Source organism: Neovison vison, chromosome 11, assembly GCF_020171115.1.
Source record: "Neovison vison isolate M4711 chromosome 11, ASM_NN_V1, whole genome shotgun sequence".
NCBI lineage: Eukaryota > Metazoa > Chordata > Mammalia > Carnivora > Mustelidae > Neogale > Neogale vison.
The window spans coordinates 198,072,466-198,216,644 of record NC_058101.1 but is presented as its reverse complement, the minus strand read 5'-3'; the positions used below and the strand labels follow the sequence as shown (position 1 = coordinate 198,216,644).

The following is a 144,179-nucleotide window of genomic DNA, read 5'->3' as shown; positions in this document are numbered from 1 at the left end:
AGTCTGGTCTTGACCCGTAAGGCAACAGGGACCCACTGCGTACCTTAGCTGTGAACTAGCATAAGCAGACTCACGTTTTGGAAAAACCTCTGGCCATGTAGCAAGTGAATTAGGGAAGAGCGAAGGGTGAGAGTTGACCAACCGAGTCAGGGAAGCCAATCTGAAGTCAACTGTTGTCACTTGTGCAAGAAATGATGGTCGTCCAAGGTTGGAAACAGTGACACGGAAGGAGAGGCACATAGATTTGGAAGACATTTGGGAGGTAGAGCTGAGCGGGCTGGTGGATGGACTAGCTGGTGGGTGGGGAAGGAAATGGCAGAGCTGAGTCTGGGCAAGCTGCTGGCCTGGGCCACTGAGTGGACAGAAGGGAACCCCCTGGGCTGGATGCTGGTCTGTTGTTTGGACTTTCCTTGAGCAAATACACAAGGACACAGATGTGCACATATGAAGAGAAGGGTCATCTCCCAGTAGAGAACACAGAGAGAGGGACAAAGCTCAAGATGGAAATGACCAGCCCATCATAAGACTTGCCTCACCAAAAACAGGAAAGCTGCTGATATGATACTGTTCAGAATGGAAGCACCTGGAAAAAGAGTATTTGCCGCTTCTCTCCCCTGGACTCCAGGAGATAGGAACTTCCTGAAAGTGAGAGGCCAGATGATAAAATCAATGTTGGTACATGGAAGATTTTTCTTCAATTTCTTAGACCTAATATCTTAAGGTCTTCATTCATACTTTAAGATCTTCATTAATTTAAGATATTGGTAAATGTAACATATTTGAGAAATTAAAGATCTTCAATACACCTTTGTTCCTTTATACTCCTGTTCCTCCCAGAACGTTTGCCTTCAGCATTCACTGTCTTCTCTCCTTGAGGATTTCGTTGCCTTCCTCACCATCTCAGCCTTTGGCTGGCCTCCTACTGCCCTTTACCATGTGTCTCATACAGTCCTTTCCAAGGGGACATATTTGCTTGGCTTTTGGAAACTCAAATCCCCAGGTTTACTTAGTTTACTCATCTTGGTTTTGCATACTGTTTCCTTAATTGCATCTTAATAACTTTCTTTACTCCTCATGGCTTAATGAATTCTGCACATCTTTCGCCACCCCTCCCCACTGAGCCCATCTTGCAAGGCTGTGGTTTTCAGGCTATGGTTTTATCTGTGTCCCCTCCCCAGCATTCCAAATACTAATTCTGAGATTAGTATCTCCGCAGGCTTCAAGGATTAGCTTTTCAGCCACTCTGGTATATGTAGTTTTAAGTGTCAAGAAACAAAAATAATAATTAGATTCCATTTCTTTAACTCTTCCTCGTGGATGGCTCTGAAATTTCCTGATTTCCTCAAACCTTTCAGCCCCACACCTCCTTTCTTCCCCTCAGCTTTAAGTAAATTGAAGTCATCTGCCAAGACGTCTCTCAACTTGCTCTGAATTAACAACCTGGCACCGAATGGAGTCTCTCGTGCTTTCTGTTGCCTAGGAGGTGTGCTTCCTTCCTGACCTGCGGACCCCACCCCTACCCCTTCTCCAATGATCCCTTTGCTCTTCTGTGGCTTCTACGTCCCGCTTTCAACTGGATTCTTTCCATGACATGCTTGCCCATCTTACAGCACAACCAGACAAAAAACTACACCTTGACCAACGCTCCCTCCAACAACCACCATGTTTCTCTTCTCCCCTTTATAACCAAATTTTGATACGTGTGCATAGATTTATGCATTCTCTTTCCTCATCTCTCATTGTGCAGCCTGCCCCCAGCACATCTGGGGAGGTCTCCAGTGCCCTTGGGATCATTCCATGCTTGTTTTACCTGATCGTTGAGCACAGTAGCAATTAATTTCCTTCTTGAAACTTTCATCCTTTGGCCTCTAAATATCAGGATTCTTTAGTGCTTTGTCCTAAACTCTGTTCCTCTTCTATACCCTCCTTGGTAAACCTCTGCTCTGCCCACAGCTCGTCACTATCTGTACTAATGGCTCCGAGGTTGACATCCCCAAACTTCTCCTCTCCATTCTAGATCTTCCCTACTTGACTTCTTCACTTGAATGTCTCAAAAATTTCACAAGCTCAACATGTCCAAGACTGAATGTATTGTCTTCTTGCTCAAAGCTGGCCCTGTTCCATTGTTCCTTGGCTCACTGACTGGAGCCACCATGCCAGTACACAAGTGGGAACCAAGGTATCAACCCCAGTCTATTGCTTTTCCTCATCTTCCAAATTTAACACAATTCTGCTGACTTAACCTCCTAAGTAGGTTTTGATTTTTCCTCCACTTTCACATGCTAAACAAATTTTTTTTAAGATTTTATTTATTTATTTGAGATAGAGAGAGAGAGAGAGCATAGGCCAGGGGACAGAGGGAGAGGGAGAAGCAGATTCCCCACTGAGCAGGGAGCCCCACTCGGGGCTTGATCCCAGAACCCTGGGATCATGACCTGAGCTGAAGGTAGACACCAAACCAACTGAACCGCTCAAGCACCCTTAGTCTAAACTAATTCTAGGGACTTCAGTGAAACCAGGGTAGTGTAAAGGTTTTCTGAGGTCTCCTTCTCTGGAAACTATGCTGCTACCCTCATATTTAGCCAGTACAAGTACCAACAGTCAGGGGTTTCCACAGCATCTAATAATGAGCCACGGGATAACAGTAAAATAAGTGCCTAATGACTTTACATTATAAGCAAAATGAATATTTATAAAACTACAATACCTAATTCTGGCATTATTCATTGGTTAGGTTTTACTTGAATTGTATTCTGAATAAGGCTGACATTTCAAGAAGTCATTGTGTAATCGACAGCAGTTAATTATGTAGTGGCAGAGATGAGGACGGTAAAAGATTAAAAGATTAAAATAGACTGAAAATTGTACACAGAGCAGGTTGTTAAAAAGGGAATGCACCAATAAACCAAGCATGAATGCACAATCCTATCTTACTTATTTTAATTTAAAGCTAAGAGAAAAGTAAACAGTAGACCTAATACAAAGGGGGAAAACGTAATGCAAAGCAGGTCCTCAAATGAAGAAATATGTTTTATCAAAGGGGTCTCATCAAGCAATGCAGTCACAAAACCCAAGTAACACATAACGTTGAATACTCTTTTCATAGCTTAAAGGGCTCTCTTGGAGAGAGGTCATCAAGTGAGTAGGAGTGGTTTTAACATGAAAAAAACTCTCTCCCAGCAGTAAGGCCTGGGCAGCCAAAAACCCTTCCTTATCACAATGAATGCCCAACCATGAGTAACCATGACAACAGCCTGTACAATGGTTAGCACTATGCCTATTAGGAAAAGATAGAGTTCAAGGTCAAACTCTACATTTGTGAAGAAGCCATACACTGTTTCTCTGAACAAACTTGTCGTTGAACAGTAGCCATGGTTTGAGGCTCCCTGAACTTTGAGTGTTGGTCAAATAGCCCTGCTGGCTTCCCACCTGTGGGTCCTGTCGGGACTTCCTGTTTCTGTCCTTTCTATCCTGGACCATTGGGGTGCCTCCATTTCCTGGGAAGCCCTCTGTTGGGGCCAGCGTTGGGATGGCGGCCATGAAATCCACTCACTTAATCTCTGCATCATTGAGCCCATTGTGCCTGGTGGCTCCTGGTGTGGACCTCAGCTGGAAACAAGGCTTTGATTGGATCCCCTATCCCCAGAGCTGGGATCATACCTACTAGGCACTGAGGAGGAGTGACACCCTGGGATCCTTCCAGTTCATCTTCTATATCCGTGGTCCCTAAATGTGTTGGACTGCACAGCCCTCTCAGTAAGCATTTGTGGGCATGTACCGCCAGTATAAAGATGAAGTGTGAGAGACTATGGACTCTGAAAAACAGTCTGAGGGGTTTGAAGTGGCGGGGGGGTGGGAGGTTGGGGTACCAGGTGGTGGGTATTATAGAGGGCACGGCTTGCATGGAGCACTGGGTGTGGTGAAAAAAAAATGAATACTGTTTTTCTGAAAATAAATAAATTGGGGAAAAAAAAAAAAAAAGATGAAGTGCACATTCCCTGACATGGGTTTGAAAACCAGACCGGCTCTGAGCTCACCATTTTACCATTCCGTAATTTAGAATCCTAGTACTTGCCTTCTTGCTATCCCATACATCTCCCTTTGGGGACTTTGCACACGCTTTCTTTCTCTGTTGAAATCCTTTCTCCCCGTACAGCCATCCCCACTGCGATTTCCAGAAATTTCCAGGGATCCGTGCCTTTATGTAATTCCCACCTCATCAGGATTTGGAACCCGTCGCTGCATCTTCAGCGTGACAGGTTTTATTCGACCTACATTGTAGGCTGTTGCATTTATGACCTTGCTAGTGAGCTTGGTAAAGGTTGAGATAGGTTTTTAACTAAAAGGTATGGGGTTAGCCAGGTAAAATCGGTGCAGAATCTCTTAGTTGGAGGTGCTGCTTCACACCAGCTCAGGGCTGATGTTGAAAGATGACTCCATCCTCATTCTTCACCAAACAAGTACTAGCTCCGGCCCCTAAATTGAGGGGAAAACAAGATGTTCCTCTTCCTCTTCTCTTTGCCTTTTTCATTTCCATTGTGTTGGACCACACTGTGGCTAGCAGCAGAGTTTCTTAGATTTTGTGATTCATGGTTAGAAATTCATTTTATAGGAGACTTAGTGCACATATACAGACACACAGAGGCCTAAGTATGCACTTAAATATGCACACGTATTATTTATTCACCACTTCCTCAAGGATACCTATTTCCCGCATTTACAATTGAAATTAACCCCCCACCTTGAACCTCCTATGCCACTCCACTTTTCCTTTTTCTATCGAACCTTGGGACATACTAAATAATTGCTTTTATTATGTTTATTTTTATGGTCTGACTCTTTCCACTAGACTGTATGCTCCTAGAACACAGGATCTTTCTTTTGTTCACTTATGGACCGCAAATGTCCAAAATGGTGCCCGATACACTGTAGGTCTTTGATAAATATTTAGGTGAGTGAAGAAAGAATTGAAAGAAATATTTCATGAATCTTATCCTGACATGTGAAATACATGTATGTATTTTCTTATCTCATCTATTTTTAAAAAACTGGCCAAGATCCCCCAATGGGTCAAAAGTTGAAGTTTTGAAACTGTTAGAAGAGTTGTGTCAGGAGACCCTCATATGGCTGGAGGGAAATTTTTTTCTTTTTCTTTCCTTTTCTTTCTTTTTTTTTTTTTTTAAATTAATGTATAATCTATTATTTGTCTTAGGGGTACAGGTGTGTGATTCATCAGTCTTATGTATCACAGTGAACTTTTGCGGCAGGAACCACTTGGAGGAGATGCTGCAGAACTTCTCAGGAGAGGGTGGGTATGTGAGAGAGTCAGGAGCAGCCCCCGAAGAGGAGTAGAGCCAACACATGTTGTATTGGTTTCAAAATATATCCTTCGAGGGGCACCTGGGTGGCTCAGTGGGTTAGAGCCTCTGCCTTCAGTTCAGGTCATGATCTCAGGGTCCTGGGATTGAGCCCTGCTCCCACCCCGTCCCCCCACTACCTGCCTCTCTGCCTACTTGTGATCTTTCTGTCAAATAAAGAAATAAAATTAAAAAAAATATATATATATCCTTTGATTCTTTAATACTTCTTCTTCCTTCAAGAGGTGGAGTCTAATTTTCCTCTCCTTGAGTGTGGAATGGGGCCAGACTTAATGACTCATTTCTCATGAATAGAGTGTGGTAAAACTGACCATGTGGGGTTTCCAAGAGTAGATTTAAAAAGGCATTGTGGTTTTCTCCTTGCTGTCTTTTGGATCCCTGGGTATGGGGGAAGCCAACAGCCACGTCATGGAAGCACCCAAGCTTCCTGAAGGAGAGTGGCATTAGTCTGTGTAGTCTTCATAGCTGTAATCTTCCTAGGCTGTGGTCATCAGAGTGTTATTGCTAGAAGCTTGGGTAGATTGAATTTAATTGGCACACATACTTTCTTGACTTCAGGTTGGAATTGTGGGGTCTTTCCATATTCTCAGGCACTGGTCTGACGTGGTGCCCCAGTCTTCCTGCAAGAGAGGTGAATGTTTTTCCTCCATCTCAGTGAACAGGAATCCAGGCACACAACGCAGCATGTAAAACAAGATCGTTGGAAACTAATGGTGTACACATACGTGGTACATAAGTGGTGGGGGGTGGGCAACAGGAGAAAGAAAGGTTTGTGAATTTAATATAACTAAAAGAGATGAACCGACTTCTATGAGGGTACATCTGCATATTGTAACTTTCCAGGTAGAGCTTGGTTCTTACCCAGAGTGTGGGATTTGTAACATTATTATTATTATTATTATTATCATCATCATTAAGTAATCTCCACACCCAGCATGGAGCCCAGTGTGGGACTGGAACTCATGATCCTGAGATCAAGACCTGAGCTGAGATCAAGAGTCCCACGTGCAACCAACTGAGCAACCCAGGAGCCCCTTGTAATGTTATTAAACTGTGCAACTTGGGGAATTGTTTTGGTTTGGTTCTCTTTTAAAAATTGTCAGGCTGCGACCTGGGAGACCACAGAAGGAGCTATGCAAGCGATGGTGGGTGTTGCTTGGGGAGGGAGACTAAAGCACCATGTGGTCGGGGTTGTGACAAGTAGAGGGCTGCTCAAATGGCTCCATGTGCACCAACATGACCCTATCTGGGGAGGAGTGGCAGCCATGGAGGTCAAAGCACCCCCCCAGGCCAGCCGGGACTAGTGAACCACAGCCTCAATGGACAAAGAAGAAAAAATCACCCCCAGGATATCAACATGAAGACCTTGGAGATGAGAGCTAAATCTCTCACCCTTCCCACCAGAAATTTCTCAGCCAGAACCAGGAGGACCCAAGGTCATTTCGGGGTCTTTGGAAAAAGCATTGCCTCTTTTCACTCTCCCCAGATTCCTCTTTCATGATGGCCTTGTGTGAGCTGCCTAAGAGGCACATGTGGAGAGGCAGAGGGTGGAGGAGGAAGAGAAGGGGCTCCTTAGCCCTCAGCTCTAGTGTTCTCACTGAGATGTGTGTGAGGAGAGTAGGAATGGGGACAGGCCATAAAAAGGGGTCCGTGAGCATGGAAACAGGACAATTTGGGGACGGGACCCTGGGAGCTTACTTGAACAAAGACAACAAGAAGCCAGCGTCCGTGATGGTCCTATCCCGAGCGATACTCCAACTTCCCGTTTCTGACAAAAATGGGGATTCCCGTAGAGCTAGCAGAGGAGGTAAGGGTTCTAGTGTCAGCCTTGTCACTGCCTGTGTGTCCACGTGGTCAAGTCACTTTCTGCCAGGTTTGGCTCTGCTTCCTTTGCCGGACTATATTCTTAATAAAGTGAAGACCAAACCTTAAGGAAAACAAAACAATTGTCTAGTGATTACTAGTTCTTTTTCTGCTTATACATCACATATTTGCCATGACTCCCATTTCCAAGCCCGTATGAACATGTTTCATCATTCCTGAGGGCACTTGGACTCAAGGCGCAGTCCTCAGACCGAAGAGAAGAAACCTTTGCTTGCTTCTAGAGGCTGCCAATTCATCTCACTATCCACAAGACAAAGATATTCACTTTTATTTATGTAAAAATTTAATATCAAACATTTTCCTCTCCTAATTAAAATATTTCATTTGTGCTTGCGTACTGCTGAAGGCTCTCTAGTTAATATCCATACAGTTCCACCATCCATCCTCTAGAACTGCACTGTCCAATATGGTAGCCAGTAGCATCACGGGGCTGTTGAGCAGTTGTAATGTGGCTGGTCCAGACTGGGAGATGTGCCGAGAAGTATAAACACACATCAGATTTTGAAGATCCCTAGTATTAAAAAAAAAAAAAAAAAGTTAAATACCTCAGTATTCGGTTTTTTATATTGATTCCATGAAGCGGTGATAATATTTTGGATATATTGGATTAAATAAAAAATATTGTAAATTTACTTATTTCTTTTAATTTTTTCAAATGTGACTCCTAGAAAATTTTAAGTGACATTTGTGGCTCCCATGTATTTATGAGACTGCACTGATCTAGAAGGCTGGCTTAGAGTCACTTAGCACTAATTCTGCGCCCAGTTGCTTCAATTAGCACACTTGATCTCATCCGCACTTGTGTGAGTTCTTCCACGTGGCGTCACCAGCTCCCTTAAGCAGTGTCCAAGCAAGCAATAGGGTGTTAGTAGGGATTAGTAGGGCTGGCTTCTGATTACAGCCTACCCTGGCTTGGGAAGTCAGCTCCAAGGAGGTTATTGGACTTACTGCAAGTTATTTGCTCCCTACCAGGGGAACGGAATTAAATTCCAGGGCCTAAGCATGTCGGAGGTCAAGGCCATAGACTCTACTCAACTGAAATTATAACTCCTGTCTTGAGCAGAAAATTGTCCTTGTCTGAAGTAGCAGGAAAAAATAAATCACCTAAAAACATTTAATTTTCTGATTCCAGGGTTAAATTATATTTCCCTTGTCCCCATTTGGCTATGCAGTTGGTGTTGACTGGGATCTCAGTTACGACTTCTTTTTCCTGGCTAGATACCTGGGAGTTTCCCTATATGTTCCCTTCCATTTAATCAGAGGGAATTTTATTTTACTTCATTCTTTTGGTGACTTGTAGAGTCATGAGTTCCTATCTTCTTTGAATCTGTCTGTTAGCCTCAGACTATCTCCCAAAGCAATGCAAAAGAATGTATAAGGAAATTTATGCTATTCCCTCCGCATTCACTTTTTTCCCCTAACAAGCCATGTACTTTCAAATTCTAATCTATCTCTAGTTCCAAGGAAGAAAGCTTTATTTTTTTATTATTATTTAACTTATTTATTATGGAAATTTTCAAACATATGCAACAGAAAGGAGAATAATATAACGAGTCCACATCTATCCATCATGCAGTTTCAACAATTGTCAAAATAATCCCGATCTTATGTCATTTATCTCCCCCAAATATTTCTTTCCTTATCTTTTCTTGAGCATTTTGAAGCAGATCTCAGATAGCATGTCTCATAAACACTTCAGTGTGGATGTTTGAGTGATAATTATTAAGGACTTTTAAAAAACATAACCACTCTGACCTTTATCACTTGAGAAGATTAATAACCACTTCTTAGAGGGAAAAAATTCCATAACTAAGTGTGGTAACAGATGTTAATAGACTTAATGCGCCGATCACTTTGCAATATGTACAAGTATTGAGTTAATGTGTTGCACACCTGAAACTACATAAGGTTGTATGCTGATTATACCTCCATTAAAAACCTATTCCTTAACGTAATCTAATATCCAGAGCATATTTGAAATATCCCACTTTATCTTAAAAATGTCTTTCTTGCAGGTTATTTGTTTGAATCAGGATCCAAACAAGTATCACAAATCACCTTGGGTTGCCATGACTCTTAAATATTCTTTATTCTCGAACAATCCCTTTTCTACATGTGACCATATGTCAAAGAAAATGAGTCCATTGTCTGTAGACTTTCCCACATCTGTATTGCTGATTGTGTTCTTGTGGTATTCTTTCTTTCTTTCTTTCTTTTTCTTTCTTCCTTCCTTCCATCCTCCCTCCTCCTCCTCCTCTTTCTTTCTTTCTTCCTTTCTTTCTAACTGCCTATCTGTCTTTCTTGTAATTTGATAGACCTAGAGATCTAAATGATAAGCTTAGGTTCACTTTTAAGGTCAGGAATCTGTCCCATGCGGGGCTGTGTACTATCACATCACGTGATACCAAATGGCTCATTTATATATAAATTTATATATAATATATATATAAATATATATATAATTATATTATTATTATATAATATATTATATAATATATATATAATATATATATATATATATATGTCCCATGCGGGGCTGTGTACTATCACATCACGTGATACCAAATGGCTCATTTATATATAAATTTATATATATATATATAATTATATTATTATTATATAATATATTATATAATATATATATAATATATATAATATATATATTATATATTATATTATTATTATTATATTACAAAGTCTAGATTGATCAGTATGTGTCACACTGGTGGGCCGATGCCTCCATTACCAAGTTTCCTGCCAACATTTCATCTATTGGTTTTGGTCTTCATCAGAGAAAGATTATGTCATACTCAGGCTTTGAGGACAAACAGGGCCTCGAGTTGCGGCGCAAAGCTACTTGAAGAAGTATAAAGGTGGTTACCGGAACATTCTTCACTCAAACTCAGACAACATCCCTTTCTCCATCGCACTGTTCATTCATCCACCTCCAGAAGAGTATGCCTGGCAGAGAAGGCCACTTGCCTGTGAGAGTATCAGCGTTATTCCCGTGTAAGTCCTCTCCAGCGGTCTCAGGATTTTCAATAAGGACAACTATCGTAGTACATGTGTGTGTTGTTGGGTGTGCAGGTAAAATGGGAAAAGACTATCTTTTAGCCTGAAACAGGTCTTCTACTGTTTTGAGGGTTAAATATTCTTTATTTGATGAAGTGATATTTATTGCAGGTGATAACTGGCCAATACAAACTTAGCAACTGTATTTTCATGCTCTTTAAAATCAGAAACCTTCAGATAATTGGTTAAGATGATTCTCATCCCAGGAGGTATATGAGAACTTCAGGATATCATGAGCTTTCAATATTTCTCCAAGTGAAACATAGGTTAGGGGAAAAAAAGGATTGAGAAATGTTCATCTTAAAAGACGGTAGAATCAGCACAGAAAACATCAAGTCTATCAGATGACAAAGGTAACCATAATAGACAAAGTCCTCCTTTTTACTAACGGTCCACTTACTTTCAACAATCCATTAGAAACAGATGCAATCAGACACCGCCTCATACTTACTACGATGCCTATCATAAAAAAGACGTAGTAACAAGTGCTGGAAAAGATGGAGAAACTAGAGCCCTCCTACAACTACTGGAGGGAATGGAAAATGGCGCAGCCACCTGGACGCAGTCTGGCAAGTTCTCAAAGGATAAACAGAAAGTTACCTTATGACCCAGCAATTCCCCTGTAAGGTAAGGTAGTGCCCTCTTTTCCAGTTTCGGTTACCCAAAGTCCATAGTGGTCTAGAAGGACAGGATCCACCTTCTGACCAAGCGTCAGTATGTGACTATTACCCAGCACTAGGTCACAACGTTGACATCATTCACCTCTCTTCATCTTGTCACGCACCCATTTTGTCATCTCAGGTCATCGCGAGAAAAAGAAGGGTGAGTACAGGATAAGATATTTTGAAGGCATGCATGAGAGACTACCTTCACATAACTTTTATTACAGTATATTGCTGTAATTGTTCTATTTTATTATTAGTTGTGGTGAATCTCTTACTGTGCCAAATTTATAGAGTAAGTGTTATCATACGTATGTATGTGCAGGAAGAAAGAGCATATATAGGGTTTGGTGCTACCCATGGTTTCAGGCCTCCACTGGGGTCTTGGAATGGATCTTGGGTGGGAAAGGGGGGACTACTGTGTATACCCAAGAGACTCGTACAAATGTTCGTAGCAGCATTACAATAATAGCCCAAAAGTTTGAATAACCCGATGTCTGGTGATGGGATTAATAAAACATGGTATGTCCATATAGTAGAATCTTATTCAGGAACAAAAAGAAATAAAGTACTGACACATGAATGAACCTTGAAAACATTAGGCTCAGTGAAAGAAGTCCATCACAAAAGATCACATATTAAATTATTCCATTTAAGTGAAATGTTCAGAATAGTCAAATCCACTGACACACCAAGTAGATTCATGTCTGGAGCTGGGGGTGGGGGAGTCCTAGGGGATAGGGAATGGAGAATGATGGCTAATGTATGTGGGGTTTCTTTTGGGGTGATGAAATGTTCAAAAATTATTTAGTGATGGTTGTACAACTCTGTGTGTATTTGAAAAACCACTAAGTCATATACTTTAAATGGGTGAATTACAAGGATTATGAAATATATTTTAATTATTATAAAAAACAAAAACCAGCCTTTCGAATAAGGGTTGCTTTAAGAACATGAAACATCCCACTCACCTCCTCTATAGAATTTTAGGGAACTAGAGAATATCCAAGTCAGAATTGATTTTTTTTTTTTTTGGTCATCTGGTCTTTTTATCTCATTATTGTCCTTCTCATCTTCTTTATCCATTTCCCAAATTTTAATTAAAACTAACAAGACAGCCCATTTATTAACTAACAAGGAAAAATAAATCTACAAATGTACCTGGTATAAATAGATCCACCAAAAAGATTAAAAAATTAGATTAGAAGGTTGTTTAATGAGTCAAGGTTTAGAATAAATGGTGTTAGATCAACTCATTTCCTGAATTAAGAATAGAGAACATAAAATCTCCTAGGGCGTAGAACAATGAAGTTATATTTTTAATTTTATGACCAGTTAAAAAGAAAAAAAGAGTCAGAGGATGAGAAGGTGAGGCCGTGGACAGGAGGAACCAGAGAGACCCAGAGAAGTCTGGGGTCCTTTGAATCTTGGAGATCCAGTGTTCCTTGGGCTGAAAACATTCCTTAAAATATGCCCAAGTCAGGGTAGAAGGAACACAAATTTGTGAGGAACAGCTCTCTGGGATTTCTAGTTGGGGGTAGTATGTAAAGATGGGAGACTGTCTCACCAAATGACTCCATCTAGTGATTGATCACTGGGGACCATGAGCATTTTAAACTACAGAAGGTGAGAATTTGAAATACAGAATATCGAATACTAAGACCTATGTCATGAATTCAAAATGCAGAGGGATTGCATGGGTAAAAATAGACCTTAGGTCATTATTCAAAATACCTGCTGCTCCAGAGGGGAAAAGAAGCAGGCAGAAGGTTCCACGAAGGCCCTTCCTGATTTAGGCAGTGCTGGTGTTCCTGTGACGCTTGAGCGTCCTGAGGGGAAGTAGGAGGATGAGGCACAGAGTCATTCTAAAGCGAGAACAGAAGTCGTCCCAAAAGTGAACCAAAAACAAACAAACAAAAAAGAGGGGAAGATGTTGGCTCTTCCCTAATCTTTATTTTTTTCTTAAATATTTTATTTATTTATTTGACAGAGATCACAAGAAGGCAGAGAGGCAGGCAGAGAGAGAGGAGGAAGCAGGCTCCCCGCTGAGCAGAGAGCCCAATGCGGGGACCCTGAGATCATGACCTCAGCTGAAGGCAAAGGCTTAACCCTCTGAGCCACCCAGGCGCCTCACACCTTCCCTAATCTTGAGTGGTTCATCACATAGAGGGCTCTCACCTTATTTACCTCCAATCAGGAGTCAAACAGTTCTGGGGAAATGGAGATTCCTGAAGGACGTTTGGCGCTCCAGCTGCTTCAAATGCTGAAATTTCCATTAGAGAAACACAAGAAAAAAACTAGAACTATTGAGAAAGATATTCACTGGAAATATTCTTTTTTTTTTTTTTTACAGTGCTATTACCATACCATTGACTATATTCCCTATGCTGTTACTTTTATTCCCATAACTTATTCATTTCATAACTGGAAGCCTGTATCTCCCACTCCCCTTCACTCACTAGCAATATTCTTTAAAAAAAAATTTTTTTTTAAATTTATTTCAGAGAGAGAGAGAGAGCAAGCGGGAGAGGGGAGGGGCAGAAGGAGAGGCAGAGAGAAATAATCTGAGGCAGACTCCCCACTTAGTGTGGAGCCCGACACGGGGCTCGATCTCATGATCCTGAGATGACGACGTGAGCCAAAATCAAGGGTCAGAAACTCAACCGACCCAGCTACCCACACACCCCACTAGCAATATTCTTTATTTGTTACCTTTTAAGATTATGCTGAAAAGATGTAAAAGGATTTCATAATTAAAAGATGTAAAGATGTAATCAGGATTTCATAATTAAAGGCTTATGATGCTTTGTACATGCCCTAGAGGCTTCAATGATGTTAAATTTCAGCCCCCAAATTCCCACCCCTTTCTTATGGGCTCCATGAGCTCATTTGTTCAGATCTCTTCCTTTGTTTTGGCTGAAGGCACGTGCTGGGGAACCTCTTTCTCGTCTCTTCTGCAAGCTGGCGGGAGACCATTTTGTACAGCCTCTGAAAGGCCTCTGTCAAGTCACGGGAGACGCCATTTAAACTTAACACGCTGCAATGAATTCTCCCAAAAGATTGTGCCTGGCAGTTTAAACGGTGTTATGTAAGAAGGTGGTGCTCAGCTTGGTGTTGTATCAATTTACAGTTGAGTTCGCGTTATTTTCTCAGGAGCCATAAATCTCGTGGATCGCCAGCTTTCAGCTGGATTTCTAAGCTTGTTTCCAGGCACCCGGCCCACCATCCAAGCTTCGCCTTTCCCTGGGGCTCTAAAAGCTTTCCTCGGAACCCCGCTTCAGAATTGGACAACGTGTCGGGCCACAGCAGTTAAAGTTAGAGAGCAGGAGGAGAGCAGAGAAGCTAGCTATTTATAACCTTGCCCTTCTTAACTGTCCCGTTCAGGACTGCGAGCCTGGTCCTAACCCCAAGTTATTGATCTAAATGACCCAGTTCTGAAGTGAGAGTCTTCTACTTTTTAGGGTGACATTATAATCTGTAAGAAGTCTATAATGCTTTATGCATTATAATCTTTATGCATTATATGCATAAATATATGCATATAATACATTATAATGCTTTATGCATTATAATCTGTAAGAAGCCATGAATGCTTTAAACCCCAAATACTAAAAACTTCTCTGACTCTCCTGATATGACTCGCATATCGTACAATCCATCCATTTAAAATCTATGATTCAACGTGAACATCATAAGTTCACCAGGTTGTACGACCATCACCATAATCTGACTTTGGAATGTTCCCGTCCTTTTTTTTTTTTTTTCCTTTTTTAAAAGATTTTATTTATTTATTTGACAGAGATCACAAGTAGGCAGAGAGGCAGGCAGAGTGAGATGGGGAAGCAGGTTCCCCACTAAGCAGAGACCCTGATGTGGGGCTCAATTGGGATCATGACCTGTGCCGAAGGCAGAGGCTTTAACCCACTGAGCCACCCAGGCACCCCTGTTTCTGTCCTTTTTAAAGGGAAGCTTGTACTCATTTGATGTTTCTCCCTGTTCCCTCCCTCAACCCACCCCCACTCCCAGACTCAAGGCCCCAGTGACCATAAATCTATTTTCTGTCTATACAGATTTGCCCATTTTGGACATTTCATAGAAATGGAATCACACAATCTGTGATCCCTTGTGACTGACTTCTTGCCCTGAACATGATGTTTTCAAGGTTTTACCCACCTTGTAGCACAAATCAGTATTTCATTCATCTTTATGGCCAAATAGATACCATTTCGTTGTGTGAATAGACACATTTTGTTTATGCATTCGCCAGCTGGCGGACCCACAATACAGGTCATTTCTAGACGATAAAGGTCACGGCTCCTACATATCGGTGGGAATTTATCCTGGTTGTCTGCTCCACGTGTTCTGCAAGAATTTCTAAATTCTAGTGGCAGCGCAATTTACCTGGAAGCCTGGCTATGAATTATGACTCAGAGGACGAATTATAGAATGGGCAGTGTTTTATTCAGACCTTTCTGGATTAGTAAAGCCTTCTGTCTGACGTTTGCACACCACACTTCTGACAGTCTCCGGTCTGACTTTCTACACTGGGTGAATTTGTCCTACAGAGCACCGCCATGGTGTTGACAAGCGTGTTGGTGATTCTTCAGCGAAGTCTGAGCAATTTTTAACCTGGTGGGGCCTCAGTGTTCTAAGTTGCCAGAAACTTCGAGAGTATGCCCAACAAAATCCATTCTCTAGACTCAGGTCATTTGGACGGCTGCGCAGCTGTGAGACTGATGAGGGGAGATTTGCATGGAGTCTCAGGCTGCAGAGAGACACGGGGTCTGACTTGGGCCCTTCCAGAAGCAATGACTCACAGTCTATAAAGGACACTGTGGGGCTCATTTGCAAACATAACCTCAACCGATTTTTGCAGGGCCGCGTAGCTTCCCTGCCAATAATCATTTTCACAAATGATGCTATTTCATCGCCCGAAGATGAGTACTTAGGCTACTAGCTGTCGTGGCAACGGGAGCAAGGAAATAGCCACTATTCTAATCCCCAGGTGAATGGCATTGGCTGTTGCATGAAAGGAACGGCACCCTCCAAGCAGGGAGAGGCTGCCTGGACTAATTTGAGGGACTTATGAATAAAATATAATAGCCTAGGAGACAGAGGCAAGGGAGGGGGCAGCGCGTGCCCTGGAAACTCAAGTGTTCTGTGTTGCTCGCTCTGTTAATGACATGGTGACAGCAAGCTGTCATGTCTGTTGACTCCCCTGCAAATGCAGATGGAGTGAGCATCATCAGCGTGGCGGACCGAAGTAATGTGTGTAAGAGCGCCTGAAATCTGGCAGGCATTCCACAAACCATTCACAGGATCGGAAAAGAGCTCCCTGAATCCAATCTGGCTCACACCGAACACCCGTAGAGCGTTCTCTATTTTACAAAATAATGTCTAAGGCTTGCTGATGGCACAAGTTTTCGACAGAACAATTTCTGCACAACATATCCTATAGAGAGATCCATGAACGTCACTAGATGTTGGTACATATAGGATGGTCCATTCAAATCAGTGGGGTACTAGGGATACAGAGAAAACAATGCAGACACGATTCCTTTTCTCTAGAAACTTCTAGTCTCATGGGAGTTCAGCATTACCCCTACCAAGTATGAGGTGTGGGCAAATGTGTTTTTTTGCAAGTCCCTTGCCTACATAAACAATTTGATGGAAAGAATGTCTCACAAAATTTAGGGACCCACCTGAGGTCCAGCGATCTGTTAATAGGAAATTCGAATCCTGGCTAGAGAGGAGACGTTGAGGAACGTGTTCGCTGTCCAGTCAATGCCTGTGAAGATTCGTCGGTGTTCGAGTACCATCTCTTCTCGTTCTTGCTCAGGGATCGTCTCTTCGTGTTCTTTATCGTCAACGCCCTGTTCCTGACTACAAGTTCCTGACTACACCAACGTCTGGCATCATGAGAAAAGGCAACAGTGATGTTAACAGGTGTAGTGCCAGGGCTGGTCAGAACTTGTACGTATTGAAACAACGTAGCTCTTGTCTCTGCAGTTCCCCACGTCCTTTATACAATCCTGGCTGCTTCCTTATTTAGGATGCTGGATCATTCTCCCAGCTGCCCACCAACCCCGGCTTCCAGGGACTCAAAAGTTGGTACCATGCTTCCTTGATGATGACCGCAAATGTGAGTCTGATGTAAATAGACTATGCAGAAAAACGCGAACAATAATTTCTTTTCTGGTGGGGTCAGCTTTTCTATTTGGAATGTTGTGACTTAAACACCCAATAACACATCATTCAAATAGGTCTTCTTTTCATTCTTTAGACTGCAATTTCTGCACTGTTAGAACGTGATCTCTTTGAACGTTGCCTGCACCCCTACCTTCCAGAAGCTGCCCCCAGCAGGGAGCATAGAGGGTATGTGTAGGAAGAGGAGAGTGGTCCAATTCATACATGGAATGCCACTCCTTTATCTGGCGAAACAGGGTGCCTATTGTTGGGAAGCATGAGAGGACTTTGATCAGAAAGGTCTATGGGATTGGAAGGGCCCCTTGGCATTGCAGAGTCATAATTCTGAAAGCCTGTGGAGGAGAGAGGCACCGCCATTTCTGGGGGGAGGTCCGCCTGACATGTGTCAGGCAGGAGCCTATGGAGAAGGAGGGGTGACTGCCCCAAGTGACAACCGGGGTGAGGGGCGGAGGGGAGGTACACTGGGCCGAGGATGACTACACCACCCCAGTGGCCCTTGGCTGCTGTTGATGGGATGTGGCGCCCCACTGGGACATGGGCAAGGACAAGTGAAGTCTAGGGCTGGCTCCCCAAGCATGTGACTTGGTTTCATAGAAGTGAAATCACATGACAAGTGGTCTTCCGTGACCGGTTTCTTTCACGTAGCACGGGTGGTTTCACACTCTGCTTGTCTCCATCTTGAAAGTCTTCATAATTTTATTTGTGAATTTGTGTCTTGTCAGTGAAGCCCCATGGGACACTGGAGTATGTCTGTGAACAGCTTCGATACACCAGGGTCCAGGTGCTGAGTTTTGACGGGATGGCCAGGTGCACACATGCGTATGCCTTGGGGACAGTCGGGGTGCCGTGGGGGCTCGTGAGGGGGCCAGGTCCTGGGCCTTGATTGGTGGTGATAATACGCACCCCTCCCCCGCCATGGTGCAGGCCGTGGTAGCAGCTGAAGTTAGGGGAGAAGAGAGGCTCCGTGGGGGGATGGCACCAGGACTTGGGGTGGGAGGCCACCCGCTGTCCCCAGAGCCCATCCCTGCGATGTGTGCACAAATGTTAACTCTCCAGCCTGAGACCAGGACAGGAACTGCGGGCGCTCGGGCTGTAAAGCCTGTCGGTAAATTACTACCAAAGAAAAGCGTAAACATGGGAGTTGCAATAAAGCCTATCAGGAAGCTATTAGAATTCTCGGAGAGTTTCGAATCTCCCATTTTAAAAAACTACTAGAACACCGCAAAGCAGAGCAAATATCCACAGGCTTGAAAATTAAATTTAAAGGTCATTGCTTTCAACCGAGAACACTACTTTCCTAAGAAGCTTCAGATGAACCAGTTATTAATGAGGAAGAAAATTTTTAAATTAAATTTTCCTTTTAACTGAAGATACAATTAAAGAGTGCATAAACAAGCGTTTTAAGTTGTATAAAAAAAAATCAGGAAGCCAATTTCAGACACCTCCACAAGTTAGAGGAAATGTCAAAGAAAACCTTTAAATGCCAGTGTGTAAATTTAATATTTAAAACGGAATGCAGATTTATACAAAATTGATTTGTGTGAAGAGTTAAGTCTTTTTTAGAAAAAAATTTTCCGTGAGAGTCTTCTCAAGGGGTGCCTGGGTGGCTCAGTCTGTTAAGCGGCTGCCTTCGGCTCAGGTCATGGTTCCAGGGTCCTGGGATCGTGTCCCACATTGGGCTCCTTGCTCAGCAGGGAGCCTGCTTCTCTCTCTGCCTCTGTTTGCCTCTCTGCCTGCTTGTTCTCTCTCTCTCTCTCTGACAAATAAATAAATGAAAATCTTTGAAGAAAAAAAAAGAGTTCTTAAAATTAGAAAATTATTTCTGATCTTGCGTTTGCCAAGAGCGCCTGATGCTGCTTTTTTATTATATTGATTGGAAATAAAATTGCTAGAAGTATCATTTCTAGTGATTCAATCAGAGGATGCGCAGAACAGCAAGTGAGAAAAATCTTACGTTAAGTCAAGGTTTGGCGTGTTACATAAAATTACATCAGATAATGTGATGTAATTTAGCACCAAAAATAAATAAGCCATTAAGCCATGAAATGACGTGGAGGAAACTTAAATGCGTATTTACTACGTGAAAGAGGCCGATCTGAAAGTCTGCATACATCCTGTGAACCTGAAACTGCCTAAAAAATAAAGAGGGGAAAAGGGGAAGTGGCACCTGGTTGGCTCAGTGGGTTAAAGCCTCTGCCTTCGGCTCAGGTCATGATCTCAGGGTCCTGGGATCGAGCCTCACATTGGACTCCCTGATTTGCGGGGGGTCTGCTTCTCCCTCTCCCTCTGTCCCTGCCCCCGGCTCATTCTCCCTCTATAATAAATAAATAAAATAATCTTTTAAAAAAAATGGAAGAGGGAAAAATGGGCAAGCGATCTGAATGCTGCATAGAAGACCTACAGATGGCAAATAAGCCTATGAAAAGATATTCCTCATCAGGGAACCTGCCTCATCAGGGAGATGCAAAATAAAACGGTGGTGAGAGGCCAGTGCACGCCCTTCAGAACGGTGACAGCCCAGAACACTGGCAAAACCAGAGGCCAGCAGGGACATGGGGCACCAGGATGCTGGTTCGGGTGCCGAATGACGTAACCATTCAGAGGCAGTCTGGAGGTTTCTCGTAGACCCAGCACTCTCCTACCCCAGGACCCAGTGGTCGGTTTCCTTGGGATATACCCCAAGGACCTGAAGACGTCCGTCCGCCCACAGATTTGCCCTCGGATGTCTTTGCAGCTTTATTCCTAATCATTCAGAGTCACCTGTGGTCCTCTAGGTTTTCTCTCATAGTATCTTCTAGAAGTTTTATAGTTGTAAGGTTCACATGGAGCTCTGTGCTCCATATTGAATTCATTTTTGTTGCAGGAGGAAGGTCTGTGTCTGAAATTGCTTTTTTGGCATGTGGATGTCTCCTTGTTCCCTCACTGTTTGTTGAAAGATATTCTGACAATTTCCACTAGTTGTCTCATTGCTTTTATAAAAGAAATCATTTTCAGAGGGCTCACTTTGTTGTTTTTCTGAGGTTGACCCCCAATAAAGAAGCACTGCTTTAGACATCATCATATTCTATGTCTAAATCATATTTATGGTTTAGATGTTGATGATGTTGATGAATATGATGTTTATGTCAAATGGTTTTAACATTTTGCATGAAGACCGTTCTGCTTTCCAGAAGTTTCCAATGAGACTTTGAGCCCTGTGCCTCTGGCAAGCAGCTCAGCACACTTGCCACACTTGCCACACGCATCTGTGAGCAAGCTCTTCGGGTTTCTTTCAGAATCAGAGTTCTAAGGGCCGTAAAAGCATCTTGGGGACAGCAGTCTGTCTTTAAGGGACCAAAACAAATCAATAAAAAGCAAAATGATCTCTCAGCAGCTTTAATTAATTTTGTTTCATTAGTTCTGCACTGTTCATGCTCCTTCCTGTCACGTAATTATTTGTAAATTATAGTCATAACTGCTTCTTAATTTGTAGTAATTTTATCACTCTGAGGATAATTGTTAATTATTTTCCCTGTGATTATCATGGAAGAAAAACAAGACTTCTGAAAACTGTGAAATTAAGTTGGATGAGAATTTGAAACAGGCACGTTCCCCTTTGCTCTGACATCCCAGATGGTGTCTGTGGTTTGTATTCATAGTTATGCAAAATGACAGATGTCAGGAGCAAATATTTTCAGCATATTAATAAGTGCAATGCACTATCCCCCTTCTGTATTCGCAGGTACAGCATTGATGAGGAATGCAGAAGGGGACCTGGCTGGCTCCGTTGGTTAAGCATCTGACTCAGTCTCAACTCAGGTCTTGATCTCAACGTCATGAATTCAAGGCCCGCACTGGGCTTCATGCTGGGCATGAAACCTACTAAGAAAAAAAAAAAAGAAAGAAAGAAAGAAATGAAAAGAAAAAGACTGTGGAGAACTCTCAGATACAACAGGGGAAAAAGGCTCATGTGCCATCTTTAATTAACTCAGTGTCTGGATCAGGAAATGGACAATCAAAAAATTGAGGCAATGACCTCTATTCCCCAAAGATTTCTGTTTGACTGACTATGTTTCTTTTGAAATGAGAGAGGGTTTTGAATTAATAAGGGGACCAGTAAGACTAATAATAAGGAGACAGTAATGACTTGTTGTTACATTCAGCAGTATAATCAGGGAATGAGATAGTACACGTACTTTTCCAAATAACTAAAATTTATTTCTTTAAGTTCTGAAATGTTGATTGTATCAATTTTTAAGGAAATCCTAGGAAGGCTTATGGTTCAGGTGAAATCTGAAAGCAGTTTGCTGAATAATTCTCTTTTACTCAGGAGAGAGTTGATCTTTTTGTTCTATTCAGGTCTTCAAGTGATTAGATGAGGCCCACCTACATTGCAGAGGGCAATCTGCTTTATTCTACTAATTCAAATGTTACTCTCATCTGGAAACATCCTTGCAGAAGCACCCAGAATAATGTTTGACCCAATGGGTACCCCATGGCCAAGTCAATTGACACATAAAATTAACCATCACAAAAATATGTGAAACAGATGGGACAAATAGAAAGGTAGATTTAACCCCCAGTGTATCAGGAATTACACTGCCCATATATGGACTCTATATTGTAGTGAAAGGAAATCCAGGTGGCCTGGAACTCCCTTCCTCACCTGACCACTTCCAAGGAGACCTGCAAATGTTGGAGGCATGCACAGAGGTCTCCAGCCCGCGTCTCCCCCAGGATGAGACGCAGTAGGAAGGGTCGTAGTGCTGCTCCTGCAGGTACTTTCCAGAATGTGCTGTTGTATGAGTTAGGCTCTCTCAACACACAAAAGCAAAGCTTCAGCTCCAGGACCTTGTTTTAACTACTGTGGCCCTCCTGCTCCCTGTTTCTGGTGGAATGGAAAATTGGCATGATTGGTTTTCACGTATTTTGTGCTTTGAAAGCATCGGACTGTAGCATCAATCTCAGTTTGTTCATTTTAGCTCCCTCTGCTGTTTCAGCAACACAGATCATTTTAAAAAAAGAAAACAAACACACACACACACACACACACACACACACACACACACACGCATACACAAAAACCTAAGAACTCACCAGATGCCCAGAATGGCCAGAACCATGATCTTGGACTTCTAGCCCCCAGAACTATGAGAAAGTGAATTTCCATTGTCTATAAGCCCCTCACCCTACTGGATTTTTTTTTTAATAGCCATCCAGACAGATGAAGACAGGGATGGTCAGGAACATCCCCTATATTTAGATTTTTTTTTAATTTTTAAAAAAGATTTTATTTATTTACTTGAGAGACAGAGAGAGAGAGAGCATGAGAGGGGAGCGGGTCAGAGGGAGAAGCAGACTCCCTGCTGAGCAGGGAGTCCGATGTGGGACTCTATCCCGGGACTCCAGGATCATGACCTGAGCTGAAGGCAGACGCTTAACCCACTGAACCATCTGGGCAACCATATTTAGATTTTTATAAAGAAGCAATCTTCATATGAAAAAGTAAACAAGAAGTTACAGAATGTACTTTTTAAAAATAGCTACTTTTTTCTCTCACTACGTCTTCCTTTTCATCAGGACTAAAAATTGTGTTAGCAATCAATATTGCCAATTTGATCATCATAATCTGTGGCTTGGAGTAATTTATTCTTCGACAAATGTCACTGAAATTCCCTTTAGCCATGGGGTGCTGGCTGCTGAGGATATACTGGTGAGGAAGAGAGTTGTTTGTATCATGCTCTTTTATCTTCTAAATCTTCAAGGCTTTGTTCCTAATGCCTCTCATTTTCATACCTATTCCCTAGATAATACAGGGATTCATTAATGAATATTAATGTCATTTACCACAGATTTAGTTTTAAAATTAAAATTCTTGTTTAAAAGTCTTGTCACTAGGGCGCCTGGGTGGCTCAGTGGGTTAAAGCCTCTGCCTTCAGCTCAGGTCATGATCCCAGTGTCCTGGGATCGAGCCCTGCATCGGGCTCTCTGCTCAGTGGGGAGCCTGCTTCCCCCTCTTTCTCTGTCTACCTCTCTGCCTACTTGTGATCTCTCTCTCTGTCAAATAAATAAATAAAATCTTAAAAAAAGAAATAAAAAAATAAAAGTCTTGTCACCGTTTGATCTTCAAACCCATCATTATGGGCAGTAGTGAGCAGCTTAAGAGCCCAGTTTCGGGCAAGGGACTTAAACTTTCTGTGCCTCAGTTTCCCCCCAGTATAATTGAGATGATAAGAACACCACTTCAAATAGGATTATTGGAAATAATAAATGATTCTATACACATAAAGTGCTTAGCATTGTGCCTGGTGTATAGAAAACACAAAATAAATGTGAGCTATTGTTTTCATTTGTGTGTGAATTACCTGGGCACCAACCGTGTCTTTGCTTTCCCTATGAGCAAACATACACACAAATGTTTTATACTTTGCTAATAACTTATTGTTTCCATCCTGTAGGAGTGCTGGCCATACTGATTCCATCTTTGGCCGGCCATCGTGTTCTTGTCTACAAGATGATGCCCCTCAGGGCTGCTGTGTGTTGCATGTCCCTTGGGAGTTAATGCGTGCCCCGACTGCGGGAAGGCCTGTTCTCATCTTTGCTAAAGTTGTTTAGATAACGAATAGAGATAAAACCATTTCCTCCCCCCTCCTCCCTGGGGCACCCATGGCTCCGGGAGGTCTGTTAAATATTAGACCCTCTTTCCTCACCACAGTGACCTCTGCTCATCCCCTCACTCCATAAAATCTGTGGACTAAGGTCCAGCTTTGTTTTTTGGTCTCAAAATACTTTCTCAATTTGGAGGATACTTTCCTGCTGTTCCTCTTCTACCTTTTAACACTATATTCCTTTCTCATTCTTTTCAACAACGAACGCTGGAAAGACAAGTCTTCCCATCATTGCCTCATCGCTGTCTCTGTTCCGTCACTGCTGGTCACACCCAAATCCTCTGCTTTGTGGATCTTGACTCTGGTTCTCCTCAGGAGTTTGTACTTCTGAAAGTCGCTAATATCCCCAAAGTCTAGTAAAAAGTTTCCATGGAGCTTCTTTTTCTTGAAGTCTTGGAGGCATCTGGCCCCTGCTGTGTGTTGTTCCCATGATTTTTCTGACCCTGTGGCACAGATTTCTCCAATCTCTCTGAACTTTTCTCTGTCTCCTTCATGCTTTGTTTGGTCCCAAGTATGGAGATTCTTCAAAGTTCTGTACTCAACTAACTTCTCTTCTTCTTTCTCTATCGCTTCCTTGGGAGATGTCAGCCATTTTCCCAGGATCAGCCATGGCTGCCGGAAGACGGGTAACAGAAGCTGAGAGCACCAACAACCCATTCTCTAGACACCAACCTGGGGTCCAACAATTCAATTCAAGCTGGACACTAACTACCTGGAGTTAGCATCAGATTCCACAGATTTAAGGATTCCGTCCCACAAGACCGCTCTTATCTCAGTTGCCAGGCATAGCTCCTGGCTACCCATACTTCTGACCAACCACTATAAACCAGGGATTCCTATGACCGCCTTTTTGGGATCAACAATTTGTTACAACAGTCCACAGAACTCAGAAAAACACTTTACTTAGGTCTACTGCTTTATTATAAGGGATACAACTCAGAACAGCAGATGAAAGACATGCAGAAGACAAGGTGTGGGGGTGGGGGCCTCTTCCAGGCCACCTTCCAGCACCAACCAGGAAGTGTAGCAAACCTTGTTATTTATGAGTTTTTATAGAGCTTAATCTCTAGCCACCCTTCCCTTCCTGGAGAGGTGGTGGAGGGGATCCAAAGTACCAACTTTCTCTTATGTTGGTTGTTCTGGTGATCAGCCCACCTAAGGCTCTGTAGGGGCTCTACCCAAAGTTGCCTCATTAACATAAACTCATGTGGTCAAAAGGGGATCATGATAAGTAACAAAAGGCATCTCTATCACTCAGGAAGTTCCAAGGGTTTTAGGAGCTCTGTGCCAGGAACCAGGGACAAAAGCCAAATATATTTCTTATGACACCACATCTTCAGAGCCAGACTGCCTGGGTTGAACCCAGGCACCATGATTTGTGAGCTTTTTGACTTGGAGACATTAAGTAATCTCCACATACTCCACTTTGTTCATCTGTTCTATGAGAATATTCATAATAGGACCTTGCTCGTGGATTCGTTGTGAGGTTTAATTGAATTAGCAAAAGCACTTAGAACAGTAGCTGATGTTCAGGAAGCAATCTGAAAGTGTTCAACCACTATTCATTCCTAGGCTCACCCCATGGTAAGATCAAATTCTAAGTCCTCTGTTACCTGCAGGTTAGATTCCAAAGGACATTCAAGGCAACCTCTTCTATAAAACCATCAGTGCCGTATTATTCACAGCACATAATTTAGTAAGTGTTAGACAGCAGTGAGTTTGGTTAGCAATGTCCTTTATTCTAAATGGGGACATTGGGGAAGTGTTGGCTCTGTGTGTGTGTGTGTGTGTGTTATGCAAGTGCGTGAGTGACATTTAGAGAACTCCCTCCCCTTGCAATGCAAATATTTAGAAAAATATTTACACATATCAGCTAAGTTTCAAACCGTTGCTCTTGATAAGAATGAAGCCAAAATGTCTTTCCAAAGCAGAAAGTGAGGAGCGATTTTTGGATAAGATATTTTTAAAAATTATGACAGAATGTCAGTTATTTCCATTATAAACTACAGGGTGACATTCACCGTGTTGCATTAAAACCTTTGAATTCAAGGGTGCACAATGTCCCCATTCGTCCCAGGGATATTAAAAACAATTTTCATTGAAACATAAATGAAACGGGTTGATTCACTAAACCAATCATGAAATGACAGCATACAATAAATTCAATGACAAACCTAAGGCAAAGTCAGGTTGCAAAGACAACTTTTCTCACTATTTATCTTTCCTTTGCAGCTATTTCTGGGTACACACTGCAGTTTAATCTATGAGGACTCACAGAATCTTTAAAAATCAGCTTGGAATTCACTCTTTTGAGCCAACATAATCCTGTTTGCTCCAAGACCCAGTTCCAGTCACACCTATGACAAGTCTTCTCCAACAACTTTATTTAGCATGGTCTCACTATTCCTACTAGTTCATCACCATGATCACCTAATGACTCTTTTTGGAAAAAAAAGAAAAAAAATCCCCAGGCCATAATTGTTGAGATTCCAATCAGGTAAATTTGGGGTGGGACCCAGCAATCTGCAATTTTATACATTTCCTAGGGGATTATGGTGATCAGACAGAATTAGAAGCTATGGGTCTATCTCAATGATCTGCTACTTGACTGAAGTGAAGTAGATGAGGTGTGGAATATCCAGGCTCCCTGAGACTGCCCTTTTCTGAGAACATACCCTCTCCCCACAAGGGGTGGGTCTGGACAGTGCCGGACTTTCTCCCAGGCCACCGTGATTTGAAAAAGGGAAGGCATCTGGCATCAACTGGCCCGATAGTTCTTCTCTCACTTTATTTCAACTGAGAGACACTGCGACTGCCAGAGATGAGGCTACAGGACACAGAGGAGCAGGACACCAAAGGTCTACAAACTTGCAGCCGGGTATCTGAGGCGTCCCTAGTTCCCACCTTTCCGGAGGCCTCCAGTGTTCATTCAACTTCTTGAATTCTGCAGAACCCTCTGAGTTAGTTTCCTGGGACTGCCACCATTAACCACCACCAACTGGGAGGCTTTGAACAAAAGAAATCTATTCTCTGTGTTCTGAAATCCAGAAGTCGGAAATCAGGTGCCAGCAGGGTTGGTGTCTTCTGGAGGCTCTGAGAGAGAAACCATCCCCACGTCTCTTCGCTTCTGGTGGCTGCCAGCTATCCCTGGTGCTCCCTGGCACATAGGTGCGTTGCTCCGATGTCTGCCTCCATCCTGACCCTGCCTTCTTCTCCATGTCTCTGTGTCTTCTCTTCCTATTAGGACACTGGCCACTGGATTTGGGGCCCCTTGGATTTAGGGAGGGTCTTAAATCCAAGGGGATTTCATTTCAAGATTTTTAACCAGTTATACCTTCAAAGACCCTATTTCCATTCAAGGTTGCATTCTGAGGTTCTGGGGGACATGAATTTGTGGGTAGAGGGGACACCATTCAACTCACGACACACTCATTTGCTAAGAAGCAAACGACAATATACTCACAGTCCCAAAGAAGAGAGAGGACCTCTCTTTCTTAGCATTTATGTGTCAGCACCACAGAAATGCTCAGGAGTCAGCTCAGGTCACGTGACCTCTCCTGGGCAAGCCACTGGGTCAAGGAAAGTGGGCATTCTGATTGGCCCTCCTGGGCCACACTCCTGCCTGTACTGGAGAAAGAGGGTCCACGTGACTGACAGCCTCACACTCGGGTGGAGTCCACACACTTGCAACGAAGGAAAGGTCCCGACAGGGAGAAATGCTGGATAGATCACATATCTGTCATGTAACTCCAACCTCGCAACATCACTACTGTTCTTTCTGGTTCCAAATTTGAAAAAAATATATTAAAATCAACATTTCCATGGTTCATAAAATTTATAGCCAAGTGACTTCAAGGGCTATCTCTTTCCAGAGGCTTAGCAAGTTTTACTGAGAGTTTCTACTACATGTTAATTTGAGATAAAAATTATCAGGTACGAGTTGTAAACCTTAGTTTCCCAAGTGCAATATTATTTTATTCATAAGAAACTGTCTCTATGCAAAGAAATGATAGTTATTCACATTTACATGGTGCTTTGCACATTTATATATATTATCAAAATCAATAAGCATAGTCACTGTGGGAGGTAGGCAAGTATTATTAACTCTTTCTCGAGGATTTGGAAAACTGAGGGGCAGAATGTTGAAGTAATTTTCCTGAGGTCACATGATCAGTTAGTGGGAGAACTAGAATTAGAATCCAGATCCAGTGGTTTCTTTACTTATTATAAGGGCCCGGTTCTGGTGTTCTCTTGAAAGCTAGGACAGTGCTCTGGCAAACAATACACCTTCCTTTCAACCAGCCTTTCCATGATATAAAATTTCTTGTCTGCTGGGATGCTCTCTATCGCACACTTGGAAGCTTACAAATGCATTTTTTTTTCTTCCCCATGGGTACGTATTTTCATTCAGAAGAAACATAAAGCTCAGAAGTTGTTGGAGAGATCAATCTTTGCTCTCTCCTAGGAAAAAGGAAAAATAGAAAGTTTTGATGTTCTTCTTTTTTGAAAAAGATTTATTTATTTGAGAGAGAGAGCAGGGGGAAGGGCAGAGGGAGAGAGAGAATCTCAAGCAGACTCCCTGCTTAGCACGAAACCTAATGCGGGGCTCGAACTCACGACCCTGAGGCCATGACCTGAACTGAAATCAAAAGTCAGATGCTTAACTGACTGAGCCACCCAGGCTCCCCTCTTTTCTTCTTATAATAAGAACAACAACAACAACAAAATAAAGAATGGCCCCTTTCTCCTTTGAAAGTGTGAGAACTGAGGTTTGAGGGCGACAGAGGGATTTGTCAGGAATCTAAACAGCGTCTGAGTGTAGACTGCCCTACCGGGCATATTCATGGTATATGGCATGAGGTACTAACTCTAATTTTTTTACAATCTGCTGGGTTCCCAGTGCTTATTCTAATGGAAGTTTTCCTCAGACACAAGCAGTAATGACTGAAACCAAATGGCATTTCTTCAATGCCTTTGGAACCAAAGGAAATCCAGCCCTCCCCATCATCCCAGACCTCCTGACCAGTTGAAGAACTCAGAAGAAAACTGGATGTGAAGGTTGGCTCTATGTGTCAACTTTGGTAGGCCACAGTATCTAGATTTTCGGTCAAACAGTAGTCTAGATGTTACTGTGCAGGTGAGACATTTAGATGACATTAACATTTAACTCAGTAGGGGCTCCTGAGTGGTTCAGTTGTTTAAGTGCCCAACTCTTGATCTCAGTTCGGCTCTTGATCCCAGGGTCTCGAGAGCATGCACTGAGCTCCACACTGGGGGTGACTCCTACTTAAAAGCAAACAAAACGAAAAAACATTTAACTCCGTAGATTTTGAGTAAAGCACATGAGGTGGTGGGCCACATCCAATCAGTTGAAGGATTTAAGTGTAAACAGAATGAGATCCCTTGAAGAAGAAACAATTCTGCCAACAGTCTACCTACCTCTGGACTGGAGCTGTGACATCAGCTCTACTCTGGGTCTCCAGACTGTTGGCCTACTCTGCAGGCTTGGACTTGCCGGCCTCCGCAGTAGGGTGAATCAAGTCCTTGAAGTAAATATCTTTGTATGTATATCTATGCTCATGCCCTTGGTTCTATTTCCATGGGAAGCCTGACTAATGCAGTGAGGGTTGGGAGGTCTTGGTTTCCTACGCAGGCACTTGCACACATTTTCCTGGCCCCTCTCCAACCCCGTCATTCATGGCCACTTCTGCTTTGGTTTCTCCCTTCCCCACCCTATCCCCACAGATGCATGGAGCCCACAATGCTTCTCCATCCCCATGTAGGCTGGGCCTGCGGGATATACAGGTCACTCTTACATGTCTCTCTGTCCTCTGCTCTGACATGCTCTGTCCCTGGACCCGTGTCCCTTGTCCCAAACACCACCCAGCAGTGCTGACTTACCCTAATCTTCTAGGGACTTTGGCATCTTAGCCCCAGCAGGGCTCCCAGCTCCTCTTCCAGGGCTTTGGAAACATTTCTAGGGGAAGCTGTTGTTTCTAACTGCTTTCAGAGGTATCGGAAAGATCTTTTTGGGAAAAAAAAAGTGTATTTATATATTCAAATAAATTCCCTAAGATGCAGAAATGAAGACTCCATTGTGTAAATTCTTCTCAAGTCATCTCCTGAACACCTGCACAGACTTTCAGGCATGTGCCTTCGTTTTAATTTTTGATATTCTAATCCTGATGTCAAATTCAACATCATTTGTATATTTAAGCAGTGAATCCTCTATCAGCAGCCCAGGGATGTTCGCATTTAATTAAAACCGACTGGGGAAGACATTTCTTTAATAACTTATTAGTCTATTATTAGCCACTGAAACATAGGGGAGCTCTAGCCTTCAGGAATAAATGACTTTTATCTTCCCTCTTTTCTGAAAAATCCACAAATTTTCATTAGCTCTTGGTATTTGAACTACTTTCCTTTGGTGGAGGGGGGGGGGTGGATAGAGGGTAGAGGACGTTCTATTCTTTTACTCCTCGACTTGAAAGCTTACCCTTGACAATGACCCCAGAGACTGGTGGGAAATGCAGGATGAGCTTCCTCCGCAGAGGACACAGTTACTACTTGTCTTTAACTCCCCTCCCTATGTCGTAAAATCCAACTGAAATGATATACAATGTATTTCTTAAAAGAATAAATCTCTAACCTAGCTGGAAAAGAAGAAAGGTGTTATCCATGAATCAGAATTTTTAGTAGGGGGTGGCAGATTCTGGAATATTGAAAGCAAAGGACGTCAGATTTAGGAAGAAGGTAGAGATACAACACTCAACACAGGACAATGAGAGGACTGTTGGGAAGGATGCTGTTCGTGAAAGGGAGCCCCAGAGAAACTCCAAGACTTGGATCCATGGTAGCAAATGCAGACCTTAGCTTAAAGACTGTGTAGGATAGAAAGACTGTCTCTCTGCTGCTTAACACATAAAACCTCCTACGCAGGGGCACCTGGGTGGCTCAGTCAGTTAAGCGTCTGCCTTCGGCTCAGGTCAGGATCCCAAGGTCCTGTGAACGAGGCCCGTGCCAGGCTCCCTGCTCATCGGGGAGCCTGATTCTCCCTCTCCCTTTGCCCCTCCCCCCTGCTCATGGTCTCTCTCAAATACGTAAGTAAATAAAATCTTAAAAAAAAAAAAACAAACCCACCTCTTGCATATCAACAGGAAGAGGATACAAATCAAGTAAAAAATATGTGCAAAGGATACTAGTAGTCAAAAGAAATACAAATGGCCTTGATGTACATGAGAGGTGTTAAGTTCACCGGGAATCTGGAAAATGCAGACTCATGTAAAATTACTCATTTAAAAGCTGACCCTATTCTGCTTATGTAAGTGAACGGGCTCTGAACTCTGTTGGAAGGACTTGGAAGGTACCGTCTTGGCATAGCAATTTGCCAGCATTTAACAAAATGCCCCCCCCCCACACAGAGCACAGCAACTCCTCTGCTAGGGCTCTTTTATGGAAATACTGTCACACACCCGAAGACATACTATGAGATTATACCAGACAGCATCACTGGCCAGGGCTAATAATGAGAAACGATCAATAGAGGAGCGGATCAGTTGTGGTTATTCATAATCTGAGATCTGTGTTTACCAGAACCGACATGGAAAGATCCTTAAGATAGATTATTAAATAAAACTTTAAAAAAGCAATATGCAGGGGCATCTGGGTGGCTCAGTGAGTTAAAGCCTCTGCCTTCAGCTCAGGTCATGATCCAGGGTCCTGGAATCGAGCCCCGTATCCGGCTCTCTGTTCAGCAGGGAACCTGCTTCCTCTTCTCTCTCTGCCTGCCTCTCTGCCTACTTGTAATCTCTGTCCGTCAAATAAATAAATAAAATCTTAAAAAAAAAAGCAATATGCAGACCAATATGCATACTCTGGTCCATTTATATTTTTAAAACCCAAGTGTGTATATAAAACATATATAAATGCGTAGGAATGCTTTGCCTGCAGATAACTAGAAATGTGGCCACCAAGGCTGAAACAGAAAGGGGCTTTCAGTGCTGATGCAGCAAGTGCACAGAGGCAGGTGGCCCAGAGCTGGTGGGGCAGTCCAGTGGGGCCAACGTGGAGGAACCCATAACTCTCTCCTCTGTGGCTCTTAGAGTGTTGGCTTTTCTCCTTATTCGTGTTGCCTTCACATCACAAGATGAAGGCTACTGTACCAACCTAATTTCCACCTCTCAGGCTGGAAGAAAGGTAAGGGTAACAGTTGGAGGAGAAAACAAAAATTTTCCCACAAACCCTCAGCTTCCATCTTGTTGCCCAGAACCAAGTCCCCCCCCACCCGCTGCGAAGGAGCCTGGGGTACGTAAACACAGCCCGGGTCCTGTTGGGAAGGAGAGAGGGAAACGAACCTGGCAGAAACATGGCTCCTGTAGGTGTGTAACCAGCGAAAGTGTTATCTCAGGGAAGGGGGTCCATTGCCCTCTTATTTGACATACTTATTTTGTGGTTGGTTTTGAAATAATTTCAAACATATGGAAGCATTTCAAGATGAGTAGAAGAAACTGTCCTGAACCATTTGAGAGTAAGTTGCTGATATAACGCTCCATCATCCCTGAATTCTTTAGTTTGTAATTCCTACACACGAGGACATTCTCCTGCCTAAGCCAAACGAGCACCATCAAAATCAGGAAATTAACAATGAAATCTTACCATGTAATCCACAGAATTCAAAAGTGCATTCTTTTTTTATGATAATTTATTGAGTTCTCATGGATGATTTTCCTTGATGTCAGCTATTTGGGAAAACATATAGATTGTTTTTATGAAAACTGTGTCATTTGAAGAGCTTGAGCAAACAGCGCTGAGAGCCAGGGCAGGCCAGTAACGAAGAGCAGAGGCTGAAAAGACATACGGTGTCTGATCTCAGCACTGTGTGGATGGACACTCGGGGGGAGGCAGCCGGGGCTCATGCGGATCTGGACTCCAAAAGGACTCAAGTCCCCCACCCCCACTCAGTTGCTTTCCCTTTTTAAAGAGTAAGCATGACAGTGGCCTTGCCAACTGGGACATGATGTCTGCTTGGGCAGCGGGCAGTCTGAGGTTGGGCAGCAGCTGTGCGGGGCGTCACTTGCCCGGAGCGCCTGTTGCTAGCACCTGTTGGCCTTGCAGGAAGTTGCATTTTGGGCACAGCCCCTCCTGCTGGGAGAGGGGAGGCTCTGGGCTCATCAGATTGTTGCCAGGCAACTGAAGTCTTCAGGGTCAGACAACCCTGTTTGTCTTTCCACAAAGTATATAAGCAATTCTTAAACAAAGCATACGTCAGGGAAATTTAGATCGTGGAGGAAACATAAGGCTTTTTTTTTTTTTTTTTGCCTCCCTCCTTCCATCACTACCCCCAGATATTGCTGATTTGAAATAACTGTTTGATGATGTGTATACATGCTCCCTATATGAAAAAACACAGGGACAAATGTCCCATAGGCTGATGTTTTAATGATTTGTCACAAATTAGGAGTTGCCTCAGTGGAGAGCAGTGATTTTACAATCTACAATTTAAATAAGGCATAAGTACGACTGTTCTCAAGGTCTGAGTTCAATATCGCCAGAAAATTCTTTAATTGTTTAATCATGTAAGCTGTGTTTTTATCATTCTCCTCTGGTATATGTGTGTGTGTGTGCGTGTGTGTGTAGTTTAAAGATTTTATTTATTTATGTGAGGCAAAGACAGGAGTGCAAGCATGAGCGGGAATGGGGGAGAAGTGGGGAGAGGAACGGGGCAGAGGCAGAAGCAGACTCCCCACTGAGCAGGGACCCCCGCCCCCCCGCCCCCGATGCAGGGCTCGATCCCAGGACTCCAGGATCCTGACCTGAGCTGAAGGCAGACAGACACTTAACTGACTGAGCCCCCCAGGTACCTCTCTCCTCTAGTATATTTAAATCCATCCTCTATCAATGCCGTAGGAAACCTTCCCTCTAGATTTGTGTCCAGTATGGCAGCCACTAGCTACATGTGGTTAAATAAAATTACAATGAACTGATTTTTTTATTTAAAAAACTTCATTTATTTTACTTTTTATTTGATTTTGTATGTTATGTGTACTTTATTTTTTTAATTTTTATTTTTTTTCTTTAAATTCAATTAACATATAATGTGTTATTGGTTTCAGAGGTAGAGATCATTGATTCATCAGTTGCATATAATACCCAGTGCTCATTCCATCACGTGCGCTCCTTCAAGTCCATCACCCAGTTATCCCAACCTCCCACTCCCCTCCAGCAGCCCTCAGTTTGTTTCCTATGATTAAGAGTCTCTTATGTCTCTCTCTCTCTCTCTCTGATTTCGTCTTTTTTTTCCCTCTCTTCCCCTATGATCCTCTGTTTTGTTTCTTAAATTCCACATATGGGTGAGCTCCTATGATAATTGTCTTTCCCTGATTGACTTACTTTGCTAGCATAATACTCTCTAGTTCCATCCATCATTGCAAATGGTAAGATGTCATTTTTGATGGCTGTGTAGTATTCCATTGTATATAGATACCACATCTTCTTTATCCATTCATCTGTCGATGGACATCCAGGCTTTTTCCATAGTTTGGCTATTATGGACATACAATGAACAGATTTAAATGGAGAATTTAGCTTCTCGCTCCCACTAGCCACATTTCTAGCGCTCAATAGTCACACATGGCTAGTGGCTACCTTCTTGGATAATGCAGATTTGGAACATTTCCATCACTGCAGAAAGTTATACTGGACAGGGCTGCTGACCTTTGCCAGGAACCAAAATCTTGGATTATCTGATCCGAGTCTTATCAAAAGTCCATTTAGAAGCAGTATTTCGAGGACATCAGTGAAGGAGTGCCCATTCCTGTGGTTTCTTTGAGTTTTAGCCTTGAATCAAGCAAGACCATCAAGAGTGTTTTTGGATCCCAGTAGCGTGGCTCTCTACAGAACTGCTTTCATTGAACCACATCTCGGGATTTTGTCCAAGAATTCATTAAGAAATAACCTCGTGCACATCGCTGTGCCAGAAAATGAGAAATTGCTGGATAATAATGGGGACCCGTCACAAGGAGACTGGTGCAAGTTTGGTGGGCTGTTCCCTGGCTAAATCTGAGAGTAACTGAGCGACACCATAAATAATGATAAAATGGATTACAGAATAAATCCAGCATGGAAATATGTTCGTGCTGATGTGAGTTAATGTGTGGAGGAGAGCACTGGGCTGTTAGAATGCCAACACAGAAATGCAGAAGGCGTGATAGAACTAGACCATCGCCACTGCGCCCTCCCTCCTGGCAGCCGGGCCAAGCAAGGATCAGCAGTGGGGTCTATGGGTAAAAGCTGGATATGGAACAAAACACTTGCATAATATCAAAGTATCTCTTACAAAATATTTGTGAATTATAAAGGTAAAAAGTCATAACCTCCCAGTGGAGAAACCTGGCAGACACTACCTTTGCCTAGTGTTCAAAGTTGACATCACCAGGCATGGGAAGAGCCGCTATCATGTGCCTCCTGATGGGACACACTGAGGACGTGATATAACTTCTGAGACATTCTTGCTAAAAATACATGACCTGGGGCTAATCATGAGGAAACACTGGACAACCCCAAATTGAGGGACACTGTATACAAATATCTGTCAATGTCTCTAAAGGCAAAAAAAAAAAAAAAAAGGCTACAGAAGTGTTCCAGGTTAAAGAGCAATGAGACATGATTAAAAAAAAAAATGTGCAACCGTAATTCTAGACTGGATCCTGGAAGAGAAAAAGGTTTTTTGTGTTTTGTTTTGTTTTGTTTTTACTTTAAAGGACATTTGAGGAAAATGCTAAAATCTGAAAGGGGACTAATTCACAGGTAGAAATATATAATAAGAAAGGGAGAATTTTAATTCAGCAAAATAAAGGATATTTCCCTTAAAAAATGTTTTAAGATTTTATTTATTTATTTGATAGAGGGAGAGAGAGAAAACACAAGAGAATGGGGGGGGGGCTGTGGCACTGAGGGAGAGGGAGAAGCAGGCTCCCCACTGAGCAGGGAGGTCCATATGGGGCTGGATCCCAGGACCCTGAGATCATGACCTGAGCCAAAGGCAGACACTTAACCGAATGAACCATCCAGATGCCCCTCCCCTGAAATGTTGATATAAATAGTTTAAATCAATTACATTCATTGATAATACTTTCCTTTAGGATGTTGGAGAAGGCCTAGAAGGCTAGAAAAAGTTGCTAGAGAGTCACAAATATGGCAACACACGTCACCAAGGGAGAATGTAGTCTGAAATTTTTAGCCCTTACTGTTGTTTGGGGTGGGGGCAGAGAAGCCCAATGACTTAAAACTATCTCTCTGTAAGGTGAGAGGCGGCTAAGGAGAGAAGGGTGGTCTTTGGGCCAACCATTTGTATCTACCAATGATAGTTGAAAAAGCAGATGTATTTACTAGCCCCAGGCGAGCCTAGGGAAGAAGCTGGCTTCCCAGAGCAGGGATGGGTGGGTGAGCCAAGGGCTGCCTAAGGCACCTGGTTCTCTCTTCCTGGAATACAGTTTCCCCACCCCTGTCACCAAAGACGAGTGGGTCCTCCACGGTCAACCTATTTCATAAAACCCTGTTTTTTTTCCCCTTCATAATATTTACTGTAAAAGGACTTCAATGTACCTTTCAATGTAAAAGTTGCAAAGATGTAAACAAAGTTATGCTCAGAACCCCAGAAAATAACATTATGAGCAGAGCCTGGGCACTGTCACTTAGAAGGCCATGAACGTGTGAATGTTCCGGTTCTGTCACTGAAGGGCAGGCGCCGGGAGGCCCTGCGGCAGCTTTACCAAGGCGCTGGTCATCTCTGCCGCTTGTCCCCTGCTGATACATTCCGACCCTTCATGCAAATTAGGAAAGGGGTGCCCTTCCTTTAGGCAGACTACGCGGGAAAGGGTTTGCCTTCTTCCCAATGAGGCTGTCTCCAGGCTGGGTGTGCAGCTTGGGGATTTGTGTGTGATGCGGATTTTTAGTCTACACTCGAGGACCCTATGCAAGGCGCAAACACACATGACGGCCCTCCTTTGCTGAGATCACAAACTCATGACCCAGGGGCCTAGTCCACAGCTAGGGTTATTTGGCCTTATTTATTGTTTTTTTGTTTTTTAAGATTTTATTTATTAAAAAAAAAAGATTTTATTTATCTATTAGATTGAGAGAGAGAAAGAGAGAGTGAGCTCAAGCAGGGGGAAAGGCAGGCAGAGGGAGAAGCAGGCTTCCTGCTGAGCAGAGAGCCTGATGTGGGACTCGATCCCAGGACCCTGGGATCATGACCTGAGCTGGTGTCCCATATTTGGCCTGTGGGTGGCTCAGTGGGTTAAGCCGCTGCCTTCGGCTCGGGTCATGGTCTCGGGTCCTGGGATCGAGTCCCGCATCGGGCTCTCTGCTCGGCAGGGAGCCTGCTTCCTCCTCTCTCTCTGCCTGCCTCTCTGCCTGCTTGTGATCTCTCTCTGTCAAATAAATAAATAAAATCTTTAAAAAAAAAAATGTTTTCTTGGGGTGCCTGGGTGGCTCAGTTGGTTAAGCGTCTGCTTGCAGCTCAGGTCAAGGTCTCTGCCCTTACCCCCTGCTCTCTCTCTCTAATAAATATCCCGAACCCTAAAAAATATATTTTAAAGATTTTATTTTTAAATTACCAATGTTTAAAGTTCAGGGAGTCTACATAAAAGTACAGGCTTTGGCTTTTCTTTGTAGCTTCTGTCTCACCTTCCTCCTTCCATGGCAATGGGCTGGAGTCCCGTGGTGTGGCTAGCTTGGCTCTCCGCGGACCTCTGCGCTCCCCATCACCCCAATAATCCTGGACTCTGAGGCTACGGTAGAACTTGTCCTTCTTTCACGCTCTGTGTGGTTTTCCCTAAATCCCACCTGCTTGACTCGCTTTGGGGACTACCTAAGCCTGTAGGCTTGTAAGCACCCAGTTCCTCCCACAGTTTGTCTGTACTTTGATGACAAGGGGACACGGAGCGGGAAAGCTCACCCCTAGCAGCCTCTCGGCTTGAAGCAGAAAAGGGAGAGCAGCTTTCGGAGCCTGACCGGATCTCACTGCCTCCTGCTGTGTCCTCGGAGGCCCATGTGAATGCCACCTATTTGGGCCACCGTTTATCTGCCATCTCCCATTGTTCGTGTGGTTTGAAGGAAAGATAACAGATTTATGCTGGGTTTAGATTTGGGGGAGGGGGAGGCTTCTGGGAGGGCATTGTCCTCATGTTGTATTTTGGGGGAAGGTGAGCAAACATGTGGGGGAGCTGATGGAAACTGCAGATGGCAGGGAGGGGACGAGGGAGAATGAACTATGGGGAAGGGGGAGAAGGACCTGCCGAAACATGCCTTGACTTCTCTGGCTTCATCTTTCTTTTCTTTCTTTTTAAAAAATATTTTATATATTTATTTGACAAAGAGAGAGATCACAAGTAGACAGAGAGACAGGCAGGGGTGGGGAGGAAGCAGGCTCCCTGCTGAGCAGAAAGCCCAGCTTGATCATAAGATTTACTGTAAAAGTACTTCTCGGTGTCCCAGGACACCGAGATCATGACCTGAGCCGAAGACAGAGGTTTAACCCACTGAGGCACCCGGGCACCCCACGGTTTTGTCTTTCTCCCCCTTTCTATAGAGCCCGAGCTATTTGTGATGTGCCTCTTTTCTAAGCCATCAGCCAGAAACACTTGCTGGAAGAAAGGCCATCTGTCCTAGAGGCTGAATGCCAAGTTGTGGGGATCTCTTGAGGAATAGAAAACAAAAAATGAACTTATTGCAGAGAAGGAAGATCTGACTTTGACCCTGCTGGGGCGATGGCGCCCCTTGGGCTTCGGTGAGCTCGCAGAAGCCGGGGAGGGCAGGGCTCCTCCATGCTATTCCGACCATCCCAGTGGAGCCCAGCTGTCCAGTCAGGGGCACACTGGCCCTACCGTGTCCGCTCATGGGTCTCTTGTGAGTGGAAGAAGCCCTCTGCTTGGGAGCACTGTGCACCGAGCACCAGGGAAGTTCGAGGGTAGACGTTCAGAGGTACTGAAAGATCCTGGAGTCGCACCCAAGAATCAGACAGCACGCCTCCACTGGATGCAAATTGCAAGAGGTTTATTGGTTACACAGGCGCCTGCGGACGCATCAGCCTTTGTGGGCTGAGCGTGCCGGGCTAAGTTGGGGAGCAGATTATATAGGGCAAGGTTGGGGTGGCGGGAAGCGAGTTTACAGAAGCAGATGCTTGGTTACAGGGATCTGATTGGTTAACCTAAATCAAGCATTGTTAGGCACTGTAACGGTTTGTTCTGGCGGGAAGCGGTGGCGGGAAGCGATCCTACAGAAGCAGATATGCATGGTTACAGGAGTCTAATTAATCAATTTGATTCAGGCATGATTGGGCGTTGGGGTCAGGGCGTTCTGGTGGTTCCTTGGCACAGCACTCTGGAAAGTTCCGGTACATTTCATTTCTCATTTGTCTCTCCTTTGACAGACCGGGTGACCACAGACAATGTGTTGCCATCAGGCTATGGGGACAATAGGTTGCTAAAACAAACCTTACCAAGGAGGAAGGGGGTCTTTCAGTACCACGATGGCACCCGTTTGCAATGCTGGAAGACACGCGGGCTGGCCGGGCCAGTGAGAGGAAACCTGGAACAGACGGATCCACTGTGACGTGGGAAGGATGAAGGCTCCTATCCCGGGCAGAGGTGGACCGAGCTGGCGCTCACGGAGCACTGAGCGAAGCTCGGTTACTGCGGAGAAGCCGCGACGTGCAGGTATGGAGAGGATGGGGGGAGATCGTTGCCGTTGCGGGGAGATCAAGGAAAAGTTTATGTTCCTCTCGTTTGACAGGAGATACGAGAGCCTATTGGGTGGCTGAAGGGGAGGCTGTAGGAGACAGTCACGGATGGCACGACGGGGAGGGGTCACCGCAGAGTCCTTGAGACCCTTGAAAGCAATAGGACTTAGAACTCCAGGGAAGAGGTGGGCCTGAAGGCAAAAGAGGATTTTCTCAGTGCCTCTGGCGAGAGAGGCTTCCCACTGAGCAGCGAGCCCGACACCCTGAGATCATGACCGGAGGCAAAGGCGGATGCTGAACCGACTGAACCCCCCAGGTGCCCCTGAAAAGAGGCATTTAATCGGAGGCAAGAGCATGAATTTTCACGGGGACTGGGGCGTGAATCTTGGATGTGATCGAGTGGGCTACTGGGGAAGAGGATGGTGGCCAGGACGTGGCCACTTTGGGATTTCACGACAGCATATGGACTCCGTGGCTGTGAAACGGAAGAGAGGGGATAAGGAGAGGCGACCTCCAGCAGAGAGGCGGGAAATGCGGTGCTCACTTCGGTGGCCTCCCTTGGGCTGCCCATGGCAGTGCTCTACGTTTTCAGCTAATGAAGGTTCACCAGAATCTTTTGCCTAAATGCCAGCAGATTGCCTCTTCCTGATAGAAATTAGAAATCCTTGCAGCTACCAAATTCTCTCAAGTCAATTGATGAAAATCCAAAAAGTGTAGTGCTCCCAAGAAGACACCCAGATGGCCAACAGGTACATGAAAAGGTGCTGAAGATCACTCATTATCAGGGAAATGCAAGTTAAAACCACAAGGAGCTGCCTGTCACCTCACTCCAGGAGCGTGGCTGTTCATCAAGATGACAAGAGGTAAGAGTCACGGAACATGTGGCAAAGGGAAGCCTGTGCAACTATGGACGAGAATGTCAGTTGATGGTGCTACTGTGGGAAACGGTACAAAGGCTCCTAAGAAATTAAAAAATTACACTACCATAAGATCCAGCAATCCCGCTTCTAAGTATATATCCAAAGGAAATTAAAATAGGATATCAAGGGCGCCTGGGTGGCTCAGTGGGTTAAGCCGCTGCCTTCGGCTCAGGTCATGATCTCAGGGTCCTGGGATCGAGTCCCGCATCGGGCTCTCTGCTCAGCAGGGAGCCTGCTTCCTCCTCTCTCTCTCTGCCTGCCTCTCTGCCTACTTGTGATCTCTCTCTGTCAAATAAATAAATAAAATCTTTAAAAAAAAATAGGATATCAAAAGTAGAACACCTGTGCTCCCATGTCTATTATAGCATTTTTCACAATAGCCAGGACATGGAAACAATGTAAATGTTGGTCAGTGGGTGAGTGGATGAAGAAGATGGTGTGCGTAGGGGTGTGTGTGTGTGTCTGTGTGTGTGTGTTTATATATATATATATATATATATATATATATATATATGAAGATGAGTATTAGTCAGCCATGAGAAAGGAGGGGATTGATCCTGCCGTTGTGACAACATGGATGGATATTAAGGACATCAGGCTTAGTGAGATAAGCCAGACAGCGAAAAACAAATAGCGTATGGTATTCCTTACATGCGGAATCTAAAAAAGCCAAACTGGTAGAAACAGAGTAGAACATGGTTACCAGGGGCTGGGGAAATGGGGAGATGCTGTTAAAGTTGTAAACTTGCAACTATAAAATAAATGCGTCTTGGAAATTTAACACACGGCACAGTGGTTATAGTCAACAATACTGCCTCCCGTACTTCAAAACTGCTAAGAGACTAGACCTTAATTGTTCTCACAAAACAAGGGGCTCCATCGGTTAAGCTTCTGCCTTCGGCTCAGGTCATGATCCCGGGATCCTGGGATCAGGTCCCGAGTCGGGCTGTCTGCTCAGCGGGGAGCCTGCTTCTCCCTCTGCTGCTCCCCCTGTTTGTGCTCTCTGGCTCTCTCTCTCTCTCTCAAATAAATAAAATCTTAAAAAGAGAGAGAGAGAAATGATCATTGCATGGCATGATGGAGGGATTAGCTGACACCATGGTGGTAATCATTCCCATTTATAAATTTGTCGAATCAACACCTCAAAACCTGCTCCGTGTTCTATGTATCAATTACATCTCAATAAACATTTTTTAAAGCTCAAATAATTTTTTAAGAAGAAAAAAAAAAAAAGGTAGAGGACTCACCAAGGAGAGCAGTAAAGAAATTGCTAGGGAAGGTGCCTTGGCCCAATGACCTTGGTGGGGGGGCGGGGAGTTGGAGCACAGAAGTCTGTGGAGCTGGTGCTGACGCAGGTTCAAGCGCTTACTCTCCGGCCAGACCTGGGCTCTCCATCTGCGTGGAGATGCCTGACAGGTCCTTCCTCCTTGGACACTGTCACTCGGCATTTCTTCCAATAATAAGTAAAACCACTGAATAAGGAACAGGGAAATTACGTAAGGGTGAAATGGAGAAACATGGAGAAAGAACTTTTAAGCTGATGATAGTCAATCACTCCAGAAGAATAGTCTCCTTGTGCCAGAAGAATCACAACGTGGGTGTCAAACCTGGAGTATTTCCCCGATTTAAATCACTGACTCAGCACAGTGGTAAAGCAGAAGTCCTGGCATAAAGCGTGGTGCGTTAGCATGACTCACAGGTACAGCTCAGGTGGGAAATAAATTAGTTCTGTGGCTTATAAAAAAAAAAAAACGGGAGGTTTAAGGAAAATGCATGATTTTACTCTAAATTCGAATAAACTATAATTTTAAAGCTAGGATCCATTGGCTGACAATAAAATGTGTAGCTTTTGTTTCTTGCAATCCCTCCAAGTGAACTCGGGAGGGCTCTGTTGGATCGCTTGGTGTCTGGAAGAACCCGGTCTGGGCTCTCACCAGTGGGTGGGGTTTTAGAATTCACGCCTACTGACTTTCTGCCATTTCTCGTCCCTTCGAAGGGCTTGTTCTGGTTAAATACAAGATCATTTGTTCTGATTCCACGGAAACCCTCGCAAATGTTCTCAGCCAAGCAGCAATTTAGAATTGAGAAAAGGAGTTTTCAATTTTCTAACAAGTAGAGCACATAGTCTGTTTGATACCTCACCTGCATATGTAAACACAGTGGTTCTAACAAACAAGCTCAAGACTTTTCACAGGATGAGATCTACTCTGGAACTTATATTGTATTCTGATCTCTTTTATTCTACTCTGTTCAGTTTTTTTTTTTTTTAATGCTGCTAAAAGCCCACTGAATTGAATCGATATCCATTAATAGGTTATGAACCAGTTTGAAAAACAGAGGTTTGAAAAATGTATTTTTGTTGACTTCAGTGATTTATAGTGGAATGATAGATAGCCAGGATTATAAACCAAAAACCATTTGCTCTTTCATATTCAGGGATATCTGATTTGAGGAACCAAGGTGACGAAGATATTTATTAAAAAAAAAAATAATCACTATCACTTACTTCCTGCTCTGTAGCCATTATTGCATCAGGCTCTTCACAAACACATCCTCCCATTTTCCTAACAACCTGGTGATTTGAGGTACTATTAGTACTATTAGTCTTTAAAAAAAAAAATATATATATATTTTAATATAAATATATATTTATATTTATATAAATATATATTTATATTAAAATATATATATATATATATTTTTTTTTTTTTAGAGAAAGAGCGAGTGCAATGCAGGGAGGGACAGAAGCAGAGGGAGAGAATCGCAAGTCAACTCCGCACTGAGTGCTGAACCTCAACACGGGGTCGATCTCACGACCCTGAGATCATGACTTGAGCTGAAATTAACAGTCAGACGCTTCACTGACTGAGCCACCCAGAAGCCCCTCGAGGTATTGTTGTCCTTGTGAAGGGAAGAGCCCCAAGCTCCCAGAGGATGGCGGGAAGTAACAACGCCCTGTTAAGAGGTGACCACACTAGAGGGCTAGTCAACCTGCCGGCCTCTAATGTTGCAGGAAGTAAGGAAGGCGGAAGGAAATGGGCCAGAGTCCCCGTCTCATGGCATGGGCTGGACAGCCGCTGAGCGCATGCTGGGTTGTGTAGTCACTGATGAATCCGGGCCACGGCCTCAGCACCCTTCACAGCAGGAGTCCTCCTCTGGGTGCACAACAGAGTTTAAGTTTTTTTTTTTTTTTAATATTTTTTATTTATTTATTTGACAGAGAGAGAGATCACAAATAGGCAGAGAGGCAGGCAGAGAGAGAGAGGAGGAAGCAGGCTCCCTGCTGAGCAGGGAGCCCGATGCGGGACTCGATCCCAGGACCCCGAGATCATGACTGAGCCGAAGGCAGTGGCTTAACCCACTGAGCCACCCAGGCGCCCCAGAGTTTAAGTTTTGACTTTTCTTAAATTCATGCAAATGCAGAAGGGTGTACATTCTAACACATTTGCCCAATTCTGATACAGATGCTGTTGTCCCTGTCCCACACAGCCTCTAACTGAACCCAGACCCGTTGCCTCACTCTCCAGGTACCTCTAAAGCTACTGATCCTGACTGGGGGCCAGTGATAATACAGGACATTATCCCTGCACACGGGTCCTTTTGCACACAGAGAAGTCTAGAAGTGGGAACAACTTGTAGAAGTGGAATTTCTGGACCAAAGGCTTTTGTGATTTTGATAGATACTGCTAGTTGTCTTCGTAAAGATTGTATCAGTTTACTCAAAAAACGTTGGAAAAGAGAAACTGTTTCCTCACACCTTCAGAAACAGTGTTACTGAACTTTTTGGTCTCTGACAACCTCACAGAAGAATAGAATCTCACTGTAGTTTTCATGTCTCTTATTCTAGAGTTCACATCTTTTTCACAGTCACTGATATTTCCGCTTCTCAAACTGCCACATTCTTTGCTCATTTTTCTATTATTTTTCTTCTTGATAACTTCTTTTTTTTTTAAGATTTTATTTATTTATTTGACGGAGATCACAAGCAAGCAGAGAAGCAGGTAGAGAGAGAGAGAGGGAAGCAGGCTCTCCTCTGAGCAGAGAGCCCGATGCGGGGCTCGATCCCAAGACCCTGAGATCATGACCCGAGCTGAAGGCAGAGACTTTAACCCACTGAGCCACCCAGGCGCCCCTTCTTGATAACTTCTAATAGCTTTTGGTACATATGTATGTGTATTGGAAGTAAGATCTCTTTCGAAAATTAAACTTTCTTTCAAAAGAAAGGTTATATTCTTTTTGTAAAAAAAAATATTTTATTTATTTATTTGACAGAGAGAGCACAAGCAGGGGGACTGCGGGCAGAGGGAGAGGGAGAAGCAGACTCCTCAATGAGCAGGGAACCCAATGTGGGGCTTGATCACAGGACCCTGGGATCATGACCTGAGCCAAAAGCAGACACTTAACCGACTGAGCCCCCCAGGTGCCCCAAAGTTAGTTATCTATTTATGGGAACTTCTCCATGCAGAATATTTTCACTTTTATGTTATCACTTAGCATTTCCTTATGACTTTGGAGTTTTGTGTCCTACTTAATTAAGGAAGGTCATCTCATCCTGAAATGATACATTCAAGAATCTGCAACATTTTCTTTTCTCTTGGTGTATCTGGAAGTTACTAAGATGTGAAATGTGAGATAGGAATGCTTTTCCTTTTCTTCCCTGTTTGTTGGTTGTCTAGTTGTCCTCATTTCATCTACTGAAGAAATTACATTTTCTACAGACCTATCATATATTCAATTCTTCTACATATGTAGGTCTGTTTCTGGAATCTGTTTTATGTCACTGAGAGGAGCAGATACCAACTCCTTACCACTTTAATTCTTGTTGCTTGAAAGATGTTTTGCAAACTGGTAGAACTCATCTCACCTTATTACCCTTCTTTTTCAGTATTTCTTCTGGCTATTTTAGAATGTTAGCTTTCCATAAGGACTTCCAAATAAACGTGTTTCTTTCTTTTAAAAATAAGTTGTGATATCACTGAGATCATCTTAAATTTACAGAATAAAATAAGGAGAATTAATATCTGTTCCAATGGATTGTTTTGCAGTTACTTAGGCCAGAAACTTAGAGACTTGTGTATGATGCACAACTGTCTCTCCTACATCCTTCATTGATCTATCAGCAAACCCTAGCAGCAGTTCCTTCAATATCTATCCAGAAACTGACCACTTCTCACCTGCCCCCCATTCATAACCCCACCATTTTCCACCCACATTTCTGTGATAGTTTCCAAACTGGTCTCCCCTGCCTTTCCTCTTGCTTCAGTCTATTCTCAACCCAGAAGCTAGAACAAACCATTCAAACCTAAGTCCGATCACCCCACTCCTCTGTTCCAAACCCCTCTGCACAATGGAATACTATTCAGCCACAAAAAAGGAGGTCCTGCCATTTGGGACAACATGGATTGACCCAGAGGGCATGATGCTAAGTGAGGGAAGTCAGAAAAAGAAAAGCAAGTACTGTATGATCTCACTTGAACGCAGAATCTGAGAAAGCTGACCTCACAGAAACAGGAAGTAGATTGGTGGTTGCTGGGGGCTGGGGGTGGGGTTTGAGGGGATGCAGGGGCGTTGGCCAAAGGGTACAAACTTCCGGCTATAAGATGAGTAGGTTCTGAGGATCTGAGGTACAGCCTGGTTAACTATGGTTAACAATACCGCATGTTGTACTTGAAAGTTGCTGAGTGAGTAAATTCTAAATGTTCTCACCAAACACACACACACATAATGATGTGTGTTGGTGGAGGTGTTAAGTGACCATATGAGGTAATCATTTTGCAATAGATAAGTGTCTCAGATCATCGTGTTGTGCCTTAAAACTTCCACCATGTTGTAGGCCAATTATATCTCAGTAAAGCTGGGGCAGGTGGGGAGGCAGGGACTTCTAGAGGCTTCCTACTTTGCTCAAAGCCGAAAAACAGACTTGGAGCACAGATCTGAAGGTGAATGAGCTGATCGTGTGACTATTTGAGGGAAAGAGTCCCAGGCAGAGGCAAGAGCCAGAGGAGAGCCTTGAAGACAAGGAACATGGCGGCCAGTCTTGGCAGTTACAGACAGCAGGAGACCACAGACCCGGGTCCCGTGGGCCAGTGCGAGCTAAAAATTGTTGAAAGCAGTTACTTACACGGAGTGGGAATAGGGATAGCAGGGGTGTGGTAAGGGAGGATTACCTTTTACGTCGAAAGCCTTGTGGAACTATCTGACTTCTCAAAGTATATGTACGACTTTGATAAAAATGAAAAATTAATCAAGAACTTTAAACCACTGACATCCAAAGGAAAAATATAGAAACTAAGGGAAAATCTTAACAGATGGCTTTTGTTAGCATGCAGTGGGAGTTATGCTTTTCTTTTAGCAGATGGATGGACGTTCTTATAACCAAACTCCGTGATTTCTCAGTTATCATGATTCTAAATAACACCCATCGATTTAAATTTCTATCTTTGAGCAGCGCCTGGAAGGTAAGGAATATTTAGTTCTGTGTATTCAGCATTCAGCCAGTGAAACAGCAAACTGACGAAGTCTAGATTTTGTGATCTTCAGAGACACAGAGATGAGAAAGGAAAGAAAGGTTTCAACAGCATTTTGTTTCTTGCACTTTCATGTTTAAAAAAATCATTATTAAAAAAATCATTATTAGGTAGAATTGGAAACAAGTGTGATTTTTTTAAAGATTTTTTTTTTTTTTGAGAGAGAGTGATTGTGAGCGAGAGAGCAGAAGCAGAAGGAATAGCAGAGGGAGAGGAAGAAGCAGGCTCCCTGCCCGGCAGACAGCCCGATGCAGGACTTGATCCCAGGATCCTCAGATCATGACCTGAGCAGAAGGTAGATGCTTAATAACCACTGAGCCACCCGGGTGTCCCAAGTGTGATTTTTAAGAACAGAAAACATATCGTGAAACGAATGTAGGAATGGATGAAGTGTTCGCTTCCACTGAAACCTTAGTGGGATTCACATACTGCAGGACCCCGAGTCCAAGCCTGAAGATGTGCCTTTACAAAGAAGGTGGGTCGTCAGGTGACTCAGACGAGCATGGCCCTTGGGAGAAGGACAGAGTCTCCCCTTGCACGGAAGCAGGAGAAACACAGTATGGGAGCACCCAGGACGGAAATCTGCATGGTCAGACCGGTCTTCCTGCAATTTCAGGTATTAAATGCAAACCTTTCTCCTCACCATTCTGTGCTTGAGAAACTGTCATCTCAGGACAATGTTCAAGGTTCATTTCCAGCCCCTCAACGGTGAAGCAAGAAACATTTTCATGTGCGTTTTTCCCCCTGTGTGAAGTTTCCCTTTCTAAATTATAATCTCCTTTGTTAAGGAAAGGGCAAAATGGGACACGGAGATGGCTTGTTGTGTAAAATACCAAAAATAATGTCCCAACAGGCCAAAGCTTTGTGGGGGCCACGGAAAAGGAATGCTCCAGAAGGCCGCAGGGAGCACCTGCAGGTGCCCGCAGCCACGAATGGGGAGGAACAGGCGAGGGGGGGCATTTCCTGTCTGTTTTCTCACCCCCATCAGCTGCTGACAACAATTTATTTTAGAGACTAGATTTATACGGGAAGCCCAGGAAGAAAATGATTCTTTCTCGAGGAACGGGAGAATAGGATGTATTTTCTTATGTTTGGTTCTGTCGGTCGGAAGTTAAAGCTGTTGCAGTTGTTACTGACTGAGGCGTTAGCCCCTGCAGTTCCTTGTTCTAAGGCTGTCATGTGGACGGTAAAGCCCGCACAGCGCACACGATGATCGCCATGCTGTACGCCCGAAAAGAATGTCACATTGTGTGTCACTGGATGCAAAGTTTTAAAAAATTATTAAAAATTTCCTAAAATTTTTTTAGAAGATTTTATTTATTTGAGAGAGAATGAGAGAGGAAGAGAGAGAGAGAGAGGGAGAACAGAGGGAGAGTGAGAGGGAGACAGTAGACTCCCCACGGAGCAGGGAGCCCCATGTGGGGCTTGATCCCAGGACCCTGGGATCATGACCTGAGCCGAAGGCATATGCTCTCATCAGTGCTTTTCATACTTTTTTTTTTGCCATGAGTATCTTTAAGAAATAAATTTTATACAGTACTGCACATACATACCCCAAACCAAAAACAACGGTCACATGCACGCAAAGACCCTTACGACAGGTGATATGCACTGGTATTTTCTGTTGAATTTTGTTCTCTTCCATTCCATCAGGAAAATTTCTGTTAAAGACCTTCAGTGAGGGGTGCCTGGGTGGCTCAGTCGTGAAGCATCTGGCTTCGGCTCAGGTCATGATCGCAGGGTCCTGGGAACGAGCCCCACATGAGGCTCCCTGCTCAGTGGGAAGGCTGCTCCTCCCTCACCCACTCCCCCTGCTTGTGTTCCCTCTCTCTCTGTCAAATATATAAAAGCTTAGGAAAAAAAAAAAGACCCTCAGTGAGTTTCTTCACTAATGGATCCCACACACAAAAAATCTTCAGATCATTGACCAATTCCTTATTATTTTGTCACATAATTGGAAACACTGAATTTAGAATCCCAGATTACCAGATAATCCCTACCAGATAATGCCTCTTGTTATATTTTTATTCTACGGACTAACCAATGACAAAACAAATCTGTTATTATGTAGCATGATTTCTGAATTTATTCTTTTTAAAGCGATCTCAGATTAACCTCTGGAACACCAGCCACATCTTTGTCCTAACTGGTCTCTTCTGAAACAAGGTCTGGGAAGGCACACGAACAGTTATCAAGCAGAACTTCTGGAAAGCTCAAATCACCCAGCCGACCTGAAATGGTGGGGCCTGTGAAGAAATAATGCAGAAAGATTCCAAGGTTGGGACGCCTGGGTGACTCGGCCGGTTGAGTGTCTGCCTTCGGCTCAGGTCCTGACCCCAGGGTCTTGGGATGGGATGGAGTCCCACATGGGGCTCCCTGCTCAGTGAGGAGTCTGCTTCTCCCTCTGCTTCCCCAAGCTTGTGCTCATGGTCTCTCTCAAATAAATCAATCCAAAAAAATATTCAAAAAAAAGTTTTTTTAAGACTGGGTATCCCTTAGCTTCTTGTCAACTCATGAAACAATTCTTTCTCAATCCAACATTTTGAACAGTTTCTAGCAGGAGGGTGCACCTTACACCGTAAGTCTGTGCAAATTTGTAAAACCAACAATTCTCTATCAACTTGAAATAAAACACAGAGAAGCCACTGTATATAATTCTGGTTTTATTGCTCATTATTTATGCCATTCCATACAATTTTAGGTAGACAGACTCGGAGAAAATATACTGGGAGTGTTGAATAGACAGTGGTAAAACAGATGAGAATGTTCCAGTGCTTTGTAGAAGGTGGTCAGAGGCCCCGCTGCCACCATCACCCCCCAAATTTGTACATTTCATATAAAAAAGAGTAAAAATAGTTCATTGGCATTTAACTAGCATTATTCTTTGTCATCTTTGAACCACAGTAAGCCTGAACAACTTCAGAATCTTCAGAGCAAAACACAATTTGTTCCACGAGCAGATCTGTAGTTTGTTTCTTTATAAACAAGCAAACAAATCAACACAACAAAAACCACGTACACAACCCCAAAAACGAAAGTTGGCGTATTCCGGTAGTCTTGAATTATAATGCTTCTATTAGTTCAAGATATAAAATGTGATTTAGCTTTTGAAAACCAGATTACACTTCTTTACCATAATTGTACTTACTGTGTAATTCCAACCATTTAACTGAGCCTAATATTTGCCCGGTAAAAGCCATGCATACAATTTAAACTGTTCTGATGCTAAGGACATGTCTTTAGAAGTTCATTATTCTTTGAAAAGTCAGACCCGAGCTGCACAGGTGTAACTGGAGGAACCAACAGTCTACCCTTCTAGAACCAGCAGCAGTTTTCAGGGTTCTCCAGCCAGGGAGTAAATGTAGTCATTGTAAGTCACACAACACATCTGTGACTTCCTGGTTACATGGCACTAACAGTTACCCTACTCGTGATTAAAAAAAAAAATAATCAAGCTTGTACTACGATTCAGCATTTGAAACACTTCTACGTTTATTACTATGAAAACAGATGTTCAGCCTGAGAAATGCACATGGCTACTTGAAAAGAAACAAGACCTGAAAGGTGGTTTTATGTTAAACCATTTAGAAGACCAGTTGCGAGAGAACCAAAAACACACAGTGGCAGAGAAACAGGAATTTATTAAAACCACTGTCTCCCCAAAATACAAAAATTAAATATTAAGGCATCTTTTACTCCCATCTTGGTATATGCAGCAAAGAGAAATGTTTTCAGTGGGAACCAGCACTTCTACTCAAACGCTTCTGAATGTATTTGGCAGATTTACTTTATATTCCCCTATTCCGCATACGGCCGAAAACTCTCATGGTCAAACATCATGACCCGAAAGAAGAGAAGAGTATGAACAGATACTCATTTACTAAAAATAAGAAAGAAGTGGTTCACCCTTGAAAAATAAAAAGGAACTACGAAGAATATTATGTAGTAAGTTCAAATATTAGTATTTAAATTTCTCTGGAGCAATTTATGCTTCAGTAATTAAGAGAATGGAGAGATGAAGACTTTATTAAGACGAGAAGTCTATTAAAATGGATCACGCCACAGAGCAACTGTTTACTCAGTATTCTGATCCACTGGGATGAGAGTTTCCAAAGGGCTTCCCACTCCTTTAAAAAATAGCCAATCCACTGGAATAAGATCATTTAAATTCACATTGATTATTTATTTTTTCCCATTTTGTCCATTTACAAAGATCAACCATCTTCATAACGTATACTAAACGGTAACATTTCACCTTTTATTAAGGCAAGTTTGTGAAAATAATTTAATACAACCAGATCTTTTCATGAACTTTCAGCTTAAAACATTTGTTTTTTTTTTTTACATAAGAAACATACAAAAAAATTGTTTTATAAAAAGCCACCTCAATACCAGAAAAGAGTAATAATGAAGGATTTTGAACCCAGCTTCCCTCTTAAAGGATGTTCTTCCCTTGTCTTCAATTCCAAGAACTATTCGTCTTCTTTAGAGCCAGTTTTGCTTAACTATAAAAAAGAGAAAAAAGACACCATCAACAAGATTAAGCTATCATGTTATTTGAATTCACTGTTTCCACTTACTAGGACAAATATTTACAGTTGATAGAGCGACAGGCAACAAGGTTCGTGTGACTTAACACCATTCACTGCATTCAGTATATTTAACTTGTCAGCTTTAGGTTCAGCTACTTTAAAAAGGATTCTTTAAAAACACAACCTCGGGGTGCCTGGGTAGCTCAGTGGGTAAAGCCTCTGCCTTCAGATCAGGTCATGATCTCAGTCAGGGGCCTGGTATCGAGCTCCACATCTAGCCCCACATTGGGCTCTCTATTCAGCAGGGAGCCGGCTTCCCCCTCTCTCTCTGCCTGCCTCTCTGCCTACTTGTGAGCTCTGTCTGTCAAATAAATAAATAAAATCTTAACAACAACAACAAAAAACCCAAAACAGAAAAACCCCACAACCTCAATAGAACAAGGAGGAGAAAAAAATCCCTCAAAGCTTTCCAAGAAATAAATTGGAACCAAGAATACACAAAAGGTGCCATTTACAAAATGAATGACATTCTTCTATTATTTTCACAAATAAAGTCTTCAAAAATTTAAAAAATTGTGGTTAAAAAAACCCACATAATTTAAATACAGTTTAAAAAATGCGATCAAAATCTTAAATTGCAAGTCTTCTCTGATAAAAATCTACAGAATTTAGCAAATGGGGCGAGGAGAGTTCCCAAAGAATACACAGACAATTCTGACCAGAATAAAGACCGAGCCACCAAAAAATCCCCATTGAACCCAAGCCCTGAGAACCCCAGAGAATGTGGGAAGCTGTGAAAAGTAGAAACTGCTAAGTTTCTAGCAGTTCTAACATTCTGGCCTCAGCTCCTCTTCCCACTTCGAGGATCTTAAAGAGCTTCCTTTTAAGTGTATGTTATACCTGCAGTGATTGAAATTAAAACTGAAGAATTTAATTCATGTAAAAATAAAAATAACAGTAAACCCATTCTGTAATCACTGAACAACATTTCTTTCTTTCTTTTTTTTTTTTTTTTTAAAGATTTTGTTTATTTATTTGAGAGAGAGACAGTGAGAGAGAGCATGAACGAGGAGAAGGTCAGAGAGAGAAGCAGACTCCCCGTGGAGCTGGGAGCCCGATGCGGGACTCGATCCGGGGACTCCAGGATCATGACCTGAGCCGAAGGCAGTTGTCCAACCAACTGAGCCACCCAGGTGTCCCTGAACAACATTTCTTAAACGAAAAGCTGTGTTTTCTAAAACAAACTAATAGGACTTAATGCAAAGAATAGTATTCTTTTACATTTTTGCAAACTTCTTTATCACTGAGCTCAACAGGAGACCGCTGGGTTTTCACAAATCTGCTTCTATAGTAAGGCAGGTATAACAGGAAACAGCCAACAAAAACACAGTACCAGTACTAAGAACAAACTGAGTTAATATAAAAATGCACATACTTAAGATTCTAAACCTACTCATTATCTTAGAAAATTCTGGAAAACACAGTATAAAAGCACGCATTCTATCAATGCTCTAAGAGAAGAGTATTAGTGATGACGTCATCACTTTTCATGGGGCTTCTGGTAAACACCACAATTCACTTGTGAGAATGAGGAAAAAAAGGCCAACAATATCTTAACATTGTGATGTAAATAGTTTTGACCTTGTTGACACCCAGAGGGCCCCAGGACCTCCCAGGGATCCCAAGATCACACTTGGAAACTACTAGTTTAGGGTAACAGACTCTGACTCCAGGCCACACCTACGTGATAACTTCCCTCTTAAAAATATCTTCGTCTATTTCTCGAGATTACTGGATTATTTAAATCTTTATTTCATTTATATTTCTTGAAATTCTAATTTATATTAACAAAGACTCTATGAAAAACAAATGAGAAACTAAATTTCTGGAGCTAGAGGAGGAGGAGCACTAACACCTGTGGATTAATCAGAATATTTTTGAGCCCAATTTCTGCGGCAGGCTACTTCATGGAAAGGATGCACTCCCATTCTGAAGTTTGAAGCATTCTTTTTTTTTAAGATTTTATTTATTTATTTGACAGGGAAAGACACGTCAAGAGAGGGAACAGAAGCAGAGTGAGTGGGATGGGAGAAGAGGTCTTCCCGCTGAGCAGGGAGCCTGATGCGGGGCTCCATCCCAGGACCATGGGATCACGGCCTAAGCAGAAGGCAGAGGCTTAAGGACTAAGCCATGCAGGCGCCCCTGAAGCCTGAAGCATTTTAAGGAGTGAAACGACTTGGCTGGTGAGGTAAATACAAGCACACCTGGGACAACATGAAGTGTCCATCGGGCATCCATGGAGGCGGGACCTGGGTAAATGAGAGCCGGCGGGAGAAGCCGCACCCACACAGACATCTCATGTGCGCTCGGCCCCTTGCCCAGGAGGCAGACCAGAAATACTGCTTCTTTATTCCGACCGCAGCTCACCCCAACCAATTCCCAGGTAATATTTTTGTACTAGACACAAAGATTATTTTAAGCAGTTTCTACAGCAAAGGTACCCCATGACCCTAACAGCGGACTTTCAAATGAACCCTGGGAATATACTGCTTATTATTACTCATATTTCTAGGTCCCCACAAAAATCCTAATCTTTAACTACCCTTGGATCACATCTTCTCACAGCAGTAGTGGCACTAGTTGGCATGCAAAACTCATCTCAGGAAGTCCTACGAAGAGGATTAACTAGAACATCACTTTAATATACTGGAAGTTACAAATAAGAAAGATATCAAGAGAAGTGGGCAAAAAAAACTTCAACGTGAAACAGAAACAATTCTAAATAGGAAAAACAGAAAATCCTTCTTGACAATGATGGGAAGCTCCATCTAGGGTTTGCCCTTAAAAAAAAAAAAAAAAACGGGGGCGCCTGGGTGGCTCAATGGGTTAAAGCCTCTGCCTTTGGCTCAGGTCATGATCTCAGGGTCCTGGGATCAAGCCCCGCATTGGGCTCTCTACTCAGCAGGGAGCCTGCTTCCCCCACCCCCCGCCTGCTTCTCTGCCTACTTATGATCTCTGTGAAATAAATAAATAAAATCTTTAAAAAAAAATATGAATTTCTACTAAGAAATCAAAGCATTTCTTTCGATGCCTTGCTTCTTGTTTCCACACTACCGCCAATCCACAGAGTTAGGTGTGTTTGTTCTTCACATGTACTTAGAGAAACAGTCAGAGTTTATGGTACTTATAGCTTAGTTCTACAGATTTTTCCGTTATTCAGAAAAAAAAAATCTAGGGGCACCTGGGTGGCTCAGTGGGTTAAGCGTCTGCTTTTGGCTCAAGTCATGATCCCAGAGTCCTGGGATGGAGCCCTGCGTTGGGCTCTGCTCAGCAGTGAGCCTGCTTCCCCCTCTCACTCTCTCTGCCTACTTGTGATCTCTGTCAAATAAATAAATACAATCTTTTAAAAAATAAATAAAAAGAAAAAAAGAAAATCTAAAACTGAAGGTGTAGGAAAGAAAAGAACGTGAAAGATACTTCAAAAATACTTACATGCTGAAGCACAAAAGGAAACAGCCATCCCAGTAAAATTCAAAGGTTGAGGGGGAAGAAAAAAATGAAAGATATAAATTTCATTATTTGATGGTAGACCGATAACAATGTTTCAAAGCCCAGAATGCAAGTATTATATACCTTCACCACATCCACCCAGTTCCATCCTCGAGGAAGTTCTCCTTTGTGATCTACAGGACAAAAAGAGTAACTTTATTTCTAAGACCAGGCAGCAATTTTTAAAGCAATGAATAACAGAGGAGCTTTTATATATCACTCTACACAACAAACAGACTAAAATTTTAAATCACGTATTATTAGGCTGGGAAACTAGTTTATCATCATTGTGAACTGAAAGCACCATTCTCAGGATACCTGCAAAGTAATTTAGACGTACTCCCTTCTCACATTTATCCCATTTCCGTTCAAGACAAAACTGTGATATTAAGATAAAAACACGGAGGTGAGTTGGAAATGCCAGGAAGAGGAGCTCATCAACTTACCAGTTTCATGCACTTGTACAATGGTACCCGTGTAATAAGGTCACGGCTGATCTAAGTGAGTTGTGTTACTTTACTGCTTCGTGAGGGTTTTTAAACTCCGAAGCTAGGCTCAAGACAAGAGTCCTTATAAACCAATGTCTGGCTTCCAGACAAAGAGGAGGCCTAGTCAACTTACTTATTAACTTTTGTAGTCTGATAAAAAATTCATTATTTAACCTAACATTGTTTAATCTGACAGGTCTTTAATCTGCTGGGAGTGCTTGAAAACAAGCTGAAACTTTACATAAAAAATTCACAGTTTACAAAGTGATTTTGTTCTTGTAATAGAATATTCAAACTTAAAGAATAGTTTAATAAATATTAAGTGTTTTAGTTTAAAAAGACGTGATTTCCTTTATGCTTGATATTGCTATATACATCTCATTTTATGAAATCATCAAAGTTTGCATTCAAAACAAATAGATTAATTTTACACAAGGGAAACAGAAACTAACCTCCTGATTTCTTACAGGACAGAAGCAGTATTACTGGACCTCAATCCTAGATGCTAATGGCTCTCTTGTCCTTTATGCCAGTAAGAATCTTATCCGACTGTTTATTGGTTGTAAGTAGTGTGGGGGCAGATCACCAATTTTATTAATGAAAACTTACCCACGGTAAGTTTTATTTAAAATGCAAGTTCCAATCACTAACTCCTGTACCACAACTATAGAAAGATAATGCCTTTCAGGTGGGCATCATCAAAAGAGATGGAGTTGGGGAAACAGTAATGAAAGGAATAATCATAGGTCATTATGTATGAAAGCGACAGGTAATGAACTAATGGGAAGAAATGCTACAGCATTAACAAAGAAATTAACCAACATCCTAGAAAAGAGATTGCAATGACTAACAATTCAGTGCTTTGGTTGTTCATGCTTTAATGTTAGGTATAATGGAGCCCCAGATTTGTTATTTCACAAACCATTATGACTTCAAAAATGTGTTCTGAGGGCCAACAAAGGTTGCTATCTTTTTGTTCTGCCACACAGGACATTAAACAAAACAAAAACAAAATACCTGCCATCATTTTATAAAAGGGCATTATTTTAAACTTCCTCACCCAAGAGTCAGTTCTTTTCAATAAAGGGCAACTTGTAACCTTATACCAAGAATACACACACACACACACACACACACACACACACACACATACACACACACACAGAGATACAGACAACAGTATACATGGACACACTTATGTATAAGTATATAAATATATATATTTCCTCAATTGGAAAAAAAAAAGTTGATAGATCGATACCAATTTGCAAAAACAGAGAGATCAAATATTATTGGTGATATGAGGTGGAATTTATAATTCTCTTCTAAAGGTCCACAAAATGACTCTGGTTTAGAACACAGAAATTCTATTCTTAAATTTTATGCAAATTATTTAAATAAATCAACAGACAAAAACAGTATATTATTTATTGTGCTAAGACCTAATGGTATAGCAGACTTCATTTCAAATGAAAGCTACAGTTCAAAGAATTTTTGGTAATGCATGTACCTGCCAGAGAGGTAAACAAACAGGAAAGTCCCAGACATGACAGAAACGATAGAAGGTAAGACACACTTCTGTATGCTATTCTGTTTCTCACCCTCAAGACCCATTTTTAGTTATTCTGCCACTCATTTACCTTCTCCTAAAATGGTGAGCTCTTGCGGTGAAATAGTGGTAAATATTTTCCATATACATCTGTGACCTAAGACAGTGTCTGATCCAAGTGTTCCAAGAATGAAAAACAGAGAACTACTCCTCGAAATCGAAATATACTTATTAAGCACTCACATCACACTAAAAAGCAACCCATTTCTGTGTGTTATTAAAAAAAATAAAATAAAATAAACACAAACCTGTTTTATCTGCCAGCTTACGTTTCTGGGCTTTTGAAAGCTGTTCTTTTTTCTCTTTTTTCTTACTTGATGGGGCTGTATTAGGAGTTTCAACGGAGATGATACCGCTTATGGGTATCTAGAAAAAAACAAATAATTCCTGTACTAATGCCTTAAAACTTACTGAATTAGATCTGTAAAGTAAAATAATCCTGCATTATAATATCCATTTATTAGATCAGGTGCCATTCGTACATTGCTTTCATTCTTCTAAACGTTCCCATAGAGGGACTTACATGATGTTAGTTCCATTGTTATAACCAAGCCTCTGAGAAATAAGACCCGATACCAGCATTATGTTGAAGCTCTGAAGTTCTAAGGTAATTTTATAATTCAGTTAATTTGCTTTATTTGGAAATTTAAGTATGTCTTTAGAAAAATCACATGTGCCTACCTAGAAAACCCTGATTCCCTGAAGAAATGAAGAAAATCTTCATGAATGAAGGAAAATATTTTGGGGGCGCCTGTGTGGCTCAGTTGGTTCAGTGTGTGACCGCTGATTTTGGCTCAGGTCACGATCTCAGGGTTGTGAGATCGAGCCCTGCGTAGGGCTCCGTGCTTATAGCAGAGTCTGCTTGAGATTATCTCTCCCCTTCCCTCTGCTCCTCCCCACCCAATAAATAAATAAAATCTTTAAAAAAAAGAAAAAGAAAAATATTTTAATTTGGATTCACGTAATCAGAGTGTGATAGGCAAAATTTGAGATTCTTACTCGGTGCCGAGCATTGCTGTAAATGTTGTACACCCTCGTCTGACCCTTACTCGACTCTTCCGAGGCAGAAGCCACCATAATCCCCGCGGGACAGAAGAAGAAACTGAGCGCAGTGAGGGTAAGACAGCGGCCCCTGCCCTGACCAAAACAAAGTCTCCCGGTCAGTGATGCAGCGAGGAGCAGTGAGGGTTTTCAGGGCCGCCTGGTGAGGCCCGCAGTCCCCCCGCTCTGCTACCACTTTCTCCCGCTCGAGAGCTGCCCACAGGGCTCTTCTGTGGCGTCAGGAGTGCGGCAGCCAGAGCTGCTCAGGGAGAAGACCCAGAGCCTTCGCTGTCAGGAAGCCGCTGGCCTGCTTCACAGAACTCAACGGACTCTGGCCTTGGAAAGTCTCTCGGCACAGGACTGGGTGCAAAGGGTTCGAAAAAGAGATGCCTGCGGCATAAAAGGTGATGATTTCCTAAAATCCTTCTAGAAATAGAAGAACTGTTTTCCTATTCATGAAGTCTCTTGAAGCTTGCACCACGTTCAGAGTGAACTGGGACAAGACTATTCCCAGCTAAAGAAGGCTCCTGAAGAAAGCAATTTCCAACGTATTTGGGCGCCGTGTACAAAATCCTCCATCTGAGCTTTATGGAGACGTCAAATATGGTTAATACATTTAAACAAATATTTGGTTCAACAGCACCTCAGTTGTGGTGGGGCATGGGAAGTATTCTAATCTCACAGGAAGGGTAAGATCTATAGGATATTATTTCATTTTTAAAGTTAAATAGGCACTGAGAAACCTTAAATTCACTATTCTTACTTAACTCAGATGTAACTTGTTTTATTTATTTCTTTATTTTTAAAGATTTTATTTATTTATTTGAGAGAGTGAGAGAAAGCATGAGCTGAGCAGAGAGCCCGATGCAGGGCTCGACCCCAGGACTCTGGGATCATGACCTAAACCAAAAGCAGACACTTAACCCCGACTGAGCCACCCAGGTGCCCCTAACTCATTTTCAGTCTAACACAAAATCTTTCAATAAAAAAAAAAAAAAAAAATACTACCTAGTAAGGACGAATTAGTAGGAGAGTGAAGCCAAAACGAAGCACAAGCTCACCGTAGAATTCACAGGCTGATGATTCTCCATGAACTGGTCTTTATTGTCCTTGGCATATTCAAACAACGTGTAGGTCATGGCAGTCCCAAGATTGACCTCCACGGCTTCCTGTAACTTGGCTAATATGCTCTGCTTTACAGCTGACGATCTATAATGCACAAGAAATACATGGCTGAGAGAAAAGTAAGTGACAGTGTTACAAAAAACAATGAAAACGGATCACTACTCACATGGTGTTGTTAAAAAAAGCGTTCATAGATATAATTGGAGGTGTTTGGGGATATGTTTCTGTCCAGGAAATCTCTATTAAGAAGGCTTTGGGATCACCATTTTCACCTATCTGAAGAAAAGGGAAATCTTAGGCTTGTAGAAAGTGACACAAAGACAGAATATTTATTTAATTATGACTTTGAAAATGATGAATCACTGCCAATGCTCATAATCAGATCAGAAACATTGTATTCTGGAAAGTTCAGGTACAGGCTGGGGCCTGCCAGGGGTTGAGAGCCATAGTCATAATCTGACTTGATGTCCACAACCTTTCTCTCCAACCAGCCCTCTGGCTTTTTCCAGTATCAAGAATGTCTAATATAAATTTTTGTTTCCATCAAAGCTTTCTGAGGACAAAGAATACATATCAATTGTGGGGGAAAGGAAGAGAATAGACAAAAATAACAATCCACGAACTTGAAAGGCCCAATCTTCGCCCTACGTTTTCCAATTGCCAAATCAGACGAGGCCTTAAGAAGGAGGGATTGATATACTTTAGCACAATTCCAAGACCAGAAAAGGAAATGTAAAATTTAGAGAAAAAAAAGGGAAAGGGAAAGAGATAAGGTTCAAGAGAGCCTTAGGCTAGGTGAGAACTTTCAAGATCTACTCTCTGTGCAACCTTCAAATATGCGATACTATGTTACTAACTACAGTCACCATGCTGTGCATTAAATCCCTCATTTTTTTATAGCTAGAAGTTTGTAACTTTTGACCCTCTTCACCTGAATAACTTAAAGATGTCTTTTCTATTTCTTTTGCTTTCCCCACAACTTTTCAAAGGTTTTAACATCCATTAATGAGCCTTGCCTGAAATGATCATCATATTGGTGGTTGCAAAATGGTGATTTTTCTAATAAAATTATGGAATGATTCATGTGTCAGCATCTCATCCTTGCAAAGGGCTATGCCAATCTCCTCTGTAATATTTTTAGTATATGTGCTGCTTTTTCTATTTATTTTTAGACAACAATAAGAGATGAAAAAATTTTTCACCCCAAACTGTCACTTGCCCTTTATTCTCTGACCGCTAATTTTTATTCCCTTCCCCTCAGCATCAACCACAAGACACACCAAAATAAGGTGAGGCTTAGAAATTATGTCAAATAATCTTAGGGACCTGTTGATATATATTTACGTAAGTTGATGACATCATCGGTTTATGCTTGTGTTTCAAATACAGAGATAATGAAAAAGTGATAAAAGTTACTTGCTCTATGCAGTCTACTAAGTCCTTACTCAAGGTGTGTGTTGAAGCGGGGGGGCCCTGTGCCCCCTATAGTGCAAGGTACAGAAAATACAAAAATAGAGATAAGACCATTCCTGTCTTCAAGGGGAGCAGAGATTTAAGTAACTCATGAAACTGCTGCACGATTAAAAGTTTAAAAAAGACACAGAACAAAGTAGGAAGAAATGGGGAATGGCCAATTCTGCTTTGAAGTCAAGAGAGAGCTAGAAGAGGAGGCCCAAATATGTCACAGAGGAGCCCGAGTTAGGCATTAAAGAAGAAGTAGGTTGGATGAGGGACGTGAGGTGAGGGGGGAGCAAAAGATGTGCCCACGGGCACAATATTAAAAAATGCAGGGAAATGGTCCACAGGCTACTGGGTCTAATGGACGGTAGTGGCAGGGAAAGTCTGGAGAGGCAGTGTGAACCAAACAGAAGGGCCCTGAGTGTCAAGCTGAGGAATTTAATCCCATTCTATAGGTAGGAGAAACCCATGCAGAAACGCTTCTCAACGAAGGAATGGGGTAATTAATGTGTTTCAGAGAGTCACCTAGTCATCTGCAGGACTACTGGTGGGGCGTGGAGGGAAGCTTCAGACCAAACTGAAAGGGGAGAATGGTCTAGGAGGTTACCAAACCAGTTGCTAAACAGGAACTGAGGGGGCCTGACCAGGACCCAGTCAGACCTGTATCCTTGTCCTCTGGCTCTCAACACATACAAGGTTTCCAAACTTCATGTTTTATTCCCTTCAGATCCATCCTGCGGTCACAGCAGAGAATCCATCCTGTAGGACACACACACGTCCTACTACGTTCGGTATACTGTGTCAACAAGTGACCACACTGTTAATACAGATGTTTAGGGAAGTATGGGGCCGTTCTCAATCTCCCATTTGCTAAGGGGAAAGTGGCAGTGCTTGGGGACCTCTGGGGAGGCAGCTGGATTCATATGGAAGGGCCTAGCACTTGACCCCAGTGTTAACCTTGGCCATTAGGTTTTTTTGTTGTTTTATCCACGGAGTGGTGTAAGGGCTGTTGAGCTTGAAGGAGCCAAGCAGATGGGAGAGTCTCTAAAGAAAGTAATGATAAAGAATTTATCTTCTGTAACAGTCTGTAATAATGACATATAAGAATCCCTTATCACATAATTTATTTGAATTGATGATGTGAATCACTCTAAGTCTTGGACCGAAAAGCTTTTTCACACCACTACTGCTTATAATCATCTGGAGAGCTGGTTTCTGTTATTTATTTACAAAACAAGATACTGGTGATGTTTCATGTTGAGAACAGTTATGGACAAACTCCCTTTTAAAGAATATGTAAAAAATATTCACACATATTGTTAATACAGAATTAGGAAAGTATCAACTTTTCTTGACTATATCATAGGGTGGGGAAAATAATACTAGACTTGGAATAGAAACCAGGATTTTAATTCTGGTATTTATCAGCATCAGCTGGGAAAGCTTGGGAAGTTATGACTTAGAGACATGATCTTTAAGGTTAGAAGGCAAGACCATGTAACTTCTAAGGTTTCCCATTTCTAACCTTTGATCATTCTGTCACAATAAAAACAAGTTTCTCTAGTTTTTAGAAAAGTTTCGGAATGGTTCCCCAAAGTTAAAAATAATTGATGTCACGGTGATGAGCTTTCATTCAAATGCTTCAGAAAATCCAAAGAGGTAATTGGTTTAAACAGTTAAATTTAAAAAACCAAAATCATTAAAAAAATAAAAGCACTTTCAGCAACCTTCAATCTTTTCTAGCAAAGTAGCAAGGGCTCCTAGTCATGTCATGTCTTACCCTATATTGAAAGGAAACTGGACTTAACTCCCGGAAACTTTCATCTCCTTCATAAATGGAACGCAGAGCTTCCAGTTCCATCTGGAAAAAAATAAATGTATCAAATGAGTTTTGTTTAGTGGCATAAATGGATTAGACATAGAGGGTGTTTAGTTTCTGATTCAAGCCCACTCAACTATGTAAAGTTCAGTTACTTTTATGGCCTTTGATGTTTATAATAAAGGTATATAATATATGTGCAAATAGTAACACAATGTGAATACTAATACTTCCTTCAAAGTTATGAATACTAATACTTCCTTCAAAGTTATGTGCCAGGAACTCCTGAGCATTTTACAGCACACTGTCTCACTCATTCTTACTTCAATCCTGTAAAGAATATCTTATCTTCTCCTTTCTACCCGGGAGGAAAATAAGTCAGTTTAAAGTAACTTTAGATCATGTGTCATAGGCTAGGATAGAAAGAGCGTTACACTTGGAAATGGGAAATACAAAACTCGGTATTACCCCACTATTTACATGTGTTATTTATGTTTGAAATCCTTCCCACAGAATGATATGAAATTTGAAAAAAACACCTGCAGATCACAAAAAGAACTTAAAATGATGGTTAGAAAGAGGTTTGACGAGAATCTACCCAAGATGGGATAAAAAGGACTTCAAGAGAAAATGTAACTAATAATCCTTGCCTGGAAATATTTCTTAGAACACTGTGGACTGACAAATGAGAAGACTCAAAGACTGTTGTGATTACCGACGAGCACCTGAAGAAGAGAAGCAAAGAAAGACAGTACTTTGATACATCCTTTAGTTTTCAAAAAGATGCACATCGTGAATGCTACAAACTGAAGGGAGACAAAATTTTAGAATAGATTATTAAAGAAATAATTTGTGGGGGCCGAGGAGAATAAAGAGTAGCAGTCCCTAAGCCTTGGCAAGCATATGAAAAGCAAGATAAATGTAAACAAAAATGTTAGAGAGGATAACTTGATTGGTACATTGAGGAAATGCACAGAACCCACGTCTACCTGGGTTTCTCTTGCTACCTTCACGTGAAAAAAATACAGGAGTTCAACTGGATTCAAGAACCAAGATGAGATTAGAAAGAGTCAACTTCCTCAAAATATTGGGCTACTCCTCCTACCCTTAATCCTTTCTTGCATTTTAACTAGTGAGTAGGACAGGAACAAAAATTGAAGACAGGCTTAGGAAACTGATGAATGACAACTTGATGGAATAGTGAATCATGCTGGTGGCTGAATAAAAATTCAAAGTGTCCTAGAAAAACCATCTAACAAGATGAAATTTTATAGGGTAAGTGGAAGAACGTGTCCTTAGATACCTAAACACAGTAGAGGAAGAAAGACAAATTGTTTTGCACAGAGCAGGTAAAGGGCTGTAATTGACAGAAACTAACTAGAAAACGGTGATGCCACAATTTTAAAAAGGGACATAAATAAATTTATAATCTGTCCACAAATACACAATTCCAAGACAAGGAACAAAAAGAACGGACATATGGAGAAAAAGCGAAAAGGAATCATTTAGTACGAGCAGAGGGCATCGGAAAAAACGGGGCAGGAAACATTTCAAAGCTCTGAAAATCAATCGTGCGGAAGAATGGAATTCTGTTGTTAAAATGGACATCCCTGGGCCCCCCAGGAACTTCAATCCAGTAAATCTGAGGTACAGTACAGGCACTTGTTTTTCTAACCACCACCCAGATGAGTCTAAGGCAGTGTTCCATGGGCCAAACTTTGAGAAACATGACATGATACACTCCAGGCGCCTCGATTAGAAACTCACTTGGCAACAACAGTTTAGAAGCGATTTCAGGTATCAACCAGCTTGTTGCCCTTTGGGTCCTTTCAAGGTAACTTCCATTCCAGGGATTCTATCACATCTATCTTGTAAAAGTGCTAACTTTGAACAAACATATTCTAAATGAAGAGTGAATTACTTGGCTAGGAGACTCGCATTCTAGTTCTGATTCTACCCCACGCTCACCGGGCAGCCCCAGGGCATCCACTTTACCGTTGCAAAACTCTGGACGCATTACACCATTAGGTGGCTCCCCTAGAGATGACCTGTATCATTCCCCGATCACATGATTCAATGTCAAAGTGGCATTTCATGAGAAAATCGCGGAGCATAAACTACACGAGTCGGGCGGTACATGTTCGCTCAAAACAGCCTTCATTTCCACCGGACAACGACCAGATGGATAACTGATTCCACCAAACAAAAAGGCCAGAAATCGGTGACACTTTGTGTCATGATTTTCCTCCACTGGAAATTTAACTAACTCAGCTCAGTCTGTCCCTACCAGCCAGGAGATTTTTAAAATTTTAAGGTGATCAGATTGCAAGAGGCTGAACTCCGAACACGAGCGCTGAACAGGAACACTGGGGATTGAAGGCGAGGCAAGAGCACCGGGTCGCCTTCCAAGGACACTCATCCTTGTTATTAAGGTGGCGTGGGGCCACCCCCGGGCTTGCAAAACTGAAAACTCCCGGGAGGAGCGGAGGCAGAGGCAGACCCTTCCCGCTGCCGCGCGCCTGGCCTCTCCTCGCAGGGCACCCGGAAACTTGGGGCACCGCAGCCAGGCTCTGTCCGCTCCAGGGGCGAAGGCACGTGCGGGGCCGCTAGTGCCGGCGCCCGGTCCCAGCCCGGCCTCGGGGGCTCAGCCGCCTCCCTCGGAGCCGAGGCGCCGCGCCGGCACGGGGAACGGGGCGTCCGTCCGGCCAGGGGGACTCACCTCCTGGTCCTCGTTGGCACTCATCGCGCCGGCCGCGGGACGCCCCCCGGGAGGGCGTCTGCGACCACGAGAAAGCGAGAGCAGTGGCCCCGTGCCCGGGGCGTCCCCGTTTCGACCCTGGTCTGCGGAAGGCACACCCCTGGCGCCGCAGACGAGAGTCACGCGCGCCCCCGGCCTTCGCGCAGCGCGAAGCCGCCCGCGGGGGGTGTGTGGGCGGGGAGCCCGAGGCCGCGGAGGGTGGGGCGCCGGGGCCGTCGGGGAGACGCTGCGGGGCGGTGCCGCAGAGGCTCCGCCTCCTCCTCCTTCCTGCTCCTCCTATTGGCTCCTTCTCTCCCCACCCCTATTTCCGACCCCCGTAGGAGACGGGCGTCTTCCTACGTTTTGTGGAGCGGCGATAAGTTTCGGGACGGCGGTTGGTGTAGAGCGCTGTCACTCAGGTGCAGAAAGTGCTTCCTGTGCCGGCGCGGGCGGGTACCGGGAAGTCTGGCTGGCGGGCGCCGGCTCCGGGGCGGTGGCGGTGGGGACGGGCCCTGGCGTTCTGCAGGCCACCCTGCCTGCTTCCCTTCATCTTCCCCCGGCTTGCGGCGACCGGCCACAGCTGCAGCGGGCCCGGGGCGTGCGGCCTGGGTGAGTCCGGCCCCGGAGACCCGCGAGGGCAGGCGAGACCGCCGAGACAATGCCGGTTTGGGGCGGCCCGGCGTTTTCCTTTGGCGTCTGCGGGGGCAGTCCTGGCATTTCTCTTCCAGCCCCTAAAGAAAAGACGCACCTGTATCTAGGCCCTTCGGGTTTAAAGGGGAGGAGACGGGGAAGAGAGCGTCTGCCTGGAGGGCTGCGGCGTTATTTCTCCCTTCCCTCATTGGATTCCCAGGGCGGAATGCTGAGACCCCGGGGACGGTGTCTTTCTAAGGTGGTTGCTTCACGTTCTCAGCATCTCCCTGCCCCCCACCCCCGCTCCAGCCCGGCCCCAAATCGTCATTCCTCTCCGAGTCATCTTGTAGTCCTTGCTGGCCTTGTGTACTACACCCTGAACCTCCGTTAATTAAAAAAATAGTGACCACATTGCCTTTTTTTTTTTTTAACCTGCCCCTTGATTAGGTCGCCTTTCTTTGCTGGATGTCATCCTTTTCAAGAACCTTCCTTCCTATTTTCCACGCCAGCTTCCAGATTCCTGGCTCTGGCGGGACACGGTCTCCCGTCCAGTGTGTTCATTCACGACTTTCGCACCTCCTTCCGTGTCAGACTTTGTTAGTTGCCTCATCGGCTTCTTCCAGGAGAGCTGGGAATGTCCACAGACTGTCCTTGAGAGCCACACAACCTCAGCACCTGTGCTTTGCCAGTGTTTTTCCCATTCCCATCCCTATGCTGTGCAATAAGCAGTACCGTCTCAAGTGCCAAAAGTTTAAAAAAAGTATGTGGCAAGAATTTCTGATACAGGTTCCCCGTACAGTGATTTTTGGGGTCAGAATGACCGTCATTTAAGATGGGCTGTCCATTATGATAGCCAGTAGCCCTGTGTGGCTATTGAGCATGTGAGATTGGCTAGCCTGAATTCACATGTGCTGGGAGGTTACAGTACACATCAGATAATGAAGACTTGGTACAGAAAAGTGAAGTATCTCATTAATAACTTACATTAATGTGGAAGTATTAATATGTTAGGCATATTGGTTAAATAGAATATTACTAAAATTAACGCCACCTTTTAAAAATATTTTAATATGACTGGAAAATTTAACATTATTTATGTGGCTCACAGTACTACTTCTTTTGGATAGCACTGATTTAGAGCTTTGTAAGTCGTTTCTAGGTCCCCTTATTTCCATTCCCATTTTCAAAGACCTCAGCTAATTCTCTTGAGCCTCTGGTGGTTTTAGATGAAGAAATGGACTTTAGGGCACTAATCTAGATTCCCTGGTATAAAGCAAAGGCCCCTGTCTAATGTGTTTTGACCATCTTTTCTTAATTTTCACCCCCAAATTCCTTAGAACTAGAGTTTTTCTTTCTCTGAACTTGTGAGCCTTTGCCCTCGTAGCTTAATGCTGTCCGGAAAATATCTGCTTAAATAATTTTAAACCTTCTGTGTCTTGTAGAAATGTATCATTTGTGGTGAACTTTCCAAATCATTTATTCAATACCCATTATTCCTTCAGTACTTAAATGTAAGAAGCCTAATGATCTTTTTAAAATTAACTTTTCAGTTAAAAATATTTGGTTATCAAGTGGTGGCACAGTGCTTTTTACTTTTCGCAAAAATTGCATTTGAGTTCTGTATGATATACTGGTGAAGATCACCTTTGAAAAGGAACTCTTTTTTTTTTTTTTTTAAGATTTTATTTATTTGTTTGACACACAGAGAGAGACAGCAAGAGAGGGAACACAAGCAGCGGGAGTGGGAGAGGGAGAAGCAGGCTTTCCCCTGAGCAGGGACCTGGACACAGGGCTCGATCCCAGGACTCCAGGATCAGGACCTGAGCTGAAGGCAGATGCTTAACGTCTGAGCCACCCAGGTGCCCCGAAAAGGGACTCTTGATACATGATTTTAGGAATGAGAAATGGTCTTTAAAATCTAATAGCAATTTTCTTTGGAATAAACACATTTTTATATAATTGCTTTTCTATAGTTAGTATGTGGTAGGATTTATTATGGACTGATTCTCAGCTGAAGAACACAGTGGAAACATGTCCCTCCTAGACATTTTCATTCATTGTTAGTTTTTCTCTTCTAGATTTTCATTTAGATAATACATTTCAAATTAATTATGGAGAAATGAGAAAACATAGCTATTTAGATAACTAGCACATTTTCAAAATAATTTTCTGGGAATTCAGAAATTAGATGTTAGCCATTATAGAGAAATTAGATAGTTGCATTTATTATATGTAAGTCAACGGTTGTTTTTCTTTATATCAAAAATGGGTCATGAGACCTATTTTAATTTTATCACCTCTCTGCGGACACTTGAAAAGACTCCGTCCGTTGCCTTTTTGTAATGTTTTATAAATGGTGGAGGCAGGTAGATTAGATATGGATATGGGCTTTTAAAACATTTTGAATGTATTCACATTTCTATTTCAGATTTTTTCCTGACACCTTGAACATGAGCCCCACACAGTGGGACTTCCCTGTGGAATTATGTTGCCGGCCAATGGCTTTTGTTACCCTTACGGGCCTGGATGTAGTTTATAATGCTGTCCATCGAGCTGTCTGGGATGCTTTCTGTGCCAATCGGAGGGCTGATCGGGTACCGATATCTTTCAAGGTGCTCCCAGGTGACCATGAGTATCCCAAATGTAGACCTAAGGTAATGGCATGTTTGCATGGGGGCCTTTCCTTCTCTCCCTCTCTTCCTCTGTATGTGAGGTGTATGCCTTTTTTGTTCCTAACATCTGTGTTGAAAATCCCTGAGTTTATCAAAGCCATAGTTGTAGTGATGCATTAAGAAAACCCAGGGCTTTTTCATGTATGTAATGCACTATAGTTATGTTTAACTATAGCTATTTTTTTAACCCCAGAGGAATAATTACTCTATAATTACTAAGTTTTCTATCCTGGGTTTTCTTTCTTTCTTTCTTTTTTTTTTTTTTTTGTATTTGCTTAAAACCCCTCCCAGTCTTTGTAAAGCCTTCTCTAAAAGGAAGGTCTCACATTCCCCATTTATCATTACCAGTATCATTGGTAGAATTTGCAGTCTTTGCAGTTTGGTTCAGTTTTACACACTTTTGAGCACTTACTTTGTGTTGGGTTCTAGGAACTATGCAATAGGCTGGTGATAGAAATTTAAATAAGACCAGCTCTTTGTCTCTGGAGAGTTCTACATGAACTAAAACAGTTTATTTAGTGAGGAGTATGGAAAAGTATTACATTCAAAACGGAATTTTAGGTTGAACATCATACTAGAGACTAATTTACCTAGAAAGTCAGAGAATGATGTTAAGAATAGCAGCTAATACATGGACAGTGCTTACAAGGCCAGTTTACTTTTTCAAGAAAATCATGTATAATTGATTTGCTGTTTGTCATAGTCTTTTTTTTTTTTTAAGATTTTATTTATTTATTTGACAGAGAGAGAGATCACAAGTAGGCAGAGAGACAAGCAGAGAGGAGGAATCAGGCTCCCTGCTGAGCAGAGAGCCCGATGCGGGGCTCGATCCCAGGACCCTGAGATCATGACCTGAGTCAAAGGCAGAGGCTTAACCCACTGAGCCACCCAGGTGCCCTGTTTATCATAATCTTACGAGCTGGTTTGAAAGTCAGTTGACAAGACACATTGATCAAAATAAACCACCTGCTCTTTTTTATTTTTATTTTTAATAAACATTGCTCTGGAGCAATGTTCCAGACAGACTGGTCTTTGGACCAAGGATATCATCATCACTGGTGATGTTTATGAAAAATGTAAGTGCGAGGCCCCCTTCATGAAACTCTGGAAGGGTAGGGCCTGTGGATTTGGTGGCCGGCCGATCCTTCGCAGACCACATGCGGTTTCCTATCCCCGGCTGTCAAAGCTGCGTGGTTTTTCTGGCATTGTGCAGGGGACAGCATCTCAGCTCCTCGGTGTTTGTCCTTAGTGTAGAGTTTGTGCCCGGGGGGCTGGTGCCCAGCAGAGCTCTCCTCCTTTTGTCCTGGATCCATTCTCCCTTGTGGGAGCTTTTCATGTGCCCTCTTGTTCTTCCCTGAGTCCCTAAGTTTTTTGTTTCTGATTCCTTCGCTGGATAATAATGACCCTTTATTGTCTTTCTTCCCTTGAAGAGGCTGTTGGGGTTAGTCTGAGTTGGGGCCAGCACTCTGGGAGCAATTTGAGGTTTCAGTGAGTTTCTTCAGGGTTAACGTTCACACCAACACCTCTGTCTCTGCCGATGTGGCACTTAGTGTGACCCCCGAGTGACTGCTGTCGCGCTTCCGTATTTAAGAGTTGTCTTTCATTTTTCCCTCCATCCACAAGTAAAGTAAAATGCAACGTGTCTTTGAAACAAATGAAGCCATGTTAGGTTTTTGATTGTATTTTATTTGAGCTGCTTTGGCAAGAATGGAAACTGGAATGAGGAATAGGATTTACCTGGAAAGAGGCTAATGACTTCCAGGATATTTGAGAGCCTTGACGTTACTAGAAGTGCCCTGACTTGGGTTATTCTTTCTTTCTTTTCTTTTTTTTTTTTTTAAAGATTTTATTTATTCATTTGAGAGAGAGACAGAGCACAAGCAGGGAGACAGGCAGAGGGAGAGGGAGAAGCAGACTCCCCGCTGAGCAGAGAGCCTGATGTGGGGCTCATTCCCAGGACCCTGGAACTATGACCTGAGCCAAAGGCAGATGCTTAACCCACTGAGCCACCCAGGCACCCCGGTTATTCTTTCAGCAGAAACTGTAACAGACCCATGGTTGGGATTCTACCTCCAGTACTTGTTTGCGCCCATGTGATCTCTCTGTAGACCTCAATAAAAATGTTAACAATGTGTCATGTGTATGTGGAATGAGGGGAACACACAGGAAGTGCGTGCCGCTCAGGGACAGGTGGCTTCTGCCGTTGTTATCCAGTAAGTGTCTTCAGCTTTTGCCAATGTCCACAGAGAACTTCCTATGAATGGTACATTCCTAAGGGGATCCTAAAGACCGGCTGGATGAACAAACACCTGAACCTGGTGCCAGCCCTGGTGGTTGTGTTCTACGAGTTGGACTGGGATGAGCCCCAGTGGAAAGAAAAGCAGTCCGAGTGCGCCACCAGAGTGGAGATCGTCAGGTGCGTCTTCCCTGCGGATCTGATGGGGCGAGGGAGGTGGTATCATTTCCCAGCATTTACTCAAGGCAGCTGAGACCCAGCACTCACTTGCCGACCTCCAGGGACACTTGGTGGGTCCCTGACAGGTAGCTTAATGTGAATGCTTAACTTCTGCAATGCGAAGGTGTGTGAAGAAATGTAGATGACACGTTAGTCTGAATTTCCAAATGCTTTTTTCTTGCGTTTTACTATCTGGGGGGGAAGTGTAGTAATTTGCTTTTTAGTCTCACAAGACATTTGTTCTATCCCCATTCCGGTTTCAAAATAATTCTTTTGGATGACCAGTCTGTAACATATCAGCATCAAGAAATAAGTTACATTATAACTTTTACATAAAAGTATATAGTAAACTTGGCTTTGAAAGCAGATTTTTGTCAGGATTAGAAGCTTGGTATGAGAGTAGACTTTTTTTTTTTTTAATTTTATTTATTTGACAGAGATCACAAGTAGGCAGAGGCAGGCAGAGAGAGAGGGAGAAGCAGGCTCCCCGCTGAGCAGAGAGCCCGATGCGGGGCTCGATCCCAGGACCCTGGGATCATGACCTGAGCCGAAGGCAGAGACTTAACCTGAGAGTAGACTTTTAAAATGAAATCACTGTAGCATAGAAGTTTCTTTGTGTATGGGGAAAGATTTCCTCTCATCTTGGAGGGTTTTAGTTGAAATTCATCTTTTTAAAATTGAATCATCAAACTTGTACTTTTTGTAAGTCTTTTTTTTTCTTTTAAAGATTTTATTCATCTGTTAGCATGAGTGGGGGGTGGAGGGGTATAGGGAGAAGGAGAAGCAGACTCCCTTCTGAGCAGGGAGCCTGATGTGGGGCTCGATCACGAGATCCCGATATCATGACCTGAGCTGAAGGTAGATGCATAACGGACTCAGCCAGCCAGGTGCCCCTGTGTAAAGTCTTGAATATATTTTTTAAAAGTCAAAACAATTTAGTTATGTTTAATTAATTTTATTATTTTTCCATTACAGGCAGAGTTTACAAGGGAGAAACACAAAAGTTGCAGTGGTTCTGATTCAGAAGAAAACTCCTTTGCCCCCAGGTATCAAAAGGTTAATTAATAATCAATGAATTGCTTTTTGATGTTAAAATCTATGCATTCAGTTATAGGAAAGATGGTGCGTTCACTTTAAAAAGTACTAATAATGCATAAATAAATGCCTAGTGTAAAAACTAAAATGCTAAAGTTAAAGAGGCTCAGTGGGTTGGGCCGCTGCCTCATGATCTCGGGGTCCTGGGATCGAGTCCCGCATCGGGCTCTCTGCTCTACAGGGAGCCTGCTTCCTCCTCTCCCTCTCTCTGCCTGCCTGTCTGCCTGCTTGTGATCTCTGTCTGTCAAATAAATAAATAAAATCTTAAAAAAAAAATTTTAATATTAAATATTAAAATATTCTGCTACCCCCCAGTTCCACTTAACTCACTGTGTAGGTGTACATCAGTTGACAAAACTGATTTTTAAAAAAAAAAAATTTTTTTTAAAGATTTTATTTATTTATTTGACACAGAGAGAGATCACAAGTAGGCAGAGAGGCAGGCAGAGAGAGAGAAGGTGGGGGAGCAGGCTCCCTGCTGAGCAGAGAGCCCAATGTGAGGCTGGACCCTGAGATCATGACCTGAGTCAAAGGCAGAGGCTTAACCCACTGAGACACCCAGGCACCCCGACAAAACTGATTTTTTTAAAAGGAATGTTATTCACTTATTTTTTTAAAAAAAGAATGTTAGTTAGCTCTCTGAGGTCAGTTTGAAATTATATTCCTACCGTGACTTTTTTTCTTAATGTGCAATCAGACAAAGAAAAATGGTGTAGGATTTCTGCTTTTTTATAAGAAAATGTCTTAGCTTCAGATGCTTGTTTTTTCTGTATTCTAAGACTTTGAGAGGCCAAAATATTTTTTGTTTCTCTTTTGAAACTTCTGGCATCTGAGTTTTAGAAACCACTTTCATGGATTATTGCTTCCAGTTTTAGTTAAAGGTTTTGAAACAGTTATGTGGCATATCTTTTGGTGTTACTTGGCCTGACTTGGCTTAGTAGGAAATTCCGCAGGGTTTTCCTAACAGATATGTACAGCGTGACTTCTGAGAACCGCCCTCTAAGAGCTCTCAGGAGGCCTTCTGGCTTGGTGAAGGGGGTTTGGTTTTTCTTCCTAATTACCTTGTTTAGATTTGGGGACCTATTTGTTTAAAAAAATACATGAATCATTTTCTTTCTCTCTTCATCTTTATGGGACCTGTCAATAGGAGAAGATGTCACTGCGTCAGAAAGAGCCGCAGCTTTATGTAACGCGTGTGAACTCTCGGGAAAATCTCTGTTTGTCCTACCCCACACTGATCACTTGGTGGGTTATATTATAAGGTAAATAAAGATCTTAAACTTTTTTAGATCTTGGATTATCAGAGGCACTGAAGAAATGGGTTGCTTAGACTTTTTTTTTAGTATCCTATTTCGCCTTTCAAAACAAAGGTTACCCATTTATAAAACTTCATAGTTCAGTTCAGGTTAATATGTTCTTTCAAATAGTGTATGGTTCAAAGTTTGAACCTAATATGAATTATTTTTATGTTTTAACGTTTTAAAAACTGCAGTTTTAAAAATAGAAAATCTAGGGGTGCCTGAGTGGCTCAGTTGGGTAAGCATTTGCCTTCAGCTCAGGTCATGATCTCAGGGTCCTGGGATCGAGTCCTGCATTGGGCTCCCTGCTCAGCGGGGAGCCTGCTTTTCCCTCACCCTCTCCCCTGCTCATGCTCTCTCTCCCTCACTCTCTTCCTCAAATAAATAAATGGAATCTTTAGAAAAAAGAAATAGAAAATCTTACCTTAGGAAGTATATTGAATATTGAAAGTTTTGGCTTATCTATTTTTTTTCTTAGCATGTTTTCCTTAAGGATGTGTCTAAACTCTTTGAATACAGCTTTAAAATTCTGTTTTATTCTGAGGAGGAAAAACCTTGAAGTCCAGCTTTATCTAGCTATGAATTTAGCTTTCTTTCACATCCTGGGCAGATACTTGTAATACATACATACTTTCACAAAAGGAACTTTGAGTTGTCTATCTGTGGTCAAATTTCCTTTGTTCCTGTGTTATCTCAAACTTAGGGAGAGAAACAGGATTTGAATCCTATGAATGTTACTTTCCCCCTCACTTGCCAGTATTTTTTTCTTTTTAAGATTTTATTTATTTCCTTGACACAGAGAGAGAGAGAGAGAGAGAGAGAGCGAGCACAAGCAGGGGGAGTGGGAGAGGGAGAAGCAGGCTCCCGCTGAGCACAGAGCCCCACTCGGGAAATGATTCTAGGACCCGGGGATCATGACCTGAGCTGAAGGTCATGTGAGCCACATCTGAGCCACCCAGATGCCCCTCATTTGCCAGTTTTCATTTTTGGTGCTTTTTCCATTAGTTTTCTTATCCTCTAACCTTAAATATTAAAAGCACAAAAAATAGTCAAATTAAGTGAATACTGGAAATCTCTTTCTTTCACACTTCTTATAAAATGAAAGGGGTTGGAAGTAATCTTAGAGATTATGTGATTTCTACAAATTATAAAAAAGGTATTTTTATCAGTTGTTTCTTGGACTGTAAATAATTCTAAAAGGCTTTTGGGGGGTCTAATCTTTACATTTATTATTTAGAAATTTCATGTATTTTGCTTTACTTTTTGTCTTTATCAGGAAGTAAAATAGACATTGTCAGGATTTTACTTTCAGGTCTTATAATATGATACTTGAGAACAGTTTGGTTTAAACTAACTTTAGTGTTTGAATGTTGATTTTTTTTTTTTTAACAGATTAGAAAATGCCTTTTATGAACATGCACAGACTTATTACTACACTGAGATCAGAAGAGTGAAATCTCATAAGGAATTTTTGAATAAAACAACACACCAGGTACATTATTTTTCCTAAAGAAGGAAAGAATAGAAGCACTCCAAGAGCGGATTATTATCATTGATTATTTTTGAAGAGATTATTAAATATCTATAATGCTTTGATGTTTTTAATTGGCTTTTGTGCTTTTAAAGGTTTTTTTTAAGCATTTAAAAACAAGTTTGTCTTCTCTCCTTTTTGGCCTTAAAGTTCTTAGAGATTTTTACAGCTTCCTTAACAATGCTTGTTGGAATAATGCTTGATCTGAGTATTTTCCTTTCTACTTTGATGTCTCCTCTTCAGGTTAGTGTACTTTTTACATTTTAAGAGAGTGTGTGTAATAATGATATCTCTTTTCTATTCTTTTCAGCTTTTATTTGTCAGACATCAATTTAAAATAGCTTTCTTCAGTGAATTGAAACAGGATACACAAAATGCTCTGAAGTAAGTTTTTAACAGTTTTCAAACTAAATTTTTCTTACTTTTATGTTAACAGTAACATATTAATGGCAACTTGTGAATCTCAACCAAACTTTAATTCATTTTAAGATGCTTATGTTGTTTAGATTCAGGTATGTAATATTTAATTTGTTCAGAGATGAATGGAATATAATATTTTGAGATTTAAAAAAATATTTCATTTTATTATCAGAAGTAAATTTCATAGTATCATAAAGCTTTCTGGTCTAGTCTAATTTCATGATCGGAAGAAACATTAAAATTCTTCCTATCCTATTGACTGCTTATTTGTATATCAGTAAAATTTTTGTGTTGACTCATTTCCACAATTAAATATATATTAGACATTATCTAATGCTGTGAATTTCTTAATATGCATGGTACATTTATTTATTTATTTATTTGACAGACAGAGATCACAAGTAGGCAGAGAGGCAGGCAGAGAGAGAGGAGGAAGCAGGCTCCCCACTGAGCAGAGAGTCTGATGTGGGACTCTATCCCAGGACCCTGAGACCATGACCTGAGCCAAAGGCAGAGGCTTATTAACCCATTGAGCCACACAGGCGCCCCAATGGTGCATTTATTTAATTTTTATTTAATTCAACTATGATTTTATTTATTTATTTTTTATTTTTTAAAGATTTTATTTATTTATTTGACAGACAGAGATCATAAGCAGGCAGAGAGGCAGGAGAGAGAGAGAGAGGAGGAAGCAGGCTCCCTGCAGAGCAGAGAGCCTGATGTGGGGCTCAATCCCAAGACCTTGGGATCATGACCTGAGCTGAAGGCAGAGGCTTAACCCACTGAGCTACCCAGGCGCCCTGATTTTATTTTTAATTAAAATATTTTTTTACGTTTATAACACCGCTCAACCTCCTTTTTAATATGAAGGCTCTCCTTTGAAGCTTTGGAGAGTAGTCGTGTATGTGTTGGCAGTGGTCACACGTTTTAATTCCTTTGCTTTTACTTAAGAGCACAATTTAATTGAACATTTTTTTCTAGCTTTTGCTCTATTTTTTGAAGATTGACAGTGGCGGTGCAACATAGAGATAAGAAACAGCTACCTATCCTAACACTGAAGAGAGGCTAAGCATACAGAGCAGAAAAGTAAGAGAAAAAAAGAAAAATAAATCTTTTGTCTGGAGGAATATTGCAGAAACATCTTCCTTTCTTGTTACTGTGGAGGTGGAGAACTCCAAACTCTCTCTAAATCTCAGAAACTTGGTGTGATTCGAAGTGGCGCTAACGTAGTTCGTTCCTTACCCTTGGTGTGAGTTAAAAACATTGCCTTCTTGTTCTGATCAGAAGTAATTCTGGAAAGAAAGATTTGACCTGAGGAAGTTAGGAGCAAAGAGTGATGTTTGGAGGAGACTGAGATGCCCCATTGCCTTCCCTTTTCTGGCTAGCGTCCTTCTAGCAGACTCTGCTTTCCCACCGCACTTCCCCTTCTCCAGCCTCTGCCTGAGGTCAGCTCACTGCTGCTCTGATCTTCGGAGATTCTGGTGTTTAAAAGCTATTGATGGTCCCTGCTTTGCTAATAAAATTTCTCTTTGTTGGAGAAGCTCGTAATGGTGCTTTTAAAAAAAATCTGCGTATTTATTTATTTTTTTTTAACAGAATGCTAACTTTTTAACATAATTCTGGACAATTGTCCACTCTCATTTTCAACTTATTTCTGTCCGTTATTGACAGATGTTAATAACAGAGCAATGTACATGTGATGTTTCTGTTCTTAGCGGAAAGTCATTGATTCCTCCCACATATTATTAATCAGTAGATCATTTTTCAGGAAATCAGAGATGGATAGGTATAAGTTATTCCTGAACTGTTGAGCACTAAGAAATGTTGAGTAAATATTGTCTCTTATTTCTAATAATTTGTTCTTGGGAATCCTTTCTTAAAATTAATAATTAACTGTGTTGCACCTGTTTATATTAGGAATTACAGGACCGCCTATAACCTTGTACATGAATTGCGAGCCCATGAAACTAACATTCTGGAAATAAAGACTATGGCAGGATTTATAAACTACAAGGTAAATTGAAGGTTCTACTTCAAATAAAGGAAACTTGTCTTTAAATATTAGGTTATCTTTTTGAAATTGAAAACCAGAGTTAGTTAATTGCTCTGAAGAGTATTTGATTGATTATGTTTTCTCTTTTATGCCCCTTACTTCATATAGCTCCCTAGTAATTAGCAGCCTAATTGCAATGCTTGGTTTTGAGTTTGTGGGGCTCAGAGTTCTCTCTTAGAGCAGTTTTACTTCTATAAAATTCTTTAGGAGGGTCTTCTGATTTTAAGTGAGAGCAGGAGGAAGTGAGAAGAAAGCTACTTTTATTACTGAATTTTATAAGATGCAACAAATCATAACTACGTAGGCCTTCCTTGGTTTAATGGCGACACGATACAAAAGGTACAGCTGATCGCCCGAGAGGAAGCTTTTGTACCTGTCACTTAAGCATTTGAAGATTGTATGTGGTAGAAATAGATACCCCAGAAGGCAGGTGGGACTTTTCGTTTTGCTTTTAATCTTTCCACACTCAGCTTTACAGATGGCTGCCCTGAGATGGCGGCCTGAGAGGACTTAGATGCTGGAATTGACTGTATAAATGTAAATTGGTACAAGGTCTGTAGAGAATATTTTTGCAGCACCTTATACACACTTTGAGTGGGTGTTCCCTTTGAGCTACCAATTCCATTTCAGGAAATTTACCTGACACATGGGCCAAGCCTTGCAAATCACATACATAAGGATATTTATTGCGTCTTGTAAGAGGAGAAGATTGGAAACAACGCAGCAATAAGTGACTGGTTCATATAAAGTATGACTGAGACAATGGAATATTTTGCAACTCATAAGAGAGACAGCTGCACTTACTGATATGGAGTATTAGGTGAAAAAAATAAGGTACAAAACAGCATATTTAGTGTGATGCTCTTTGTTTAAAAAGTGTAGTTGATACTTAAATACACATACACTTGTCCGTGCGTAGACTGTTATCACGGAATATTCTGGGAGCTGGTTGCCTCTGGAACAAGAAATTGGATACCTTGAGGGACAGGGATGAGAGACTTAACTTTTCATGTATTCCTTGTACCTAAAATAGAAAACTAATGGTAAGCATATGGAAAATAATTTAGGCGTTGTGTTTTGTGTTTTTCTTTTTACCTTACGTAGATACAGATCATTACTGTCTTGAGATAGCATTTCAGATAAAAAGTTTTCAAGAATTTCTGTAATCCTTGTTTGATACAGAGGCCACTGTGCTCTAATGGTGGTATAGAAAATCTTTACTTTCTGCCAATTCTAAAACTGAAAGTTAATCTGTCCTAGGGGTGGTACGTAGTGTTTTATTTTTGCCCACCTGTATGTTCTTCATTGGGTAAAATTTTTTGTATTCTAGCTTACTTTAATAAGCTTTTCTAAGGTGTAGAGTGGATTCAGTACAAATAGGGAATAATTTTTTTCTTTTATCGAGGGGACATAAGCGCCAGTTTTAGCATAGGCATTCTAATAGAGAAAATAGGAAATGTATAGTCTTTTTGAAGTTAGTCTCACATTTTACCTGTTTTTAATTTAATATGCCTTTTGACTGTATGTTCTTTATTTGGGCGTTGATTTTGCATCTCGCAGATCTGCAGGCTCTGTTTTCAGCACAACACCCCATTGGATGCGATCGCTCAGTTCCGAAAACACATTGACTTGTGTAAGAAAAAAATCGGAAGTGCGGAGTTGTCTTTTGAGCATGCTGCGTGGATGTCTAAACAGTATGTTTTAAATTGTACTTTTAGAATTTTTTTTCTTTACTTACTTGGGCTTTGGAGGAATGGAATTAGCATGGACTTTGGTTGTCAGTCGAACTAAGCTTTTTTTGTCAGAAAGTAGGCTTTTAGAGATCTAGCTAGGGTAGTTATGTTTCTAGTAGTGGTAGATAATGATTCATGGAGTTCCTTAATGAAAATCTCTTAATTCCTGGTACCGTCTTTTTTATTCAGCGTATATGTAGGGAGTTTCCACCATGTGCTTAGGTACTGAGAATACTAAGGAGCAAAACAAAGTCCCTGCTGGCATGGAGCTTGCTATTCCAGACTGATGTTTAAAAATTCTAAAATGAAATTGTTTCCAGAAGCGTGGATGTGTTTGAGTGATGGTAACTGTGTTGACATGCGCTGTGATGGTGTATTTGTAACGCTTTGTCAGTACAGAAGAGTGGGCTTCAATGTAGAAGTTATCTGTAACCTATAATTAGTGTGTGTCAGTATTTACCAAGAAACCCCAACAATTTATCAGAAGCATTATTTTAACATAGTCTGCTGAGGTTATACGGTCAGGATGAATAATTATTAGAAGTAAGCTTCTTTATCTTCCCTTTATCATTTTCATCATTTTTTTATTTCTTGATTTTTTTTTCTTTAAGATTCCAGGCTTTTGGAGACTTATTTGATGAAGCTATTAAGTTAGGGCTGACAGCTATTCAAACTCAGAATCCTGGCTTCTATTACCAGCAGGCAGCGTACTATGCCCAGGAGAGGAAACAGCTCGCAAAAACCCTCTGTAACCATGAGGTAAGTGACCGACTCCCATGTCATCTGGCACTTAGGAAATGTATTAATCATCTCTCGAAAGTGGATAAGACTAATGGATGTTTATAATCTTTTTCCAAGTGTTTAAACAGAATCAGTTTTCTTCTGATAAGAAGGTAAAAATATCTTCTATATTTTCAGGAATTATGGTTATTTTCACTTTTAGCCTGAGTACTCCATTTCCACCTGTGGATTAACAGAAGTTTTTCTGTCAGGAACTGACTTATGACTGGTAATAAGTTAGTGATGTAGACAAGGGCAGATTACTTTAAAATAAAAGTCACTGTGTGGTCTGAGCCATGCTCTAACTCCCTTTGATCACTGCTGTAGGAGTTTGAAGGACTTTGGAGGAATATGCTTTGTTTTGACCCACCAGAGATGATCTCTTTGGACTTCTTTCTCTTCCTTGGGCTTTCTTCTGGAAAATTCTTAAGAATCTGTCCGAGGCATAATGTTTGTTTGTTTTTAGATTTTATTTATTTATTTGACAGAAAGAGACACAGGAAGAGAGGGAACACAAGCAGGAGGAGTGGGAGAGGGAGAAGCAGGCTTCCCATTAAGCAGGGAGCCTGATGGGGGGGCTCGATCTCAGGACCCTGGAATCATGACCAGAGCCGAAGGCAACCGCTTAACAACTGGGCCACTCAGGCGCCCCTTGAGGCATAATATTAATTGCAGTTCCTTTTCCCCCTTTTTTTAAAAAACAATATTTTATTTATTTATTTGAGAGAAAGAGAGAGATTGAGAGAGGGGAGAAGGTCAGAGGGAGAAGCAGACTCCCCTCGGAGCTGGGAGCCCGATGTGGGACTTAATTCCGGGACTCTGGGATCATGACCTGAGCTGAAGGCAGTTGCTTAACCAACTGAGCCACCCAGGTGCCCCTGATTGCAGTTTCTTAACTTGACATTTCATTCTGCCTGCCTGCCTGGTATCTTAGTTAGATACCAGCGTCCCCATTAGCACCTTTAAAATAAGAACGTGGTATTTATATGTATAAATATATTTACATTCACATGCTTCTGTCAGTTTATTTTCCTTGAAAATCTGCAGTTTTCTTCTCCGAAGATAGGTGGATGTTACCAACAGTGCTACTTAAAAAAAAAGTTTGCGCGTTAGTACTTAAATTGTTGGATTTTTTTCCCCTTAAGTCATGATATAACTACACTGTTTGCTACCCTGTTATTTGCATATGATTTATATCTTCATGACATATTTTATATTTAAAAATTAGGCATTAAGATTTGAGCATAGTATTTTAAAAGGTGGTTAAAACTATGTTTTATAAGGGTACAAGGAGATGGGATTAACAAATATCCTTAGTTGGAATGTAAAGTAATATTTCTGTCAAATAGTAATTTGAGAAGCCTCAAAATCATGCATCTCTTTTGACCCAGAAATCTATTTTCAGGGAGTCTAAGGGAGATAGAAGATCCTAAGAGAGAAGTACTGAGATTTACTTATCAAGTTCTTTGGGCAGACTTACTAATTATAATGTAAAAAATAAATAACAAGATGAACACCTAGGGAATTTATTAAAATATGGAACAGCATGCAGCCATAACAAATAATGTTTTAGAATAGTTAATGATGTGAAATTTACAATGAATATATTTAAGCGAGAAAAGCATGTTGAAGGATCATTCCAGTTGATAACAAATAAACGTTTGTATACAAAATCTGGAAGACTAATGTAAACACTGTTAATAGTGGTAATAGGTTTATAGGTGATTTAAGTTTTTATCCTCTTCCTTTTGGATGTTTTCTGTATTTCTCAACAATGTAGTTGCATTATATTTTGGTTTCAGAGGGAAAAAGTTACAAGAAAGAAAAATAAAGCACTGTAAATTTGTAAGGCACCAAAAATAGCCCTCCCCAACCAATACCAGGACTTAATACACAAGTGATAAAAAAGGAAAATAGTGTCTTCTTTTAAAAACCACTTATCACATTTTTTAAAAGATTTTTGAAAATTTATTTGACAGACAGAGATCACAAGTAGGCAGAGAGGCAGGCAGAGAGAGGGGGAAGCAGGCTCCCTGCTGAGCAGAGAGCCCGATGTGGGGCTCGATCCCAGGACTCTGGGATCATGACCTGAGCCAAAGGTAGAGGCTTTAACCCACTGAGCCACCCAGGCACCCACATTGTTTTTATTTGCACAAAAAACACTTATACATATGGAATAAACATCAAAAATAATTGGCAAAATTTTTACTGGTTTATCATAGCAAAGATGAAAAGAAAATTAAGGAGTTAGTTACTATGAAATCATTTGTCAGAATCAGGTTGATTTATTCAATTTAATTTTTATGAGACTGCGTAGGTATTAAATGGAATGTTTATTTTCATTTTTGTGAAGATTTAATGTGTGTTAAAATACAACTTTGATATTGAGACATATGTTTGGTATTTTTATTTGTGAAAATGTTTTTATTCTGTCAGAGATTGGAGATGAGTTGGTTTGTGAGAGGTTCATAAACTTAGGGCTGTGTTTTACTTTACAGGCTTCAGTAATGTATCCCAATCCTGATCCGTTAGAAACACAAACAGGCGTTCTTGACTTTTACGGACAAAGATCATGGCGACAAGGAATACTAAGTAAATCATTTTTCCCTCTTCCCTTTTCTCTCAGCCTCAAAAGGCACAGATCACTATTGTAGTTTTTCCATTGGCTTACATAGGCTGTAATAAATTATGTAGAGGTAAAAATGTGTGTTTTTTAAACATCTTTTTAAAGATTTTTCAGTTCTTTAGTTTTTAGGATATTTTGTTTGTATCACTACATCTTAGAATAACTTCTAATCAAACATGAGTGTGATTAAAACATTTGGACATCTCTTGTCTTAAATGACCCAATAAGCCACTTAGGTCTATTTTAATTCCGGTTAACTTTGATGATTTATTACATTTGATCTTTTAAAACAGTATTAACTTGTATTACCTTAGAAATTTCTCTGCATCTTTTTTGGGTTTGATACACACTTAATTTGAGCAGTATCTATGGCAATCAAACCTTAATTGTTAAGGAATTATCTACTTTAATCTCCAGAAAGCGTATTCTGTATTGAGAATGATCTTATTCTTTAGGTGGTTGAGGTTGATCTTATTCTTTAGGTGGTTGACTCCACTAGGGCAAGAGAATGCTGAGTTCAATAATGTTCTCTTCAGAACAGAGATCACAGAGTAGTTGCCAGGCTAATAAAGCAATCTCTTGGAATCTTTAAGATTCTAGAATGGTTAAGAATCTTAAATACATTATATATAAGTAAAGGATTCAAGGAGTGTACACATCCAATGTTCATGTGAAGGATTTATGTTAAATGAGCTATCTAAAATGGGTTGCGTCTTATCTTACACAGGTTTTGATCTTTCTGATCCTGAAAAAGAGAAGGTGGGAATTCTTGCCATTCAGCTGAAGGAGAGAAGTGTTGTTCACTCTGTAAGTTTGTTGGGTTTTTTCCCCCCAATAGAAACTTTTTTTTTTTCTGTATTCAAACAATACATGACATTATTTTTATTGGAATGTTTCACATTTTCTCTCTTCTGGTAGGAAATAATAATAACTCTTCTGAGCAATGCTGTTGCACAATTTAAGAAGTATAAGTGTCCAAGAATGAAAAGTCATCTAAGTATGTATTCCTAAGATGCCACAGTTTCATGCAACTTGGAATAATTTAGAATTATGTACATAAAATCTTTTTCCCTTTACAGTGGTTCAAATGGGAGAGGAGTATTTTTATGCGAAGGATTATACCAAAGCTTTGAAGTGAGTCTTAGTCCCCATTTATTTTTATAAGTAATCTGATTACCTTACAGCAAAATGAGAATAGAAATGAGTTTTAAAGGATTTATAGTTTCCATATTTATTTCTGTATCTTTGAAACTCCATTTCTGTTATATTTTTTTAAGTGCTATCTGCTGGTACCATCATTCTCAATGTCTTGGGAAACCAGGTTCATCTAAACATGAAGTTACCAGTTAAACTATTTCAGTAAGAGTTTCTGACATGTATATAGAATGAGTCAAGCATGTTATTTCCTCCAAGAAGTCTTCAAGGCATTTCTTATGAAGCTGTTTCAGCATGTCTGACGTCTTGCCTTCTGTCAGGTTGCTGGATTACGTGATGTGTGATTACCGGAGTGAAGGGTGGTGGACCTTGCTCACGTCCATACTGACTACAGCTCTGAAGTGCTCCTACCTTATGGCCCAATTAAAAGATTACATAACTTACTCCCTAGAACTCCTTGGAAGAGGTAACTTGGTGTTCTGTCAGTAAGATTCTGAATCCTGAAAGTTATGTAGCAACTTTAAGCTTCTTAAAATGGAAAGCACAACTCTCTCGAGGCTTTGACCATACTTTCACCCTGTGTAGATCAGTTTGCCAAAGGAAGGGACTCCCACAGTTTCATGGAACTTACTAGAGTTGAGGTCTCATGATAGTTGAGAAGAACAAAATCCTTCTTCCTTTTTTCTTTTTTTAAAGTACGTCATGAAGTGATTTTTCCCATCGAGTTCATATGCGAGTATCTAGAATTTTGGGGGCTCCCATAGGAAGCTGTGTTGTTGTACATTGTCTGGAATTGTGCTTAGCCGTGTCAGAAGACTTATTTATCCTGTAGTATTTTTATACCTTCCATGGGGGGTGTTGGCTTTTACTTGCCTGTCTTACAGTTAAGAGTTTCTTTCCTACTTCCATTTCATGTTAGCTTCAACTCTGAAAGATGACCAGAAATCTCGGATCGAAAAGAACCTCATAAATGTTCTGATGGTAAGTTGGAATTCTTTCTATAAAGTAAGCTTTGGGCATACATAGACCTAGATCTGTATCTGTGTATTTTTATCGCTAGCTGACCAAAAATTGTACTCTGTTGGTGCAGAATGAGAGTCCCGATCCAGAACCCGACTGTGATGTCTTAGCTGTGAAAACAGCTCAGAAGCTGTGGTCGGACCGCATCTCCCTGGCCGGCAGCAATGTCTTCACAATAGGGGTACAGGACTTCGTGCCATTCGGTGGGTCCCCAGCACCTGCGGTGCTATTTCAGAGAAATCCTCCTTATTGCTACAAAGTGAATAGCCGCAGAACCAGTCAAAGGAAGAAAGTTCTAAATATATTATCCTATAGATGAAATTGTGATTTTTTTTCCTTTTTCCCCATTGACATAAAGATTTTCAACATTTTAAGTACTTAGCTTATATATTAAAATTCACTTTGTTCGTTTGTGTAAGAGTGATTTGAAATGCATTTGAGAAGATAGTCCTTTAAAAAGCTTATCCTATAATACCTAGGCGGATATTTTGAAACGAGTTAAAAATAACAAAATGATTTTTTCCCCCTTTAAACCCTTGTGTTAGTTATGTTTCAGCAGCAGGTATGTTTTTAGAATTAAAGGTGGTTTTGAAGGTATACTTCCTTTAAATGTGTTCTGTTTTAAAAAATGAACTACATTTATGTCTGTTGAAATGACTCAAGAGCAGAATTCAGAAAGAATATCAAGTGTCGATGTTTCCTTCCTGAAAAGTAACTGTGGTTCAGAGAATCATGGGTGTGTGTCTCGAGGGTCCTGTGGTGTGTAACTATTTTATTTTATTTCTAGTACAATGCAAAGCCAAGTTTCATGCCCCGAGTTTTCATGTTGATGTTCCTGTGCGGTTTGATATCTATCTGAAGGCTGACTGTCCACATCCCATTCGATTTTCCAAGCTCTGTGTCAGCTTTAATAATCAGGTAACAATACCTCTTATTATATTTTTACCATCTGTATATCTTATTATAGCTTGCATTAAATTAGATGAAACCAACTTAGCGAAATTTTAGGTCTTAATGGCTGCATAGTAACAAATAAACTTTGGTAAGGTCTATTTGAAAATAACTACATTTATAGTTCTCCGTATTAGCCTTTCAGTGTTACACTTTTCCATCTCTGAGTTTTGCTTTTATTCCATCCTTATGAAATGTAGGAAGTTAATTTTTTTAATACATAACTTGAATTTCAAGTGAGGTCTATCAAATATAATCTAATTGTCAAAATCATTTATTTTACATTCTAACTCTGGTATTCGTTTTTTATTATAAAACTGTTAAATGTTTAGTGTTAAAGAAATTGAAGTGGAATGGATGTCTATAAAGTGAAAAGTGAGTATGTGCCCTCCAGTCCCATTCCCCGGAAGTCGTCACTCTTAACTTCCTGAATAGTCGAGGCATTTTCTGGGTGTGCACACAAAAGCAGCTTTTCCTTTCTGCAGAACTGGGATTATATACATTTGCACATTTCTGTAGCGTATTAGAGTATTGTCAGGTACTTGAGTACATTTCACATATTTCAGTTCCAAGCTCACTTCAGAGGTAATTATCTTCTGGTCACCCAGAAAGTATACTGAGCCGTGAACCAGCAAGCATTTAACCACCAAGTATTCTCAGCATCGTGGTGAACCTTAAAGCATTTAGTATATGTCAGCCCCTTTGAAATGGAAGCATTCTGGGGGCAGAGGCCAGGACTGACTCACAGATTGCCCTAGTAGGTAATAAGGACTCAGTTACATGGTGTAGGCTAGAAATACAGTTACAACAGGCATGCCAAAGAAAAGGGAGGAAGTTTCAAGGATAAAGATGAAATGAAGATACTATAAAGTGGTGAGAAGGAGGAACATGGTTGGCAAAAGGCAACGCTGAATGGAAGCAGGAGTGCATGGTCTGGGTTTGTGGGTGGCGGGGACCCCAGCCTTGTAAGAGCAGAGGGTCCGTGAGCTGGGCCAGTGGGATGTGAGGCCATGTGGCTTGAAGGAGCTTGAAGAATTCAGCAGGGGTTAGCTAGTAAGAGAAATATTTGAAGATTTATTTGTTCATTCATTTATTAGGGTTATATTTATTGGAAAGAGCTTTACCTATCTTAATATATTGTTTTGTGTTTTTTTTGACTCTTTGCAACTTTGAACTAGTCCTGGAATAGGATCGGTTCAGTGAACCGGGGTCCCCTGCAGATCAGTGTGCTTTATTCAACTTGAACCATTGCCCAACGATTCCTTCTGATTAGTGTGAGAGGTTTTTTTTGTTTTGTTTTGTTTTGTTTTTAAGATTTTATTTATTTATTTGTCAGAGAGAGAGAGCACAAGCAGGCAGAGTGGCAGGCAGAGGCAGAGAGAGAAGCAGGTTCCCTGCTGGACAAGGAGCCTCACGTGGGACTCGATCCCTGGACTCTGGGATCATGACCTGAGCCGAAGGCAGCATCTTAACCAACCAAGCCACCCAGACAAGGCAGTGTCTTAACCAGCCAAGCCACCCAGACATAACTAATATGAGAGTTTTAAAGCAAGAGCATGATACTTAGAATTTAAGAAACTTTGTTTCAGTGATGAAATAGGAAGAAATGACCTTCTGGAAACCAACCAGAGCCTCATTATATGAACCCAAGTCCTAAGGTGTGAGGACTTGCATGAGGGTATAAGTGGTGGCAGTGGAAGGAAAGGGCTACGGAGGCATGTACAGCTAGAGGAGTCTCGATTGCTGAGTGGGTGTGGTCAGAGAGAAAGAGGGCGATAGGGTGAATAAAGGACAGCCCTCCCGCCCCCCACCAAGAACTATGTGTTTCTTTTATAGTTCAAGTGTACCTACAACATGATGATTGGAAACATCTATTGTAAATGGTGACCGCAGTAAGGTTCCTTAGTATCAGTCACCTCACGTCATTACCTTTTTCCTTTTTCGGTGTGGGGAGAACATGTAGGTTCTACTCTCTTGGCAACAATTTGATTGAGTGTAGTCACTGTGCTGCACAGGAGATCCCCAGAACCTGTTCATCTCATACCGGGAAGTTAGTGCCCTTGGCTCAGCCTCTCCCATTTCCCTCAGCCCTTTGCATTCACCATTTTACTGTTTCTCTGAGTCGCAGATTCCACATGTAAGTGAGATCAGTAGTATGATGGGATTTTGTACGTAGTGTTAATTCTTTTTTGGAGGGTTGTTCCTCTTCTTAGAATTCTTTCTCATATTTTATGCCCTTAAAAGCCTCACTTCCTCGGGGACACCTGATCGATTTTCCTAGCCACAACCCTCCAATAGTACTAATCACGGCTGTGCTTTCACTTCTGTCTGTATGATTATTTGGTAAATTGTTTTCTTTATTAAAATGTAAGCTTTCCTTACTTTTTTTTTTTTTTTTTTGGCTCGACTAGGATATTGTTTTTTGAACTATTCTAAATCTGGACTTACAGGATAAATAGATTCTTATTTTACTTTTCCTGTTATATCCTACTATCCCATCCCCCTCCCCCTTTTCTTAAAAACTTCTATAATTAAAAACTAATTTAAAATGTTAATATAAAATGTAAAGCAATTAGTTTTTTAAGTTAGGTTATATTCTGAATATGTGTTACTTGAAATCCAAGATCCAGATCATAAGGAAAAAAGTAGTACTTGGGTTTCAGAAGCATGGAATAGAAATAAAGAGTAGAGGGAAAGTATTAAACTTAACTACTTAGAGTTTTCTGTGATGATCATTCATTTGCCAGGGTGGCAGGTGGCTCTTGGAAAGTTTTTAAAATTTACTGAATGGATGAGAATGGTGGTTCTGTGGACCTTCCACAGGCAGGCTGCCTCCCTTTATTCGTCTGTAAGGAGGGTGCCCTTCTGGAATAATAGATGTACTTCTGGTTTGGGACATGTTGAATCTGAGTGGTAGAATTCTCCTCCGGGCAGTTGTGGATATGAACTTACGGCCAAGGAAATAGGACAGAGTTTGTTTCTAATGTGGGAAATACTAGCAAAGAAGTGCAGAATATGTAGAAATGGGTAAACTTCGCATTGAAAGGAACATAAAGGGAATAGAACTGAAAGCCAGCCAAGGAATGAAGCCCATGGAGCCTCTGTATTAAGGGGACGAGAAGAAGACAAAAAGACCTATGAGGGAAAAACAGGCAGTGGTTAAGAAGGATGATATTATAGGGTCACAGAAGCCAAGTAAAAAGAAAGCTGTCTAAGGGGGTGATAGATAGGAGCATCCAATGAAACAAAGAATAGATCTTTGTTTTTCTCCAGGAAAGGGATGTGTAAATGTTTGCAGAAATCAGCTTGTGTCTGTGAACTGTCTTTACCTTGTGGCAGCACGTTGGGGATGAGTGCTTCCACTGGGCATAAACTACTTCTCATTAATCACCCTTCATGATGCTGTAGTTTTCAAGTGGTTCAGCTTACCTAGCTTCAAATCATTTGGTGTTTAGTGTCAGCAAAACATACTGACATTTGATGTTGATAAACTGTGACCCTTCCTAACCTCTCTTACAGGAATATAACCAGTTCTGTGTAATCGAAGAAGCAACCAAAGCAAGTGAAGTTTTAGAAAATTTGACTCAGGGAAAGATGTGTCTAGTTCCTGGTAAAACAAGGAAATTTTTATTTAAATTTGTTGCGAAAACTGAAGACGTGGGAAAGAAAATTGAGGTTAGTTATGAAATTTGTTTAACACATACTTGAAGTGACAAAAGTAGTATGAGTATGTCAGAAAAAATTTCAAATAGTGTACAGATTTATTAAGTGAAAAATGAACCTATTCCCCTTGGACTTCTCAAGGGCAATCATTCATGATTTGGTGGGTTTTCTTTTATTGAGACTATACTATGTACATTATTCCATTGTTGGCTTTTTTCACTTACCCTGTGTTTATTAGGCATCATTTCCTCTTAGTACATAAGACCAACCTCATTTTTAATGGCTACATAATCAGTTAAAGACTTTTAAAATATATGTATACACATATATATACACATATATGTATTTATAAATACATATATAAAATACTGTAGCAATTACATTTTGTATTCTGTGACATAATTCAGGCTAGAGATCTGTATCATTTTGATGTTTAAACATTTCTGATTGTATTTTTCTCTTTATTTTAAAGGATTTATTTAATGCGCATAATTAAAATGCCTTTTAGAAATACATGATGAAAGTATTATTTTTATTGAGCATAAACTTCAGAACCAAACTATATGGGTTTAAATTCCACCTCTCCAGCTTACTAGCGTATGGCCCCAGGCAGCTACTTGATGTCTCTTTATCTCAGTTTACTCATCTGTGGAGTGGGGATAATAATGATACCTACCTCTTAGTGTTTCATGAGGACTAAATCAGTTAGTTAATGTAAATTGCTTGGAATAATGACTAGTACGTAGTAAGCTCTCATTAAGTGCTTGTTTTCCTTGTCTTGAAAGCCACAGTGATGGTTGGCTAATCTAAACTTAGGACCGTTTCTAAGCTAGAAACACAAGACCATACTACCAGTGTTCCCAGAACACTTTCTGTGAACCTGTCGATTTTTTTTTTTTAATTTATTTATTTGACAGAGAGGGATCACAAGTAGGCAGAGAGGCAGGCAGAGAGAGAGGGAGACAGGCTTCCCACTGAGCAGAGAGCCCGACATGGGGCTCGATCTCAGGACCCTGAGATTATGACCCAAGCCGAAAGCAGAGGCTTAACCCACTGAGCCACCCAGGCGTCCCAATGAACCTATCAATGTTATTGTTAATCAAAATCCAGGGTTTTTTGCTAATTTGCTAAAAATAAATCAATAAATAAATAGAAATTCTTTATGATTTTGACTAAATCCCTAATTACGTACTTTATTTTTTATGTTACCTAAGGAAGCCTACCAGATGGCAATCATAATTAATAACACTACTTTGAGTACATTTTGTTAACGGATTTAGTTGAAAGGAACGTTTATTCAGTTAAGAATAGTATAGCTGTTTGGGGGGAAAATATGTTTTATTAGGATTTAGGAATTAGGTTCTGAGTATGCTCAGGGCCATCAAAACATTCACGTATTTCACTCAGCAAGCACTAACTGAGCATCTGCGAAGTCAGATGATTATCTCCGTGTGAAGGCGAACGTAGTCAGCATCACAGCTCCTACGTGACCAGGACAGCTGTCACAGCCGGTGTTCTGACCCCATCGACCTGTGGTCTCTAGAGGAACGTGACGGACCAGCAGTCACTGTGTCCTTGTCGCGAGGGGATGGTGACAAGTATGAGGTGGCATTTCTGACAGCCCTTCCATCTTGCAGATTACTTCGGTAGATCTGGTTCTGGGCCACGAGACGGGAAGATGTGTGGTTTTAAATTGGCAAGGGGGAGGAGGGGACGCCGCTTCCTCCCAAGAAGCCTTGCAGGCCTCGCGTTCTTTCCAAAGACGGCCTAAGCTCCCCGACAATGAGCTTCACTGGGACAGCATCGTCATTCAGGCAAGCACAATGTACGTCCACCTCGCCAGACAGATTGTGGAATGCCACAATCTTGTTTCTTCAGAATACTCTGTTTGAGTAACTTGTTTTCTTAAAAATCGGTTATTCAGCTCAGGTGGGTTTTTTTTTTCCCCCACAAAGGATCATCTCCAGAGTTCCAAACATTTCCGTGCGTCTGCGACATGACCCTCCCGCCCTGACTAATGAAATGTATTGTTTGGTTGTGACCGTTGAGTCCCACGAGAAGACCCAGATCAGAGACGTGAAGCTCACCGCTGGTTTAAAACCCGGTAAGCAGGCCTCCTTAAAAATTGGCCAGCGTTCCTTCAACAGAAAATAAATGTCCGTGGTGACAACTGCAGGAAGTTTATTTCAGATGTGGTTATGAAGTAGTTATGACATGATCTGTGCAGTATGAATTGGTAGGATAATGTTTGAATTCTCCGTGTTTTAAAACACCAATATTAACACTTTTAGGACAGGATGCCAACTTAACTCAGAAAACGCACGTGTCTCTTCATGGAACAGAACTATGTGACGAGTCCTACCCGGCTTTACTCACTGACATTCCTGTGGGAGACTTAAATCCGGGGGAACAGGTGAGCCTTGGTCAACTACGATGGGAGAAGAGATCAACTAGATTGCAGTTTTAAATACGTAGGGAGTCTTAGATAGTTCTAGAACATTTTAACAGCGTATCCTGAGACTAAAAGTAGGATTTAACTAATGCACATTTTATACACACTTTACCTATTTAAATGTTAAAGTCTTGTAAGCAGTTTTTATACAAGTGATTTTATTTTAATTTAATTTTTTATTTTTTACAAGTGATTTTAGAACAAATGACCCTAAAATATGGAGGACTAGTTGCCCTGATAAAATAACTAAATAACATTAAATGTGTAACTTAGTGAAATTACTTCTCAGGCTTTTGTTTCCAAAGTAAACACAGCAATTGTTGAGAAGTTGAGAATGATGATAAGAGAGGGTAGAGTAGTAACGATCCCACGCTCACACTGAGCAGGAACAGCCTGTAAAAACTGTTCAAGAATTTAGTCAGCTGGTACAGTAAACGCTTAAAAGGTGGGGGCACATTATCCTAGAATATGTGGCAGGAAGAAAGCTCTGAGTTAGTAAATGCAAGTTCTTTTATTTTGTTACAGCTGGAAAAAATGTTATACGTTCGCTGTGGAACAGTAGGTTCAAGAATGTTTCTCGTGTATGTTTCTTACCTGATCAATACAACTATTGAAGACAAAGAAATTGTCTGCAAGTGTCACAAGGTATAAATTCTCATAACTACTTCAGGAAGTATCCTATGTGGAGCATTCCCTATTTTGTATTTTTTAGTTTACCTGTAAAAGGATAAGCAGCTTAGGTACTTATTTTCTATTACAAAATTTTTAAAGAAGTAATTACAAATTAAATTAAACGTCTCTTGGGATTTTTTCTTTGTCATTTATATTTATTATAAATGACATCCTATGGCTCAAACTTTAGAATATTGGCTTCCATGGCTTTTCATAAGTCAAAAAAGTTGGGGATCTTTTGCAAATAAGTTTTGAGACTCTAGATCTATGTGTTTCCCTATAGAATCACACATTAGACAACATCTGTAAGTTGGTTATACGCTGAAGATTTTGGAGGATGGGAGGTATCCCATCATGAAATATTTTTTCTGTTAAAAAGACTATGGAAATTTTTTCTGCCAAATGCAGACAGTGAAGATAAGAAAGCTGCCATAGTCATAGTCAGCCACTTGGGGGCGACTGCTGTCACCTTGGTGTATTTTCCGTTGGTCTCTTTCCTATTTATAGCGATTTGGAGGAGCCATGTTTTTATTTAGATTTAACTGTATTGTCTGTAATTACTTGTATTTTCTTTTACTGATGGAAAGTCATGGTACTTACTGTCTTGTTAGTCTTACCTGTGTTATTTTGGCCTGTTCTCAGGAACCGGGCCTTCGGCCAGCAGAAGAGAAGGCCAGTCAGTTTGGGTTTGTAGGAAGGTTACAGCACAGAGTCTGGGCCGTTGGCTGTTTCCTGAGTCAGGGGAGGCAACCCCATCCTGAAAGAGTTAGGAGTATTTCCCGAGGGGAAGGAGCAAAGGCACTGAATATATGAAAGGTGTCCCCTAGCCTGGTGCCATGGAGGGAATCCTGGATGGCAAAGTAGGAGGTGAGAGCGCCAGTCTCTGCCAGGCCTCCTGACCGGGCGCTCGGGCTGGCCGTGTGCACCTCTGCCCTCCATGCCCTCATCTCCGAAACAAGAACAGTAAAGTTTTGTGCAGCTTTAGAGTCCTAAGCCTTGGATGTCATTTCTAATGTCATGTTCTAATGACATTTCTAATGTCATTTCATGGCTAATGAAACTTCTAGAAGACTTGGAATATACCTTTCTAAAATAATTGTCTGCCGGGACGCCTGGGTGGCTCAGTTGGTTAAGCGGCTGCCTTCAGCTCAGGTCATGATCCCGGTGTCCCGGGATCGAGTCCCACATCTGGCTCCATGCTCAGCGGGGAGCCTGCTTCTCCCTCTGCCTCTGCCTGCCACTCTGTCTGTCTGTGCTCGCTCGCTCTCTCTCTCTCTGACAAATAAATAAAAATAAATTAAAAAATAAATAAATAAAATAAAATAATTGTCTGCCATGTAGTAACCTGGAGTCCAGCTATAGTGATGTACAGTGCTCTCTTCTCAAGACTCGATATTATTAATGGACATGCTGCTTGTTTTTAATCCCCTTGCCCTATTTCCCTCATTCCCCCCCACAGTCCTCCACTCTGGTAACCTTCAGTATGTTCTCTATAGTTTTGAGTCTTTTGGTTTGTCTCTTTTTTTCTTCATTTGGTTTGTTTCTTAAAGGCCACACATGAGTGAAATCATATGGTCTTTGTCTTTTGTTGACTGACTTTCACTTAACATCACACTTTGTAGTTCCATTCATGTTATTGCAAATGGCAAGATTACATTCTTTTTTATGGCTGAATAGGGGGCGTGTGTGTATATCCCTCATTTTTCTTATCCATTCATCTACTGATGGACATTTGGTTTGCTTCCCCAATTTGGCTATCGTAAATAATGCTGCAGTAAACATGGGGATGCATATATCCTTTTTAATTTATGTTTTTGTAATCTTTGGGTACAAAGATTATACAATTTTTAATTTTTTGAGGAATCTCTGTACTATTTTCCACCAAAAAAGGGGCATCTGCCCATTTTTTTATTGGATTATCTGATTTTTTTGGTGTTGGGTTGTGTAAGTACTCTATATATTTTGGATACTAACCCTTTATTGGGTAGGTCATTTGAAGACATTTTCCTCTGTTCAGTAGGTTGTCTTTTAGGTTTTTTAGAGAAGCTGTTTATTTTTCTATCAGCCAGTTCATTTCCAAGATAAGCTTCTAAGGGACACTAATTCTGAGGGACAGAAATAGATGTTACACAAAAGAGTGAATTGGTCAAATATGTTTGGTTAAAAGGTGTTAAACAGATACTTTGACTTCAGGGCTTAGCACAGCATTGAATTTGAGAATGCTCAAAAGGCCGTGGTGTTATCTTTCAGAATTATTTTACTAAGAAGCACTTCTCTCGTGGAATATCTGTCTCATAGGGCCTAGTGTTATTTGTAAGACACTTTTGGAAATCTAGAGGTAGATTCCTTTCCCTTCACTGGATTAAATCTCATTTTTACCTGCACGTGAATCTGCTTTGTAAACCATGTGGAAATTTAAAGTAGTCCACATCGAAGCTACACTGAGTTGCTTCTTCATTTCTGCGTAGATACACAGTGGGGGAACACTGAGGTCCTGGGCTTTAGATCGTGGAACCCCTGCATGTGTTTTCAACCACTAATATCCTACTTACTACACCTTCTTAAAAAGTCAGCTTGATGGTATTATGAGGAAGTAGTTGAAGCAGTAATAATAATAAACGTGGTTTAGGCGTTCCACTAGTGCTGCATATGCGCTGTCTCTCTTCAATGTCAGCAGCCCTTCGGGGATCGTGAAACTGAGACTCAGAGACCGTGTCTCCTCTCCAGGGTCACCTCACTGTGCCCAAAGTCCACATGGTGAATAAATGTGTGTCCTTCGGGATTAAAACCTATATCTACCTGGCATTTTTACAGCCTCCATTTTTAATCAACATGACTATTTTTAACGGGTTCTCACCAATGGGATGGGTGGTTTGGTTCCAAAGTCATAGTAACCCCATCATTCAGTGAATAGCTTCAGGGAGATGTAGCACATTGCTTAAGAGTACAGGCTTCAAGGCCAAATCTGGGTCCGGTTCTACCTTTGTCACTTACTAGCTACGTGTGACCACTTCATCTTAAAATGACAAGTATAGGGGCGTCTGGGTGGCTCAGTCAATTAAGCATCTACCTTAGACTCAAGGTCATGATCTCAGGGTCCTAGGATTGAGCCCTTTGTAGAGCTCCCTGCTCTGCAGGGAGTCTGCTTCTCCTTCTCCCTCTGCTGCTTCCGCTATCCCCATGGCTTGTGTGTGTGTGTGCGCGCGCGCACGTGCCCTCCTGCATGCATGTGCGCGCTCTCTTTTCCTCTTTCTCTTTCAAATAAATAAATAAATAAGATCTTAAATCTTTTAAAAAATGGCAAGTATAAAGACATCTGCTTCCTTGAGTTCTTACAAACATCATGTGACGCTTTATAGTGATTATTGTACTGTTATGTTTTGTTACTGTTACTATCATTATTATTAGTCCTATTGTGCTGAGTCAAGGTAAAGAACTTAGACAAAAATAAGACTCAGATTCTAGGCTTGGCACTAGCTTTGTGGGCTGGGGCCAATCATTTATCTTCCTTTAACCTCTGGTTCCTCTTCTATAAAATGGTGGCGATGCCTGTCCTGCTCACTTTTATTAGATCCTGATAATGTGTTAGAAAGCACTTTGCAGTGTGAACTGTATAAAACTGTAAGGTAATTTATTAGAAACAGTGGTCCGGTCTCTCTACATAGGTTTTTACAAATCATCTGAGGGAAAGATCCTAGCTCCTTAAGATATAAATTGGGATTATTTATTGATCAGTTACAGACTGTGTCTTGTACACCTTCTAATTTTAAAACTGTTTTTAACTTTAGAAAAGCCATTGAATGTGCCCTTTAAACTTTCTTGCAGGATGAAACCGTAACTATAGAAACTGTCTTTCCATTCGATGTCGCGGTTAAATTTGTCTCTACAAAGGTATGTCCCTGTGAAGCATTTTGGAAATCATTTTAGTTATAGAAATTAGCAGAAAAAGTAAAATGGATTATTGTAGTTCCACACAGACCTTTTGTCTTCATTTGTGACAGTTTGAGCACCTGGAAAGGGTCTATGCGGACATCCCCTTTCTGTTGATGACCGACCTTTTAAGTGCCTCACCTTGGGCCCTCACCATCGTATCCAGTGAGCTCCAGCTTGCTCCTTCCATGACCGCAGTGGACCAGCTAGAGTCCCAAGTGGACAAAGGTGAGAATGTGGATCGTCACACTTCATTAGAAGACGGGTGTGTGTATGTGTGTGTGTGTGTGGATTACCAGCGTAAGAGTTAGCTTTTTGCTAAGGGAAGATAATTGAGATGGATACAGAAGCAAACGAATTTAGAATTAAGGTGAAATTAGTACCATTTACAATTTGCTTGAGTATACCTTCTTTTAAAAGATAAAGATTTTTGCTCTGATAAGGAAGTTAGTCTTTGAAAAATGTACTTGAAAATAAAATATCTGTTCATTATTTGGATTTTTTTTAAAGATTTTATCCATTTATTTGACAGAGAGAGATCACAAGTAGGCAGAGAGGCAGGCAGAGAGAGAGGAAGGGAAGCAGGCCCCCTGCTGAGCAGAGAGCCCGATGCGGGACTCGATTCCAGGACCCTGAGATCATGACCCGAACCATAGGCAGTGGCTTAACCCACTGAAGCCACCCAGGTGCCCTATTTGGATTTTTTATAGATTGTTTTTTCTTATTTATAATGGTTTACTGTTATGTATAACTTGAAATGGTAAAAGATATTTATGAAGGAAACTTGGGGAGAATATGAAAAAGTAGTGAGTTTTCTAAATCAACCACAACAGTAGAGAGAAGAGATTTAAACCCAGAATATCACTTGTCTGGTGTATCATACTTTGGATTTGTATGCTTCTTGAGCTGTTAGGAAAAAAACGAGTTTGAAGGTTAACCCAAGCAAAATTGTGCTCAGCTATATTGTAAGGGTAAATATCGTATGCAAAAAATCTTGATATATTCTTAAAACCAAATGTAAGTGAGTCATTTATTTGCTCTCTTTGTTTATCTTTCTACTCCTGGACCTCAGTGTCACTAAGCCCTATGTTGATTTGCAAATACAGATTAAAACTAGATGAGTAGTTTTAGAATTCCCGTGTATTTTTTGCATCTAGCCTGAAAATAAGTTTCAATATCTCTCAATAAATAATCGATGGGTATTTATCAAGTTCACTGTATGGCACCATGCTGGCTTCTGAAGACACTAAAAGAGCAAGCAGTCTTCATAGTCACTTCTGTGCATTTTAGGGAAGTCATCATAAATGAGGATAAGTAAAATAGATAAAGTCAAACATGTTCCTAAATCTGTTTAAAGACTTATAAATAGGTCCTATATTCTGTGAAATAATAATAAAAACCCCACTTTTGTTTTCAGAATGCCTTCATAATTTTTGTTTTTTTTGTCTTTGGACACCTGTTTTTTTCCTGTGGATTTGAAAGTCATTGTCCTTGGTTTTGCTTTGTTTCTCTGTGCTCTTCTTCCTTTTCTGTTCCCTGTGCCCACTTGGAATAATGATGAGATCTAGACTGAACTGGATTCAGTTCAGTCCTACTGCTTACTCTTGTGTTACACTGGACTATTCATTGTGTTCGATCACGTCTCAGAGTTAAAGCAGATCACTCTACGTGGTAGTGTGCCTGAGCTCGTCTATATGAAAATCCCAGCCCAGTGCTTGTCTCCTAACAGCTCAACACAAGCTCATTATCTGTCCATTCTTTGCTGACTCCTTTTCTTATCTTACCCCTTCAATGTTGGTCATTTCCAGGATCCCAACTTTGGCTCCATTTACTTTTTCTACACGTCTTGCCCTCCGCACAGCCTTAGGCTGCCTGTGTGCTGCAGTCCCGCTGGAGGAACTGGTGTGCACTTGGTTCCAGCTCAGAACCATGGGGACAAGACAGATGCCCTATGTGCGTGCACGTCCAGCCCAGCACCACGTTCTGCCTTTTTCCAGTGTCTTGAATCCAGAGATGGCCACCATCTCTCCTCTGGCCTTCAGAAGTACCTACTTCACTGGTTTCCTCTGTGCCATTCCCTCCGCTCATCAGCTGTTCATACTGTTGCCAGAATTTGATTTCTCAGGAAACTATTCTGAACTGGTTACCCTCACTTAAAAAACTTCATGACATTCTAGACCTTTCCCTGCGCAGCTTCCTTCCCGGCTTCTTCTGCACCAGCCTCTCTACTTCCCTCCCTCTTTCCTGGATTCAGCCAAGCCAAACTTCTTACCATCAGCAGCCATCGCCTCCATCTGGTTTTGCACATGTTAGTACGTTTGCCCCAAACCCTCTCCTTTTTCTTTCAACCTATCAGACTCTGGTGTGCACTTTGGGACTCCCGTAAGCTTTGACTCTCTAGATCTCCCCAAGCAGGGCTAGGTTGCCTTCCTTCTTTACTCCCCGAGTATCTCGTACATCTGTTGTGACACTTACCCCGTTCTGTCGTAATTACGTATTTATAGTTATGGCGCCTCCATTGGGCAGTCTGCCCTTGAAGAGCTGGAGCCGTGACGTCATCCTCTTTGTATTGCCAGCCTCATAGGAGTTGGTTAATAAATTTTTTTTTAAGATTTTTATTTATTTATTTGAGAGAGATCACAAGTAGACAGAGAGGCAGGCAGAGAGAGAGAGAGGGAAGCAGGCTCCCCGCTGAGCAGAGAGCCCCATGCGGGACACAATCCCAGGACCCTGAGATCATGACCTGAGCCAAAGGCAGCGGCTTAACCCACTGAGCCACCCAGGCGCCCCTGGTTAATAAATGTCTATTAAATTAATGAATAATGTACACCTTGAATTTCCCATTACTAGTTTTCTATTGCTGCTGTAACAAATTACCATCAAGTTAGTGGCTTAAAACAACGCAGATTTATGACCTGTAAGTTCTAGAGGTCAAAGGTCCTAAAATCAAGGCGTGGGTAGGGCTGCATGCCTTCTCGGCTTTAGGGAAAATCCTTTCCTTTGCCCTTTTCAGCTTTCAGAGGCCAGGTGGTGTCCTTGGCTCCTGGCTCCCTCCTGCGCCTTCAAAACCAGCAGCGTAGCGTCTTATGATGTGTTTTTTCTGGCCTCGGCTTCTGCTGTCACATCTTTTTCTCAGACTCCCTCTTGCCTCCCTTTTTCCCTCATTACCCTTGTGATTACATTGGGCCCAACTGGATTATCCAGTATGATCTTCGTATTTTCCAATCTTGATCTTAATCACATCCATAGAGTCCTGTCTGCCAGTGAGGTCACATTCTGGGGAATTAGGATGTGGATGTGTGGATGTCTTTGGGGAAGGGGGCGGCATGGCATTACTCTTTCCACCACCTCTAGGAACACCAGAATGCATGCATTGCAAAATTTGTGTGTGACACATTAAAAATAACAGCTTTTCCTAGGTCATAAAGTTGACCCTAATGTTAATTGTTAATAAAGATAGTATCATTTTGGTGAACTTCCAAGAGTTAGGGAGGACGTGGGGCAAGGTGGGGCAGGCGGGAGAGAAATGAATGTCCCTGGTTCTAAAAAGCAGGTGTCTTAAGAGGTTTGAATTAATGTGTGTTTTATTTACCAGGCTATAGTATCATTTCCTAGACCTTAAAAATTACATTAAATGTAGTTAATTAAAATAGAGACTAGCCCAGCTTTTTTCCCTACGACTTCCAGTTTTTACCCACAACGTATCACAGCCTTCTTCGTTGGAGAACCATAAAAACGACTAGTTGAGACTTTGTTCTCATCATTTGAAAGTTTCAGTCTCAGATATGCTAACCTCGGCCCTCAACGGGCCCTGTTGCTGGCTTGCATTAAAGAAGCTACCCCCTGCCCCCACCACCGCGCAGCCTGCGAAGGGCTGAGGGGCAGGGAGGCCTTGGTTCAGATGAGTGTTTGTCTTGTCATCAAGAGTTTGGGCTAAACTTGGCGAGAGGACAGCATCCTTGCGTAAGAGGTAAATAGCCGAATTAGGCAGTAATGAGGCACCATGTAATGTGTTTCCATTTGATGGTGTCAGTAATGTGCGTTGGTCAGAGAAAGCCGGAGTAGGTAATCACCAAATGGTATTATCCTGACTCCAGACTTTCCCTTTTCCTTAGTTCCCATGGGAACTTGTCACACACCTGCAGCTGCTTCGCCTGTTTGTATGATAACGGAATATTGATATATTAGAAAAAAAACCCTGGACAGGGACTTTGTGACCTTGAAAAAGTCATTTAACATCTCTGAGCCTTAGTTTTTAAGTCTATAAACAATGTATAGCTGATAAAAGTATTCTTTTTTCGTTCTGTCATCAGAGGTAAAACTCGCCTTTCATAGAGGATCATTGCACAAGGATTATAAGGCCTGTTTCTTGTAGTTGTTTTACAGACTGGAGAAAGTGCTAGTGAATGCTTTTGTCTTCGGTGCCCATCTGCTGGAAATGTTGAAGGTGGAGTAGCGACTGGGCATTATATCATCTCCTGGAAGAGGTAACTGACCTCAGCCCTGTCTTTCTCCTTGTCTGTGCTAGTCTCTCATACTTGTATTACTCGCCATTGTCATTTAATATTTGAAAGCCTCAGTCAGCACAGACTAGAATTCCTGTGCTATCACTGTTTGTCAAAAACACAAAGATTCAAATGCCCATTTGTATTTGTCACAATTTGTGACCTACATACTGATGAAATTTTAGGCAAATGAATTTTTATAACAGGACCGTTAAGAACATTAGGAGAAACTTCTCTTATTCGCAGTCAGTAGTATTGTTTACATAGAAAACCCAGGCAAATCAACAAATTATTCGGATTATAAGACATATATATATCATATGTATATATATGATATATATATCTCACATATATGTATGATATATCCACCAAGGTTTCTAGATATAACATTCAATATACAAAAATCCAGTTGGCTTTCTGTATCAGTAATAAACCTCCAGCATTGTACTTTTAAAATAGGTATCATTTAGAGGATGACAAAAATTATAAGGTAAGAAAGAATATATCAAGTGGAAAACATGTGTTATCATTATGGGGACAATTATAAAACTTTAAAACATTAAAGGAGTTCTTAAATGGCATATACAGAGTGGTCTTGGGTAGGATTTGGATAGGTCTAATATTGTTTGTTTTATAGAATCAGTGCAGTTTCCTTCAAAATCCCAATAGCTTATTAGAGTTTATTTTTGTAGAACCTGACACTCTTGATTATAAAGTTTCTCTGGAAAAGCAAAAACTCAGAAATAAGATACTGCAGAAGAAAAACGAGGCAACGGTAGTTGCTCTTCTAAATTTGCAGACTTACTATAAATCTATACAGTAGTCATTGCTGTGGTATTGCCTTAGATATGTAAATCAGCCAGTGGAATAGAAGAGCGAGTCTAGAGATAGATCCACACATATGGAAATTATATTTTAGGGAGCACTCCAGATCAGTGGGGAAGGGATGAACTGTTTTTACAATGGTGAACAATTTGGGTGTACGTTTGGGAAAAAAATTGGATCTCTACTATACACTGTATATAAAAATCAATTCCATTTATACTAAAGTTTGAATTTTGAAAAGGAAAACTTTATTGATTTTAGTAGAAAATAGAATTGTTTTATGACTTTGAAATAGGGCAGAGTTCCTTTAAATAAGACATAACAGCATAAACCACTAAAATTGATGAATTTGATTTGTTACAATTAAGTTTCTTAGTTCATTTGTGAAAAGACAAAGTACAGATTGGGAAAAGCTGTTTGCAACATGTAAAACTGACAAAGTATTAGAATTCACATCAAGAACTTCTACAAATCCTAGAAAAATAAGTTTCCTAATAGTAAATTGAGCAAAATCTCAAGTATGCGGTGTAAGGGAAACAGAAGAAGCCAGTGGCTAGTAAACATAAGGGGAGAGCTTAACTTCACTAGGAATCTGAGATTCAGATGTGCTCTCACTAACTTGGAAAAATAAAAAGGTTTGACAATGCATGGTTTGTCAAAAGAGATGGAGTATAAAATAGAACAATTACTTTGGAAGTCCATTCAGCAGTACCAGGAGAAACTGAAGATGTCTGTATATAGTCTGTCTATCTACAGTCTATAGTCACAGAAAAAGTCTTAAACCTGCACACAAAGAATGTATGTAAGAATGTTCATAGCATCTCTGATTATCATAGTCAAAAGCTGGACACTAGATAGGAAGGTAGGTAAATTATGGCATAGTCTTACACTATCAGTGAAAGAGAATTATCCAGAGGTACCTCTGGTAACTTAATAGTAAGTGAACAGAGCAACTGCTGATGTTCAGAATATGAACAGATTGCGTGTGTATAATATCAGAAAACAGGTAAAAACACTATACTTCTTAGGGCTACATACGTAATTTGGAAAAGTGTAAAGAAACACATAGCAGTTGATAGATACCAAATTCAGGGTAATAGTTACTTCTGGGGAGTGCAAGCAGGAAGGGGTAGGTGGGAAGATTCAGCTGTATTGTTCTGTTTTCTTAGGCTGGGAGGGAGACACATCATATTTCAAAGATTTTATTTACTTGACAGAGAGAGATCACAACTAGCCAGAGAGGCAGGCAGAGGGAGAGGGGGAAGCAGGCTCCCCACTGAGCAGAGAGCCTGATGCGGGGCTCGATCCCAGGACCCCGGGATCATGACCTGAGCCGAAGGCAGAGGCTTTAACCCACTGAGCCACCCAGGCGCCCCTTATATAAATTTTAAAACAGTGGATAAGATACATTAGAAGTGAGAAAGGAAAAATAACTATTTTTGAAAAACTAACAACTTTCTTTTCCCCCACTTCTGAATTTACCATGTTGAAGTTTAGTTCAGTTTATGTTTCTAGGAATTAAAATAGGGTTTTGAAGGCACTGCTTAGTTACCCGTCATGTTCCTGTAGTCCCATAAAGATTTATTTCTCATTGATGAGGGCTTAGATGGTTTTTCCTGTTGCTTCTGCTGTATCTGCACAGAGCATCCGTTCTTCCGCCTCTAGACACAGACTCTCCCTAAGGGCTCTCCTTGGTCAGCTAGCGCCAGCCAGCCCTGTGGTTCCTATTCTAACTGGAATAGGGGGAAAAATACTTGTCCGTTTCCTGATGGTACTCACTTTTTCTTGGTAATGCTGGAATGCCACTTTGTGTATGGATCATAAAATATTTCTAGTTTCTCGGTTTCTCCTATGTACTTCTAGAGTCGTAACAGCAGGCTTGAGGTGGTCTGTGCTCAGCTGTGAGCCCGCCGCAGGGTGAGAAGGTCTCTGTCACAGGTCCCCATGCTGCCACCTACAGTGGGAGCTCCCGAACACTACCTCCTGGTGTGCTTGCTTTACTCTCTGGCCCTGGCGCCAAACAGCATGGGTTACAGCATTTGTGAGTTGGAAATATCCAGAGCCCACGCAGGATTCCAAAAGCTTCTCTTAAAACTACTTCCATTAATGAAGTTCTAGAAAATGTAGAAGTAATTTCTGTTTCCTTTGAAACAAGTTGGTGCATATACGTGTCTCCGGTATTTGATTTAACTTTTCACGTGAGACGTGGATTTGAAAGCTGCCCCTTTCTGCCGCAGGACGTCAGCCATGGGAAATGTCCCTGTGATCAGTACTGTCATCACTCTGCCACACGTGATCGTAGAAAACATTCCTCTCCACGTGAACGCAGGTAACGGCGTCAAGTGGTACTTGAGAAAAAGAATCCAGGAAGAGTATCTCTTTTAGCTTCTTGGGTTTAAAAAACAATTTTTTATTATGAAAAATGCCCAGCGTTTATGAAAGTAGATTATGTTCAGTCCTGTTTCATCTGTACCTCTACGTACGCCTCGGACTCCTGTCATTTTAAAGCAAATCCCAGCTATTATTTGATCTATAAATACTTGTCTGCCTCTTTAATATTTATGGCTATTTTTCTAAACATAATCACAATTCTGTTATTATCCCTTTAAAAATTAGCAATAATTTCTTAATATTACCAAATTCCAGTGTCACAGATTTCCCTGGTTGACTCGGAAGCTTCTTTAGATTGTCTTAAAGCCTTGCATTGCAGCTGATGGATGTCTTGTACTTTTGAAATCTATGGGCGGGAAGACCCCCCTCTCCACCCCCCTCACCTCCTTCACCACCGCCCGCCCCTCTTCCCTGCTGTTCATTTGTTAAAGAAGTGGATCCCGTCTCCTGTAGAGCTCCCCACAGTCTGGACTTCGCTGATTGCACTGAATCATTTGTAAGAGTCCCTGAGAGCTGCTGGTGAGATCTGTAGTCTCAGTCAGATTCAGGTTTTCAGCAAGAATACTTCATAGCTAATGGTGTTTGCTCCCATCAAGAGGCACGTGATGCCTATCATTCCTTCTTGAACCGTGATGGATATTTAGGGGATTGTTTTATAGACTTGAAAAATTATTCGCAAAATATAATTCACCTCCTGATAGCCATGACCCTTTCTAGCTCATTCAGCTTTAGAAGGAGACCTGATTCTTTTGGGCCTGTTTTATCATAGTCCCATGGGATGTTATCCAGTCAAAGAATTTTCTTATTTAGCAAGAGTGCAGTGTTATCACTAATTTAAATAACCCCATGTCTACAGAATGAAATTCCTTTACAAAAAGAACTCATAAACGGTGAACTTTTTTTTTAACAAAAAGAAATGTATCCTCTTTCTCTGCAGATCTGCCATCGTTTGGGCGTGTCAGAGAATCCTTACCTGTCAAATATCACCTGCAGAATAAGACTAACTTAGTTCAAGATGTGGAGATTTCTGTGGAGCCCAGTGATGCCTTCATGTTCTCAGGTCTTAAACAGGTACAGCCCTATCTCACTGGGTTGCTTATGTAGATACGGAAGGGTGACCAGGAAATGGACAGCTGTACATGTAGCTTTTACAAATGAACTGATCAGGCTGATTGTGGTCCCTGTTATTTAGATAGGAAATTTTTATTCGCTTTTAAAGATTAAGTACAACCCGTATAGAGGTGGATTAAGTGGGTAACCCTTTGCACATTGAGCTCATACATGTAAGTTGTTTTTATAAAACAAGAATTTACAAGTCCTTAGATAATAGCAGCATTCCTGAAAATTTTAGATTTCCCTTTTATTCCTACTGTGTGTGTGTATGTGTGTGTTTGTGTCTTTTAATTGGAGGCCTAGCAGCCTCACTACCCATATTAAAAGCCCAATTCTCTTGCAGGCATGGGGGAGTTCCTGGATGGCTCAGGGGATAGAGCGTGCAACTCTGGATCTTGGGGTCATGAGTTCAAGCCCCACATTGGGCATGGAGCCTACTTAGGGGGGAAAAAAAAAAGCCTGTTTCTCTTCTGAACTATCCATAAAACTTTTTAGAGATTTTGATCTTAAACAGAATTTACTTACCTTTGGCACATTTAAACAAAATTTTATATTTACATACAAAAGTAAATCATTCGGGTGTTTTGATTCACTCATTCGAATCGGAGGTGGAAAAGCTCATCACATTTTTTAATGGAACATATACTTTCAAGCAAAACCATATTTCAGGGAGAATACTGTCTTCTCTCAAAGTGGCTAACAGACCTCTCTCAGTAGTCAGTAAATACTTTTTATCAACCAGACCATAATTAGAGGAACAAACATGTATTGATACTCAGTAGGGTCTACCCTGACTGGTCCCGTGTGCTGTGCATATTCTGAGTGCTGTGTTTGTTGTTAAATGCAAGATAGCATTACACATGAAGTATGTCACAAGTCCATTAGCAAACTTAAGTTGATAACAAAAACACACACTAGCGTTTATATATTGGTACACACATATATTATCTTTGACACAGGTACAATACTGTGTGTACTCGTATGCAAATGAGTAAGCTTTTCTAGAGTGTCCTGATCTTCACATATTGGTTTATAAAAATATATGATACCAACCATCTTTTTCCCCCCGCCATCATTTACCTCACCACAAAGTTCCCCTAAAAGAAAACACCAGAAACCACTGGTTTGTCTTATGTTGATGTAATGTATACAGAGATACTTTTCTTCCAGTTCTCTCATAACATGTCGTGACTGTAAAAAATCTTCCTGGTCTCAGACACACAAAACGTGGATCCATCTCACGATCCCCTTTTTAAGCTGGTACAAGTTGCCGTTTAGATCTTGGTGTCGAAAGTGAGAAATCACGCACGATTTTTGTAATGCATCTGTTACCTGTATAGTCCTCCTGTCCTCCTACTTCAGCTCTGTATTTCCGAATCTGTCTGGAACATGGAATAGGCAAGAGAGGACATTTTCCCCAGGAAGATTTGCGTGTCCAGTCACTCGTGACCAAGGAAGGGGTGACAGTGCGGAGATGCTGTAAGCGTGTGTATTTGTCTTTCTCTACAACTTGTTATGCTGTAGATTCGATTACGGATCCTCCCCGGCACCGAACAGGAAATGTTATATAACTTCTACCCTCTGATGGCCGGGTACCAGCAGCTGCCGTCTCTCCATGTCAACCTGCTGAGGTTTCCTCACTTCACCAATCAGCTGCTCAGGCGTTTCATACCTACCAGTATTTTTGTAAAGGTAAGGCCGAGGCATGGACTGCTCTTGACGCCTCCCAACTTGCAGGCAGACCAGGTGTTTCTTTCTAGTAAGCTTTCCCAGCGGCACTTGGAGACTGAAAGCTTTGGTTGCCATGACGTCAGTTTGACAGTATCGCTGGTTGTTTCCGTACAGTTGCTGCTGTTTCACAGAATCGAATTCCAGAGTTTTTTTATTCCCTTGGGCGGATAACGATTTACCCTCGCAGGATGCGGAGACGGGTTTTCCCTTTGGCTTAGTAAAGGATGGTTTTATCCTGTAGTTAGTTGGGAACTAGTTTTCCATCAAAATGGATCGACTTTCCTAAATGTGATCTTGAACGTTCCTCCTCTGTGCGATACCGACTGGGGCCTTCTCTGCAAAGGATCCCACGTTGGAAACTGCGTGGCTTGAATGTTCTGCTCTTTCACACGGCGACCATTTCCAGGGATGTGTAGGATGGTGGGAGTCGGTGTGGGAGAGGATGACCCGGGCGGTGCAGGGGGCTCACCCAGCAGTGCGCTCCCCTCCGCCGAGGCCGTTCTCACCACTGGAAAGTAGGGCTCCCCTCCTGGTACCTGCGGGTTCCTCAGTGACTCGGGCACACGTGGGTATAGAGACGTCCTGTGTGCAGACGACCTGTGTGCCACCTTCTCTTTTAACTTCATACTTGCTTTCGGAATGACGTGTCACTGGCTCACACTTGCCTCTTTTGTGTCTGTCTCATTCCAGGAAATGGAATGAGTGAAGGAACTGTTCCTTCTTTACATAATCTGGAATGGGGTACCTGATAAATTTAAGCACATGGTAGTGTTTAAATCCTAAGGTTCCAGAAAAATAAACATTTGTAAGTCTAAGTACAACTGGCCCTCCTTTTTCTAACTGCTGTGCTCTTTTTTTTCTAAATACAAGTACTACCTTCTAGTAACTTGACTGCTGCCAAAAAGGTTGGCTGGGATCCTCAGAGCCGGCGGCTCTATCAGTGGGGAAATCTGAGTGGCAGTTGTTTTGCCTGTCATGCTAAGGACAGTGACTGAGGCTTACTGTCTTCCCTCCTAGTGAACAGTCTTACAGACTCAGGTTGTCCATCCCTTCACACCCTCACTGAACTCTATAGAGTTGGGCTATTCTAGTATGATGGGCCCTACCGAGATGTAAATTAAATTTAATTAAAGCTTAATTAAAATTAAAAATTAATTAGTTGTCCTAGCCGCACTTGAAGTGTCCAGTAAATCAGTGTGACAGGTGGCTCCCATGGTGGACAGCGCGGACCAGAGCTTTCCCATCATGACAGAAAGTTCTCTTGGATAGCGCTGCCCTTCTTCAAGGCTGGATTAATATTTTTCTTCCTTTGAAAAGTAGTTTCCAAGTTTTCCAATTCATGATCGAATCTTCTGTCCCTGTTCATAAAGCTGTGTTTCATAAGGATATAACCAGATTGAGCCGTTATTCCATTTCCTTTTTTTTTTTTTTTTTTTTAAGATTTCATTTTATTTATTTGAAAGAGAGCACAAGCAGGGAGAGGGGCAGAGGGAGAGGGGAAAGCAGACTCTGTACTGAGCAGCGAGCCCATGCCGGGCTGGATCGAAGGACCCTGAGATCATGACCTGAGCAGAAAGCAGCTGCTTAACCGACTGAGCCACCCAGGTGCCCCCATTATTCCGTTTCTAAAACTGAACATCCTCTACCAAAGGTTATATGAAATACAAAAGACCAGCCACCTCTTCTTTAATTCATTCCGTTCCTGCCTTGAATGTCAGAGGCCTAACTTATTCACACATGCGTGCATACACACACACACACGCATATATGTGCACACACACATGCATGCATTAAACATGCAGCAACAAAGTGCTCCCTTCCCTGCCTCAGGGAGCCCCCTGCCCTGAACCATTCTGCGTCAGGCCTTGTCAGTGGCTTTCGGTGGTGATGTCGTAGCACGGCTGTTTCATGTCCCGAATACCATCTCGTGCTCTTCCCACAGAAGTCTGCTCATGTACCTCCGCTGAGTAAGAGTGTTTGCAAGACTGTCATTTTTTCATTTCCTTGATGACTCCCTGAGGTATCGCTCACCTGTCAGAAGGTTTACCCTCAGTATGGTCGCAGTACCTCTTATTCATTCTTGGCCTTTACTCTTCTGATGTGACGTTTTAAGTTTGTTTCCGTGACCTTTAGGGAAAGCTAGATTTTTGTTCTTATCTGCTGCTTCTGTCCTTGTAGTGTTCGTCATTAGATACTCTAGTTCATTGTGAATTGCTTTTCCTTAGAAATGGGAGGTTGGGAGACCTTGGATCCCCAAGGAACTTGTCTGACAGCCCAGGTCTGTGGCCTTCTTCGAGCTTGGGATGCAGGAGGGCCCCGAGCAAGAGAGAAACTGAAACTGTCCCTGAAGCAGGAAGGCAGCTGGGTTCCCGCCCCCACGTTCCCAGTGCGAGATCAGTAGCTGTGAGGACACAGGGCGGACAGAATTGGTGACCGAGGCAGAAGGCGGTGGAGGTACGCGGTCGGCTGGCGATGTCGGAGTCCGGTGGCAGAGGGAAGGGGAGCAGCACCTCGGCCCCGCAGCTTGCCCTCCCCAGGTTCAAGAGAAGCGAGAAGGTGGGATGAAAGAAGGAGAGAAACAAATGTGGTTTGGGTACTCGCGCACATTTATTCCGTTTGTGAAACCGTTCCAAGAATTTCGAAATCTTTTCTATTACTAGAGCCTTGGTTGTTACTGCCTTGTAAACCCGTCTCGTTTCCCCTCCTTCAAGCCACAGGGCCGGCTCGTGGATGATACCTCCATTGCCGCCGCATGAAGTTCAAGACTGGCCCTCGGCTCTTCTTATGGAGAAGGTGGACGGAGCTATAGAAGTTTTTCATTGTGAACTGTAGCTTTGATCATGGTAAAAGTTAATCTTTTCTATTTTTTAATGGATGTTATACCAACTCTTCAGAGGAACTCGTGCTTAAAATATTAGGAAAATCTATCTTCTCTTATAGTTTCACTAATAAATATTTGAAATCTCTCAGTGTGACACGGAAGGATATCAGACCATTGTTATTGCTGGAAGTTGTTCTATGAGTAGTAGGTTCTTGAAGAAAGTGATTGGCATGTGCAATATTAGAGAAATATCAGCCCCCCAGATAGGACTGGCCGCGGAGAGCAAAGTGCACACCTAGTCTGCTCCCCCTGCCCTACCCAGGGATGTTTCGAAGCCCCCTGCGGCGCTTTCAGAGTTGGCTGAACCCAAGATCAGCCCATCCTTGTACACTGAATTGTATTCTCAGAATCCATACATCCCATCTCTTAAGTGGTTATGTGACTAATCCAGAAAACTTCCAGAAAGATTTTAATCAAAGCAATGTAAAGTGTCTTTAAAAAAAAAACCAAAAACAAAAACAAACAAAAAACTCTGCATCATGTCAAAACATGTGAAAGAGGTTCAGCTCGCAGCCAAAACATGGATCATTTATGAAGCAGGTTTGTGTTCATAAGTGTGTTAACAGGTTTTCGTCTCTAAGAATCCACGCTACAAGGAGGTGACTGTAAGCTTAATTCCTTAAACTAAAAGTTTTGGGAAAAGATGCAAGTTCGAAATGAGAGCTTTCAGTGATGTTGTGCTATTTCAAAAAGAACTATTTAAAACTGTTGGAAATTCATGTAAATAAAAATCATATTATGATAATTTTCTTCTGTTAAAATATCTTTATTTAAAGGTTACGGATTTCCTGGAAAATTTTATTATTTAAATGCATAGGAGTTGTAAAAGGAAATAGTGATGTAAATAAATGTGTTCTCTTTCAAGGATGCTTGTATGTGTCTTTCATTTATCTTGAGCTTGTTTGATTTCAGCTTCACGAGGCAGCTTTTCCTAAGAATACTGTTGCATGAGGTCTAGGGAGAGCTTGGGATTCGAAATCGAGAGATCTCTGTTCTAGGACTGCCTCTGCTAACCTTCAGGGAGACTCGGACAGTGGGATGGGCTGTCTCAGGAGGACATGAGTTCCCTTCTTTCTCGGCCTTTTGGGTAGAGGCCGCAGGAGCTTGTCTCCAAAGTCAGATTGTCCAGGGTCAGCTCCCAGCTCTGCCACTTGCTCACAATGTGCGGAACACTGTGTGTCTCCGTGTTCTTGCCTATAAGATGTAGGTGATGGTAACACCCATCTCCTAGCCTGAGGAGGATGGTAACAGTACAGAAGAAGGGCTTGGCAACAGTGGCTGACCCACAGGAGTACTCAACCAGTGACATCTGTATTATTAGTATTTCTTTTAAATGGGAAAGCTGAAAAGGGTGTGCCTACATCTACTTGAGGGTCTGTGTTAACAGAATGTGTCAGTGTTTATGTTGTTGAGTACATACATGAGCACATACATGTGGACGTATGTGTGTAAATGTCAAACTGAAAAAATATTAGGAAGAACTCAGATTCTATATATGTGTATATTTTATATCCTCTTCTGTTTCATTACAAAACATCCTGGTGTAACCCTCCAATTGGACTTCATGACCCACTAATGGGATATAATCTGCAGCTTGAAAAATTCACGGGTTCCTTTTAATGTGAAGTTGGTCTGACACGGGGCTTATGTAATAAAGGTCTCACATGTTCCCACGGCCATCGTCAGACACGGAGTAGGTGTTAGAGCAAATGAGTCACCGGCATACACCTTCAAATTGTGAGCATTGGCGTCCGGGTGGTCTGTGCAGCTCTCTGCTACTGCAAATACACCAGAGAAACAGCTCCGTGCTTTCCCTCCATCATCCTCACAGTTGGCAAGAGGGTGACCCTTTCCCAGCCAGGACTTCTCCCATATCATGAATTTTGTGAATATTTTCTGTGTTCTTGTTTTTTAATCGAAGATTTTAATTCGAAAATACATGAGATCATCCTCCTCCCTGGGTCCAGAAAGTCAAAACTGTCATGTGTTGTCAGAGCTGTTGATGAACTCAGGTTACCTGTTGGGAGGGGTAGTGGGGGGGACAACTCACGGCCTTTCCCTTCCTGCCTCTGGGCTGTCAGATGCCATCATTGTCCACGTGAAAGTCTCTTACCTGCCGTTTTTTACTGTGCGCCGTCTGGTTCTCAATATGGCTCTCTACCAGTCTCATATACCACTGAGGGGTACATTTTAAAATACAGAATTATAAATTTTATAAATTTTGGGAGGGATACACTGAAGTTTGACCTCCTGTATCATAAGGCAAGCACTTGACAATCAGAGATGAGCTCTTCAAATGTCAAATTGTGCAAGGAAGATGGTGATAATGTCTGGGGAGAAAAAGTTCTTAATTTGTCTAAGTTTGTATTTTATGGTCCTAAAAGTTAAATCTGCAATTTCAACTCCATTTTCTTCATTAAAGTCTTAGGTTCCTTATCCTTGAATTTTTAAAAAGTGTTACGGAGCGTGACTCCTAGAGCGGATTTTTAAAAAAAATGTTTTGTTTTAATTCAGTCCTTTCTTTCATGGTCCATATTGTATCTCCACCCAGAATATAAAACATCTTCCATTCAATACTGTCCCTGATAATAGCTGTTAAGAATTCTGAGTTGTGATTCCCACATTGGGACTGTAATTAGTGAAGGGCTGCTTTTCAGTTGAAAAGTTAGTCTCCCCCTCCTAATGTGGAGGGCTCATGTCCCAGCAACATGTTCCAGAAAATACTTAGAGATGAGTTATATTACTTAATGGTACAGTAAGTAAATACTTACTGTCTACTTTTCAAGAAGCAATGATGTGCAGCATCAGTGATGAGGGCTTGTTAAATGAGTATGTGACACCAGAGTGAGATCCGCACTATCTCCTGTCCCCTTCCCTTTTCCTCACACCATAAATCCTTTCACTAAAGTGTTATGAACGGATACTAAGTTAAAAATCATTGATCCTGTTCATTAAGATATATAAGAAAACATTCATTTTATTTTATTATCCTGACATTTCAGATGCCTTTTTTTTTTTAAAGATTTTATTTATTTATTTGACAGAGATCACAAGTAGGCAGACAGGCAGGCACAGAGAGGAGGAAGCAGGCTCCCTGCAGAGCAGGGAGGTCCATATGGGGCTGGATCCCAGGACCCTGAGATCATGACCTGAGCGGAAGGCAGCAGCTTAACCCACTGAGCCACCCAGGCGCCCAAGATGCCTTTTTTTTAAATGCATATGGATTTGTTTTGAAACACTTTTAACAAGGGATATTTATGCCATCCTTTAGTGAACTTCAAAAATATCTTCCTTTTATTTTAGCAAACAGTACCATTCTTCAGGACACATTGGAGCCCTGTTAAACAGTGAGTATAAAATCCCATGTTTTCATGAAAAATAAATTCACAGTTTAGTTATATTCCAGGTTTCTTCAAAGATTGTATTTGTGAGAAACTTTCTCTTCTACTCAATCTCATGCCTGTGTTTGCTTTTTGAAGTGCATTTTACCAGACAGGGAAGTAGAAGCAAAGTCAAAGCATTTTTAAAAATTCTGTTTTCTCTCCAATTATTGAAAGAACTGCTAGTAACCTCGACGTAGATTTTTCATTTATGTAATAACCACCCATATGTGAAAGGTATCCGCATGCGTGGCAAATGGGATCTTGCAAATATTATCTTTATTAGCTTGGACAAAATTTCTAAACTCTGTGTTTCCCGGATGATGATTGCCAGCATTCATTCAATGCTATCAGGTGCCAGTGATGTTCTTACCTCTTCAATACCCCCGATAGCCTAATGTGTAGGAAACATTTTAAAGATACGTAAACTGAGGCACAGAGAGCCAGTGGTCTGGTTTTTCTTTTACTGCAGAACAGATCACCCCAATAGTTAACAGTTTAAAACAACAATCATTATCTTTTCCTGGTTATAGTGGGTGAGGGATTCGGGAGCGGCTTGCCTGTCCCAGGCTTGGCCTGGGGTGACTCGGGCGATTGTGGTCTGACCATAAACTGCAGTTAGAATCGGTGGGCATGGAACCAGGAGCTGAAGTCGGGAGTGGGCAGCCGCTGAGCCTCAGGACCCTTCCAGGGGCCTGGGGGCTCCAGCATGAAGGCCCCAGGCAACAGGGCGCAAACCACACACTGCCTTTTGTGACCTCTCCTGTGCTACCACTTAACAGCACTTCCACTGTGGCCGCAAGCCCACCTGGATTCAAGAGGAGGGAACATAAACCCCGCCTCCGGGTGCGGAAACAGGAAGAATATCCTGGGACAGGAGGAACTGCAGCGGGTTCTGGAACATACCGTGTCTCAACCGAAGTCTCAACCCAGCGACACCGGAAGTCAGGGCAGAGCTGGGCTTCAGGTCCAGGCACTCCGCACAGCCACTGTTCTAATACTGCAGGCGCTTGGACTTAAATAATGAGTCTTGGGCTGAGCGTGGTTTTGATGGCAGGCATTGTGCATTCTGTGAGTTCAGACCTATGTTGGGTTTTTTGGGCTTTTGGGTTTTTTGTTTTTGTTTTTTTAAGATTTTATTTATTTGACAGCACAAGCAGGGGGAGCAGGAGAGGGAGAAGCAGGCTCCCCCGCTGAGCAGGGTTCTGTCTCAGGGTTGCATCCCAGGACCCTGGGATCATGACCTGAGCTTAGGGCTGGCGCTTAACAACGGAGCCACCCAGGCGCCCGAAGCCCTATGTTCTCATGTCTATGCCAGTAAAGCCACTGCCCTTATCACACATTGAATTCCAAGTGTTTCCTGAACCACCCACCATGGGCCAGTTTCCGTACTGGTTGCTAAAGCCATCAGGGACACCCCATCCCTGCAGACCAACAGGGGGAAATGCCACGGAAACAAACTCCACTACAAGGTGATAAATGCAGAAGGGACTGTAAGACTGGTGAGCTGATGGGGTCTGGGATTCGTTTTAAAATGTGCCTGGTTGGGGCTGGGAGGGAACCAAACTATGTCAGAGAGAGATGGATGAAATAAGATTTGAAAACTGTTGGTAATGGTTAAAGGTGGGTAAAAGGGTGCCCGGCGGGGGGCGGGGGGGCCGCATTTCATCCTATTTTTGTCTATGTCTGAAAACGTCCACGATTAAAGAAATACTAAATGTACAAGGGAGAAAGGAACCACAGTGGAGGTGAGCATTGGGCGGAGGTGAGGAAGCGGCAGTGAGGCCTGAGCTCCTCTAAGAGCAACAATCAGAGCTGTTTTCATTCAGTAATAAAACGATTGTGCTTCTCTTTTATGGAAATGCATCCCGTCCTTCCAGCACCATGGGGGCCAAGTGCTTTTAACATAGCCCTGTCGACTGTTGAGGCCGCTCGTCTTTGTTTTCCTACTTGGGAGGTTCACATTCAGTGATAAGAGAATTGGAGGGGAGAGGAAGGAAACTCACCCCTGCTCCTGGAGAGCAGGGCTTTTTCCGTTGAAATTCCAGGACTTCCGGGATGAAGCTTGTCTTCTTTTCAGCTTTTAGATGCTCAACAGATTGCAGACTGTATCATTTGAAAAATGTTTGATCTTGGGTGATCGCCAACAACCACCGTCTCAGCAAAGGACTGAATCTCAAATGCCAAATTTAACGGGAAGAAAGAAGCGGCTCTGTCTTCAAGATGAAATATGGAATTATTTAAATACAAGATGGGAGGAGCTCTGTGATCGCTCAGGCCGATGGGAGGAGACCCTGACCCCCAGGGGCTCAGAGGACATTTACAATATTTTCTTCACTCCTGATTGCCATCCCTTTATTTCATCTTTTTTATCATGAAAATTTCCAAACACCCATGAAAATAAAGATATAGAAAACAGAGCTTATAACACACTTCCATGTTTGTACTGAGCTTTAGTCCCTATCAGTACTTGGCTATGTACATTCAATTCTCTTTGATAATTTCACCCAGAAATAAAAGGACTTAAAAAAAACAAAAACAAAAACCAACCTGCAGTGCCTTATGACAGCTAAAAAATTACCAAAAATTCCCTATGATTGTCTAATACACAATACATATACAATTTCCCCTGATCGACAAGAAGTTTTTTTTATAGTTTAATCAGCATCCTAAGGAGGCCCTCCATTATATCACATCTCTTCACTAATCTCTAATGTTTTTCAAGAGCTTTGGTTTTGTTTTGGTTTGTCCTCTCTTTTCCCCCTATTCCTGTGTAAAAATCTTGTAAATGAGCCACTGGAGGACAGGAATGTCAGGTCACTGTGACAGCTTTACAGCTTTCTGGTAGCAGATTCCACCTTCTCTAAAGGAGACCCAGCACCCTCCAATCTGCCTTCCTCTGAACAGAGGGACATTCGTGCCTGTGTTCACCTGTTTGAAGCGTCTGCTTTGAAGAATACAGTTTTACAAGGAATCTTCAGCAGCACGGAGGAAATCAATGAGATAACTTCAAACTGATGCTGATACGGGACATACATTCCTGGGAGCACCTAAAATCAGCGCTATAGATGTTCTAAATGATTACCTTGGGAAATTAGCACATGAGCCAGAAGCAGAAGATGAAGTTGTCTAATGAATGCATTTTAAACTAATTGTTTAAAAACAGGTAATCATTACATGAGGGATCTCTCGACACACACACCCACACATCACACACACACACACACACACACACCCCAACAGAAACTGCAGAAAAGTTATTGAGAACACTTGTTAAATAAAGACAGTAAGGCAGCCCTTATTCAAGAGGGGCTCCTGGGCGGGTTTTGTAGGGGAGAGCGGTTGGACCCCGGGAGGCTGGACTCTAACAAGGACAAACGGGGACATAGAGGGAAAGTCGCCAAGAAGTAAGGGTGAGGGGGGATTCTAGCTAGACCAACTGCACAGAATTCTTGGGGGATCAGATACCAGGGCCGAGGGTGCCCCTAGGCTGATTTAGTAGCGTTCTAGCTCAAACAGGATTCTCCAACGTCATTGAGAAGCCCAAGGGCAGGCCTGGCGGACTAGAGGGCTCAGAAGAAAGTTTGGTCCAAGGGCAGTCTTGGTCGATGCACATTTGCTTACAACTTCTCACTACAAGATTGTAATTTCAGGTGAATAATCCCTCCTCCTCTCTGTTTACTGTTAAAGCTGGACGCGCCGGCTGAGCAGAGCCCTTCTTTTCAAGCGTTGCCTCCCCCGCCTCATAGAACATTAAACCAGGGCTGCCCCTTCCCAGAGGGGTTTTGCCGAGTAAGGCTCATGCATGAATAACCCCGTGACCCGTGGGACGACCGACTCCGAGTTCCGCCGAGCAGAAAGAAACTTCCAAAGTGGTCAGACAGGCTGGGTGACTTCGGGACAATGAGCCTTTCTGCTCGAAAATCGGAACGCAGCTGCGACCAAGGCAGGTTTCCGCGCGCTTCGCGGACCCGCGCGGCGCACGCCCTGCAGGTGGGGGGCAGCCGGGGCCGCGGGTGCAGTCGCTTCCTCCCGCCTCCGCCGCGCACGCGCTCCCCCCTCCCACCGCACGCGCCCCCGCCGCGCACGCGCACGCGCACGCGCTCACGCCCAGGTGTGGCTGTCAGGGGCCTCCGCGGCCGTGAGGCGCGCATTCCCGCCGCCCGCGCCCGCCTTCATCGGAAAGACGGTGCGGCAACGCGCCGCCCGCGGCAGCGAGCTCCCCCGCCACGCCCCGGCCGCTGCGCTCCCGAGCACAGCGCAAGATGTCTTCGAAGGACTGTGCAAAGCCCACCTAGGAGGTGAAGCGGTATTAAGTCGACCTTTTCTTTTCAGGAGGCAACACGGTCGGGAAAGAGAAAGGACCCCTCTGGCTTAGGCTGCTCCCTCCGCCCCCCACCGGCTCGCCCACCCCTCACGCACCCCCTCCCCACCCACCGGCCTCAGAAGCCCCATGGAAGAAAAGTGGAGAAACTCTGCTTTCCAGAGCCCAGTGACTAGTACCTGCCGAGGAGGCCGGGGGCTGAGCACGGCGAGCCGGTTGCGGGGCCTCCTGGCCGACCCCGGTGGCGCTTCTGGGGTTCCCGCTCCCAGCAGGGGGAGCGTCTGCGAGGCCCGTGCCAAGCGCTGCCCCCAGGCCTCCTTCATCCTTCCTGTGCGTTGGGTTTCGCAGATCTGCAGATCTCCCCGTGACCCTGGGCGCCCACCCAGCGCGGCCGCCCTCCCTGGTGAAACCACCTGTACTCCGGATACAGTGGTCCGGCCCTAAGGAAATAGTTAAAGCATCCGCAGATGGTCACTCCATATCGTTGGGGAAGAAAGCAAGTTAGGAAGCAGCACGTGTGATAGGATCTCGTTGGAGAGGACAAAGCAAACACTACGCACACATACCTTGAGGTGTCACAATGACCAGAAGTATTCACCCAGACTGTATTTTCGGATTACTGCATTATAGGTGATTGTAATTTTCTATATTTTATTAATCTATTTTAAGTGTTTTCAACAGTAACATTTTTTCCCCCTAACGAGAGTAAATGATAAATGTTATTTTTCAAAGGAAATTATCACAGCCACCAGTGGGAAGACAGTCAGTGGATGGATCTTGGACATGACCTTGCTCCTTAGTGACCCATGACAGTCACCCTGGAGGTAAGGTTTGTGAAGGCTGCGTCATGTTCTAGGATGAGGATATGGTTAAGCAGTTTATATCCCCACCCAGAAGTCTCTCTTTCTCTCTGAGAAGTTACACTCACAGGATTAGTAGGTGAATGTTTGGTAAGATGATTTGGGAGAAGATAAAATGTTCTACGTGTCTCAGTGTAACCCCGAAATTCCCAATGGCTGAAAGAATTGTCAGGTGTCTGAGACAAGGAACATTCTACTCAACTCTAAGTCACAGGTATGTCTGTCTTCTTGTGGACCGTGACTGCAGACACCCACTTCAGAAGCATGCTGCCCAGAGGCACAGGCCTGGCTGGAGGGGCTCTGAGGGGGCAGAACATGAAGGGAGGGAAACCAACAAGATAAGGACCACAAAGATATGTTTTTGAGGGGGTCATTATTTTTCTTCTCGAAAGCCAGACCTGGAACATGCACACACACGTTCCAGTGGCCAGAGGAAGTAAGGAAATGGGTGCCTTCCTGGGTGCCCAGGAAATGCACACAGTAGACACAGCATCGTCTCTACCACAGAAACCCTTCAACTGCCTTTCTACATCCTCCATAGCCATCAGGGTCCTCCCATAGTCCTCCAGAATCCTTTAGCATCTCCTGTACATACTGTCCATCTTGTGACTCTTTAGAGGATGCATTCTGTCCCCTGACTAGATGGGAGCTCCTTACTGTTCCCCTCTTTGCTCTCTAGTGCCTGGTACAGGGCTCTAGGAGGGATTTGGACAAGGGAGTTGGACACTGCCATAAATGGCCAGGAGGTGACCGAGATGCTCAGAGGTATGTCACCTGTGCTGTCCTTGCACATGACTAAGAAAAGTTATATGGATGGAATACCAAAGTTAAAAACCGGTTGCTCGTTACTCAGTTACTGAATTGGGCAGAGGGGAGAGAGAATCCAAAACTGAGGTCAGCTGCCTTGTTCATTTCGTCAGGAGGGAGAAAGCTCTCCTAACCAGAGCACCCAGGAAGTCCACCTGGCTGCGTTCAGGAACTTACATCCTGGGAAGTGATGGGTCAACACCTAGTATTGGAACTGAACTAGGGTTTATTTACTCATCAGACAGAATTTTTTAAATATATATTTCCTGCTAAGAATGGAATTAAAAGGCAGCTGATGCTGGCAGAAATTGCTGATTCCATGTCTGAAGACAAGAAATGTAAAGATGAGTTCAGAACATTTTTGTACCAGAAACCAGGGAATAACCAAATACTGCTAGCATCATGCCAGAATGACCTTGGAGCCAATCCGAAGAGGTTCCCAATGGATCCATAAATTCACAGTGACACTTAAAAGAAACAAATAAACTTCGTGGGCCATGTTGGAAGACGTTAAAGAACTGTCTTATTTTGAGAACTGACAAAGAAAAAAAAATTGTGTGTTTTTTTTTTTTTTAAAGATTTTATTTATTTATTTGACAGAGAGAAATCACAAGTAGGCAGAGAGGCAGGCAGAGAGAGAGGGGGAAGCAGGCTCCCTGCTGAGCAGAGAGCCCGATGCGGGACTCGATCCCAGGACTCTGAGATCATGACCTGAGCCGAAGGCAGCGGCTTAACCCACTGAGCCACCCAGGCGCCCAAAAATTGTGTATTTTGCTGTCCTTAAATGAACATGGTTACTTAAGAGTAACCACATAGCTGATGAAATAATTTTCCTTTGTAGAAGTATCCCAGCTAATAATGACTCTTGGTAATGATTATCAATAGCTTCTGATATCACACAGAGAGACTCAAGCTGATACTGTATGCCTCCTGATGGAAATAACAATTCTATGAAATCAGGTTGCCCCAAACTTGAACCTGATTCTGATCGTGCTTCTAGATGGAACCACCAATTTTCAAAAAATACAGTGAAGTATTAAGTGCCACTACAAGGACCTAAGCAGCAAAATCCAGGCTATAGGTAATTTGGGGGGACAAAACTCCTCCAGCAGAAAAATTTTAAAGAACAAAGCAAGTGGTAGGAGGAGAGGGAGCCTATACATTGAAAAATACTTGAGATATGTATTATTTAATTCCAGGGGATCTAGTTGGTTCTTTTTTAAATCTCCTTGCAACTACTAGACTATAACCTCCGTAAGGACAGGGCGTTTTGTCCCTGCTTGATCCCTCTTCCCTAGAACTGGAATAATACATGTTCATGGACACATACATGACTTTATCTCCCTGGCTGTAGCTCATGAGATAAGGAATAAATGGCTGATTTAATTAAGACTATTTGGGGGCAAATGAGAGCTGACAGGTTCTTATGTTCCTGCCAATGTTTGATGATCTCAAAGTCTGCTAATTCTTTCCCTGAAAAATCTCTATTTAGGCCAGATACCAGTTGCCTTAGTTTGGGTTCCAAAGATGCAGACCCTTAGAACCCTGAGAAAAGTATTCAAGTGCAAGGAGTTTATTTTGGAAAGGATACCAAGAAACATCTATGGGTAGGTTGGGAACTGTGAAAAGAACAGAATGGCAGCCAGTACAAGGTGTATTCTAGAGCACATCTCTTTGTGGACACCTGGAGCTTAATGCCAGTGAGGAGTTCTGGGAGTCAGTGTAGGGTTATCCCACCCTAGGGGCAAGGGAGCTTTGGTCTTTGTACACCACTTCCATCAGTCACTGACTGAGGACCACTGGCACTGGGGTGAGGGGTTTATTCGGTACGGAGGCATGGGGTGGGGGGGACCTTCATCAGGTAGTACCCTGATAAACTTACTGACTCTGATAATATATATCTAATAAGACAAATATTTAATACAGGGCTAGGCTCACTTAGATATTAGCCTAGGGTACTAGATAGATCAGATTCTGGTGTCAGCCCAGCTTGGGTTCAGCAATAATCTCTTCCATTTACCTGCTTTGTGACCCTGAAAAAAAAATCACTCAGCCTCTCTGTGCTACAGTTCCCTCATATGTAAAATGGTCTGAGGCGTAAGATTGATTTAGAGAATGAATAAGATCGTACCTGACACACAGTGCTCAAAAAGAAATTCACATCTTTTCCCTTCTCCTGGATTTAAGCCAAGACAATAAATTATGAAATTTCAGTTGTCAGCGAACGAGGAGGAATCTGCTTGGAGAGGTCGAGGAAAAAGGAAGACATCTTTCTGGTATTCCTGAGTTACAATGTGGAGGAACCCCCGCCGCCCTGCTTTCTGGTTTGGAGCTTGTGTCCACAAGAGTGCAGTACCACTGACAGAACTGGAGAAGCTGGAGAGAGACATTGTTTCAGTGTGAGGATGACGCGTGAAGCCATTCAGCCAAATATTTGGACCCTTCATCCCTGAGAGGTCGGAGATCTGCATGCTATCCTAGACTTTGACAACCTACTAGGTTGTCAACTTAAGCATATCTTGGCAAATGTGTATCACGTCAATATAGATCACTTGACTTGAGTGAGAAGACACCATCTAGAGTTTTCAATGGGGTTTGGGCCATTAGAAACACAACTTGGTGAAGAGAAGGATTGCTGCAAAGGCAAAGACCTTTGCACTGTCTGAGAAGACATTTCATTGTCATGTGTTGACAAAAACCACTGGTATCACAAATGCACGTGACCATATGTTCCAGTCGATCTCAAATTTATATGGAGCTGGAAATGAAAAGGGCACATTTGGAATCGTTTGGGTTCTGGTGTCTCCTCCTAAATGCTTCAAGACTTTGTTGGAAGCTTCCAGGGGTCATACCTGATTGTGGCTTGTGGTTTAAGTTGTCTTTCAGATGGGCCAATTTTTTAATGAATGACTAGAATGGTAGGAGGAAAATGACAGATGGGCAGGGGTGGGGTGAGGGAGGAGTTCTCAAGTATACAAATAAAAATGAGACAGGAGACGAAGGGGGAGTAGGAGGAGGGGAAGGAGAAAGGACAAGAAATAAGAACGGACAAGAAAAAGAAATCTGAAGGACTGGGAGATAAACATTTCCAAAGAGTAAATCTGACGTTTACCCATCTATATGCAATAAGTATTTGCCAGTCCCAGTGTGTCAAGGATGGTCCTAGGAGCTGGAGACACGTCAGTGAATCAAACATCCCTTTCTGGCGCTAACATTCTCGTGGTCCTGCTGGAGGGCCCATTTAGGAAGTTGTGGCAAGACTGAAGACTGGTTTAGTTCAGACTTTGTAACTCTTTGGGTCCGTTGGCATCATTCCTTAGGTCAGAGATCTAAATTGAGGTCTGCCTTTTAGAGTCTAAAACCCAAGACGAAACAGAGTATCTGCTTTAAGAATTCTCTCTGGCCAGATAGACAGGATTGGAAATTGGAAGAGAACCGACTCAGTGCAAATGTTGTCAAGCAGTAGATCAGAGTCACCAAGTCCTCGGAAACCTTCTGGGTATGAGGGAAGCATCACGGTTGTAATTACAGTGGTGGCTCCTCTGCCTCTTTCTTGGGCAGCCGTGGGGCAGGAGCAGATGTTTATCTTCTGCGTGGCAGAATGTCTCCATACGGAATCCCCATGGGGTGCTTCCAGTTGGCGTACTGGTATCCTGCTACTAGGCATTCCTTTGCAAAGCAGAGAATGCCCCAGAAGTTTTGTAACAGTTGTCTAGAAATCACCAGATGAGTAGCTAGCAGAGAGCAGAGAGCTGACCTACTGCCTTCTTGCCCCAAACCATTTCCCAGGAGACAGCAAGATGTATGCTAAAATGCACTGATAGTTCCAAGACAATCAACAACCCCGAGCAAAAACCTGCATTTGTAGAGTATGGTAGGACTCCGGGAGAACCGAGGGGAGGGTGGTGCAGTAAGCAGGAGCTCCATCATGATGGGTGAAAGGCGGGTTCTCACCTGGCTCTGCCGCCAAGTCGTTGTGTGATCTCGGACAGGTCACTTCAGTTCTATCCCGAATCTGATCCCTTCTCACCACCCCACTGCTGTGGGTCTCTCCAGCCACTGGGATCATCACAATATCTGTCGCTTATCTTCGCACCTCAATGGTCTAGAATTGACACGGCAGCCAGAACAAGCCCGGAAAAGCTCTCAGACCTTGACACTCTTCTGCCCGATCTCCCCAGTGGTTCCTCTTTCATTCAGAGGAAAGGCCAAGTGCACGCAGTGACCTGGAAGTTTCTACAAGGCCAGACATCACCTACTATTGATCTCTTCTGCTGCTACTCGAGCCCCTGTTCACCGTGCTCCCATGCTATCTTGACATTCCTTGAACTGTAGTGTGCTCCTGCTGCGGAATATTGGAATTAGCTCTTCTTTCCCTCCTTCCTCTCTCCTCTCCTCCCCTCCCCTCCCCTCCTCTTCTCTTTTTTGTGCCTGAAACACTGTCTCTCCAACTAGCTGCAATCCAACCTCCTCTTCTACCTCAACTCTGCTTAAATGTTGCTTTCTCAGGGAGCCCCCCCTGACCTCCTATTTAAAATGGCAGGAACTCTGAAAAAATTTTAAATTAATTTGAAAAAGCAAAACTGTAATGTCCCCAGACCCTCAATCACAACCTGCTCTATTTCTTTTTCTAGAGCATTTACTTCTTGATTATGTTTATAGTTGATTATCTGTATTGTCTGCATTCCTGTAGAGGGCAGGCATCTTGGTATATTTTTTCACCGACGTACCTGAACTGGCCTTAAAGAGCGCCTGACAGATAGATGTGTTCAATAAATACCTGTTAATTAAATGAGCGCATGAACAACTCAAGACAGTTTCCGTTCACAGGCAGGTAGGACTCGCGGCTGAGATGACCGGAAACATCCAACAGGTTTCTTACTTTCTTGTCTTCCCCAGGGGTGGATGGGAAACCTGAGTAGATCCATTGCCCTGTCCAGGGAAGTAAAGAGCGTCTGTGTCTTGGGCTTCCCCACCCCATTCCTCCCTGTCCCCGTGGGATTTGTGCTTGACCCAGAGATGAATGACCAGACCACTGTCAATCACAGAGCATCTACACAGGAAGGGAGCCCCTCCCTCTTACACACAGTTCCCATTCATTTCTGCTCTGCCCCTTGGATGGAATGGAATGCACTGCAGGGTTGTGCAGAAGACAGGCTCAGCTACTAATTGGTGGAATGGTTTTCTTAGCGTTGGCTGTATCGAGTGCCCTTAAACATTAAACTGTGTTAAGGTCCAGGACCTCTGCCAAATCGTATTGCAAATAGAAAAAGGCAAGTCAAGTCCTGACCGTGTCCTAACTTAGGTTAAATTCCTACTAGGTAGCACACTCTACAGAGCTGTGACCAGTGTTACCCCAGCATTTTCGTCCTGGGCAGAGTAGAATGAAAGATAATAAAATAATCTCTTCCAAGGAGGCACTTTTCCCCCCAGGGAAAACAGGCAGCAAAATGCAAAAATAGAAGAGAAATTAATTGTGATTATTTTACTGTTTATAGAAGTCACTAAGAGTTTAGCTGCCCTTTTCACACTAAAAATACTTTACCAAAAACTCAGAATAATATGGCACTGCCTCTGTACCCATCGTCCAACTTCAGTGACTAGTTCAAAGCCAAGTACATTTCACTTACCACTCACCAAATACCGAATACACTATATCAAAATAAGGTCGTATTTCCTGATTCTGGGTGGACAAGAATTTATCTATTAACCCAGTAGAGACCTCAACCGTCCACATCCCTTGACAACTTGCTGGAGATAGTCAAATTCCTGTTTTTCTTTAATCCCTTTGGACAAAATATTTTAAAACTCCCTTTGCTTAATTTTCAACATTTTAAATCAAATGTACAGATTTCCAACTGTGCTTTCTTTGGGCTGACTTCAGTCATCAAATGTGTATCGCGACAGCTCTGTGATGAGGTTGAAGTCTGTTGTGCTCTGTGGCACTTGGGTTGGCCTTGGAGAGTTTATCTTTTTTTCTTTCCTTCTATAGTTATTACCTGCCACTTCTTGCCGATGTTAGCATTTGTGTTTGGGTAAATGAATTCTCTGTCATTTCTAATTTCTGTGAGTTAGAAAGCCCCAACTCCAAGTTTGCTGTAACTGCCCAGTTTAGCCTTAAATAGTCTTTATAACAGGCCAAGGACGTTCCCTTGAATAAAGTGTATTACATGCAGATGTCACATACAGCACACGCAGAGGTAAACCAGAAAGCTAGAGGTGGTCAGAGATGGTCGAGAACGCTTGGACTCAGTGAGACAAGATGATGGGTCTTTCAGACAGGAATATAAACAGTTCTGGGTGTTGACATTGATTTCCTCTTCCTTGTAATTAGAGGTCAGCTGATAACCTTTTGGCCTCACAGCCAAAGGCAGAGACCCTGTCCCAGCCCTCCAGGGCACACCTCCTCTTTGCAACGTATGTCTCTGTGTCTGGCTCTTCTTTTCGGTGTCGAGTCTCTCCTTCCTACCTTCCCCCCAAACCAGGCTTGCATCACTCATCATGGCTCAGTGCACTTGTTCAAAGCAAAGTCTGGAAGCATGCAAGTTTTATTAATTGATTTCTTTAGAAGACCTTGATTCCCTCCAATATACAATACAAAATGTGGGCTGCCTGCTTTGCAGGTTAATAAAAACAGTTGCACAGTGCTCTGTCTGTCCTTCTGTCCATTTGTCCCTTTCTGTAAACCCCAGACATTGTTTTCTGATGCCTGTAATTTCCACACCATCATGAGGCCCTCTTCTGCTTTCCTGGCTCCCATTGAGGCATTTGCTATATACTAGGATTGCCCACGAGTGGGGTGTGACTGTATTTACTCAGTCTGATACTGCGTAGAAGCTCAAGTGATAAAGGAATGTGTGGTTCCTGTATCATGGAGCCCTGGATTCCCCAGCCCATTAACCTCCAGCCCCTTTTCTGCCGGGATTTAACAGAGTTATCAAAAGCTTAACTCCAGGGTAGGAGAAAACTGACTGTGTAAATGGAGATTTTTCTGGGCATTATAATGAAAGCTCAAATACTGACCCCATGGCGTCGTGCAATCGTTTCTTCAGAGGCGAGGGTCTGTGGACTCTTTTCAATGAGCATATTTTTAGATGGTTTGCCATTAAATCCGGTTTTGCAGGTATAGGGCTGGCTCTGGATAAAACGTGGCCAACTTTGACTTTGCTTCCTCGGCAGCTCCCGTCCGAGTCCTCCACCTACCTGTCTGATAGTCCCATCGCTGCTGCAGGTCCACCGCTGGAGCTCCCTCCCTTAGCAGCACCCTATGCTCCAGAACATTCCATTTCTAAAAGTACAGTCCTGTCCTGGGGTCTGTCTCCTCCAGGTTCAGCCAGATACTGATGAACACAACACAGGATTCTGGAATTTCAAGCTAAAAGAAATCCAGGGGTGAATTAGATGGATTAACTTTAGTAAAGAGCTGGACAGAGGATACGTGTGTGTATGTATGTAAGGTATATGTGGACACGTGTGTTCATGGGTACACATAGAGATACAGAGGAAGTGTAGTGTTGTACTGGGGTGCTGAGGGGGAGTCTTCCCAGTTAACCCACAAGAAAAGACCTGCCCAGTAAAGGAGCCACAGCTAAAATGCTCTTCTCGATTTGGGTCATTGAGCCCCGGAAGACGTAGCCTTACGGCCGATGGGAGACCCTGATGAGCCCTTATCTACCTGGGGAATATCCGCTCTGAGTGTTCACTCTATTTGCGAGGACACACGGCTCTTTAAAATCTTGGAATTCGGTCATTTGTTTTTAAATTGTAATTTTTAGTTTGAGAGAATGAGCGCGTCACGGGCCGCCGCAGGAAACGCGTTGGGTGTTCTCAGCCGAGGGCGCGATGTCATCGTGCCGAGCGCCGTCGCTCCCGCCGGAGGCCCGTCCAGTGCGCGGCGTCCGATGCACAGCTCGATGAGACGACACAGACGGACGCCCCCTGAGCGGTCCCTCGAGGGAGATCTGTTCAGAAGTTGCTGGGCCCGGGGCGAGCCGGTGAAGCCCGTGGCTCATCTGGCGGCTCTGGGTTTTGTTTCTTACACGTTTCTCATTTGTCGGGTAGTTTTATGTCGTTTTTACACACGCCGTGTGCACGTCGTCTGGTCGTGTTTCGCTGTTGTTAATTCGCGAGCACAATGAGGTCTAACTGGGAAATGCAAGTCTTCTCTCCACGGAGCTGGTCCGGGGGTATTGGGGGTGGTGCAGGCCGAGGGCCCAGTGGCGGCGTCGGGGAGCCGGGGGCGGGATAGCCTGCCTTTCTGGAGGCTTCGGGCTCCTCGGTCCACAGATCACCCTCCCACAGCCCAAAAGGCACCTCCTGTCCTTTAGACAAACTCACCCACAGTGGCTTCTATTTATCATTCTTTCATCTCCTTCTAGAATCCTGACAGGCAAGAATGACGCCTCAGGGCTACTGCACTGCAAAGGGTGACAGCCTGCTCTTGGGGGAACTGTAAATATTTGGAATTTGAAGGGGATTGGGAACTTCAAAAAAAAAAAAAAACAAAGAAACGAAAGTTTTGGAACAAGTTAACCAAACACTGGATTCCTTGAAATGCTTTTGATAAGCCTTGCATTAAAGCTGACCTTTTTGCAAGAGTTTCTGGAGAACGATGGTTAGTGAGTGTTTTTTTTTTTTCTTCTTCTTCTTTTAATGTGATAAAAATTCACTCCGCCAGCTGAGCATGTGCTGTGGGGTGAGAGCAGGTTCCTTTCTCTGTGGGAGGGAGATGTGTTCGAGTGAAGCCCTCTGGGGGAGTTCTGGATGCTGGCTACAGCTTTGATGAAGCCTTAAGCTGAAAGATACATCAAGTTGGAAATACATATTTTACAAGGGGAGGGCGTGGGACGGTGTCCTGGATTCCGTCAGGCGTGCACAGAGCGTCCTGTCACGCAAGGCAGAGGGGGGCGTTGAGCTTTGTGCTCGATCCCTGAGGAGACGAGGTCCTCTCACTCACCCTAAGGAGCAGTCATGTAACTTCTCCAAACGAAGCAAATACAGTTCTCTCATTCTGAGGAAGACAAAGAGTAACGTTGCCCAAGGAGGGAACAGAATAAAGTAATCATCTGGCTCAGTTGTTTGGTGAAGCTTTAATGCTTCCTCCTCCGCAGTCCTAATAGGAAAATCTTGGAGCAGTGGTTTACCACGCACAGCCCAGAGTTCTCAAGGCCATGAACGCCAGGGACTCTCAGGGTCAAAGACAGGGCCAGGAGTCTTCAATCACTACCTCCTTGCAGGTGGCTATCATAGGCAGCGGTAGGAGTCAGGGCTGGGGCGGGCTGGGAGCGGGATCTGGGAGGTGCGAGGGGCGCAGGGAGGGCAGATGTGAAGTCGGGTCCTTCAGACTTGCACGGGAGGACTGTTTTCAAATCCTGTTCCTCCGCCTGTCCCAAGACCGCTCGCTATCCTTGGCAGGGCTAGCCCGCCCTCCGACTTGTGGGTTAACCCCCTTGTGTTGTTTATCCTTCCTCTCAAATCTCACAGAGGGACAATCTGGTGATAACCATCTCCAGGCGAGAGCTAAAAAGAAAGGACAGAAGACATCTTCAAAGGCCCAGAGGTGTGGAAAGCAGACACCTAGCTCTGACCCCTGCTCCCCTTGTATTTGTGTGATGACCAGCTCAGGCCCTTTTGACCACCAGCTAGAGCACCAGAATCTTCTCCATCCTGCCGTAGTCCGGGCCCCTAGCAACTTCTTCAGTAACTGCCCCAATCCTGTTACCTTGAGCCTGGTTCTTTCTGACCCCAGGTCTCCAAATCCAGAACGGTAAATTCCGCGAGTTCAAAGGTGATGGGAGAATTGACAGAGTGGCTCCAGGATCAGTGTGGGTCGGAGTCTGGTAGTAAAGAACAGCTTTTCACCTTATCCTGGGCAAAATGGTTCTAGTCCATATTGCCTTATGATTAACGTTGCCAGACTAAGCAATAAAAATACAGGTGCATTGGTGATCTGCTCCAACATGGATGGACGTTGAAATCAGGCTAAGTGAAAGAAGCTAGTCACAGAAGACCACATGTTGGGTGAGCCCATGTAGGTCAGATGTCCAGAATGGGCAAATCTATAAAAACAGAAAGTAAATCCATGGTTACCCACGGCTGTAGAATAAGGGGGCCCTGGGGATGGGGAGGGACTGATAATGGTTACAGGGTTTCTTTTTAGGGTGATACCATGTTTTAAAATCAGATTTTGATAATGGCTGCACAACCCTGTGAATATAGTAAAACCCATTGCCTTATATACTTAAAGTGGTGGAATTTCACGATACACAAGTATCTCAATAAAGCTTAATAAAGTTCTTAGTAATATAGGATGGCAAGTTAAATTTGAATTTCAGATAAACTATGAAAATAAATTTAGAGTAAGTATATGCTCTGCAACATTTGGGATATATTTCTACTGAAAACATTTTCATTATTTATTTGAAATTCACATTTAACTGGATGTCCTGTATCTTATTTGGCAACCCTACTTGGGATTCGATTAAATGTCTCAGAAAGCACCACTCACCAGCAAGAGTAAGAAGAAATAGTTCATGAGATGTCATTTAAATGAGATTTATGGGGGCCCCTACATCTTTTGGGCACCACAGTTCTCAACAATAAACAAAGACAAAGAACTTCTTAATTTAATGATAATCATTTTAAAAAATAGATTTGTAGCTGTCTTGCTTGCTCTCTCTCTCTCAAATAAATAAATAAAATCCTTAAAAAAAAAGAATGTACTAGGGGTGCCTGGGTGGCTCAGTGGGTTGAAGCCTCTGCCTTCGGCTCAGGTCATGATTCCAGGGTTCTGAGATTGAACCCCACATCGGACTCTCTGCTTAGTGGGAAGCCTGCTTCCTCCTCTCTCTCTGCCTGCCTCTCTGCCTACTTGTGATCTCTGTCTGTCAAATAAATAAATAAAATCATTAAAAAAAAAAGAACATACTATATTTACATTTCATGAATCTTACCATTGAATTAGACACACTTTAGGGGAACTTCAGGAGTGTGGATCTAAAAATTTTGACTTGTTCACTTAGATGAAAAATTATTTTCTCATATTTACTATATATAGTGAGATTTGCTATAAATATTGTCATGCTTATGGAAGGACGTGAAGGCAGCACCTGTGAGAAAAGGTGATATGTATGTATATATGTATATATGTATGTATATATCAAACACACACACACTCACCCTTGCTCACATATATACGTTCTTTGGATGTTTTGGATTTGTTTTAAGGGGATGTCTCAGGTTGCAAATCCTAGTAAGCAGAATTGCTTAAGTTTGCACTTGCATAACGGTCATCTTTCAAAAATGTCTCTACCCCTGCTTTGATACTGGAAAATCTAGTATAAAATTACTACAGTGGTATAAATCAAAATAGCAATTATTAGCTAGTTGTGCCTGCAAAACTCTGTTTAGGTTCTTAGGCAGTGGTAACAGCAGACAATATTATTTTTCTTATCTTACAATTGAGAAAACATAAAATTGCAATACATTTCTCTGAATTTAATAGTTTTTAAATCAAAATTCAAATATGTTGGTTTACATGGTGCAGCATTTAACCAAACCTTCGATTTTTTTTTTTTTTTAGTATTTTATTTATTTATTTGACAGAGAAAGAAAGAGAGACAGTGAGAGAGGGAACACAAGCAGGGGGAGTGGGAGAGGGACAAGCAGGCTTCCCACTGAGCAGGGAGCCCAGTGCGGGGCTTCATCCCAGGACCCTGAGATCATGACCTGAGCCAAAGGCAGATGCCTAACAACCGAGCCTCTCAGGTGCCGCCAAACCTTGGATTTTTTTATTACATGTTTTTAATAAGTAATTGGTGTTGAGTTAACCCCTTACACTGTGATCGCTCAGCTTTCCTGCTGATATTGGTGAGAGAAAGGACAAAATTTTCTAAGCAAAAATTTAAATTATAGATTAAAAGATATTAAAATTCAATCAAATTGATAAGTTCCACGTCAGTTCAGAGAAGGAGACCAGTCTTGCCCCTTGAATGATTTCCTGGAAGCACAAGTGATATCAGCATCTGTGAATGTTACACGTGATCTCAGCACTGGGCAATGATTTCAGAACACTTTTCCTCTTCCTACTTACACCTAGAGTTTTAAGAAATCATTCATTTAGGTCACATATTGGGATCTAGATTGCTGAGAGGCCATTGCACAATTGTTTTCTTTTTAAAAATTTCCTTTTAAGGGCTAAGGTCTTTATATAAGAAAGAATTTTCAAAAGAAAAGAAAAGAAAAAGAGTGTGTATTTTTTTTTTTCCCAAATAAGAAGCAGAATTTAAGAGCACAAAGAGTATTTGTGGATTGGATCTGCTTAAAAGAAGAAAAATGCAGGCAGCTAACTTTATGCCTGAGATTCGTGAGGGTTCTTTCTGCCGAAACTCTCCAGGACTGGAGGGTTTCTGGGGACAGGATCAGGGTGCGTGCTGAGCCCCCCGGGGCTGGCATGGAATGCTGGCACCTCCTCTTTCCTTCCTTGTCGAGTGTTGGCTCGTGGGGTCTGTTGGACTCTGGCCCCAGCCGTGTTAATTCAAGCCACAACAGAAATGAAGGGGTTTAAACTTCCTTCACGCACAAAGATAGGACATTGGATTCCTGACTGTGGTCACAGAATTGATGTATCTGAGGTCCTTGGAACTGGAGAGAAGGCTCAGTAGACCCAACCAAAGGGACTACTACCATGGGGAGGGAACAATTAGAGAAAGAAGAAAGCTTCTGTGCTTGCATGGCTGAATGACTTAATTGGAATCTCTCCTTGAAAGTAACCACCCCTCCCAGACTTTGGTGGGCAAGAATCTTTGCCCGTCGCAATGGTACCCAAGGCTGGGAAAAAATGATCCATGATATTCTCATTTGGAATTAGTGTAAAAAGCAGAGATGGACTTCACAGGGGTTGGATCTCTTAGACATGAGTAAGAAGATAATCCATTCCTTTCCTTCATTCCTAAAGACCGAATATATTTGAAATGGGTCCTACCATTTCCCATTTTCTATTCATTCTGTACCAGAACCTTTCTCTTTGCTGGTTCCTTAATGTTTCAGTGTCACTATCTTTGGGTCCAGATAACCAAGTTATTAGGTTTCAGCCAAGCAAATAGGGAGACAGAGCCCCACCATTGAACTAACACATTGGATCAGGATGTAACACACATTATTATATGATTACATGTTTACATGTTTTTATTACATGTTTGCATTTATTACATATTTTATTACATGTTACATGTAATGTAACACATCATTATATGCTTATATAAGCAATCCAGCCCAATTGAGCATCATATTCCTTCCACTATGACCCAACATGTTTGTTGGATTCCCAAGCATGCTCCCCAAGTTTCTGTTGCTGTAAATTGGTCAAATCTTGTAGTTCTGGTGTGTATGGCAACCTCATGGGTCATATGTTGTACCTGCTGGAATTTGAATCTGGTCTAGAATCAATAGGTTCACCCCGAGGAAGGTCACCAGTCTCTCGTGTAAAGCCTTGGAAGATACCCATCTCAGGATCTTCAGGCACAAGGATGAAAACTTCCGCAGACATGGGAGAAAGAATTTCTTCTACTGGCAAAGAAGACTTGGCAGAATTTGGGGACTCAAGGTTCCCAGGTGTTGACTCTGCCTATATGTCCCCTTCCCAATGTTTAGGGTCCCACTCCTTTCTGATCATTTCCTTAATTTTAGTAAAAAAAGATCCTGTAAGGTTGGCCATTCAACTGGATTGGACTTTGGGCCTGGTTTTCAGAAATCTTGGCCCTGTGGCTGCTGGGAAAATGTTCAGTTTTAGGGCAAGCACAAATTTCTTGCCCTTTCGTCAGAGTTGGGAATTTGAAACCCTAAGTGCATCATTTTCTCCCCCAAGTTCTCCAGAATGCAACCAAACAACTCTATTATATATGAAGTTTTTTGTGGAAGAAGCAACTTTGTCACCCAAAGTTTTATTTGCTATAGACATTTGACGGCAAGTAATTATTAAAGTAATTTCTGCTGTGCATCTCACAGACCCCATTATCAGTTATTATTAATGATTCTGAATTATTAATGCCTTTACATTGACTCAGATCAGAGAACCAATTTCAGAGGGCCTAGAACTGGGTCAGAGAACACATCTTTTGGAACCATGTCTGACAGCATTTCCCTATAAGTCCGGGACCAGAGAAGCCAAGTCACTCTCAGTGATGCAGAATAATGGATTTGTTTTAGGAACTAGACCTTGCACTATTGTAGAAGCTGCCGGGGGCCTCTGTGCAAGGCTGTTGCCTCTCCATCGGCTGATGATCCTCCCGTCTTTATCGTTTAAGACCAACTAGTGAGGAAGGAAGACTAGAAATGGGATCCCCAAGGCAGACTGTGACTCACGAGAAGAAACCAGAGCCTCTCCATCTGTCACTGCTTCTACCCCTGATGGCACAGGGACCCTGCGGGAGAGGCTAGTGGTCTGCACCATGGAGCTGTGCACATGCCTGGCACAGGACTGAGAGAAACCAAAGGAAGAGATCTGGTGGGAAGTGGAGAAGCGGCAGGCACGCGACGGGGTGTGGCTGCAGATCCGTGACCCAGGAAGATGCAGGGAAGAAAATGCTGGAAACTCAGGTGCAATTTAGCTAAGTCGACACAAGACAGTCACCCTAGCAGCAAAGAATCAGTATTTCCTATTGTCATGCAGGGTGCACTCTGGTGTGAAAATGGATTAAAAAATAAATACCTTTGTGTGTGTGTGTGTGTGTATACATATATATGTATATATATGCACATGGGTGTGTTGGTGTGTATGTATTCCTTATTACAACCTTCTGAGGTCAGTGCTTGTATTACGTCCATTTTACAGACGAAGACACGAAGGCAAAAATGGGTTAGGTATCTTGCCCTAGGCCCCACAACTAATAAGCACTGGATCCAAGTTCTGGACCAGGACAGTTGGCCATCAAAGCCCATGGCGATAACTGCTACTCCCTTTTGTTTGTTCCGTGTAAAGCATTACCCCCGACACTCAACAACGAATGCACACGTCTTTTGGGTCATATCACAGATTTTAGCAGTTTATTGCATTCAGACTGTTCTGTAACTCATTGATGATGATTTCCATGTGGACATCAAACTGCTAGATAGCCTGAATTTTATTTTTGCGTGCCGGCTCAGCTGCCCATAGCATGCATTCAGCCGGCACCTGTAACTTCTTGTTGCGTGGATGAAACGCCTTCGATGGTGAGAGCAAGGTGTGTGTACCTATGGCCTGAGCCACACCAATTTGGAAAGAAAGCTTTTCTCAATTGGCTTTTGTTAAGTCTTTGAAAGGTGCAGAAGAAAAGAGAAAACGGGCGGGGCTCCTTCAAGGACTCCCTGCCCCACCCCACCCCGAGTGCTGGTCTTCTGATAATCCCATAATCCGGACAAGTTGGGGCAGGACAGCAGTCGGGGAAGAGAGGGGGGTCACTGCTGAAGCGGGTCAGGGGCAGCTCTGGGCTTCCATCATCTCTGCACAAGGATCATTCCCCAGAACTATTAAATTCCTGTAGCTCACTCAGCCGACAGAAGTTCTCCGAGACTTGAAACTTCAGGACTAGGCCCTGCATTTTTGTATGTCCCAGAATGAAAAGGACCTTTGTTGACTCTCGTTTAGATTTATTTAACATTCGGCCCACAGAGAACGGAAGGCTTCCCGTGACATGGAGGGGAAAGAGGCCCCCACCCACCTCCCATCATTTGGACCATGGGCTCTCATTGGCTCCCGTGAAAACATTGGAAGGGAATTTGTTTTGTGGCTCGGTTCCCTTTTGAATATCATCACAGTTATATCTGCAGTATTTCCTCAAATATGTGAGGGGAAGGGAGCGGTGACTTCCTAAAGGAAAGTATTTATATTTTTAGCCTGAAACATGCTTTTACGAAGCTTTTCCCCCAAAAAAAATCAAGAAAGAGAGCTCTGAACAACAAGAAAATGCTTCAACTGCAGCCAAGGCGCTGTGGATTATAAAATACAGTCGAATGTAATGAGAAAGAGATGAGCCGCTTTGTTTCATTTTAAAGGATGACCAAAAAAGAAAATGCTTCTGGATTTTTGAATATCTGCCTCCACTCCGCCTTCTTCTGAGTTCTCTTGCCTGAGGCTCACAGGTCACCAGAGTCAGAGTTATGGGCTGATAAGGTCCGGCTCACATTGTGAATCATGGCCGGAGAGGAGGGGGTGTGGGAAGGGGAGGAAAGGAGGCGTGGGAGAGACGCTCCATTGTGAGGACACAGCCTACCCTGTTTCGTCATAAACATCCGTGTACCGTAGCTCAAGAGAGTTGTGCAGGGAACACAACAGTGCTTCGTATGTTGTTGACCCCATAGTGGGGCCACAGCTTAATGAGCAGCCTGGGGAGCTAGTTCCCTCCCCAGCTAGTGTAATCGTCTTATTTTCCAAATGAGCCGTCGGTGGTCTAGAGGGCTAAGGGGACAGCATGGCAGCCAATTTACAGCAGGACCCACTGGAGATATGTGGCTTCAAGGGGGATACCGTGCTGTGCAGGTGTGGGTGTAGACAGGCAGACATAGCCCTGACAGTGTGCTTTATGGGGGTCGGGGAAGACAGCCTCCCCGGCCCTCCCTTCCTCACACTCGCTCATCCTGAACTCCTTTAAAGAAGACACAAAACCTTTATGTCACAGTTAGAGATAACATGTGAATGCTCTTTTTAAAAAGTAAGAACTTAGCATAAATATGCCCGAAATGAAGAAGAGGTGATAACAGGTAACTATCCATTTTTGAGCAGATTTTGATATCGGAGGAAGGGGTGGTACGAAATTGCCTGGGCCCAAGAAGGGTGCCCAGAACTGAGGAAACGTCACAGGTCACAGACAGAACATGGCTGAAGGGTAGGAATTTTGTTTCCTAAATTTTTGTTATGAAAGTTTCAAACATTCAGAAAAATTTAAAGAATAGTATAGTGGTCATCTAGAAACCTACAATTTGGATTAAAAAATGTAAACATATTCCCACATCTGTATCACCTGTCCACGTATGTACGTGTGTGTGTGCGTGCGCGTGCACACTTGTGTGCTTGGGGGTGAGCATGTGTCTAAGAATATGGAATGTAAGCTGCAGGAAAATGCCTACATACACTGCAGAGACCTTCAGAATTTACTCCGGGGTACGGAGTCAGAGGAAGGAACTAGACCCAGAGTTGCTGGGATCTCAACCTCTGCTCTTTCCTCTGTACCAAACATCCGATTATGAATCATGATGATTCACACCCACCGTTTGGATCGGATTTTAGAACCTTCAAGTTGCTTTCCCATAACGCATATTCTGCTCACTGCCACTGTGCCTAGTGCTAAGGAAAGGAAAATGGGAGGGGAAGGGGGATGACTCAGGCCGTGGGATGTCCTGAAAGCCAGGTGTCTCCAAGGAGTTACAGCTCAAAAGATGGGGCGCTGTTCTTGCATTGGTTCTTTTGAAGTTTTGAGCACAAAAAGTTGAAAAACCTAACTGGGGGCTGTCAACCCGTAAGAAAGAGACAGAGCACTTTGTAGGAAACAGATGAGGGGGCGATTGTGGGATCTTGGGGACACACACCTGCTTACCCCAGGGGCATCAGCCCCGGTCTCCGCTGTAAGCTTCTCCCCTGAGGGTTCCTCCTTCTGGGGTGCCCTTCTTCCCATCTCTTCAACTGGGCTGGGTGCTCCTCACCCCCAGCCCCAGCTGCCCTCCCACGCCCTGCTTTCTCCCACAGTTGCATTCTCTGTCTGGGCTGTCGCTTCCTGTTTATTTATTTGTTCCCCCCCCCCGCTGAGCCACAGATGTCACAATGGCTGGACTCGGGTCTTCTTTGCCTTCGTCAGACTCCATCCCTGCCCCTCAGCGGACATACGGACACAAGGTAGCATTTGTGGAACAGAGGGCCAGAGGCCATCAGCTTACAAGGATCTGAACTTGAACTCGGTGGAGTGAGGTTTAACTGCACATGGGATAAGGCGGAGTTGGGTTTGTTTTTACTTCATTTTATGATTTGTTTTTCAAGAGTGAGAGCGTTTGGCAAGCACCAGAGGAAGAGAGGAAACAGACTTCAATGCAGTTAGGACAGAGGCTTAAGCAGCCTGGAACGTAGGCCAAGGGGATATTTGAGGACCCAATGACCCATTCTTGGGGACAGAAAATATGGATTTTTTCCAGACAGCGTATATTGAGCCCTGTGCTGGAGTCAGAGGGATGGAGGGTGTAAGACGCCAGGTGGAGGGAAACACCAGGACCGAGAGAGGACCCCGGGTGTGGCGGGCAGCCCGGGCCCCAGGAGCAGCCACAGTGTGGCTGGTTTTAACAAAGGGCAAAGGCGATCAATTCAGCATGAGCTCGGACTCTGTGCAGCCTGAGCAGGTCTTTTCTAGTCTCCAAAGGAAGAGGTTTAAGTTTCCAGAAAATTTTTAAAATGTGTATTTCCATTTAAAACATACATAACAGGGACGCCTGAGTGTGAAGTTTGGGAAGATGACGAAAGTTCTGGAGCTAAATGACAGTGTTGGCCGCACGACACTATGAAGGGACTTAATGCCATTGAGCCATGTGCTTTAAGGTGATGAAAATGGTGTATTTATGTTACGTATATTTTACCACAATTTTTATTTATTTATTTATTTATTTAAAGATTTTATTTATTTGACAGAGAGGGAGAAATCACAAGTAGGCAGAGAGGGAGGCAGAGAGAGAGGGGAGGAAGCAGGCTCCCTGCGGAGCAGAGAGCCCGATGCGGGGCTCCATCTCAGGACCCTGAGACCATGACCTGAGCTGAAGGCAGAGGCCTTTACCCACTGAGCCACCCAGGCGCCCCATTACCACAATTTTTAAAACATATTTTGCAGAGTTTAAATAATACATTATATATACACACACACACACACACACATATGTATGTGTATATGTGTATGTATATGATTTCATTTATTTATTTGAAAGTGAGAGAGCACATGAGCGGGGTGCAGGGGACAGAGGGAGAAGGGGAAGCAGACTCCCCAATGAGCAAGGAACCTGACACAGGGCTTGATCCCAGGACCCTGAGATCACGACCTACACTGATCACAGGTCCTGGCTGAGCCACCCAGGCGCCCCTATATCTACTCATTTTTAAGTTGGGTTTTGTTGTTATTGTTTAATTGTAGGAGTTCTTTATATTCTGGACGTTAGGTTTCCAGAAGTTTCAACCAGTGTCCTCTTAGTATTGGCCAAGGGTTGATCTTCATCAGACTTACTCTTTTCTCCTTTTTGCCCAAAAATAAGTCTAGGCTCATCAATGAGGGAGAGATCAGGCCCTCCCTGTGCACTCCAGCTACACCAGCTCCCCACAGCTTCCCAAGTATGCATTTTCATTTCTCTGACTCTGGAGGCCAGTTCTCTACCCCGACATCCCTTCCCCAACACATCTCCCCTGAAACTCACTTTTCAAGATCCATTTCAAATGCAAGTCTTCTTTTAGTTTCTGGAGTAGCTGGCATTCAAACTTTGGTCAAACACCCCCCCCTCCCCGAAAGATTTTGGAAGACCAGAGAACCCTTGTAAATGATCAGGTTGATGATACTCCCAATTTTTTAAACCATAAGTTGAAATAGATTTAAATGAGATTTAATTTCCAAAGTCTTATAAAAGTGATAGTTTAAAGTACAATTAGTATATTTTTCTCTCTCTCTCTTTTAATATATTTTTTCTTTTAAATGGATCCAGTGGTGGCACAGTATATCCTGCAGAAGGTCTTGCTGTGCTGAGTAGGTCCTGGCGCATCTCTTGTCTTGCAAACCTGCTCCTCCCAGCTTTCAATTTGACCTCTAGTAAAAACAAACAAACAAACTTTTTTTTTTTTTACTTTTGCCAGGGGAAAAAAAAATGCAAGAGGGGCGCCTGAGTGGCTCAGTCATTTGGGCGGCTGCCTTCCGCTCAGGTCATCATCTCCAGGTCTTGGGATCAGACTCCAGGTTGGGCTCCTGGCTTGACAGGGAGCCTGCTTCTCCCTCGGCCTCTCTGCCTGCTCATGCTCTCTCTCCCAAATAAATAAAATCTTAAAAAAAATTAAAAGAACAAGTTTTGCTTAGTAGGAACAGAATGAAAGTGATAGAAGGCAGTAACTGTGAAGATGTTGGTGGGTTCCAGGAGGACGAGCCCAGCATCTGCTTCTCTGATCATGGTTTGGGGCAGCCACAAAACTGCAGACAGGCTTGTGTGTCTGAGGGTGGAGAGAGTACGTGTTCCCTGCCCTCCTTGGGCCCCAGGAGGCCACCGGATTCTGGCAAGAGGTAGCTATGGGATGTAGCAGGATGATTCTTGGGTATCGGCAAGGACCCCAGGATTCAGGGAGAGGACCCTAAAACTTGAGGGAGTGAGCAGAATGGAAGGCAACTATCTCTGTGAGCACGTGTGTAGACCAAATACCAAGGACCAGGCAGGCAATGCATGTCTAATGCAGTGTGGACTGAGGACAAGCAAGGGCCCGACTGACTCTTCTCCCCCTCTGGACACCTTGGCCTGACGTGAGACCCCTGCTACCACCACCCAAAGCCGAGATACAACCTCAGGTAAAGGGATGAATGAGAGTTAGCTTCTCCCACTCTGATGAAATGGTAATGGTGCAGAGATGGCTTGGAAGATACAATGGTGTGAGTTGAAGAGTGGAGCTCTATTTCTTACACATCTGGAGGTGCAAGAAAAAAATGTACTGAGACAGACGAGCCACAAATGTATAGAACATGTTATTCCTGGGCCTCTAATTGGACATACAATCTGCGAATGGGGATTGTATCTCCTTTACATTTAGTGTTTGTATACTGGTGTTTCTGGAACGTGTGTGTGTGTGTGTGTGTGTGTGTGTGTGTGTGTGGTTATGGCGACTGTGGTCTGTGAGAAGGAACTATCTTGATTCCAAACAACTCAATCAATATTTCTACCATTTGATTTGATTGATTGATGCCTTTTTTTGGGTCTCGTTTTGGAACTACAAAGTTTCTCATGACTTCTGGGAACTACGCTTCTTCACCGAGGAAAAAAGTGAACTTAGGAAGCAAAAGCAAATTAAAAATGGAAATCAGAGAAGGTATAGGTAGAAAAGTTCTAACGAGAATGAAGGAAATCATGAGAAGAATTTCCCCTTGTTGAGGAACCAGAAGGAAGCCATGGGTCAGCTCAAGTTCATTGGCCATGAGATAGCAACCCAGAGGGGCCTCCATCTAAGCAGAGGCTAGCAGTCTGAGGTTCTCGGGTTTAAATCCATTTCATCGATGGGCCTTCAAATCCAGCTAAATGGGGCTGGAGTTATAATAGCTTCAGGTTAAGCTGTTAGCTAAAATCTGAGGCTGGGAAGTTGATTTATCCCTGTACTTTTGATCAAAGCACAAACAGTTGGTTAGACAAAGCAAAAGCAAAAATAAAACAGTTTTATGTCTTCAGGATCAGTGAGCAGATGAGCTCGCTGTCTACCACACACCAACCTGTGCCTTTTGTTCTCTCCGGCTAGGAGTTTTGAAAGGGCTCAGTGTAAAATTGCCCACGTCCCAGACTTGAAATAAGGTCTCAGATTCATAAGGTGCCTAGTGTTGGAAAGGTGCGTGGGCCTTCTAAGCACCTTGGGAGCGCACATGGCGGGCTGGATGCTAACATGTCACTGGGGTAGAGATGCCGGCCCGCGCTTTCTTCACCACGGCTGGCGAGGTACTGAAAAGCTCTGCAAATGTTTGAATGGGAAGCATGCTACAAAAATGAGGTACCCTTCTGCGCATGCCCGCACGCGTGTGTATTTACCCTATCAAAGAAACACCTACTCACTTTTAAATGTATTAAAAAACTATAGAGCAGGATAAAATAAAGTGTTAAACTATTGATCAATTCCTCCTAATTCTCCTCCCCAACGGTAACTCCTATCAGCGGCTTGGATGGTGGCGGGAAATAGACAGCACTCTCAAAAGCAGTGACTGAAGAAAGTTTTATGAAGGGAATGTCAATGAAGGAGTGGGTAGGGTTATGGGAATCTAACAAGCGGTAGGGACACACCCAGGGGCTAGCCGCAGCAGGGACTCTGCCACTCCCCTAGCCTGAGCAACAAGCTAAGGAAGTGGTTGCTAGTCCTGTAAGACCCACCATTATAGAACAAGGCCCTGGAGAGGAACAGTTAATCTTGGGTAGGGGACCATCTGTGGACAACCCAGGTGTCTGATCAGGGACAGCTGGGAAATAAATACCCCGTTGTCTCTCTCCACCTGGTCTCCCATGCCTTGTCAATTTCTGCTCATCAGCCAGATCTACCTGGAAGTAAGAGGGCAAGGGAGTCCCATTGGTGCAGTCCGTCCCGCCCACGTCTCCTGGGGGAGAGCAGGAGAGAGGAAGATGGAGAAGGGGAAACGGAGTCTGAAGGGGAAATGGAAACAATCCAGCAGGTAGCTTGCCCACAGCCCAGTCCCTAAAAGTCTCTCCATACACCATGCCTGCAGATTTCTGTGGGTTTCTCCTTGGGGCTGAACCAACCTCTGTGGAGGCGGATCTCTGCAGAGGAGGGCTGTTGGACTGGGTAAGAGCCTGGGGACCTGAGCCTCCCAAACGGTTAGCGTCTCTAGCCACAAAAGGGCAGATCTGAGCAACAGACATTGCCTGGGGGGATGTTTTAATATTTAGAGTCTGACTCATCAAATCCAGGTGGTAATCACTTAGATCCTTGGGCCACCGAGCAAAGATAAACGCAAGAGCACTGAGCTCTTAATTAATGCATGACAAAGTGTAGAAGCATTTTCCCTTTCTGGGAATGCAGTGCTTGGGCTGGTCTGACCACAGCATCATTGCTTTTGTTCAGCGGCGATACGTTCCCTGGCTTGTACTCTGGGGTGATATTAGGTGGTAGGCAATTCTGCATAGATGCTGAATTATATCGAAATTATGACTCTGTAAGTTTATTTTTATTTTCAGTATATCGTTCTTTAATTTATCCATGGAATCTATCAGGGAGGCTTAAAGGGGACAAGGATAAATAAAAGGGACCATAAATTGAATTGTAGGAGTTAGGAGCTGTGGCTAGAGAACTTTCATCCATGAACTTCACTAAATAAAATGCATTGAAGTCGGGGCTAGGAGAAGATCAGCAAGGGGGGCCTTCTGGTGGAAACGCGGAAATAAACTGAAATTTGTTTTCAGCGACTAGCAGAAGCGCAGAGTGAAGAGAACCATAAGCACTTTGAAAGGGGTAAGGCTTAAGGCAGCTTCCGTCAGCACAACGAGAACTTTCTAATCCCCACGAATTTTCCCCACTCTCTTCAGCGTGTTCCTCAAGCTAGTCACCCAGGTCTCAGGGCTTGGTTCCTAGTATGAACGCAGCACTGAGTGCCTCGTCTCACTAGTGACAATGACAGGCTGTCCCTAACACAAACTGAGACCCATTTACCACAGGTTTAAATATTCCTCAGTTTCAAGTCAAACTTACAGACGATTAAAATATGTTCTGAGAACGCACTGTATTTGTTTAGTTGATTATTTTTGGTTTGTTTTTTTTTCATTTTAATTGCTTTATTAAGTTACATTTTATATAGCATAACATTCACTTGTGTTAGGTTTACAGTTCAAAGAATTTCAGTATATTTAAAGAGATGTACCCTTACTACCACAATCTGATTTTATTTTATTTTACTTTCTATTTTTTATTTTTTAAAGATTTTATTTATTTATTTGACAGACGGAGATCACACGTAGGCACAGAGGTAGGCAGAGAGAGAGGAGGAAGCAGGCTCCTTGCTGAGCAGAGAGCCCAATGTGGGGCTCGATGCCAGGACCCTGGGATCATGACCTGAGCCGAAGGCAGAGGCTTCAACCCACTGAGCCACCCAGACGCCCCTTATTTTATTTTAAAAAAAGACTTTATTTATTTATTTGACAGAGAGAGAGAGAGATCACAAGTAGGCAGAGAGGCAGGTGGGGGCGGGGGGAAGGTGGAGGCAGGCTCCCTGCTGAGCAGAGAGCTCGATGAGGGGCTTGATCCCAGGACCCTGAGATCATGACCTGAGCCAAAGGCAGAGGCTTAACCCACTGAACCACCCAGGTGCCCCTACACAATCTGATTTTAGAACATTTCCATCATCCCCAAAAAGAAACTTCCTGCCCATTAACAGTCATTCCCCTCATCTGTTCCAGCCCTAGGGAACTATTTTTCTACTTTTTTGCCTCTATAATGTTCTGTTTTTTTGGACATTTCATGCAAAAAAGAACATGCAGTTAGTGGTATTTTGTGTCTAGCTTGCTTCAGCATGGCTTTGAGGTTCTCCCACTTTTTCGCATGACTTAATACGTCATTCCTTTTTATTGTCAAGTAGTATTCCATTGCATGGATACACAACAGTTTGCTCTCCGTTTATCAGTTCTTGGACACTTGCACTGTTGCCGCTCTGGCTGTTAAGAATCATGCTGCTACGACCACTGTGTACAAGTCTTTGTGTGGGTGTATGTTTTCCTTTCTTTGGGGTAGAGAGCTAGCCATGGACTTGCTCATCTCATGTAAGTCTGTATTTCATTTTTTGAAATACCTCTAGGCTGTTTCCTGAAGTGGCAACCCCATGGCTCGGATTTGTCCTCACCCACAACATCACGTCCTGCTATCTGCCTTTCCCACCAGAACCACTGAGAAGGTAAGAAATGGTATCTCACTGTGGTTTTGTCGTTTTGACAGTGTGTTTTTCCCTAATGACTAATGGTGTTGAACATCTTCTCATGTGCCTATTGGTACATCTTCTTGGCAAAAGTATCTAATAAAATCACTTGCCTTGGCGCATCTGGGTGGCTCAGTTGGTTAAGCATCGGCCTTTGGCTCAGGCCATGATCCCAGCGTCCTGGGATCAGA

At 42.6% G+C, this 144,179-nt stretch overlaps 2 protein-coding genes and 1 long non-coding RNA gene across 4 annotated transcripts; 2 read left to right on the top strand and 1 right to left on the bottom strand.

The window, feature by feature from the left end:
• Positions 1-49,682: 49,682 nt before the first annotated feature.
• RWDD4 (RWD domain containing 4) lies at positions 49,683-65,513 on the bottom strand. Of its 2 annotated transcripts, XM_044225647.1 has the most exons (8): positions 65,377-65,513; positions 62,619-62,699; positions 59,547-59,656; positions 59,317-59,464; positions 57,463-57,580; positions 55,202-55,251; positions 55,061-55,063; positions 49,683-51,541 (listed from the first exon to the last, which is right to left on the bottom strand). In XM_044225647.1, exons 1-8 carry the CDS (start codon positions 65,398-65,400, stop codon positions 51,509-51,511), a joined length of 567 nt encoding a protein of 188 aa, XP_044081582.1. In that variant the 5' UTR covers positions 65,401-65,513; the 3' UTR covers positions 49,683-51,508. The 2 variants fall into 2 exon arrangements, with proteins under 2 accessions (XP_044081582.1, XP_044081583.1); XM_044225648.1 differs by lacking the exon at positions 65,377-65,513 and having other exon boundaries at positions 59,547-59,652; positions 62,619-62,701.
• Positions 65,514-65,881: 368 nt separating this feature from the next.
• Positions 65,882-110,840, top strand: TRAPPC11 (trafficking protein particle complex subunit 11). The gene is made up of 30 exons (XM_044225646.1): positions 65,882-66,003; positions 68,453-68,678; positions 70,943-71,112; positions 72,127-72,197; positions 73,394-73,508; positions 74,937-75,036; positions 75,386-75,459; positions 77,413-77,509; positions 79,109-79,242; positions 79,893-80,040; positions 82,560-82,653; positions 83,415-83,494; positions 83,606-83,684; positions 83,767-83,821; positions 84,163-84,308; positions 84,762-84,823; positions 84,933-85,065; positions 85,650-85,780; positions 89,333-89,488; positions 91,114-91,301; positions 91,432-91,580; positions 91,768-91,889; positions 92,454-92,573; positions 96,426-96,491; positions 96,602-96,758; positions 100,906-101,017; positions 104,098-104,189; positions 105,189-105,322; positions 106,889-107,056; positions 109,807-110,840. Exons 2-30 carry the CDS (start codon positions 68,475-68,477, stop codon positions 109,849-109,851), a joined length of 3,402 nt encoding a protein of 1,133 aa, XP_044081581.1. The 5' UTR covers positions 65,882-66,003; positions 68,453-68,474; the 3' UTR covers positions 109,852-110,840.
• A 7,360-nt stretch (positions 110,841-118,200) lies between these two features.
• LOC122889144 lies at positions 118,201-143,950 on the top strand. Its single transcript, XR_006380821.1, has 3 exons — positions 118,201-118,310; positions 118,413-118,504; positions 143,872-143,950. It is a non-coding gene; the product is annotated as an uncharacterized LOC122889144 (long non-coding RNA).
• Positions 143,951-144,179: the final 229 nt, after the last annotated feature.

What these genes read in the sequence shown, in the direction of transcription:
- RWDD4 (XM_044225647.1), bottom strand. Translation starts at nt 65,400, where the DNA reads ATGAGTGCCAACGAGGACCAGGAG. An exon ending in GCTTTTTTTAACAACACCAT is followed by an intron (nt 59,465 to 59,546) that starts GTGAGTAGTGAT and finishes TGTGCATTATAG; the next exon opens with ATCGTCAGCTGTAAAGCAGA. An exon ending in ATCAGCCTGTGAATTCTACG is followed by an intron (nt 57,581 to 59,316) that starts GTGAGCTTGTGC and finishes GTTTTTTTCTAG; the next exon opens with ATACCCATAAGCGGTATCAT.
- TRAPPC11 (XM_044225646.1), top strand. Translation starts at nt 68,475, where the DNA reads ATGAGCCCCACACAGTGGGACTTCCCTGTGGAATTATGTTGCCGGCCA. An exon ending in CAGGATTTATAAACTACAAG is followed by an intron (nt 77,510 to 79,108) that starts GTAAATTGAAGG and finishes TGCATCTCGCAG; the next exon opens with ATCTGCAGGCTCTGTTTTCA. An exon ending in TATATCATCTCCTGGAAGAG is followed by an intron (nt 101,018 to 104,097) that starts GTAACTGACCTC and finishes TTTCTGCCGCAG; the next exon opens with GACGTCAGCCATGGGAAATG.